Source organism: Tamandua tetradactyla, chromosome 7 (assembly GCF_023851605.1).
Source record: "Tamandua tetradactyla isolate mTamTet1 chromosome 7, mTamTet1.pri, whole genome shotgun sequence".
Lineage (NCBI taxonomy): Eukaryota > Metazoa > Chordata > Mammalia > Pilosa > Myrmecophagidae > Tamandua > Tamandua tetradactyla.
The window spans coordinates 128,325,887-128,470,065 of NC_135333.1; the positions used below are offsets into that span (position 1 = coordinate 128,325,887).

General features: G+C 35.0%; 1 long non-coding RNA gene across 3 annotated transcripts; it reads right to left on the minus strand.

Moving 5' to 3' along the window:
• Window positions 1-38,746: 38,746 nt before the first annotated feature.
• Window positions 38,747-111,840, minus strand: LOC143690139 (uncharacterized). Of its 3 annotated transcripts, XR_013179007.1 has the most exons (8): window positions 111,761-111,840; window positions 88,372-88,424; window positions 75,725-75,791; window positions 75,455-75,616; window positions 65,238-65,276; window positions 53,125-53,192; window positions 40,548-40,598; window positions 38,747-39,026 (listed from the first exon to the last, which is right to left on the minus strand). It is a non-coding gene; the product is annotated as an uncharacterized LOC143690139 (long non-coding RNA). The 3 variants fall into 3 exon arrangements; XR_013179006.1 differs by lacking the exon at window positions 65,238-65,276; XR_013179008.1 differs by lacking the exons at window positions 65,238-65,276; window positions 75,725-75,791.
• Between the last annotated feature and the right edge of the window lie 32,339 nt (window positions 111,841-144,179).

Consider the following 144,179-nt stretch of genomic DNA (forward strand, 5'->3'; position numbering starts at 1 on the left):
AATGTGTGTGTACATATGCATATATAATGGCTAAATATTATCATAGTCAGATTATGAAGACTGAAAAGACTGAAGTAAAAATGGCCAGGTGACTAGAGCCATTATAGCCTGGCTCTCATTTGGAGCTCAAATTGTTCATTTGGATTCTTTTTTGTTCAATTTTATTTTAAATTACAGAAATTCTGGGTCATTAATAATTAGTGGAGCTTATTAAGAAGCTTTGAATATCAGCTATGAATGAGAGCTGAAAGAAGGAATTGGAGATAAAGATGAGAAAGAAAAAGGGCAATGAAGAAGAGAAAGAGAAAGAAATTGGTTATTAAGAAGATGTGCCATTTTTTAATGAAAGATATAAAATATTTTGGACCATACATGTTGATAAATTAGGTTTTGATGCAAAGGGTAAAATAACATCTGTGCTCTTTTATTGTTTCAACTGAAACTTTATGCAGAACAACAATGAAGATATGTCTATAAAAGGAACATTGTTTAAAAAGTTCATAGTTAGCAATCTCTAAGTACTTCTGTATTTATGAGGCACATTTGGATAATCAACTTTGTCAAACAATAATAGCTTTAAAATTGTTACCCAAATACTAGATTTAAAATTATAAATGGATCTCCCTGACCCTACAATACTCTGTTGGAGTATGTGTTATAATAAAAAACACATAAGGATACGTGAAAAGTTAATATAACCTTGCCACGGCTAGTAAGCATGGTGGTTTATCATAAGGATAAACCACCTATGACCAAGAAAAGATTTGCCAGAGAAAGATGCTTTACCATTCATAGCTTGTTACTCGAATTTGTATTGATGCCCTAGTGAAATTTCATCTATAACTCCCATGGTACATACCACATCAAATAGTAAGTTAAAACCATTAAAATTATAAATATTTCATTTCAGCATCATTGGGCTGGTTATTCTGAAAAGTGTAGATATTTTTTGAGTGAGGTACTCAATAATGTGATGTGTCCTTCAAATAGTTATGTTCCAGAAATAACGTCCCTATTTTCCCAGAATTCAATTCAGTTTATAAACTTCCAATGTCTGCAAGAGTTTCTTGTGATTGTCCTTTTGTTTCTGGCTAATGTCAATCAGCATAATATCCTTACAGTCCACCCATGTTGTTACATACTTCATAACTGTATTCTGTCTTACAGCTGCATAATATTCCATTGCATGTATATACCACACCTTGTTTAGCCACTTGTCGTTGATGGACATTTGGGCTATTTCCATCTCTTGGCAATTGTAAATAATGCTGCTATAAACATTGATATGCAAATATCCATTTGTATCCTTGCCCTCATGTCCTCTGAGTAGATACCTAGCAATGGTATTGCCGAGTCATATGGCAAGTCTATACTTAGCTTCCTGAGGAACTGCTAGTCTTCCACAGCAGTTGTACCATTTGACATTCCCACAAACAGTGGATAAGTGTGCCTCTTTCTCCACATCCTCTCTAGCACTTGTCATTTTCTGTTTTATTGATAATGGCCATTCTGATAGGTGTTGGATGATATCTCATTGTGATTTTGATTTGCATTTCTCTAATAGCCAGGGAAGTTGAGCATCTTTCCATGTGCCTTTTGGCCATTTGTATTTCCTCTTCTGAGAAGAGTCAAGTTTTTTGCCCAGACAGACAGGTTGTCTGTCTTTTTGTTGTTGAGTTGAACAATCTCTTTATATATTCTGGATACTAGATGTTTATCTGATATATCGTTTCCAAATATTGTCTCCCATTGTGTAGGCTGTCTTTTTACTTTCTTGATGAAGTTCTTTGATGCACAAAAGTGTTAAATTTTGAGGAGTTCCCATTTATTTCTTTGTTCAGTGCTCATGCTTTGGGTGTAAAGTCTAGGAAACCACCTACTATTATAAGATTTATAAGATATTTCCCTACATTTTCTTCTAACAGTTTTATGGTCTTAGATCTAATGTTTAGGCCTTTGATCTATTTTGAGTTAATTTTTGTGTAGGGTGTGAGATATGGATTCTCTTTCTTTCTTTTGCATGTGAATATCCAGTTCTCTAGGCACCATTTATTGAAGTGACTGTTCTGTGTTAAGTGAGTTGGATAATTTCAGTTAAAAACAGAGGTCATCAGGAGATAAAAATAGGGTAGATATTGGGTAATTGGAATTGAAGGGATACAGATTGTGCAATAAGACTGAATGTAAAAATTCAGAAATAGTACAATACTACCTAACTGTAATACAATAATGTTAGAACACTATATGAAGCTGAATGTGAGAACGATCGAGGAAGGAGACCTGGGGGCACAAAAGAAATCAGAAAGAAAGATAAACGATAAAGACTGAGATCGTACAATCTAGGAATGCCTAGAATGTATAATGATAGTGACTAAAGGTACAATTTAAAAAAGGTTTTTGTGTAAGGAAGAAAAAAGAAATATCAATACTGCAGGGTGTTGAAAATAGATGGTAATTAATATTTTAAAACTTAACTTATGTGTGAGACTAAAGCAAAAAAATATTTATTTGGCACAAAGTTTATATTTTGACTAGTGCATTTCCTAATATAAGTTATGTGGACAGCTTAATTGAACACCATAAGTACATGGAAACTTGGGCAGGGCATGAGATTTTGTAGGTTTGTCCAGAGTGATGCCTCGATAAATCCCAGAAGGATTTGAACAGTGAATAAAAAAGTATGTGAAAAATCCCCTAAGGGGAATGGTTAGAAAAGGGGAAAATTCAACTTCTCCAAGTGGAAAATTCTTGATATTCTCACAAGCAGTGGAGACAACCAAAGCAATAGGCTGAGCCCCCAGTCTTGGGGTTTGTTCATACGAAATTTAACCCCACAGAGACTAGGCTAAGCCTACTTAAAATTAGACCTAAGAGTCACCCCCAAGAGAACCTCTTTTGTTGCTCAGATGTGGCCTCTCTCTGTCAGCCAACATGACAAGCAAACTCACTGCCCTCTTCCTCTCTACATCTGACATGACTCGCAGGGGTATGGACTTTCCTGGCAACATGGGACAGAAATCCTAGAATGAGCTAGGACTCAGCACCAAGGGATTGAGTAAACCTTCTCGACTGAAAAGGAGTAGAGAGAAATGAGACAAAATAAAATGTCAATGGCTGAGAGATTCCAAACAGAGTTGAGAGGTTATCCTGGAGGTTATTCATATGCGTTAAAAATATCACCTTTTCGTTAAGGCATAACAGAGAGGCTGGAGGGAACTGCCTAAAAATGTAGAGCTGTGTTCCAGCAGCCATGTTTCGTGAAGATAATTGTATAATGAAATGGCTTTCACTGTGTGACTGTGTGATTCTGAAAACCTTGTATCTGATGCTTCTTTTATCTAACTTATGGACAGATGAGTAAAACATATAGATTAAAAATAAGTAAATAATAAGGAGAACAAATGTTAAAATAACTTTAGTAGATTGAAATGCTAGTGATCATTGAAAGGGAGGGGTAAGGGGTATGGTATGCATGTATTTTTTTCTATTTTATTTTTATTTCTTTTTCTGAATTGATGCAAATGTTCTAAGAAATGAGCATGATGATGAATATACAACTATGTGATAAAAAAAGAATATTCATATTGTAGTTGATCGGCTTTCTTAATAAATTTTTTTAAAAAAATAGTTTCTTGTGAGAAAAAACAATGTGAAATATATAATATGATGCAAAGGAAATAACAGAAAAACCTATTTCAGAGAGCTGAATTGGAGCACTGAGGTCATTAAAACATAATTGTGGCGATTTTAAATAAAGCCAAAACATGAGTGGGCAAAATAGTGGTGACTTGCCCAGAACACCTTCTTGCCCCCAAATTTTACTTATTCCAAAATATAACTTACCAACTCCTTGGTGTTTGCAAGGTCAGTATAAGAATTACAATCCATTAGATCTCAACAAATATCAGTCTGTAAAGAAAATTGCAGTAATGATAGAAATCTCACAAATACTGAGATGGTTTCATCATTAAAATCTCAGTTCCAATATATATCCTCTTTCTGAGATGCCTTCAACCAAAGTAGACAGCCCGCCCATTTCTAGTCACAGTCTAGATCATTAGTCTATATGATTCAACTCACAGTGCTTCAAAATTCCTGAAAATATTAATATTTACTTTGATTGCTTATTTAATGGCTGATCCTCACCCATAAATGTAAGATCTTGGAGAAGGGGACGTTTGTATTTTCAATGACCAATAGAATTAACAGCATAGGATGAGTTTTCTAAAATACTTGTTCAATGATACATTACTGTTCAACTTTATTTAGATTGTACTGTGTTATAAGTGCAAAGGAAGCATGCTGTACATATTTTCCATCTCATCAGGGACACTTTTAAAAATGCAAAAGATCCTGTAAAAGATAATCTCTCAGTTATATCAACTAATATATTTTGTGATAGTCAAGAAAAAATTGAAAATGAGATAAAGCACTCATCCATTATTCATATAACAAAATGTGTTTAGTGCCTTCTATCTTCCAGTAATTCAAACTTCTCCTTTTACATGTATTTTTTTGACTCAATCCTCACAACATCTGTGTGATGTCATTGTTTTATCATTATTATAGACTAAAGGAAATAAAATCATGAAAATGAAAGTGGTACACCCAGAATCTCAAAGAGTCAATGTCTAATTGTAAGACATTGTTCTTTCTACTGCATCGCAGGTGGATAATTAGGCATTTAGAATGTTTAGAAGGTTCGAGTAGATAACAAGTATTTATTTCAATTCTATGCTTTTACCTTAGAATCAAACTGAGAGCTCATTGTTCCATAAATGTCTGAAAGTCTCAGTGTACTTAGAACATAAGAAATATCATGTCAACCTTTCATTTGAATTGGAAAAGAGGATTAGTATGTATCTTAACAAGTGAATGTCTAAGTTACATGAATAACAACCTCAATGATACGAAAAAATCTGCATTTTCTGGGTGTCTTGTTCCATCCCACGTGTTCCAGGTTATTTGTCAGGCGTCCATGTGCAGGTTTAGTCTGAACATAGTCAGAGGCAGGATTGTGTAAAGCAGTTTTCTTAATTCAAAATCTGTTCTAATAGGAGAAGGAAAGTAAGGAAAAAAATAAAAGGGGATTTGTTATTTTCCATATTAATATACCTGCATGCATTTATTACATTGTTTAGAATTGTAATCTATGATGGGAAGAAGGGAAAGCAAAGAGGTGTATTGAAATGTGAATATCTCCTATAAGCTCACTTTTTTAATGCCCTTGATGATACAGGAATAGGAAAAAGAGGAAAGCATATCTTTAAAGATATAAAATTCATGTTTCAAAAAAAAATCATGTTTCTTCTTATATAGACTTGACCAAATACAGACTGCCCTGGAGATTATGAATTTGTATTTTTTCTCAGCCCACTGACTTGCTTTTTTTAAATTGGGATTTTAAACAACAGTAACACCCTACCAACTCTGGAAAAGTAATAGAACCTTATCTTTCATGGGAGAAGTGTTAAAATTTAACATCTGAAAAAGGCATAAAGTGGCTATTAAATCACTGTGCCAGCCCACAGGTAGAGAATGTCAGAACAAGTCGGGGGAGAAAAACTCCCCACCGGAGAAACTATTGGCATCTTAGGTTTCATTTCATCCAGAGCCACATTTCTCTGGAAGGAGGAGCACAATTCAAATAGTTAAAAAACATGGGTATGAGTTGACAAAATGCAGTTCTTTCCTGCTCATTCTTCATCCAACTTTTATTTTTCATTTAATAATTCAAAAAATATGTGCCAAGCACTGTGCTTATTTTTTTAAGTGTAACAAATTATGCTATGAAATTTACATATCCCTAACAGGACTAGAAATTATGGTTGTCAATATAAGGCATATGTTAGAAGAATGTGAATAATTCCAAGATCATCTATCTTAAATATCTGCCATATTTAAAAGAAAGCATGAAAAAATAGGAAAAAAAATTGTATTTCACTTTCCAGGAGATAGCAAGATCCTGTGCTTTCTGATGTCTTCATAACATATTTCCACTTAAAATGTTATTTAGTGTTGTATAAATAAAAATAATTCTTGTCATTACACTTTGGAACACAGCCTCTAGTATATTCCCCAAAGTTAAATGGTCTCACACTTATCACAGAAAACAAACTGAATTCCAGCATTTGAAGAATGCATTACTGCTTTAGAATTAAGAGGTTCTTTTGACATAATAGAAACACACAGAAAAGTGAAAACATATTTGTCCTGCATGTAAAATTCTCTTTTCTGTCTTTACATCAAGTAATAATTACAAATGTAATTTATTTAACAGACTCTTTTGTAATCTTTGCATTTTCATGTCCCCACATGTATTATGGGAATAGGTCAGACTATATAATTTTGCTACCCAAGTGAATGATCATATATGGGTGTACATATAATATATATACATATATAATATATAAAATATAACATTAAATTTCCTATATTTGAGCTGCTAATTAAATGTAAAATTGTTTAGTATATTATATAATTACCTCTTTCTGTTAATTGTCAGCATGCAGGACTGAAAATATAACTGAGATATTTACAGCTCACATAACAGAGCTTTCTTGAGAATGGAAGGAAAGGATAGGTCTGTAAGACTGAATGGGATAAGTCACACTGCCCAATATGCAAATGTGTCACAATGTACAAAGGGGAAATGTTGCATAGATATGCATATACCAAAGCTTAATCACTATTCTCCATGTCCTTTTCAATACCATCCTTATTATCGACTACTCTCTTCCTGGATTGGCAAGTGTGCCATCTCTTCTACCAGATTTACTACTTTCTTGTGGCCCACTTTGGCTGCAAGACAAAGATGTGTTTACGTGGCTATCCTCCTGGCAGTGCTGCCCAGGTCCTCTTACGAAATTCCCTTCACAGCAACCTATGATGACTACTTCAATAATCTGCCTTCTTCTTGGCACTGCAGAAGACTTTCCTTTATTTTGCTACACAAAATTAAACACTACCAAACATTTTTTCAGCAGTTGAGCATTCCATTCTTCTTAAAACCCTTTCTTCATCTGGCTGCTGAGAGGCCGGTCTCTCTCCTCAGTTTACTTTGCGGGTTTCTCCTTCCCAGCCCATGCATTTAGTAATGCCTCAATATTCAGTTATCTCTGTAAAGGGCATATCACCCTTCCATTGCTCCAAAAACAAAACAAAACAAAACCTTGGAGCCATCGTTGACTTCCCTCTTTTTTTCTGATACTTCGCATACAATCCATCACAAAATCTTCCAAACTTCAAAATACATGTTAATTTCACTACTTCTTACCAGTTGTTCTTCTCCCACCATGGTCCGCGCCATTACCCTCTCTCTTCCAAATTATCGTAACAAAGATCTATCAAAATCTTTGATTGATCTAAAGAAACTTATTTAGCGTTGTTTAACAAAGGGCCTCACAAACTTATTTAACCATGAAACTCTACTTTTTGGGGTAACTATTAGCTTTTTTTTGGAATTGGAGTATATTTTGAAAACACTGCTATTCAAACTGCCAACTTCCTAGACTAGCCACAATCCCTCTTCTTTATTTCCCCTAAAATACTTACTCTTACCCAGATTTTCAATGCAGCTGAATTGTGCTCTTCCTGTTCACTTCTGTCATATCCCAACAATCAACAACTCAGATACAACACCTATATGGAATTAAAGTTTATCAACATTAGAGTTCAAATATAACTGTCAATCTGAAACTGAAATACCTCTCTTGGTCAGCTCATATGTGAACAGCATCTTCTTTGCATCTAGCTCATTCCAATGATATTCATTTCCAGCAGTTAATCCTGCTCTCTAAATATTACTTTTTATTGGGAAAACATTAACAAATCATGTTTGATTTCTTTGTCACAAAATGCAAGTAGCATTGTGACATTTTAAATAAATTCTTTTAGCAGATGAAACAAGATGAAGTCTCCATACATTTACTGTCCCTCACTATTTCTTGAAGCTTTACAGGTTTTGACCTCTGAACTATGTACTTATCTCCCTAATAAGACTGTTCTTTCCTGTAATATTATCAGCATAACTTATTAGTGGTTGCAATTTTATTGCATTGTCTAGTGCATGAGAAAATATTGTCACTCAATGAGTATTAGTGGTGTGAGTGACTTTTAGGAATGTTGCTCAAGCAAAAACTCTCAGATTAATATACACTTTGAGATTCACACTTAAGAATGAACAAAGGAACAAAAATTGTGCAAAAGATAAAGCATTCATTTATGTAAGAGAAGCAAAACTCACCATCGATTTCGAGATGTGTTTTGCTGATGCTGTTGGAGAAAAATAAAATATTTCAATTATTTTTAGATACATTTTATTATTTGAAAATTACTGCATACATTTAAAATGTGGGTTATGTTATTGAAAAGTGCTTTTTAATCAATTAAAATATATTTATAAATTAGTGCATGACTTTAGAAGAACAATCACTTTGAAAATGGGTGCGATTAATAGAATTGAATCCTCAACACTGATTGTTTAGAAGAAACATATCATAATTAAGAAGAAACTCTATGGTAATCTCCTAACCAAGAATAAGAAAGTTTCTGATATTTAAATAAGAAATCAGAATGACTGATTACAGGGGAAAAGGATATAGCCAATTAAATTTCAAACTAATGTGATATTTTCCTTCATGAAACATTTAAATTGTGATTTAGAGTGAGATTGAGCTAAATGAATTTTTTGTTCCTTCCAGTTTGGTAGTTCCTAGAGATGAAAATCTTTTCACTCACTGTAGAACTAGAAGAATATTTCCTAGGAGGTCTAGCCATTCATGGATGTAATCCTAAATCTAAGATGGCAATAGTCATAAAAGACCCTCTGTCTAGCCTGAACAGTTCTGAATATTTGGCAAGATATATTCATAATAGGTCCAAGATGGGAATAGCAGAGATATTGCTGGCAGAAATATATCAATATGCTTCCCTTCTCTGTTCTTGGCTCTAACTGGTGCTATATAGCCATCATTTTATGAAAGCAGGAACACAAAGCTCAGTGCTGCCTTTTTAAATGGAGAAAAAGAGCAAAGTTAAAAATAGATCATCATTTCATTGAGCTTCAGTCATGCAGTCTTACCTGGTGTGTATTTGTTTTTGACTGGCAGATTCTCACAAAATACATGGTGGAGTTTTCCTGGTTGATCATTTTATGTGCAAATTATGATGTTTTATTTAATTCTAAGTACTATGGACCAAAAATTTGCCTTACACCACCACAGTGAATCTCTATAAACTCTGGCTTGTTATTGTCAGACTAAAAAAACATTCTTTCCAAAATCAATTAGGTGGAAATACTGTCTCGTTGAAGTTTTAATCGGCCTTCCTTTTTTACTGATATTTATCCTCCAAACTGTTCTTTCTGCAGATATCATCAACTTTGACTTTTCCTTCCTGTTCTCTAGGGCCAAACTCTTAGAATCTTCTTTTACTCCCAAACAAAATCCTTCAGGAAATACTATTATTCATTCCTAAAAAAAAGACAACCCAAATTCAACCCTTCTCGATCCTGTCACTGTAACCACCTGATTCCCAGCCACCATTACTTTTTTCCTAGATTCAACATTTCTCTATCTTCAGTCCTTGCACTCATATTATATCATCAAAGGTGAGATTATGTCATTCATTGCTAAAACCTGTTCCCATCTGAGTTCTAGTAAAAACTAAATTTTTTCTTTTGTCTGTCAGCTCTTATAAGAGCTGGTGTGCTTTGCTTTCTCTGACTTCCTTTCTTAATATCTCTCACTGGTTTACTCAGACACTTTGGCTTTTCTGCTGTTCAGGGACACATCAAGGACTCCTTGCTTTGCTCCCTGGCATGCTGAGCTCCCCCTTTTTGTAATGTTCGGACCTCAATTTCCTCTTTCTTTCTTTCTTTATTTTGGTCTTTTCTTAAATATCTTCTTTAATATGAGCCATTACCCATCCATTTTATTTAAAATTGCAAAATACCCCTCCATATCTTCCTGTCCTGATTGCTTTCTGCAATCCTTATCACCTTCTAACATATAATATTTTACTTATTTAGTTCCTTACCTACTTATTTAACTTTTACCCCAACATTTACTCTTGTATCACATTCCATCCAAGAGACAATTTTCTTCTTAAAATAAATCTTTAATTTTTTGTCACCTAATGAAAAACTTATTTTTTGTTGATCTGAAATTTTTCACCTCTCTCTGCTGATAATTTGAGCTAGAATTCTGTGTGATCAGTTGCTCTTTAATCATTCTTTTGAAGAGATATTTTCATTATATTTCACATTTTATTGTTAAGGCTAATGAGTCTGTTGATCCAATGTATTTTTTTACTGGTGATGTGTATATTCTTTCAGAGTGATTTTTAAAAATCTTCTCTTGTGATAGTTTTCCTGAAACTTCACAACAGAAGCCTGGATATATATTCTTTGTCTGTCTACCATTTAGTGGTTGATTCTTTTTCCTAAAAATGAGCATTCATATGCTTCTATTAACTTTGCAAATATTGCAAATGTTGACATTCATTTGTTTTCCCTCATGTAAAATCACTTTTTTTATTTGTAAATTTAATCACCATCATTATCCACTTGATGTATTCCTAAATTATACCATCTCAGTCTCTATCCTCTATCTTTCCTTCTTCAAATGTGCCCTCAGCCCTCCTCCCTCCACCATACCTACATTCAGCTTCATTTAATATACTCGTATTATTGTGCTACAATCAGGTAGTATTGTGCTATACATTTCTGAATTTTTACAATCAGTCCTGTTGCACAATCTGTATTCCTTCATCACCAAGTGCCCAATCTCTACCCCATTTCAATCTCCTAATAACCTGTGTTCTTAAATTTAACTCCCCAAGTTCTCTCATTAAAGTTAATTCTTATTAGTGAGACCACACAAATTTGTCCTTTTGTTTCTGGCTAATTTCACTCAGCATAATGTCCTCAAGGTTCATCCACATTGTTACATGCTTCATGACTTTATTCTGTTTTACAGCTGCCTAATACTCCATTGTATGTGTATACCACAGTTTGTTTAGCCACTCATCCATTGATGAACATTTGGGCTTTTCCATCTCTTGGCACTAGTAAATAATGCTGCTATAAACGTTGGTGTGCAAAATTTGTGTCCTTGCCTTCAGTTCCTCTGAATAGATACCTAGTAAAGGAATTGTGGGATCATAAGGCAATTCTATACTTAGCTTTCTGAGGTGCTGCCAAACTGCCTTCCAAGATAGTTACACATTTTACATTCTTACCAACAGTGGATAAGAGTGCCTCTTTCTCCACATCCTCCCCAGAACTTATCATTTTCTGCTTTTTGATAATGGCCATTTTAGTGGGTGTGAAATGATATCTCATTGTGGTTTTTATTTGCATTTCCCTAATAGCCAGTGAAGTTGAGCATCTTTTCATGTATCTTTTAGTGATTTGCATTTCCTCTTTTGAAAACACATGTCATTCACCCATTTATTATTATTATTATTATTATTATTGGTCTTTTTGTTGTTGAGATGAAGAATCTCTATATGTTCTGGATACTAAACCCTTATTTGATATGTAGTTTCCAAATAGTATCTCATTGCATATCCTGTCTTTTTACTTTCCTGATACAGTTTTTTGATGCACAGAAGTGTTGAATGTCATGGAGTTCCTGTTTATTAATTTCTTTTTTCAATGCTTGTGCTTTGGGTATAAGCTCTAGGAAATCACCTCCTATTACAAGATTTATAAAATATTTTCCTACATTTTCTTCTAACAGTTAACAGTGTTAATTCTAATGTTTAGTTAATTTTTGTATAAGGTATAAATTATGGAACCTTTTTCATTCTTTTACATATGAATATACAATTCACCAAGCACCATTTACTGAAGAGGTTGCTCTGTCCCTACTGGGTTGACTTGCCTGCCTTATCAAAGATCAATTGTCCATAGATGAGAGGATTTGTTTCTGAACATTCTATTCCATTCAATTGGTCAGTATATCTATCTTTATGCCAATATCATACTGTTTTGACCACTGCTTTGTAATATGATTTAAAGTCAGATACTGTAAGACTTTCCACTTCATTTGTCTTTCTCAATATATTTTTAGCTATTTAGGGCAACAGTCATTCCAAAAAAAATGGTAATTGATTTTTCTGCTTCTGCAAATGTTGTTGGGTTTTAATTGATATTTCTTTGAATCTGTAAATCAATTTGAGTAGTGTTCTGGTCTGAACTAATTTATGTACCTTAGAAAGGCCATGTTTTCATCCTAATCAGTCTTGTGGGAGCAATGGTTTCTTCTAATCCCCATTCAGTACTATAGGTTGGAAACTTGATTAGGGTATCTCCACAGAGCTGTCACTCAATCAATTGTGGGTTTTAAACGTGATTGGATGGAGATGTGTCTCTACCCATTCTATGTGGGTCTTGATTAGTTTATTGGAATCCTATAAAAGAAGAAGTATTTTGGAGTAAGCTTGAGGATGTCACAGAGCCACAAGAAGTGGAGTCCACCAGCCAGTGACCTCTGGAGAAGAAGAAGGAGAAAGACCCCAGGGGAACTTCACAAAATAAGAGGCCAGGAGAGAAAGCCTACTAGACTGTCACCATGTTTGCCACCTGCCTTCCCAATTGAGAGAAAAACTCTGAATATCATCGGCCTACTGGAACCAAGGTATTTTTCTCTGGATGCCTTAGCTTGGACATTTTTATAGACTTGCCTTAATTGGGAAATTTTCTTGGACTTAGAACTGTGAATTAGCTACTTACTAAATTCCCCCTTTTTAAAAGCCATTCCATTTCTGGTATATTGCATTCTGGCAGCTAGAAACTAGAACAGGTAGAACTGACATCTAACTATACGTAGTCTTCCAATCCATGAACATGGTAGGCCTTTTCATTTATTTCATGATTATTTTTTTACCAATTTCTTGTAATTTTTTGTGCATAGGTCTTTTGTATCCTTAGTTAAATTTATTCCTAAATATTTTATTCTTTTGGTTGCCATTGTAAAATGGAATTTTTTTCTTGATTTCCTCTTCATATTGCTCATCACTAATGTATAGAAATACTACTGATTTGGGGGTTTTGATCTTGTACCTGCCACTTTTCTGACTTCATTTATTAGGTCTAGTTACTTTGCTGTAGAGTTTTTTGGGATTTTGGACATATAGTATCATATCATCTGCAAACAGTGAGAGTTTTACTTCTTCCTTTCAAATTTGGATGTTTGAGATTTTTGATGTATAGTATCATGCCATAAGCAAACAGTAAGAGTTTTGCTTCTTCCTTTCAAATTTGAATGTCTTTTATTTCTTTTTCTTATCTAATTTTCCTCACTAGAATTTCCAGCAAAATGTTGAATAACAATGGTGACAGTGGGCATCCTTGTCTTGTTCCTGATCTTAGAGGGAAAACTTTCAGTCTTTTTCCATTAAAGATGATGTTAGCTGTGTTTTTTTTCTCATATATTCCTGCTATCATGATGAGGAATTTTCCTTCTATTCCTACCCTTTGCAGTGTTTTCATGAAGAAAGGATGTTGAATTTGGCAAATGTCTCTCTGAATCAATTTGAGATGATCATGTGGTTTTGAGATGGTGTATTATATCAATTGATTGTCTTGTGTTGAACCAGCCTTGAATACCTGGAATAAATCCCACTTGGTGATGGGATTTATTCAGTGTGCTACTGGATTTGATTTGCAAGTATTTTGCTGAGGATTTTTGCATCTACATTCAGTAAAGAAATTGGTCTGTAATTTTCTTTTCTTGTAGTGTCTTTGTCTGGCTTTAGTATTAGGGTGATGTTGACTTCTTCGAATGAGTTAGGTAATTTTCCCTCTTCTTCAATTTTTTCAAAAATTTTTAGCAGGATTGGTACTAATTATTTTTTGAACACTTGGTAGAATTCACATGTGAAGGCATCTGGTCCTAGATTTTTCTTTTCTTGATGACTGATTCAATCTCTCTACTTGTGATTGGTTTATTGAGGTCATCTATTTCTTCTTGAGTCAATGCTGGTTGTTCATGCCTTTCTAGAAAGTTGTTGTTTCATCTACATTGTCTAATTTATTACATGTAGTTGCTTATAATATCTTCTCATTACCTCCTTCATTACTGCAGCATCAGTGTTTGTGTCCCCTTCCATTGCTGATTTTTATTTGCATCCTCTCTCTCTCTCTCTCTCTCTCTCTCTCTCTCTCTCTCTCTCTCTCTCTCTTTTTGTTAGTGTTGCTAAAGGTCCATTTATTTTATTGATTTTCTCAAAGAACGAACCTCTGCTCAACTGTTTTCATGTCCTCAATTTCATTTATTTCTTCTCTAATCTTCATTATTTCTTTCCTTTTGCTAGTTTTATGGTTAGATTGCTCTTCTTTCTCTAGTTCTTCCAAGTGAACAGTTAATTCCTCATTTTTTGTTCTTTCAATCTTTTTTTCAATGACAGCATTTAAGGCAATAACTTTCCCTCTTAGCACTGCCTTTGCTGCATCCCATAAATTTTGATATGTTGTATTTTCATTTTCATTTGCCTCAAGATATTTACTGATTTCTCTTGCAATTTCTTTCTTGACCCACTGGTTGTTTATGACTGCATTGTTTAGCCTCCAAGTATTTATTAATTTTCTGGTTCTCTACCTAGTATTTATTTCCAACATCATTCCATTATGATCTGAGAAAATATTTTGTATAATTTCCATCTTTTTAAATTTGAGATTTGCTTTGTGACACAGCACATGGTCTATCCTTAATAATGATCCATAAGCATTTGAGAAAAATGTGTATCCTGCTGTTGTGGTTGTTATGTTCATAAATGTGTATTAAGTGTAGTTCATTTATTATATTATTTAAAATCCCTTCTTCCTTATTGATCCTCTGTTTAGATGTTCTGTCCATTAAGGAAAGTGGGGAGTTGAAGTCTCCAACTATTATGGTAGATGTGTCTATTTCTCTCTGCAGTGCTGTCAATGTTTGCCGCATGTATTTTGGAGCACTCTGCCTCAATGCATAAATATTTATGATTGTTATCTCTTCTTGAATTGTTTCTTTTATTAATGTATAGTGTCCTTCTTTGTTTCTTTTAATTGGTTTACATTTGAAGTCTAATTTTTTGGATATTATTATAGCTATTATTAATAATAGCTCATTTCTGGTTGTTCTTTGCATGAAACGTCTGTTTCTAACTTTCACTTTCAACCTATTTTTGTCCTTGGATCTAAAGTGGAGTGAGACTCACAAATTCTCTCAGTGACTCTCTTAAAATATTTTAATCTCCCCTTTGTTTATGAAGGACAGTTTTGCTTTAATTAGAATTCTTGGTTGGCAGTTTTTCTCTTTCAGAATCTTAAATATATCACATCACTTCCATCTCACCTTCATGGTTTCTGCTGAGAAATTCACACATAATCTTATCAAGCTTCCCCTGCATGTGATGGATTACTTTTCTCTTGCTGCTTTCAAAATTCTCTCTTTTCTTTAACATTTGACAATCTGATTAGTAAATGTCTTGAAGTATGTCTGTTTGGATCTATTCTGATTAGGTTATGCTACATTTCTTGGATCTGTAATTTTATGTCTTTCATAAAAGATGGTGTTCTGGTTTGAAATGATATATGTACCCTAGAAAGCCATGTTTTAATCCTAATCCCATTTTTTAAAGTCAGCCATTTCTTCTAATCCACATTCAGCATTGTATGTTTGAAACTGTAATTAGATCATTTCCCTGGAGATGTGATTTAATCAAGAGTGGTTGTTAAGATGGATTAGGTGGAGGCGTATCTCCACCCATTCAGGTGTGTCTTGATTAGTTTACTGGAATCCTATAAAAGAGGAAAAATTTTGGATATTTAGAGATTCAGAGAGAACAGAGCAGAATGACATAGCCACAAGAAGCAGAGTCCACCAACCAGCGACCTTTGAAGATGAAGAAGGAAAATGCCTTTTGGGGAGCTTCATGAAACAAAGATAGGAGAGAAAGCTAGCAGATAATGCCATGTTTTCCATGTGCCTTTCCACTTGAGAAAGAAACCCTAAACTTCATCAGCCTTCTTGAACCAAGGTATCTTTCCCTGGATGCCATAGATTGGATATTTCTATAGACTTATTTTAATTGGGACATTTTCTTGGCCTTGGAACTGTAAACTAGCAGCTTATTAAATTCCCCTTTTAAAAAGCCACTCTGTTTCTGGTATATTGCATCCTGGCAGCTAACAAAATAGAACAGAATTTGATATCAGAGAAGTGGAGTATTGCTGCAGCTTGCGAATACCAGATATGTTGGAACAGTTTTTTCGATGGATGAGGGGAGGATTTTGGAGGAACTGTGAAGAGAATGATGGAGAAGTTCTGAAGTGCTTGAACAACCAGAACAGATGGTTGGTGTAAATGAAATCACTGCCAATCTGGACAAAGGGGGACAGAAAAGGGATAAATTGGAGTTTGCAGAGTGAGAACCATGGAAACTTAGTTCTGAAGCCAAGAAACCTCAGTCAGGAGAATGGACCTACCGATAACACGGAGAGGATGAGTCTCCCACTTTGTTGCAGTGAGAGTTGTGCCACCTCAGGCCTTGGAAAAGGTACAGCACGTTCCTTGAGGGCTGGGGAAAGCCTGCCACCACATGGAGGGGTTAAGCATGTGCCCCAGAAAGGGCAGAGAGCCCAGGTGTGGCCCCAATGCCTGGAGAGGGTGGAGCCTAGAAAAAGGTGGTCTTCTCAATGTGCCCCGATGTTGATTTGTAAAGAGGTGGGCCACTACATAGGCCCTTGGAAAGGGTGGGACTGCACTTTCTAACACTGAAGGATAAATGACTTTCAGACTTTGAAACCCAGTGGTGTTTGCCCTGCAGGTTTTCAGAACTGTTTGGGTTTTATGACTCCTGTATTGCTTCCAATTTCTCCCTATAGAAATGAAAACCTGTATCCTGTGAATGTTCGCCTTTGTATATTGTCACCAGATAACTTGTTTTGAGATCCACAGACAGAACAGAATTTTTGTCACTTTAATATCATTTAAGGTGATGTGTGTAGTTGCCAAGCTGACAAGGGGTGGACATGTGGTAGTTAGATTAAGGTGTCACCTTGGCCAGGTGAAGGTGCCTAGTTCTGTTGCTGTGGACATAAGCTAATGGCATGTGAACTTCATCTGTTGCTGATTACATCTGCAGTTGGCTAGGGGGTGTGCCTATTGCAATGAATGATGTTTGATTTAATTGACTTGTACTTAAATGAGAGAGCTCAATGTAGCACAGCCCAAGCTGCTCAGCATACCTATCTCAGCACTTGCAGCTCAATCAGGCCTTTGGAGAAGCAGAAAGGAATTACCCCATGGAAAGTTGTTGGAATCCAGAGGCCTGGAAAGAAGGCCAGCAAGGATCACCCTGTGCCTTCCCACATAAGAAAGAACCTCATTTGAAAGTTAGCTGCCTTTCCTCTGAAGAATTATATGTTAATAAAACCCCTTTTACTGAAAGCCAGTCCATCTCTGGTGTGTTGCATTCTGGTAGCTAACAAACTAGAACAGATTGCGAATTTTCAGTGATTATTTTCTTTTTCCATTAGTCTTTCTGTTCCTTTTCCCTTCTCTTCTCCTTTGGGGATATGCACAATACATGTGCTTCATGTTATCATTCAATTTCTTGAGTCCTTGTTCATATTTTTCCATTCTTTTCCATATATATTTCTCTTGTGTGTTGGATTTCAGATATCTAGTTCTCTAGTTCACTAATCCTTTCTTCTGCCTCTTTAAATCTGTTGTTGTAGATAACCATTGTTTTTTTCATCTCTTCTATTGTGCCTCTCATTCCATAAGGTTCTATGATTTTTTTTCAATCTTCTGAGTTCTTTATGTTCACCTAATATTGTCTTTATATCCTCCTCAACTCATTGATTTGATTGTTTATGAGATTTTGCATGTTTGTTTGAAAATCCTGGATTAGTTGTTTCAACTCCTGTATCTCATTTGAAGTGTTGGTTTGTTCCTTTGGCTGGGCCATATCTTTGATTTTCCTGGTATGACTCATTATTTTTTGCTGGCATCTAGGCGTTTGATTTCCTTAATTAGTTTATTCTGGAGGTTGTCTTCACTCTTTTGCCTAGGGTTTTCTTGCTGATAGCTTTGTTCTTTATCTGTTCTTTGACATTTAATTTAGCTTATCTAGACCCCTAGCATAGGTTCTGTTTAACTGATCAGAATTTTTCAGCTTTGATTTTTCTGTTTCTTGCCTTATCAATATGGAGCCTTTTTTTGTGTGTAAGGAGAGTCTTCTGAGATATTATCAATTCCAAACCAATTTTCCCAGACTGGACAGGCCCATGTTTAAGTAGGAGAGAGTAGCCAACATCAGTTTTCCTTGAGGGTAAGACCTAGTAGGCTGTCAGATTTTCTTATGAAGCCTCTAGACTCTGTGTTTTTCCTATTCTGCCCAGGGTGTGGTATTTGTCTGCTGCCAACTTCTCCCCAGTGTAAAGTGATGTGGTTCCTTTAACTTCAGCAGACTCTCCCTTCCAGGGGCATGGCTGAGAGGGGTGAGGTAGTAGGTGGGCTTTGATTGCTTCTGTTTTCCAGCCTTTAATGATATACTCTTTAAGGGAATTATCCCCTTTCACCTGAGTAATTACTCTGTCTCTCAGACATACCTTAACTCTGTCCTTGCTTGAGGCAGTGCTGGAGTCTGAGAGTGCTTGCAGTTCTATCTAATGAGCTGTTAAAAAGTAAAAAAAAAAAAAAAGACCTTTTTAGAGCTGTACTCCCTGAGTTTGCCAATCAAGAGTTTGAGTTAGTAAGTGGCTTTATATATTCCCAGGCTTATGTGGCATCTTTTATTGGGATCCAGCCCTTTTCCAGTATTTTGTTCTGTCCAACTGAGAAGAGCATTTTTTTTCCTGTCATCCCCACCTCCTCTCTGCCAGGGTGAAAACTCCTGGCTCCTTTAGTTGTTATTACTGTTTTATATGTGCTCAGGGTGTGTTTTCAGTAGTCAGAATTTGTTAATTGATTCTGCAATTGGAGCTTGGTTGAGCTAAGCCCTTGCTACTAGTGAAATCTGTTTCCTTTCCCCTCAGATAACCAGCCTGCTGTGCCCTTGGGGGTTGGGCACCAGCCTTCATGGTTTAGGAGACTCAGAGTTCTGTATAGGAACTCAGCCATTCTGCCCATTCCAGGCTGGTGCATGCCGTGTGGCCAGTCACTGATGTCCTCCCAGCAGTTGTTCTGTATTGTTCCTGGCTATTCACTAGCTGCTCTGGAAGAAAGACTATATTCCACACCTCACTGTACTGCCATCTTGCCCCACCTCAAAGACAAGGTCTTGATATCAATAATGTAGACATTGATTTACTGCAAAAAAATGTTTCTATATTAAGCTCAAATTGAAGCTTTCAAAGAGGTACCAGATGTTTTGTGGTAACAATACAATTCTAGCACAGTAGATTGACTTATTGGGGTGAACAAATTAGGGTTCAAATTGATCTGTCTAAATAAGAGATACCACTAAGCTAAAACTATATGTTGAAAAACCTAATAGAGAAATGACTCATCATAGCATGTCCCAGACAAAAAAATGCAAGAAACAGAGTTATAGATATGTTCAGGGCCTTGGGCCCATTAAGTAATAGTCATTGCCCACTTTCCTGAAATGTGAGAATCAAATAATATTTTTTATCTGTACCTTCTGAGTAAGAGCTTGCATATTTTATACTTGTATATTTGTTTTGTTTCTTTATTCTTTCTTTAGATCAAAATAGAGTCAGTATGTGTTCTTCTTCATCTGGGAAAATCAACAATATACTTGGAGTCTTATGCCTCAGAAATTTACTAAGGAAACTCTTACTTTTATTTTCCACAAGTCTCTAAAGAGAAGCTTAAAGAATTTGTATTTCCTATGATTACATTGTTATGGAACAGGAGGGTGATCTTTTGTTGTGTTTCAAAGATGAGGTAGGCTCTAAGACTAATCTTATCAATCTACCTGTTATTTTACCTCAAAAAAGGGCATAAGGTCTCCCAAGACAAGTAACAATTTTGTCAAAATAAAACTTGCTACCTAATACATGATTTATCCCAAGAAAGTAAACCCTTTATATCTGTCAGTCTGTGGGCCATCCTATGCTTTCCTAGGTCACTAATTGAGATACATTTAAGTTCCCTGGGTCTTACTAGCTATAGTAGACATTGGGCTAGAAAGTTTTCTGAAATAGACACTCATTCTACCTAACTAAATTCTTGATAACTGAACCTCTACCCTTGATAATTTGGTGACTTAAAATTAGCCCTCCAGAGATTGATTTCCAGTTTCATCCAGGATGAAGTGGTTCCATTCCTTTCTGATTCCTATACTTCTAACTAAAACACTCAGTGAATAATACAACAAATAAGCAAAGAGCAAATCTTGAATGATGGAAGGAAGAAGGCCAACTTTCTAAGGACATGTTGACTGTCACAATGGTGTGTTATGATAGTCTACTTTAGGTGAAATACTGTAGGTAAGGCCCATTAAGGAGCTGAACATCTACCCCATACAGGACTGTAAGTTACACTAAACAAAGTGACTGTCTGCTGAAATAAAATATATAAGTAAATAAATGAAAAAATGAACAAATCTGTAGTCTTATAACATACTGCATCCAAATCCAGGATACAATAAAAAAATCACTCATTATATCAAGAATCAAGACAATCATCATTTGCATGTGAAAAATTTTCAGAAGAAGCCAATGCTGAGATGACATAGATGCTGAAATGATCTGACATGTATTTTAAATCACTTATAATAATAATGCTTCAACAGACAATCATAAATTCTTTTGAAACAAATGAAAAAGTAGAAAATCTAAGTTACAAATAAAAGAGCCAAATGAAAATTAGACAACTGTAAACTAAAATAAAACTCCAATGGGTAGGCTCCATAGTAGAGTAGAGATAACAGGGGATATAAGCCATGATTTTAAGAAAAGAACAACAGAATTAATTAAATTCTGAACAATGGAGAGAAATTAGACTGAAAAAAGGTAAATATAGCCTCAGAGACCTATGGGGCAATAACAAAATATTTGTTCTTATCTTATTCAGAGACCCAGAAATAGAAGAAAGAACAATAAAAGAGCATTAGAAATAAGAGCCAAATACATCCAAAAATGAGAGGGGGGTGGGTAAACCTACAGATTTTAGAAGCTGGGCAATCCCAATAGGATAAACCTAAAAAGATCCACACAAAGAAATAATATAATCTTTTTTTTTTTAATTAAAGACAAAGAAAAAGCATGGCAGAATCTCAAGAGAGATGATGCATTACCTAAGGAACACCAGATTGAATAACACTAGATTTCTCATTTGAAACCATACAGATCAGAGGAAGTATCACAAGATTATTTTTAGGTGATGGAAGAATATAACTGCTAACCACACATTCTATATCAACTGAAAATATTCTCCAGTAAAATAAAGGGAAAATAAAGACATTCCTAGACAAAGGAAATCTTAAAGCATTTGTCACCAACATATATACATATACAATTAAAGAAAGGCCAAGGAAATGTCCCAAGAAGAAAAGAAATGACAATGAAGACAAAAGGAAAGAACAATGGAATGGTAAATATGAAGATAAACAAAGACTATGCATCTCCTCATGAATTTCTTAAATCCAAACTGATGGTTGAAGCTAAAGTAATAATAACATTTGATGATATAATCAAAGTACTGGAGAAAATCTTAAAACTATTATATTTAAAATATTATATTTAAAGCAACCTAAATGGGAGTAAAGTTTCATATATTTCACTCAAAGAGGGAATTTTTCATACCAATATGCTGTGTTCAATAATTTAGGTATATTTAATAACTAGAGTGATCGCTAAGGAATATATAGCAAGTGATATACTCAAAAACACAATAAAAATAGAATTAAGAAAAATTTTTGAGTAAACCCATTAAAAAAAAAAGCAAGAAAAGAGAAACATAAAAATAAGAATCAGAAGGGAAAAAACAGAAAATAAATAATAAAATGGCAAACTTAATCTCTAATATATAAAAATTATTTTAAAAATTGATAGTGATCAGACAATACTGTACTGTCTTAGTTAACTTACCTTTATTGTATGTCTTTAAATTGAATAGAATTCAATACTAGGAGCCAATAAGAGGGGCAGTGATAAGGGGTAAGGGATTTACTATTTTCTTTTAATTTCTTTTTCTGTAGTAATGCAAGTATTCTAAGATTGACCCTGGTGAAGATGCACAACCATGTGATGATACTGTGAACCACGGATCGTATACCTTGGATGGATTGTATGGTGTATGAATACATCTCAATAAAATTACATTTGAAAAAAGTAAATTAAGACAAAGTTAATAGTAAAAATACACCAACTGAAAGAGAAATTGTCATAGAGAATTAAGAAAAACATCAAAACCAACTATATGATTACCTATAAAAAATTCAAACATTTTAGCATAGCCAGTTTGAAAGTAAAAGAAAGGAAAACGATATCATGCATACTTCTTTTCACAGAGAGGAGTGGCTATATATTAATATCAAATAAAGTCGACTTCAGAGTAAAGAAAATTATTACGGGCAGAATGGACATTACATAATGATGAAAGGATCAATTCAGCAAGAAGACATAGTGATCATAAAAGTATATGCACTAAATAACAGAAGTTCAAAATACATGGAGACTCAAAAAGATAAATAAATGCATCCACAGTCATAGTTGGGGAATTCAACAGCCATTCTCAGCAATTAATAGAACTACTAGGCAGAAAATCAACAAAGTTGTAAAGTAACTGAATAACGATATCAACTAAAAGGATCTAAATAACAATTATAGAACACACCACCCAACAATAGCAGAATAAATGTTCTTTCCAGTGCCCACGGGAAATTCACCTAGATAGACAGTATACCATGTCATAAAAGAAATCTCAGCAAATTTCTAAGATTTGAAATCATACAGAGTATATTCACAGATCACTGTGAAATCAAACTAGAAATCAGTAAGCAAAAGACAACTGAAGTATCTCCAAACACTTGGAAACAAAACAGTACAGCTCTAAGCAATTTTTGGATCAAATAAGAAGTTTTAGAGGAAATATCATATATATATATATATATATATATATATATATATGAATAAAACTTAACATAAGACATATCAAAGCATGTAGGATGGTGTTAAGGCACTAATAAGAAGAACCTATGAACACTTCAACCTAAATAGAAGATCTTAAACCATCAGACATATATGTAAAACTTTATAAGATAAATAAAAGCATGTATTTATATATGATTATGAAAATATGTAGTTTTACATACTGATAACAGCCCAATGTCCATCAGCAGATGACTGGAAAAAAAACTGGCATATCCATAACAATGGAATACTAACTATACAATAAAGCAATGAACTATTGATACAAGTTACAACATGGCTTGATTATTAAAATAATTTTGTGGAATGAAAGAAGCACATACTATATGATTCCATTTGTATAGAATTCTAGAAAATTTAAGCTAATTTATAGCGACAAAAAGATCAGTAGTTGCCTGGGAACAGCGCAGAGTAAGATTGTGGTAAAGGAAGGACAGAGGCATTAACAAGTGCCTTAAGGAAACCTTGAGGCTATGTTTAATGTCTCACTGTGGTGATATTTTCATTGGTATGTACTTATGTCAATATTTCACAAATTTTACACTTTAAATATGTAAAATGTGTGTCGTATCAATTATAGCACAAAAAAGGACATTAAAAATGGAACGAATTTTATTTCTGGTCTCTAATAAGCTTTGCATGTTAGATTTATATAAAGTGAGATATATATAAAGTGTTAGATCATACCATTTTTCTTACAGTGTGGGTAATTACATATGCCCATGCTTGAGTATTAGTTACCGTACAAGTCCAATAAGTCAAACTCTACTTTGTTATCTGCACTTTTTAACAGTCTACTTATTACTAAGAATGCAGGTCTCAGGCATTTATGTTTTATATGGCATAAATTGATAGATCTAGATAAAGATCGATGATGGATGGATAGATGGATGGATGGATATATAAGTAGGTAGGGTGGGTTATATAGATGATAGATTAGATTGATAGATGGATATGAAATAAGTTAATAGAGAGCTAGATGAATTAATAAATTCACATGATACTCTAACCTTGAAGCTAACCATGTACAATACCATTCAGTTTTTATCTTTTTTTACACATTACCTTTCCTGCAAAACGAAATTTTTTTTAAATGATGCTATTACTTTAATAGCCTCTATTTGCATTCTGAATTTCCATTGTGCCGGCTATCCGATTCCACTTATATGATGGAATTTGTGGGCCTCATGGCTATTTTAATGTGATGCCTTTTATACTGTAATTGAGAGAAGTCTCCAATGAATAAAATAAATGGTTTCAGAGGGTTCTTAAGCCCTCAACAGACATCAGCTAAAATGTTAAGAGTGCCTCTAATTCCCTCTGGTACTATATTTTCTAACCATGAAAGAAATGTCATTATTGTAAATTCCCAGCCTTTGTCTGAAAATCTTGTACTAGATCCCTTGAGCGCCAGTTTAGTTAATTAATTCAAACAATTTCCTTTCTAATCTCTAAAACATTTTCATATTTAAGACAATAAATGAGGTACTTAAGGGGCTCACTCATTGTTGGTCATTAATATGCCAAGGAATTAGAAAAATTACCCCTAGTCTTCAGTGACATGAATAATGCCTTTTTTTTTTTTCTTCCAATAGCTCTGACCTGGACAAGGTTAAAAGTATGGTTTCTCTGCAACTGAATTTAAGAAAATCTTATTTTCCACTTCTTTGATTTTAACACATATATCTGAATTCTTTTCCTTTTCTTCCAGTAATAAATTTGATAGGTAGCTCAATAGGTTATGCCAATTTAAAAATTAAATTAGTTAATAATAACTTTGAAATTGGTGATTAGTTTAGAAGAAAAATAATTACATCTTCTCTGAAGCAGTACATAAGGTTAATGCAATCGGGAGTGTGATGGCTCCAGTAACTTTGACACTAATTGGCGATTGTGTTACATGTTAAGATAAAGAGTCAGCATGAACGAATTCTCATGAGGTTTGCAGGATGACAAAGCTATTTGTTCTCAAACTTGCTTTTCTGCAATTGAACGATTGGTTCAATTTTATAAAAGGTTGGTATGTGACCTTCAGGATAGAATTTCATTGCATCTCAAGCGATTGAATCTGTATTATCAAACTGAAACAATACACAGAAAAGTTTTCTTCGTGAAGTAAAATCCACCATCTCTTTGTCAATATGTAAGTCTAAATGTTCAATCCCTAATTTGTTTCTCTCTCTAAGGGAAAAGAGTGCAAAATGCAAAGAAAACAAGACTTATAATTGTCCATGATGTTTTGTGTTTATATAACCTTTATTCCAAATGTCTTCTAATTCATTTTATAACCATTATAATTTTAATCTTCTAAATATAAACACACACATGCAAACATACATACAAATATTTCTACAGGGTGAGATTGTGAAGATTCTAGAGATCCGGGGTAGGGGTGGGTCAGAATTATGCACAGGACGTTGTCCAGATGAGAAGGAAGGAAGAATTGCTAATTTCCTTATATGTTAGTATAGTATTATTGCATCAATCTTGTTTCTAGCTATCCATCAAAACAGCATCACTTCAGCTCTATGAAAAATTCTCATTTGTGTTTTTTTTTAAATCATTTGAACTAGATTCACTATCAAAAGGTTAAAATTTTGATATCCCAAAAAACATCATTTATTTCTTTATTAGAAACGTCACATCTTATTATTTTCTTTATAATAATCAATCAGCATTTTCATCGTAAAGAATATGTTTGGGTAAAACTGTGGTGAAAATAAGTACTTTAAAATATATTGTTTAATCTATGTTAATTAGGTCATTGGGCTGTTTCATTTACCAATATTATAAGTTGCTATTGTACTAAAATTGTTTAAGTTTGTAATTTGCTTGATCTTGCTCAGTGTATATAATATATTTTCTAAGTTTCAGAGCTTAATAAAAAAATAGGTACCTTGTTCATATTTTCTGGGTTTTGTTTTTCAACAAGTTTTTGCTTAGAAAAATCAATGACATATTTTTTAGATCCATTTACATTAGTCACTAAGAATGAGATTAGTAATAATATGATTTTAACATGAAATACAAGAGACTTTTCTTAAATAATCGAAAATAAATTGAATATTTGAAAATTAAAAAAAAAAATGGGAAGCCCATCAAGGGAGGTTATTCAAAGAAAAATTTGAGTAACTTTTTATAATAAAGCTTCTAATTTTTTTCCTGGTCAAGCACCTATCTAAATCCAAATATTTATAAATAAGCATTTCTCTAAAATATTATTGAAATATTTTTGAGTTCTTAAAGAAAGTTTAAATATTTTATGTTGATTTAGAGAGAGCAGACCACATCTGTATAAGATATCTCTTTCCAGATAGGTTATCCGCTATATGAACATCCTATAATTTTAATCCTATTTCTGCTTCTTTCTCCTCAGTTTGATGACTATTACGTTTCAAGAATTATAATAAAATGTAAAAATGAAATGTTCAAAGAAGTTAACTTCTAAATAATGTGAGGGAAAAGAAATAAGAACAGAAGTGATAAATACAGACTCGAGATGGCAATATTTTCTAGTTTTTATTGATAAGAAAGATTAAATTTATTATAATATATTGTTCTTTAATGTCAAACTAAAAGTTAATTAAACTAATCAAATTTCCTTAAATATCAATTTACACATTTTAGTATTTGTATATATAATTCTCATTATGTTTAAACCTATTTTTTTTAATTAGAGAAGTCGTGGATTACACAAATACTCATGCATAAAATACAGGATTCTAACATAACACCCTATTATTAATATCTTACAATGATGTGGAACATTTGTTACAACTGATGAAAGCACATTTTTATAATTGTAGTATTAACTACAGTCCATGGTTTAACTTAGAATTCACTGTTGTACTGTGCATTTTCATGTTTTTTTTGAAAATTTCACTCTAATACCATATATGCAACCTAAAAAGTTTAACACTACTTGTTCAAAATATATAAGTATATAAGAAAAAATAAGCAACCTCACCACCATCTTTTAGGTGACTTTAACAGGTACATCATATTGCATAGAGTAGATATAATTTATTCAATTATTGCCTTGAGCTTTCTTTTTTCCCAGTGTTTGTGTTTTGGCTCACATAATAAATTCTATTGCTAATGGATCATGTCAGAATTATTTCCAATAACACTGAATAATTCACACTACTCCTAGCAACGTATAGATATGGTTGTTTTCCCCATTTACCCAATTTCTTAATACTATTGGATCACATTGCTCACCATGTTTTTGTTGCTTTTGTTTTAATTTTTATTTTCATTCCATTGCTGGGTGCGTTTGTTTTTGTTTTTTTAGCCACTTAAGGTGAGTATCCTTTCACAAACAGATTGGCCATTTGCATTTCTCTTTTTATGAATCATCTAATTCTAATTCTTTTCTTTTCTTTCCTTTTTCAGCATATATTTGCATATTTCTCTCCTTCATTTATTCTGACAATTGTTTAATACTTTATTTTTTTTTAATTTTTTTTATTTTTTACATGGGCAGGCACCGGGAATCGAACCCGGGTCCTTGGGCATGGCAGGCAAGCATTTTTACCTGCTGAGCCACCGTGGCCCACCCTTAATACTTTATTGACTTAATATTTCAGTTTACTCTGCATCAATTGTTGGGATTAGGTTGTTTCTTGTTTTTTTGCTATTGTGGATATTTTAGTACAGGTATTTTGTAATAGATGTGATACTATTTCTTAGCTAGCTAGCATATTTCTGAAGAAGAGAAATAGGGTATTAGTGATTGCCCTACAACATGTCAGAAATTGTTATGACACTGTTCTAATTATGACAGTATGATAAGACACAGGGACAGATAAACTGATAACAGAATAGAACAAAGAGCCTATGCATGTGTAATATTTTAGTGACATATCAGATAAGTTGGGCAAAGAAGACTTTTCAATAAATGAAAATAAAAAACATAAAAAGAAAGGCAAATTCATTTCTTACATCTCAACTTACACTAACCATAATAAATAAAAAAATATAATATATTAAAATAATACTGATTATCAAAAGCATGGCAAAAAAAAAGCATGGCAATAAACATAAAAAGATGAATTATAACTCATAAATATAGTCATTTTTTTCTAATTCCACTGCAAGAGACATAAGTAAGCATTTAACAGAAGAGGAAACACATATGATGTAATGCTAAACTTCATTATGATTTATAAAAATTAAAATTACAGTGGTTAAGCATCCTACACTCATTAAACTACTCATTTTTATGATTGCGGTATATGTTTATCTTATCAATTTCTAGAAACTCAATATATATTAAAGATGCTGCTCTTTTTTGTCTTTTTTATTGTATCTTATGCTGCAGAAATAGTTTAAATTATATATTTAAATTTGAATTTTTGGTGACTAATATACTTACTCTTTTTATAATTTAATGTAGTTAATATGCTTATATTTTCTCCTCTTATCCACAATTGCACAAATAATCTCCTAAAGTATTAACTAGTTATGAAAATCAACTCAAAAACACCATGAAAGTATCATATTAAAGGGTGAAGTTCTGAAGGTCTATTCACGAAAATCAGGTTAAAAAAAGGTCAGGATGACAACTTTTCCTAGTATTATTCAACAGTGACTTTTTGTTCTGGGTAAATGAAGACATACACACAGCAGTAGGATAAGGTGAGTTATCTTCTCATGGAGCTTTTAGAAAGCATCATTTGACATATGATGTAATTACTATGTGTAAGTCACTCTTTTAATTAAAGTGTGCTTTGTCATATAAACTTTATTGCTCAAAAACACCCTGTCTCACAGTGAATGGAAATTCTAAATGCACCCCAGATATCAAGTAGATTCATTCTCTTTAAAATAGAAATAAAATGCCCTCAAACTTTCATCACAGAGTTATTGAAAAATGCATTGCCCTCCACAGGATTTCTGAAAAGTCTCATGAGGCATATGTTTTTATAATCATTCATGGCCCATAAATCCTGCTTCTGCTAAGTTGGCTTAATTTAGAGATCATATGCCATTCCATTTGGGCTATCCTTGTTCTCTGCCACATTTGATCAACCATAAAAACGTTTACCTTTATTTTAATTTTTGCACACATCCAAGCACACAACAAGATTTATATCAATTGTGCAGAGTGTGTTAATGAATTTTGGGAGTAAAGGAAAGATGCAGAGGTTTTACATTACCTCTGTTTGAAATGTCATACTCTCTGTTCATTACCTCCTATTTTACACCTCATTTCTTCTAGTAGCCCAATTCAAATAATCCTCAAAACAAATTTGGAGGTCAAAGCTACCATGGCATTTCAGACCTTCTGTGGGTTCAGTTTACAAGAGAGGAAAGATTTGCAGAAAACTAGTTTAATAAATCCATATAAGAGCATTCTCTGTTACCTGGCTGACATACATATTATACCATGTATGAATAAGGTGAAATTCCCAGAGGCTTAACAGAGAGCAGCTCTGGAATACTAGCAGAGATTTGAGAGGCTGGACAAAGCTGGAAAAATTTTGGAGTTCACATTCATTTACAGTGGAGATACCTTCTTTTCAAATTTAGATAGGACAATTATTACAATAGATCATTTGCTGACCATAAACTAAGTTTCAACAATTTTCAGAGAACTAAATTCTTACAGTTTATGTTCTTTGACCAATGTGAAATTTAATTAGAACTTAATAACAAATTATTTTAATAATTAAGACAGCATGTATTGGTATGAAGATAAACACAAGTTCAGACAAAATAAGACAATAGAACAGAATCAGGTGTCCAGAAACTAATGTGTATGTTGTCACCTGGTTTATGAAACATTTTCACTGCAACTCAATCGGGGAAAATGGCCTTTTCCGGAAAAAGTTCTGGATCAATTATATATTGGCTATCTTGCATGACAAACAAAAAATAATAATTTTATCTGGCTCATAGAGCCAACAGTAATTTTTAAATGAATTATCCATAGGAACACCCATCATGATTTTCATATGGGCAAAAATTTCATAAATGACTCAAAAATCACTAAAATTAAGAACAACAGTTTATCAAAAGTTGCCATTAAAGAAGTGAAAATAAATGCAAACTAAAGACTTGGAGAAGTTATTAGCATTACATGTATTTGATAAAGGTCAAATATTTATTTCATACATGAAATATGTGAAAAATCCTAACAAAATTATTTTAGAAAATGTCAGCCAACTCCGTTTAAAAAATGGGCAAACAGCTTCAAAAGGCACTTTACAAAGATAAATATCAAAATGGCCAATAAACAAAATAAAAAAATCTTCTGCATTATTAGTCCTCATAGAAATGAACCCACAAAAATTCCACAATCTATAAAGTTTAATAATTCTAAATGTTGGTGAAAATGTGGAGCAAACTGAACTGTGGCATTGTTAGTGAGATCACTAGTGACCAGCTCCAGTATGTGACCAATCCTCAGGGAGAAAACATCCCAGTCCTCAGGGAGAAAGCATCAGCTTGCTGACACCCCAAGTTTGGACTTCTCCTAGCCTCAAAACAGTGAACCAATTTCCATCGCTTAAGTCATCCCATTGTATGGTATTTGGTTTAGCAGCTAAGAAACTAAAAGAATTTTTTGCTACTAGGAAGTGGGTGCTGTATCACAAATACCTAAATTATAGAACCAGTTTGGGAATTGGGTAATGGGTAGAAGTTGGATGAAATATAAAATGTTTGGTAGAAAAAGCCTAGATTGTTATGATTAAATTGTTGGCAGAAGCATGGACATTAAATGTACTTCCAATGAGGCTTTAGAAGGAAATGATGAGTGTTAATTGGAAATTGGAAGAAAGGTGATCCTTGTTATAAAATGGCAGAGAACCTGGAAAAATTGTGTTCTGATGTTGACTGAAAGTAGAACTTTAAAGCAGTGAATTTGAATATTTAGCTGAGGAAATTTATAAGTTAAACGTGTAAGTACAACCTGGATTTTCCTTGCAACTTGTAGAAAAATGTAAGAGGAAAGGGTTAAGCTGATAGTTGAATTCTTAAGAACAAAGAAACCAGAAATTGAAGGTCTGAAAAATCCTGAGCCTTTCCAGATAGTTGTGGGGAAGGTCATAATTACACCTAGCAGCCATCTCCCACCTTTACCTACCACCTTCCCTTTTCAACTGTGTGCATATATTCCAGGATCTTTCCATTCTGCAGCCCAGAGGAAACTTCAAACCCAAACCAAAAACGAGGAACAAGCAGACCCAGCTGTTTATCAGGGTAAGAAATCTCAGAGACACAGTTTCTTTCCCTTGGGGCCCTTTGTGACTTGGAGTGGGTTTTGTGTTGCTGCCATCCACGAACAAGGTCCAAGCAGTTGACTTCCCCAGGAGACTGGCCACAACAGGAGTCCTTTCTCTACTCATTTGGACCCTTTGAGTCATATTAGTAATAATGTGGTCATTTGCTAAAAATCGTTTGTGTCTTAGCCTATATTCCCAAAACAAAACATACCAAAACTCACTCTACAGGTTTTGGGGCAGTGAACAGGATGCGTGAAGAAATATGGAGTGGGTTGATTTTTTGGCCATATTTTCCACTATTTATGAATTCCTTTTGTACAGGAGCATCTTGGGCAACACTGAACACATGCTTTTGTGGGATAAACTGAAGGATCACCCCCAGCCTACTTAGAGGTAGTGACCCACAGCTGTGGGACTAATAGTGTGCTCTTTGGGAAAAGGGTATTGATAAATGGGACTTTGAGAATCCCTCCATGGAGGCCAAGCTAACTTGTTCCACACTGATATCAAAGAGGTTGGGGCTTCTACTGCCTGGTGTACACTCCCCCGGCCCATGGCCTTTTATATCTGTTCACAGTCTTGAACCAGGTATACCTGTACTCAGGCTATCCAGACTGATCTTGAGATTAGTGTGAGGACATTCATTATTCTGGAGACTATTAGAGATGAAGATGAAGACTGGAGGTGACAACAAAAGTTCAAGTTTTTATGGAGAAGGAGATATGAGATATGAGAGATAGATATAGACAGAAGCATGCAGAAGATCTCTTCTCATGGCTGTCCCAACTTTTTCATGAGAGTGCCACTATCAGCCAAATCAATCAGGCTGAATGGAGAAGGCTTGGCCACCAGGCTCCCAACCTCATCCTCCAAAAACTTAGTCATTTGGACTTAAGGGAGTGGAGGTAAGGGGTTGGGAAAGAGTAAATGATGGTGTAGGCAAAGGTACTCTGCAGACACAGATTTTGTTTGACAGAAGCCAGACAAGAATATCCCATCTGGATGACCTCTGAATTTCAAATTAGACTTGGAGTAAAAAAGAGGAAGTTGTGGTCATGCCACAGTAGCTGGGTGTAGTTATGTGGATAGTCCACCCCCACTGGAGTGATTTAATCCTTCCCCAGCTTCCGATTTTGCAGCAGGATATTAATGATTTTAAAGAAAGGGGCCACTCAAAGGGGCAACAAGCTGATTCTCCTTCTTACCTCAGGGCTTCCTCTGGGAGATGTAATTGAGTGGGTTTATCATACCCTCCCTCTTGAGGCAACGGCTCCTATACCAGGAGGGTGGCTGCCAAGGTAACTGACAGTGCAGCCAGACCAGCAGGTGATAGGCAATTGCCTCTTAATCCAGTGGATCCTGAGGCCCACGGGATGGTTGGCGGGCCCTTCTTCTCAGGGTCCTTAGTCACCAACCTATGTTCTTGTCTAGAGCAAGGGGTTCTGAAAGACACCATGGACTAAATCTTCAGTGGAAAACTTTAGGAAAAATATAAACTAGAAGGAGGACCACAGGCTCGACAGGGACAATCAGCCCCTGCCTGACTCACACCCCACAATCCCCAGATGAGCAGTAGGAAGGGAAAAGGATCCTAAAGATCTCTTTCCACTCGTTGGCCTCTACTGAGGAGTCTGGCCTCAGTGAGGAACCTCTTTACCCAGATTAGAGATGGCCTGGGAATGGGGTTAAGGTCCCCAACCACCTTCTGGAGATCAAAGACCTACATCCCAGAGCACACACATTTTGGATGCAATGAACAAACGTTTATGATGCCTTTGGATTCAGTGCTTAGGTTATTATCATTACGAGAGATGAAAGAAGGGAGGAGAGGATGAAAAATATTGGGAGATTTTAGGCAATCTATGCAGAGATTTTAGGCAATCCATGCAGATATGGAAATAGAAGTTCAACCTTTTGACTGCTCCTGTGGTTATGCATCCTGCTCGAAAATGATATCCTATATCATTGCATATTCCAACAACAACTATGAAAATACACTCTTCCATCCCAACAAATTCTGCATACCATGGTTGGGCAAATAACAAACTATGCACCCTTGTGCTCCAATCTCCTCAACACATTGTTCAATAGTGGCAATACTGCCTCTCTGGTGAAGAAAAGGACATGACTGAACTCATAAGGCCCTTCTATCTGTGGACGTCCTTCGCTGAACTATCCCTGTGTATAATAGCCCGGTGTGGCTGGTATAAATGGTGAGTGGAGCGTGGTGACTAACTATAGACTATTGGTGCTTGAGTGCAGATGTGTCCCCTTTGGTACCCATGGTTCCAGACATTGTGACTATCACGGAAGAACCTATTATGGTCTCCACCAGAGTTTGGTATCCAGTTGTTGACCTAGAAAATTCCTTTTTCTTCCATCTCTCTCTGAAGGGTAGACCAGGATCAGTTTGCTTTCCGGTGGTAAGACCTGTAGTATACCACCACTTTAATGTTCAAGGGTATTTAAATCCCCCCACTATCTGTCAGCAATGGATAAAACAGGATTTAAGAAAGCTACTCATGCCCAACAGACTCTATATTTTCCATTATATTTATGAAATAATGTTGGTAGTATTCATTGTTAACTGAGTTTTGGCAGTCCATTTGGACCATAAATCCATACAAGATACAAGGTCTAGCCCAGCAGGCCACCTCTGTAAGTAGTATATGGACCAGAGCCCAATGCCAGATCCTTGACATGATATGGGAAAAATTACTTCTCTAAATTCATTTTTTCAAAAAAAAAAAAAAAGGAGTTTCAGGGGTTAATTGGGCTATTTGTACATTGGTTTCAGCATATTCTTCATTTCAGTATCCTCGAACATCTATATTGGGTGACATGGGAAACAGATACTTGTCACTTGTGAACTACCGAGGACCAAGCCCTACAAGAAGTAAAAGTGGTTGTTTCAGTTACTTTGTTTCTAGGACCTTTAGAGCCTGAATCCCCATTTGAGCTACAGGTTTCTGCAACCCAAATCCACATGGACTCATTCCTATAACAGAAAGAGGGAGCAACAAGATTTCACAGACACCTAGGATTTTGGACAAAGAAGTTCCCAGATGCAACCCAGTGCTACTTCGTCTTTGAAAGGCAACTTCTGGACTGCTATTGGGCCTTGGTGGAAAGGGAAAGGATTACTAATAATTCTCAGGTGCTCCTGAGGTTATAAATCCCCATGATGTCCTTAGTCTTGTGTAATCAGAATTCTCAGTGCTCAACAATACTTTATCATGAAATGGCAGTGGTACATTCGGAACCCTGCTCACACAGGACCCCCACTTGCATGAGCAGATGGCGATGACACTGTCAACAATGATCCTGTTGCAACACCAGATGAGGCCCTTTTCCTCCCTGCACTGGTACATTGAGGACCCTGACTCAAGGATGCCCTAGAAGATGCTCAGCACTGGTTCACTGATGTAATGAATGACCAAGCTGAAGTTGTCTTGCATCCAGTAGACAGCAACCTCTGTTTCTCTTTCCTTAGGCAGAATTATACAACCTCTGGCACTGAAAATTTGACCAATGGGCAAAAATGTCAGCAGTCCTCTTAGCCCTGGAAGACTTTGACCCAAGCATCCCCAACATACCTCTTTATAGACTCATGATCTGTTGTCAGTGATTTAGCAATCTGGTCAGTGTCATGGAGAGAATGCAATTGGAGAATCAAAAGTTTTTTGGTGTGGGAAAAAGACCTCTGGAAACAATTGGTGGCATAGAAATGCAACATCTATCTTACCCATATTGAAGCACATGGCAGGGGTCCATATTGCAGTGAGCATCACTGGAATGACCTAGCCGTTAAAGAGTTCATCAACCTGCTTCTCTCAACCAGTGAGATTTGAGATTCTCCTGGGAGAGAGGCAGAGGATGAACCCTGTCCAGAAGATAAGGATGATGAATTTACCATCAGTGATATCCATGAAATAGAATTTTCTATGACTGCTTCCTCTGCTGGGTGAAACCACCACCAAACCAGACAATGATTTTCTGACACCATAAAATTATGGACCTAAGAATTGGAGTACTTTTTTTATTAAGAGTCTCAATATTCCATTTGCTATTATGACAGATGTGTACTACCAGCCAGAGCCCAAAAAATGCAATTAGGGGCTATTCCCAAAGGGACCATACTGGGCTCATAGCAAATGGGCTACATCAGCCCTCTTCCATCATCCCAAAATATGTCCTACATTCAGGCTATGGCCTTGCCTTTCCAGTTTATCATGTGGATGTGGTACACATAGAATACCTTGGAAAAGCAGCTTTGCTACTCTTTCAGGTACCCAGATGACTTCTCCTCTGACCAAGGATCCCACATTACTAAACAATCCACTCAGTGATGGGCTCAGACTCACAGAATTAGATGGACCTTCCATTTCACCTACCAGCATGGGCAGCCAGCATTGTGGAAAATATTAATGACTGCCTAAAAGAGGAGCTTTATCATCTACACTCTGACAACTTTCTTAATTGGTTGGGCTGTCTGCCTTACTCAGGATTTCTGAAAGTTGAACTCAGCAGTGCCCTGGAAAGGAAACATGATCATATGCCACTTCCTAGCCCAGGGAGCAGACAAGTATTGGAGAAGAACACATCCTTTGCTGTGTGTCCCCACTTAGTGATCAGGTTGAAGATTGGCCCTGAAAGGGGGACCAAGGACACACCACTAGGGGCGATCCTTTTCAACCACTGTCAGAGAATCATCCCACTTCTTTACCCCATTATACCTGTCTATGATTCCCAGGATGGTGGGAGTTTAGTTTCACCAGGCAGAAGAGCGGGATGACAGAAGTGCTCAGCACACAAGGGGTGACAATTCAATGGGCTGAACTCATGGGGCCTGACACATACATGTGAAAGGTTAGTGGACACCCCTGCCTCTGGTTCAGGGGTTTGGGTCCCCTGTCCCCTTGGGTGTGATCATGGGATAACTTCAAGGTGTCCTGACAACACCTATCTATCAGGAAGCGGTAGAAGCGGACTGGAGTATAAGGGAAGCCATTCAGGTCAATGGGAAAGAGGTGAAATTGTAGCTCAGGTAAATGGGCAGGCAGATTGAGTAACCTTAGAGGGTAAAAATAAGTCACTGGATATGTGCCAAGGAAAGTGTCTCCCATGGGAACTGGTTGCACAACCACCAGTGAGGATGAGTTACTGCTCCCTGCTCCTATTTTCTACAGATTTGAACCAGCAAAAACCTGGAAGGAAAATATTTGTCCAGCTGGTCTAGACCATTGTGGTGAGAAAGAACATGACTGTCTGCTGGATCTGCCATCTGACCCTTGGTTTCTTTTCTCTTCTTTGTCGTGTCCAGACTGATGCCCAAAGAGAAGATTTTCCATGCCTCACATTTGAGCTAACATCAGGAGGTCCTTTGTTTACAGTGTGTCAAATTGAACAGCTCACCCACTGGCTGTGCAGTTTTCTTCTCCTCACACCTGAACAACTTGTTGGGATGCAACAACTCCTGATGTAATGAAACTGGCAAATAGCTCAGTCATCTTTCCAATTTATTGTCTCAATCAAGGAATGATTTGCCAGTGGGAGGTGGGGGTGGGGGCGTGATTCTGGATTCGCCTCTTTCAGCAGATCATTACTGCCCTGGTTGGGAGTAAGCACCAATTAACACATGATATACAATCTGTCAGGCACCTTGGCTGACATTGCTGAGTTCACAGCAGGAGCCCTTCAGGCTCAGAGAAAATCATAAGACTCTCAAGCCAAATAGTGCTTGATAATGGCGTTGCCTTAGACGTCCTCCTAGTCTACCACGGAGGCATATGTGCTTTGCTAACACCTCCTGCTATACGTGGGTTAATACCTCAGGAGCTGTGGAATTGGAGGTGCCTGAAATGCTTGTGTCCTGGCATTTGTGGAGGATTGGCCACCATCCTGAGGTTTGGATAGCATGGAGCCCTCACCCCAGAGTTTGCAGGGAGCATAGCTGCTGCACAAGCTCCTGGGAGGGGTAGGGTTGCTGCTCAGTCAGGCTGGGAGACAGAGCATCAATTCTAAGACCTTAAAATCTAATGGAGTTTGCCTTCCTGGGTTTCAGATTTATTTGGGTCCTGTGACCCCTGTCTCCCTTCCAATATCTCCCTTTTGGAATGGGGGTGTCTATCCTATGCCCGTTCAACCATTTTTTATTAAAAGTAGATAACTTGTTTTCTAGGTTTCACAGGTCTACAGAGGGAAATTTTGCCCCAGGACAGACTTCACACATAACCTATTATGATGAGGTTTTGCATTAACATTGTTACTAAAATGATTTAAAGGCATTGGGATGTTGTGATGGAATGAACTTATTTTCCATGTGGGAAGACAAGTGTTATGGAGGTCCAGAGGGCTGACTGTTGTGTTTGTTTGAGCATCCAGGAAATAAAACATTGATGTATACATATAAAAATTCATTTTTTTACCTACCTACCTATACAAATTTATCTTGTATGTAATTTATAGCTCATTTTTTTAAATGCCACTGCCTTTCTAAATACTACTTCAATCTCTCCTCTCCACAGCAGAATTCCTTGGAAGAGTTTACCATATGCATCTCCAACTCTTATCTTCTCATTTTGTATGAAACCTACCTGAATTGGGCTCTTGTGCACATGACTTCATGAAATTTTCTTATCAAGTTCACCAGGAACCTTCACAATGCTAAATTCAATGGACAATTCTCAACCTTATTACCTTAGCTGCATTTAATATAGTTGCCATCTATCACCTCCTTAAAATATGTTCTTCATTTATGTTTCAGTTTCCTAGGTTGCTTAAGAAAATACCATTACATGGTTCAGCTTAAACAAAGAGAATTTATTCACTCATGGTTTGAAGCTAGAAAAAGTACAAACCAAGGTATTATCAAGGTGATGGTCTCTCCCTGAAGATTGTGGCATTCGGGGGCTTGCTGTTGGCAATTCTTGGTTCCTCTGTAACATGGCAAGGAACCTGATAGCTTCTCCTAGTCTCTCCCTTCTCTTCTGGGTTTTGTTGATTTCAGCTTCTTACTGAAATCTGTGACTTTCTCTCTCTATGGCTGAATTCATTCCATTATAGAGGACTCCAGTAGTAGAATTAAGACCCTTCCTGACTAAGCTGAGCCACACCTTAGCTGAAGTAACAGCATGAAAAGGTCTTATTTACAATGGGTTCACCCATGGGAATGGCTTAAATTTAAGAGCATATTTCTCTGGGATACATACAGCTTCAAACAATCACAACTTTTCTTCCAGGACACTATATTAAATTTTATTCCTTTGTTTCTCCCTTTTCTGCCTTCTTTACCAATTCATCCTGCTCTTCCAAACTTAATATTTAAGGTTCTGGACCAATTTTATTTTCTCACCAAAGTGACTTTCTCGTTAGTTAAGTCTCATGGATTGATTACTGCCAATTTAGATTTATTTTATATTTGAAGCTTTGACCTCTCCCCTGAAATCTAGGATCATATATTCAATTTCATCCTCAAAAAATTTAGATGGCAGGTAAAACTTTATATGTCCATAACTGATCCACTGATATACCTTCAACCTGCTCCTCCTTTAGCATTCTTCATTTCAGCTGATATCAAATCCATCATTCTAGATGCTCAAGTCAAAATTTCTGCAATTATTTTTGACACCTTTTTTATCTCTCTTTACTTATCCAATGCATTAAGAGTCCTGTTGGCTCACCTTTAAAAATAGAAAATGTATATGAACATTTTTCACCACATCTACTGCCATCACTCTAGTAGAAGTTAACTATAATATTTTACTCAGAATATTGCAAAATCCTATCTCATTTTCTCTGCCCTTTTCCAATGTCAATCTATTCTCAATACAATACTAAGAGAGATGCTGTAAAATATGAGCCATAATGTCTCACTCCTCTGCTCAAAATCATCCAATAATTTCCTATCCCAGTGTTAAAGTCAACCCCTCAAAATTTACCAGCAAATATATGCTCCTCTCCAACCATTAACTCTGTAACATTGTATCTTATCATCTCTCTTGCCCATGTTTACCCTAGTTCAGCCATTCTGTCCTCCTCATGATATTTTTACTCTTGGGCATTTTCCCAATTCAAAGTCTTTGTTATTACATTTCCTGTTCTGGAATGCTTTTTCCCCAGATAATAACCACGTAGTGTAATCTCTCATTTTCTTTGGGTGTGTTTGCAAAATGTCAACTTTTCAGTGTGGCTTTCCCTGGTTCCAAACTTAAAATTTCAAAATTACTTACATGGGCATTTGTAATTCTTCTTCCTAGCTTTATTTTTCTCTGTACAAATATCAGCATTGAACATACTATATATTTTACTTATGCATTTCTTTATTGGCTTCCTAATGTACTGGAATGCAATCTGTAGGATGTCAGGAATTTGACATTGTTCTCAAAACATCTAAAAAAAAAAGCATTATCTAACATATAGTAGATGTTCAATTAAACATTTTTAAATAAGTAATTTAATTATTCTAAAATATAGTATTAGATATTTCTGTTCTTAATTCTTAAATCTCTCTCTTCTGTTTATACACTTCAGATTGTATTCTTCCAAGTTTCTCAGATTTGTCTTCATGCCTTCCCTCCTGAGGTGCTGAAGTCTAGAATTTAGACTTTTCCAAATCTAAAATATTCAGTCGTTCACCTCACTCAAATTCCAAATTTATCTCCAGGCCAATACTTTCTTATCCACAATGATGGATAGATTTAAGAGAAAAAATCCTTCTTCTTAAGGCTACATGGCATCCAGAAAAAGGCATTGTCTATTTATTATATAGCCATTTTCTAAGCATACATGAATATTTCCCACTCCATGCCTGCCATATACTCATGTATGTGCATGTCCTCTCAAAAGAATTGCTTCCTTTATAGGTAAACTAACATTTATATGGAAATTTATGGAGAAAATCTCCCCCTTAGGTTTTGAAAAGGAAATTATAATCAAGATATCATAGGAATATACGTAATTTATGGAATATATAAAACAGGAATATACTGGCATCAGCAGAACACTTAGGACACTGATTTATTTTTACACGTTTGAGGTAGAGAACCATCTAGATTACATTATCAGTAGTATGAGCAAAAAGAAAAGATGTGATAGATGTACCAAGGGAAAGGTGAAATTAAATGATGATTGGTTTTACAAGGGAAAATGCAGAGAAATAATTAGAGTCAGGATAAGAATATCAAGTAAGAGTTAAAACATACCTCATAATTTGAGATCTTGTCTTCTCTAGACATATGTTTGAATCTTTTAAGCTATAAGTCATAAAGATAGCATGTTAATGTCTGATGTCATATTGAAAACACCTTTTTAGGTGTATCTAAGGTATATTTTCATGAAACATCAATTTAAGGTCTGTCGGTTTATATCTATTCCTGGGAGATTTCATCAATCACATGATTGAACACGAAATGATTGCTAGAATACAGAAATAACCCAGCTTATTTTTTAATGACCTATGGGTATTTAATATAAGATTCCAATACCAGGTACTTTAGCCTGGTTTAATGCCACACACAGATTTTAACTCAGAAAGTTAAATATACAAAACTCAGCATATTAAAGTGTCAAATTAAAAATAATTCCTCTCTATAGAATATAAGACCTCATATATTTTCTTAGGAAAAAAGCAGGAATATGTAGGATATTCAAAAATTTTAATGATTTAACAATAATATTTCATTCAAGTGATTATAAACACATGATTAGGCCAATGTTCATTTACCAAAATCTATTCAAACAGACTCATGCCAATGCAGGAGCCCCTCGATGGTACTTTAGCCTGAATATTCCTATGAAGTTTATTATTTTTATTACAGAAGTTGCAGGTTTACCGAAAAATCATGCATGAAGTAGAGAGTTTCTATATATCCCCCCTCCCACATACAAAGTGCTCCCTTCCATTAGTACTTTGCATTAGTTTGGTACCTTTTTACAATTGATGAAAAAATATTCTATCATTGACTGTAGTGCATAGTTAACATTGTTGTATTGATGTGCATTTCCATAATGCCTAATGATGCTGAGCATCTTTTCATATGCTTATTGGCAATTTCTATGTCTTCTTTGGAGGATGGTCTATTCAAACAATTGGACCATTTTTTAATTGGGTTGTTTGTCAGGGTATTATTGAGTTGCAGGATTTCTTTATATAGGGAATGCTTTAGGAAGTATTGTTTCTTCTTCAGTTTTTTGGAAGAGTCTGAGTCAGACTGATGTTAATTCTTTTTGGAATGCTTGGTAAAATTCACCAGTTCAGCCATTTGGTCCTGACCATTTCTTTGTTCTGAGGTTTTGGATTACTGATTCAATCTCTTAACTTTTTATCCATCTGTTGAGATCTATTTCTTCTTGATTCAGGGTAGGTAACTTAGGTATTTCTGGGAATTTGTCTGGTTCATCTAGGCCATCTAATTTGTTGGCATACAGCTGTTCATAGTATCCTCTTATAATCATTTTTTATTTATATGGAATCAGTAGTTATGTTTCCCCCTTTCGTTTTTGATTTCGGTTAATTGAGTCCTCTCTATTTATTTTATTTATTTTGGTCTATCTAGCTAAAGGCTTGTTGATTTTATTGATGTTTTCAAAGAATCAACTTTTCCTTTCATTGATACTTGCTATTATTTCTTATTCTCTGTTTCACTATCTCCAGGCTTATCTTTGTTATTTACTTCCTCTTCTTGCTTTTGCTATAATTCATTTAACTTCTTTAAGGTCCTCTAGTTGTGAGGTTAGGCTTGTAATTTGAGTTTTTCTTCTTTGAGTAATGTAAGAATTTTGGGCTATAAATTTCCCTTTCAGCACTACTTTTGCTTTATCCCATAAATTTTGGTATGTTGTATTCATTTATAGTCACCTTAAGATATTTCCTAATTTCTCTGTGATTTCTTCTTTGGCCCATTGAATGTTTAAACCATCATTTAATTCCTATATTTATGAATTTTCCAGTATCAGGCAAAAAGTCACTGAAATATGTATCAGGCAAACAGTCACTGACAGAGCTGGGGTAGCTATACTTAATATCATATAAAATAGAATTTAAGACAAAAAATATTATAAGGAACAATAAGGATCACTATACTTATAAAGGGTCAATGAAGCCTCATGGTCAGAGAAGATACATGATTTGATTTCAGTATTTTAAAATTTATGGAGGCTTGTTTTGTGATTTAGCATATGTCTATCCTGGAGAATTACCCATGAGTACTAAAGAAGAATTTGCCTTCTGCTGTTGCTGGGTGAAGTGTGCTATATATCCCTCTTAGGCCTAGTTGGTTTATAGTATCATTCAAAGCTTTTATTTCCTTATCAATCTTCTCTCTAGATGTTTTAACTATCATTGAAGGTAGTATACTGAAATATCCAGCTGTTAATATAGAATTCTTTATTTTTCCCTTCAAATCTGTCAATTTTTCTTTCACGTATTTTAGAACCATGCTGTTAGGTATGTATCTATTTATAATTTTTATGCCTTCTTGTTGAATTAACCCCTTTATAAGTATAGTGATCCTCATTGTTCCTTATAATATTTTTTTGTCTTAAATTCTATTTTATATGATATTAAGTATAGCTACCCCAGCTCTGTTAGTGACTATTTGACTGATACATATTTTTTCATCCATTCACTAGCAACCTACTTGTGTCTTTCAATTTAAAGATAGTCTCATAAACAGTCATGTTTTTTTATCTATTCTGCCAATATCTACATTTTGACTGGAGAGTTCAACTCATTTAAAGTAACTACTGATAATACAGGACATTCTTCTGGCGTTTTGTTATTTGGTTTTTGTAAACCAGAACTTTTTGTCCCTCAGTTCTTCTATCAGTGCCTACTTTCATATTTAGTCATTTGATCTTTCATAATGTGCCATTTGGAGTCCCTTATCTTTTCCTTCTGTTAATATTTTCTTTGTGGTTACCATTGGGTTTAAGTTTAACATCTTAAATTATAACAGTCACATCTGAACTGAAACCAGCTTAACCTCGATAACATACACAAACACTGTTCCTGCATTATCCCAGCTTTTTGTTATACTTGTTACAAATTATTTTTGTATATTGTATGTTTGAAACTAAAGATTTATCATTACTTTTTATGTATTTGTATTTCAGAATCTGTAGAAGTAAAAAGTATAGTATATAAGGAAATACAATTAATAGTACTGTTATTTACAATTATCTATATGGTCACCTTTATTGGAAATCTTTGTTTCCTTATGCTTCCTTGTTCCACTGTTTAGTATCATTTCCTTTCAGTCTGAAGAATTTCCTTTACCAATGATTGTAAAGAAGCCCTACTGGTGACAAAAATCCCTCAGCTTTTATTTGTCAGAGAATGTCTTAATTGCCCTCTCATTTCTGAATAAGTCTTTCTGGATATAAAATTAGTGATTGGTAGTTATTTTCTTTCAGCACATTATGTATTTTTACCACTGTCTTCTTGCATCCATATGATGTGAAATTAGCATTTAATCTTATCGGGACTCCTTTGTACATAATATTTTGCTTTTCTCTTATATTTTTCATATCTCTCTCCTTACCTTTGGCATTCAGTAGTTTTAATAAAACGTATGTGAGTGTGGTTCTCTTCATGTTTATACTGCTGGGTTTTGCTGGGATTCTTGAATGTGCATATTGATGTCTTTTATTAAATTTGGGAAGTTTCCTGCCATCATATCTTTGAACATTCTTTACTTCCCCTCCTCTCTTTTCTCTCCTCCTGAATTCCTACACTGCATTTATTGGTACACTTGATTGTGTCCCCTAGGCTTTGTTCAGTTTATATTTTCATCCTGTTTTCTTTCTCCTTGTTAGTCTGAATCACTTCACTTATCTTGTCTTCAAGTTCACTGATTTTATTTCCCTCTGTTAACTCTACTCCACTGCTGAAACCCTCTGGAAATTTTTGAACTTCAGTTATTAAGGTCTTCAGTATTCTATTTTATTTCTAGCTCATTATTGACACTTTCATAGTGTTCACTCCTAATTTTCCTGCGTTCCTTTTGTTCTTTTCAATGTTTTCCTTTATCTCTTTGAGCATTTTGAAGGTAATTTTTTTTCTTTGTTAGAGAAGTTGTGAGTTTACAAAGCAACCACGTATAAAATACAGGATTCCCATGTGCCGCCCTATTATTAACATCTTGCACTGATATGGAATATTTGTTACAACTGATGACAGCATATTTTTATAATTGTACTGTTAACCATAGTCTATAGTTCAATTTAAGGTTTACTGTTTGCATAGTGTACTTCCATAGGTATTTTAAGTTTTTTATTCTGTTACCATAAGTAGGATCTAACATTTCCCTGACTGATCACATTCATATATATATTTCAGTCGTTTTAATTATGTTCACAGTGTTGTGCTACCGTCACCACTATGCATCACCAAAACATTTCCGTCATTCTGAATAGGAACCCTGTACAATCTGTCTTAACTTCCCTTTCTCTATACCCACTCTGCCCCATAGTAAACTTCATTCTACATTCTGACTCTGTGAGCTTGTTTATTTGAATTATTTCACATTAGTGAGATCGCACAATATCTGTCCTTTTTTACCAGCCTTTTTTCAGTGCACATGAAGGTCATTTTTTAACAGTGTTTGCCTGGTGCCTTCAAAGTCTGGTTTTCATTTTTGTTTCTGATGTTTTCTCTTGTTCCTTTGGATGGGCTATTATTACCTTTTTTCTTCTAGTTTGTCTTGTAATCTTCTGTTACACACTGTATATCTTAATATTTTAATTATGGCATTTAGTCTCTCAGCTGTCTGCTCCTTATGTTTGTATCCAGATTCTGATATGACAAATTGCCTTGAGTGGTGGGAGCCAAAAACAAAACAGAAAAACACTCCTTTTAATGACTTCCCAAATTAGCTATATGTTAGCTTTTGCTCTCCTTCAAAGTTTATCCCACCTATCAAAAAGATCAGCCTGAAACTAAAGTAGGGGTCCTCTCCATTTTCTCTGAACCTGTGTCTTGCACTGGACCTGTGCTTGTGCCCTGAGGAATTTCCCTGTTACAGGAATCCGAACACTTCCTCTACTTCCTATGAAATAGAATCCCCCTCCAAGGTACTTTATTATGTGTCTTAAAGCTGTAATCCTTGCTGCAACTTAATTGTTTCTTAAGCTGCTTGAGCTGGTCTCAGCAGTTTCTGTCTACAGGACAAGTTCAGAGACAGGCGTCCTGGCTCACTCTTTCAGGCTGCCACCTGATAGACTGGCACCCACAAACAGGTACTGTATTCGCGCAGCAGTTGCTCTGCTCTCCCAATCCCTGGGAGAGGGCTAGAGACCCACAATAAGACTCATCGATGGAGGAAGTGAAAGAAGGGCCAGCAAGGGGTGATATGATGGTTTTTTGTTTTTGTTTTTTTTTTTCAGCATGGGCAAGCTCTGGGAATCAAACCCAGGTCTCCGGCATGTCAGGCGAGAATTCTGCCACTGAGTCACTGTTGCCCGCCCTATATGAGCTTTTACTTCTAGTTGTAAGTTGTGTGTTCTTGATTTGGGATTCACCCAGAATCTGCTGCTCGTTAACTGTTTTCAGGGGTTTTGAGGAAGATGGCTTTGCCAGTTTTGGGTAACTGCTCAAAGACTGTGAGGGATTGAAACCCTAGAGCTTCTTATCCTGCCTAAAGTCTGAAATCCATTTTTTTATTCCTTTAAATAAAAATCCATGAAAACTGGCCCTCTAGTTCCTTAATTATGTTCAAAATTGCCTATTTTCATTTCTTTTAAGGTGTCATAAGGGACATTTTTCTGCAACATATATATTCTAATTTACTTACGAAAGGGAGATTTGTTTTAAGAGAATCACAACCGTTTAAAAGTTGCATTAAGATTTCACTGGCTCTAGGAATTCTCTCAGTGTCATTCCCTATCCTGGACCACTCTAAAATCCTTTCTATGGATCGTTCACCTTCTTCTGTGAGGTACATCTTTGATGCTCCATAACATCCTCAGCCATATTATTAGGCTTGTCATGAGGTAGTCTTTTGGCTTAGATCTATCTGAACTTACACCCCGTGTACTCACCAAAGTTTGACAGACTCAAGCTCTGTCATTCAATTCCATTTCCTAGCAGAAAATCTAATCTGTCTAACTTTGTTCAAAAGTTCACCCTGGAATAAGTAACTCTGGCCATGGAGTAAAACTATGTAGCATGTAGAACTCAGAGAGATTTTCTAAAATGTAATATGGTATGAACTTTATGGTCATTTTAAAAATATTTTTTATTGTGAAATATAATGTCTATACAAAAAAGTGATACATTTCAAAGTACATTCAAACCATTTAGGGAAAAGCTCAGTGCCAACACAGACAGAGATATTAGGAGATGAAGAAAAAAATGCCCCCGGGAAAGCTCTTCGAAACCAGAAGGCAAAGGACCAGCAGACGACAGTCATGTACCTTCTCAGATAAGCCTTACTTGAGTCTTTTTTTTCTGGATGCCTTAGTTTGGACATCTTTATTGCTTTAGAACTGCAAACTTGTAACTTAATACATTTCCTTTATAAAAGCCAAGTCATTTCTGATATATTGCATTTCTGGCAGCATTAACCAAATTAAAACAGTGAATAAAACTTTTATAGAGTCTGAGTTAGAGCCCTGGGCATTCTTTAGTGTTTATGGGAATAGTGTTGGTTGGGGTTTGGCATACCATGGCAATTAGCAATGTTTAGCTGAAGCTTGCATAAGAATAACCTCAAGAAATAGCCCCTCAGCTCTATTTGAAATCTTTTAGCCACTGATACCATATTTCGTTACATTTCTTTTCTTCTTTTTGGTCAGGTAGGCATTGTTGCTCCCACAGTGTCATCAATCCTGTGGTGCCATAGGGTATAAATACTCAAGACCCACACCTGTTTGATCTTGGCAGAGCTGTGGAAAGCCCTATCATTTTGCTTGGTCCAATTTTTCTACAGCCAGATTTGTTAAATGTTTTATGTATGCATCAGTTTAATTTATCATAACATATTATTTTTGCAACTCTTTTCCTGAATGTTTAGAATAGAATCCATTTTTAGATTCATGATTTTTAATTACTATTCACCATTATTGAGCATTATTTTAATTAAAAATTAATTAAACATTAGACTTGTTAGTATGGCTTACTATTATCATAATCACAGTTTCAATTTGTCTTATAGAAGCTCTCAAATATTCCTCTGGAAAAATAGGGCTTAGTGAGGTAGCTTATTACAATACATATTTCAAAGTTATTTTGCTTAGCTGGTGTTACCATTTTGTGTCTATTTTTTTCAGTTGTTAATTTGGACAAAGTCAGCTAGATACAAAGTAAACCTCAAACAAAATATCATACGTGATATAAAATGTGACTAACATATCAGTTGCCAATTAATTATTGTGTCTGTCTTTTACAATTATCAATTACCTTCTAATCATACTGATTTTCATCATTCATTTAACAATTGATCATATACTAATTTATGACCTTGTACTATTGGATGATTCTTCAGGAGTCTTAGTCTTCTTTCAGACCATATAATGAGTTGAAAATTATCCTATTGAAAGGGCTATAGAGGTTGCATTGCAAGAAGTCAGGTCCTGGTGAAGAGTTGGGAATAACCAACCAAAAGAGATAAGAGCAAATGGGGGGTTTTAATGATGGAACTCCTGTCATTAACCTACCCATAAGAGAGATGATTTCTGGGCATGGGACACATAGAAAGCTCTGATGGCAGATTATTCAAGCATTTTTCATGTAACATTATGCCAATTTCTTTTAATGTTCCCTCTTCCTTTTGCCAAGCAATAAAGAGGCCAGAAATAGCAGCTATTGTGTGATGACAGGATGAAATGAGAAGAAATCACCCTTTTCTTTAATACCTAACAACACAGATTCAGGTCAGTCAGTGAGAGGAGAGCACATTGATGCAATGGGAGGATGCATTTCATATATAAATCATTATGGATTTAATTGTCTTCCTTTCATTCACCTCCTCTCTCAGCCTCTTTCTTTTACTGAATTAGTAATATCTCAGACAGTATTTTAATGTGCTATCATCAAACTAGGTCCCCTAGGATTAAATGCAAATAAAGAAGAGCATAACTTTTTGAAGACCTACACACTCCAAAATTAGCATTTTTATACTCTAACCATATTTTTCAAAATTCTTACATATGAACTTGGTCTCTGAGTGAGAAATAACTTTCATCTTAGGGGGACCAGTTCTGATGACCTGATCATAAATATGGGACAAGGGAAGTCAGAGTCTGTGTGCACAAAGAGCCTGCAGTATACTGAGAAACACCCCATGATCTCATCGTGAACCACATCTGGCTCCCCATCCTGTGAAATATTATGACCAATTTTTGACACTTCGCTTCTTTGCTCCTCTGCCATCTCAGACCTGTTTTCCCAAAGCAGCCAGTAATCACACCAGAGCATGTTTGTCAAGCTCTCCTTGGTAATTACGGTGAGCAGAGAGATTCTCCAGCAAGAACCCAAACTTCTTGAATGAAAGGAAACAATTTGAGTATAAAAATTAGAATTCAGCTAGAACAAAACAATTAAAGAGATCATAAACCTATTATTGGTATTTTAAATCTATGTATTTTGGGCACAACATTTTAACAAATTGAACAAATATCTTAAAACCAGGACATCCTACACAAAGAAAATATCATTTGAAGGTTATCATGAAACTATTTTTCCTCTTATAGGTTTTATGAATTGAATTATGATCCCCTCCAAAATATATGTTGAAGTTCTAATCCCCAGTGCCTCAGAATGTGACCTTATTTGGACATAGTGTTGTTACAGATAGAGTTAGCAAGTTACAATGAGATCATACTGGAGTGGGATGGACCTTAATCCAATATGATTGGGTTACAAGAAAGGGAGAGGAGCCACAGACAGATATACAGGGGAGATCACCATTTGAAAACTGAGGTATAGATCAAGTGCTGAAAACTAAGAAATGACAGGGACTTTTGGCCACCACCAGAAAGTAGGAGAGAGAGACATGGAACAGTGTCTTCTCTACAGAACTTCAGAGGAGATATGGCCCTACTGACACCTTGATCTTGGACTTCTAGCTCCAAGAACTCTGAGACAATACATTACTGTTGTTTTAATGCACCCAGTTTGTGATACATTGTCTGGCAACTCAAGCAAAGATACCAGGCATGCATTCCCACATGCCAAGAATCAGATGGGGCTAAATGTGGCAGCAAACTTCATATGGAAAACTTTTCCAGAGACCCTGTGCTATGATTATAAATGTTTGTTTTTAATGAGAAGGTATACAGACCTAACCCATTATGTTGCAATCTCAGAAACCTTCGGAGAAATGGCTATTAATAAATCCATTCAAATATACAGCAGTGATTTAGAGTAAGTCTTCATTTTTAAGGAACTTACATTCTTTTAGGGGAATGAGCTTACATGCATACATCTAAAATTAAAAATCAAGTAGTGTCCTTTTATTAAAAAATGGAGCAGAATAGGGAATGCCAAATTGGAGAGAACAGCTAAAATTTAACATATGAAATCAGGGAAACCCTATCTGAAAGGTTAAAATTTTAGCAGGAAAAAATGCTGACTATAATGACATTAATTGAGGGATAACAAGAGACAGAAGGAATAATAATGAATGCGTATTAGGGAAGAGGAGTGATATACTGATTTGGTGACGAGAGCTATATACTCTGCTGACCCCCCCCCCCCATATTCCAACCATACATAAAAGCAAAACAAAAACAACCAACCAGTCAAACAAAAACACTTAGAATCTTTCCATTATGCATGTGTCAATTATAGCCAGAGTGAATCACTAAGATGCCAATATAGAGTAAGAGCTCTACCATAGCATCCTAACAACTCTGCACATGTAACAAGGAAAGCTCAACCTCAGGCTTATATAAGATTTGGAGGAATGCCTGGTGATCCCCCTGGATAGATAGGCATTCTAGTGAGGAGTCATTTCTACCCCATCGCTCTATCTTAAGGGAGGTGCCAAGAGGTAGTTTCTTATCCATCTCCCTGATTCTGATGAGGCTTGAGAATTTCAGCCCCTTCCCCCACCCTTAGGAGACAGCGTCAGACCTGTGGCATGAAATTGGCTCCTCCAAACCAGGATGACTGTGGTAGGCAGAATTATGCCCCTCCCCGTAAGAGCCCATGTCCTCATCCCCACTAACTGTGAATTTGCTAGTTTACATGCTGTTCTAGTTTGCTAGCTGCCAGAATGCAACACACCAGTGGTGACTGGCTTTTAATAAAAGGGGATTTATTTCATTAGTTCATCAGAGGAAAGGCAGCTAACTCTCAACTAAGGTTCTTTTTTTCTTATGTGGGAAGGCACAGGGTGATCTCTGCTGGCCTTCTCCCCAGGCCTCTGGGTTCCAACACCTTTCCCCGGGATAATTCTTTTCTGCTTCTCCAAAGGCCTGAGCTGAGCTGCAAGTACTGAGATGAGGTATGCTGAGCTGCTTGGGCTGTGCTATGTTGAGCTCTCATTTAAGCACCAGCCAATTAAATCAAACATTGTTCAGTGCAGCAGGCATGCCTCTTCGCCAACTGCAGATGTAATGAGCAACAGATGAGGTTCAAGTACCATTGGCTCATGCCCACAGCAACAGAAGTAGGCACCTTCACCTGGCCAAGTTGACATCTGAACCTAACTACCACATGTCCACCCCTTGTCACCTTGCCAGTTATATACATCACCTTAAATGATATTAAAGTGGCATAAATTCTCTTCTGGCTATGGACCTATGAATCTCAAAAGAAATTGTCTGGTGCCAATATGCAAAGGAGGGACAGTCACAGGATCTCCATAGGGAGAAACTGGAAGGAAACCCTGCAGGGCAAACACCATTGGATTTCAAAGTCTGAAAGTCATTTATCCTTCAGCTTTAGAAAGTGGCTAGTCCCAGCCTTTCCAAGGGCCTACGCAGTGGCCTGCCTCTTTCCAAATCAACCTCAGGGAACATTGAGGAGACCACCTTTTTCTTGGCTCCACTCTTTCCAGGCATCGGGGCCACCCCTAGGCTCTCTGCCATTTCCAGGGCACACACTCAAACCCCTCCATGTGGTGGCAGCTCCCAGTCCCCAAGGAGCATGCTGTGTCTTCTCAAAGGCCTGAGGCAGCACAACTCTTCCACTGCAATGAGATGGGAGCCTCATCCTCTGCCCTCAGGGCAAAAACTGTCTCCATGTATATGGGTGAGTCCACTCTGTTGGGCGAGGTTTCTTGGCTTCAGATCCAAGCTTCCATGGTTCTCACTCTGCAAACCCCAATTTGTCCCTTTTGTGACCCCCTCTGTCCAGATTGGCAGTGGTTCCGTTTACACCAACAGTCTCTTCAAACACTCCAGGACTTCTTCATCATTTTCTTCATAGTTCCTCTAAAATCTTCCCCTTAGCCATCTAAAAACTGTTCCAACATATCTGGTATTTGCAAACAGCAGCAGCAGCCCACTCTCCGGTACCAAATCTGTTCTAGTTTGCTAGCTGGAAGAATGCAATACACCAGAAACACAATGGCTTTTAACAAGGGAAATTTAATAAGTTGCTAGTTTACAGCTCTAATGCTGAGAAAATGTCTCAATTAAAACAAGTCTATAGAAATGTGCAATCTAAGGCATGCAGGGAAAGACACCTTGGTTCAAGAAGGCCGATGAAGTTCAGGGTTTCTCTCTCAAGTGAGAAAAGACACATAGAAAACACAGTCAGGGCTTCTCTCTCAGCTGGAAGGGCACATGGTGAACATGGCATCATCTGCTAGCTTTCTCTCCTGGCTTCTGGTTTCATGAAGCTCCCTGGGAGGCATTTTCTTTCCTCATCTCCAAAGGTTGCTGGCTCATGGACTCTCTGCTTCATGATGTTTCAGCATTCTCTGGTCTCTCCAAATTTCTCATTCTTCAAAATGTTTCCTCTTTTATAGGACTTCAGAAACTAATCAAGACCCACCCAAATGGGTGGAGACATGTCACCTAATCCAGTTTAACAACCACTCTTGATTAAATCATATCTCCAGAGAGATGATCTAAGTTCAGTTTCAAACATACAGTATTGAATAGGGATGATTCCACCTTTATGAAATGGGATTTTGATTAAGACATGGCTTTTCTAGGGTACATACATCCTTTCACACCAGCACACATGGCAAAGGGAAATTGATTGCAGATGGCATTAAGGTTGCTAATTAACTATCTTTAAAATAAGATTACCCTGGGGATAATATAGGTGGGTCCAATGTAAGGATAAGGGTCCTCAAAACCGTAAAAAAGGAGGGAGAAGAAGAGTCAGAGGGAGATGCAACTATGAAAGAAAGGTCAGAGGGATGCAGTGTTGCTGTTTTTGAAGATGGAGAAAGGGGAACATAGACAAGGAATGTGGATGACTTCTAGAAGTCAGAAAAGACAAGGTGATGAATTCTCCCTAGAGTATTAGAAAAGAATTCAGTCCTACTGAATATTGTGATTTAGTTCAGTAAGACTCATGTCAGATTTCTGATCTACAGAACTATAAAATAATACATATGCATTATTTAAAACCATTACATTTGTGGTAATTTATTCCTGCAGCATTAGCAAACTAATATAGTGTTACACGCCTGTGTTGCTTGTCATCTACCCCTCCACTTTGATTTCATCTTGTAGGACTAGGCTTGCAGGGAGCCTACACCATGATGAGTCTACTTATATTGAATGTATAAGTACAAAACTTTCTAAACCCAAATCCAAGAAAGTGTGGCAAGCTAACCTAGAGGCTGCAGTAGTGTTAGCTATGATGTTGCTACTTACAAGGTTTGGTTGCTTGACAGCCAGTCCTTGGTAACTTGGATAAATCATGTAAATGCCATCCTTGAGTGCTGCAAAACATTAAATGGTTATAACTAAGGCAGAGCCTGCCCATGATCACTTCTAGAACCTATGTTCAATAATATTTCCAAATCCTACAGCCAATTAGAAGATGGACAGCAATGACTCCTGTTCAAACCCAACCACCCACACACAGCAGCATTACTCTTTCTATTCGAATCTCCACAGGCAAAAGAGGGAAAAACATGCACATGGTATATCTCATACCAAAAATATCAGATTGGTATAATAGAGTTTATATATTCAAAAGTTTCATTTATCCAGGAAAATTTCTTAACTAGGAAAGAGTCTTTGCAATAATCTGAATTGCAATCTTTTAGTTAAAACTAGTGAGTTAACATAAGTTTCCTACAAGCCTAATAAAAGCTAAAAGATACCTGTTTCACAGAAACAAAGTTATTTGTCTTTATTTAGGAGTCTTATTTTTTTTACTGTCATTATGTAAAATTTAACATTATAAAACACTTAGTAATAAATATTTCATCATCAAAACAATGTTTATGAAATGAAAAGAAATTAGACCAAAAAGTGTTTTAAATGAAGTTATTTTAACTATCTAATCTATTTCACCTAAGAAAGTTTTTAAAATATTTAGTTTATCTCCTCCATTATTATGACATTGAAAAGTACATCTAATATCCAAATTATATTATTGTAAATTATATTGACACACAGTGGTATTAAAATCTGATATATTTTAAAAGTCTGACCATATTTAATTTGTTTAAACGATATTTGTCTTGGTTGCTCTGGATCAGTATTTTTTTTCAAGTACTGAGAGCCATTGCACAAAGTGCCTAATTTAATTTTGGTCTTTTGTTGTTGTTGTTGTTGGAATTGTTTCTAATAAATTATCTCTGTCTTAAATATTCACCAGGGAAGATTTTATTTTGTTCCTTCTAATCTTTATAAATTATTCCTATCCAAAATGATACTAGAACATTTATTAGGCTATGAAAGAGCGTAATTTTATATATGAGTCATATGTACAAACACTTGCACTGTGTTTCAACTTGAAAAGACGTGGTGAGATTCAGTGTTTTTCAAAGTAATGAACCTTCATCATTTAGAGAAGATGAAACTTCTGTGTGTTTAAAAAATATTGTGACAAAAAAATAAAATAACATGATCCATGTATTTCTGACTGCACTTAAAAAAAGTGGATGTTGAAAACCATGATCCAAATAACATACTGGATTCTGAGCTTCTCGATTTATCAGACATCAAGCACCTGCTGTTATTAGATATTCTTTTAACTTACTGTTAACTGAAGTCAATCTGAGCACCATGGTACAAGTTTTAATATATACCTGTATTCACTTTTCTTTATTTCTGAGCACATGGGAGGATTAACCTTGCTTGCTGTTAGCTGTGTAAGATTAAGTGACTAGTTCTGGACAAACAAATGCATATACAAATACCATGTGTTCTTCTGGGCCAAAGTGTATAATTGCTAATGCTGAGCTCTAGCAACCACAAAGGGCACCACCACATTTGAGTCAGACGGTACATTTTCAAGAGAACAGGGTTTCTCTTACCTTGGATACCTTAGTCATGTGTACCAGAGACTCCACTCACCCATGATGGACATATTATGTGAGCAAGAAATAAGCCTTTGTTGGGGTAAGCCAATGGGCTTTTGGAGATAATTTGCTACTGAGTCTAAACTAATCCAAGCGTGTCTGCATATATTAACACCGTTTACCAATTAGGCACTTAATAAACACCAATAGGAATGGTGATTTCCAATTGACCATTAAGATAATATTAGATCTAATTCATCAATGAAAATCCAAGGATTTTGTTTAGAGCTCTATTTTTTTCTTTTGCTCCATACCTTCTATTTTCTAGAAATAGTCCTATGATAATTACTCAAGGACTATCATTCAATATGATTAAATTTTTGTTTGTTTTTTGTTTTGTAGCAGAGGAGATGGTGGGGTGGGGGAGTAGGACTGTTCATTGCTACTTTTTATTTAAAGAACTTTAACTACCTGTTTGATTATAAGTATAAATTGTGGGTCCAGAACTATATCATGTAAAAATTTTGCAATGTTAGGCTTTTGAATAAAGTCATGTGCCAGAGTGTCACACGAATAGTTTTACATGAATGGAGTGACCATCTGGAATGTGTAGACACTGAGTCCCCACCTCTCTTCACCAGTGAGAGATAATTATTTGCTTTTTGTCTTTTACTTTTTAGGGTTTTCCTTTTGTAAGACATTTTCATCTTTTCTGGCCTCCATGCAGTCAGTGTACATACTAAGCTTGTTCCTTTCTTTGCACATAGATTATTCCCCCAATTTAGCCCCCTGTTTCTGCATCTTTTCTTTTAATTTTTTTAACTGTTTTATTCATACACCATAAAATACCTCTTAAGTGTATAACCAATGGTTCACTCACATAGTTATGCATTCACACTACAGTCAATATAAGAACATTCTCATTTTTTCTAAAGGAAATAATCTTATACCTCAATAAATCCCAACTATTCTTGACATTTAGCTTTGTTATTGTGTTTTTGTTATAATTAATAAAAGAATATAACTACATTACATTTAACAAAAGAACTTAGTTTACATTAATTGTATTTCCTTCTGTTTAGAACACTATGATTTAACACCTTGTAATAGTGATGTAAATTTGTTCTAGCTCATGTAGTGGAACTCTTATATTTTTATGTTTCACCACTGTCACTGTCCACTCTAGTTTTCACTAAGTTGTACAGTCTCAGTTTTTATCCTCTAGGTTTCCTTCTAGTTACATACCTGACTCTAGCCTTCCTCTCTCAACTATATGCACACTCAGTTTTGTTAACTGTACTTAAAATATTGTGTGTCATCACACAGTATTGTACTATCCATTTCTGAACCTTTACAATCAACATTATTGAACATTTTGTAATCCTTAGGAATCGATTGTCCAATCTCTTTCTACATCCTGATAACCTATGCTCTCAAATTTAACTCTGAGAGTTTTCTCAATTATTTAGTTCATATTAATGATACCATAAAATATTTTTCCTTTTGTTTCTGGCTTATTTCACTAAAAATAATGTCCTCGTGGTTATTCCACATTGTAGTACATATCATGATTTTATTCCATTTTACAGCTACATAATATTTCATTGTATCCACTTGTCAGATGATGGGTATTTGGGCTGTTTCCATCTATCAGCAATCGTAAGCAATGCCACTCTAAACATCAGTGTGAAAATGTCTATTCATGTCCCTGCTTTCAGTTCTTCTGAGTATATATCCAGTAATTGGATTGCTGGATCATGCGGCAAATCTATACTTAGCATCCTGAGGAAACAGCAAACTGCCTTCATGAGCGGTTACACCATTCTCACCAACAGTAACGAATTGGGCTTATTTCTCCACATTTTCTCCAGCAATTGTAGTTTTCTGTTTTGTTTGTTTGTTTGCTTTGTTTTTTGATAATGTCCATTCTAGTAGATGTGAGATGGTATCTCATTGTGGTTTTGATTTGCATTTTCCTAGTAGTTAGGGATGTTGAGCATCTTTTCAAATGCTTTTCAGTCATCTGTAGTTCCTCTTTAGTAAAGTGTCTATCATTGTCTTCCACCAATTTTTTAATTGGGTTGCTTGTTTTTCTGTTGTTGAGTTGTAGAATCTTTTTTATATATTCTGAATATTAACCCCTTATCAGATATATGGTTTCTTAATATTGTCTCCTATCAAGCAGGCTGCCTTTTTACTTTCTTGAGAAATTCCTTTGATGCACAAAAGTATTCAGTTTTGAAGAAATTCCATTTATATATTTTTCTTTCATTGCTTGCACTTTAGATGTAAGGTCTAGAGAACCATCTCCAACCACTAGATCTAGTTCCCTACATTTTCTTCTAAGCGTTTTATGGTCGTACTCTAATGTTTGGGTCTTTGACCTATTTTGAGTTCATTTTTATATAAGATTTGAGATAGGGGTCCTCTTTCATTTTTTTAGGTATGGCTATCCAGTTCTCCCAGCACCAACTGTTCTGTTCCATTTGAGTGTCCATAGTTGAGAGGGCCTATTTCTGAGCCCTCAGTTAGATTCTAATGGTCAGTATATCTCTCTTTATGCCAGTACTATGAGTACTATGCTCTTTTGACCACTGTAACTTTGTAATATGCTTTAAAGTCAGGTAGTGTAAGACCTGCCACTTGATTTTTCTTTCTCTAGATGTTATTAGCTATTTGGAGAACCTGTCCTTCCAAATGAATTTGATTGTTGTTTTTCTATTTCTACAAACTAGGTTGTTGGGATTTTGATTGGTATTGCATTGAAACAAATCATTTTGGGTAGAATTGAGATCTTAATTATATTTAGTTCAAGCTGGTGATATGGTATTTTACATTCTCTTGTGTTGAACCACTCTCGCATTCCTAGAATAAAACCTACTTAGTCGTGGTGTCTAATTCCTTTAATGAACTGCTGGATTCAATTTGTATTTTGTCGAGGATTTTTGCATCTGTACTCATTAGAGAGATTGGTCTGTAATTTTCTTTTTTTGTAGTGTCTTTTTCGGGCTTTGGTATTAGGGTGATTTTGGCTTCATAGAATAAGTTAGGTAGTTTTTCCTCCTCTTCAATTTTTTGAAGAGTTTGAGCAGGACTGGTAGTAGTTCTTCCTGGAATGCTTGGTAGACTTTACATGTGAAGCCATATGGTGTCGGACTTTCCTTTCTTGGAAGGGTTTTGATGCCTGATGCAATGTCTTTAATTGTGATTGGTTTGTTGAGATTTTCTAATTCATTCTAAGCCAGTGCTGGTTGGTCATGTGTTTCTAGAAAGTTATCCATTTCATCTAAGTTGTCAAGTTTGTTGGCATACAGTTGTACATAGTATCCTTTCATTGTTTCTTTTATTTCTTCAGGGTCAGTAATAATACCCCTCCATTTCTGATTTTATTTATTTAAATTCCCTTTTCTTCTTTGTTCACCTAGCTAAGTGTCCATCAATTTTATTGATTTTCTCAAGGTACCAAATTCTGACTGTGTTGATGTTCTCTATTGTTTTCATGTTTCTAATTTCATTTATTTCTGCTCTAACCTTTGTTATTTCTTTTTTCCTTCTTGCTTTGAGATTACTTTGCTGCTCTTTCTCTATTTCTACTTCTATTCTATTAGTGAGCAATTAAGTCCTCAATATTTGCTCTCTCTTCTTTTTTAATATAGGTTTTACCTTTTAGCACTGCCTTTGCTATATCCCATGAGTTCTGATACGTCGTTTCTCATTTTCTTTTGCCTTGAGATATTTACTGATTTCTCTTGTAGTTTTTTCCTTGACTCATTGGTTGTTTAAGAGTGTGTTGTTTATGTATATATATAATTTATATTTGGATATCTATTATATATATATTTTTATATTTGTGAATATATTTGTGAATTTTCCAGCTCTTTACCTGTTATTGATTTCCATTATGATCTGATAAAATGTTTTGTACAATTTCAAACTTTTTAAATTTATGAAGACCTGATCTGTGCCCAACACATGGTCTATCCTGAAGAATGATCCATGAGTACTTGAGAAGAATATATATGATGCTGCTGTGAGGTGTAGTGTTCTGTAAATATCTGTTAAGTCTAGTTCATTTATCATTGTATTCAATATCACTGTTGCCTTATTGATCCTCTGTCTGGATGTTCTATCCGTTAAGAAGTGGTGTATTGAAATCTCCAATTATTATTGTGGAAGTGTCTATTTCTCCTTTCATTGTTGTCAGTGTTTGTCTCATATATTTTGGGGCACTCTGGCTGGGTGCATAAATATTTATGATTGTTGTTTCTTATTGACAAATTGTCTCTATTATTAACACAAAATGTCCTTCTTTGTCCCTCTTAACTGTTTTACAGTTAGGGTCTAATCTATCTGATATTCATATAGCTACCCCAACTCTTTTCTTGTTGCTGTTTGCAGAGAATACCTTTTTCTAAATCTTCACTTTTTACCTATTTTTGTCTTTGGATCTTAAGTGAGTCTCTTGTAAACAGCATATAGATCCTGCTTTTTAAAAATCCATTCTTTCAGTCTATTTCTTTTGACTGGGGAATTTAATCCATTAACATTCAATGTTATTACTGAAAAGACAGTACTTTCTTTCACCCCATTTTGGCTTTTGGATTTTATTTTTATTTTATTTTGGATATTATTTTTTCTGTCTTTTTACCCTTTTAGTTACCCTTACTGATAATCTTCATTCCTACACTCTCCTCCAAACCTTTCCCTCCTTTCTTTTCCTTTCAGCCTGTTACATTCCTTTTAGTATATCTTGTAAAGTTGCTCTCTTGTTCATGAACTTTCTCAGTGTTTATTTATCTGTGAATATTTTAATCTCTCCCTAATTTTTGAAGGACAGTTTTGCTAGATACATAATTCTTTACTGGTAATTTTTCTCTTTCTGTATCTTAAATATTGTGCTACTACCTTCTCATCTCCATGATTTCTGAAAAGAAATCTGCACTTACCTTTAGTGAGTTTTCTTTGCATGTGATGGATCACTTTTCTCTTGCTGGCCTTCAAAATTCTTTGTTGTTGGCATTTGGCATTGCATTTAACAATCTGATTAGTAAGTGTCCTGGTTTAGGTCTATTTGGATCTATTCTATTTGAGGTATTTTGTGTTTTTTGAACTTGTAATTTGATGTCTTTCATAATGTTGGGAGTTTTTTCAGTGATTCTTTCCTCCATTATCTTCCTACCCTATTTTCCTTCTCTTCCCCTTCTGGAACACCCATAACACATATATTTGGGTACATCATGCTGTCATTCAATTCCCTGAGACTGTGTTCATGTTTTTCCATTCTTTTCCTCTTTTTTAAATGTGTAGGATTTCAGGTCTCTTGTCCTCTAGTTCATTAACCCTTTCTTCTGTCTCTTCAGATCTGCTGTTGCATGTCTCCATTGTATTTTTTATCTTCCCAATTGCTCCTTCTTTCCCATGAGTTCTAATATAGTTTTTGGAAGTTTCTTGTTCTTTTTTATAGTCATCCAGTATCTTCTTTATAATCTTCATCTATTTTGCCCCATTTTACTTCAAGTTATTGAATTGATTTAGAAGATTTGTTTAGACATCCTTAATTAGGTGTTTCAATCCATGTATCTCATCTGAAGTTGTTCCTTTGACTGGACCATATCTTCATGTTTTTTAAATGTATTTGGGCCTTATTTTGCTGGCTTCTAGGCATCTGATTTTCTTGATTAGTTTATTTTGGAGGTTATTTTCTCTTTCTTGCCTAAGGTTTTCTTGTTGATTGGCTTTCTGTTCTAATTATTCTTCGACATTTGGTTCAACTTATTGTAGTCTCTAGCATAGATTCTGTTTAAACAATATGAATTTTTCAGCTCTTATTTTTCTGATTCTTGCTCTGCATATATGGAATGATTTTTTTAGATTCTGCATCTTTTCAGTGGTTTATACTATTGTCTAATAATAATTTTAAGCTATATAATCACTGACACTTTTTAAAGATTCTTGTCATCAGAGAATGAATGATACCAGATTATAATTTTTCTAGAGGATTTTAGATAAACCATGATACAAAAATATACAATATCAAATAAAGCATTGAAAATTATTTAATCTCTACTTGTGATCCATTTATATTTCTCAATAGATTTCTCCAGCAATACAGGAAAAATTTTTCTTTCATTTTCTTCCAGGGCTGTATACTTATTCAAGGCAAAAATGACAACTGTTTAAAATACTTCTGTTATCTAAGTAAACATGATAGGAAATATACTATTTTGCATTCAAAATGATTAAGTGGTACTTCCCTGATAACATTTATATAAATTTTTTAAGGGAACCCCTAAATTTGACACTTGATCACAAAACAAAGCAATATATTTGTAAAGTAACTTTTATGTTTGCATCAAACCAATATGGATTAAAGCTGTATTAAAGTTGTTTACAAGATTATATGGTTACATAGCATAGTTTCTAATCTTAAAAACAAATGAACTGAATTAGCTATTGAAGGGTACAGATGGCAATTAGAGAGTCCTTTTGGAAATACAGCATTGTAATTTTTGTTTAATAATGTATAAAATTAAATTGATTGTTTCATTCTTCTCTATCATGTTTTACCTAAGGAAGGTACTTTAAAGAATGAAATTTTTAAGAGGTCTCATTAGGACAACTCAACAAAGATTATCAAACTTTATTAAGTCAAGTTAAAGTGAAGTTTTAGCTAAAACTGTGCCTTATTCTGAATTTACGTCTTGGTTGAAAAGAATAATTCATTAAGTCAAAATATTTTAGAGCTTTAGAAGAAAAGTAAGAGAGAAACTGAATAAAATTCTCCATCTAAGCATCAAAGAAATTGAAGCTCAAAAATGTGAGGAACACTACCCATGCCATGTAACCACTGACTAGCCTTTAACCTTTTGCAATTTTAATATACCTTTAATTGTTGCTTTTTATTAGTCACCCTCAGACTTTTTATTAGTCACCCTCAGACTTGTTTTTCTTTGATACATCAGGAAATTGATAGTTTATTTCTATGACAAGACATACTTTCAATTCCCTAAAATTTGTACATGGAATTATGTTGATTTTAAATTTCAATGCATTAGAATTAGCAGAATAGAATCATAGTATCTGTACAATGATTTACTGATAGTACACCTATTTACAGATATTAAAACATGATATTTTCTTGCTTTATTTGTTTCTTTTGTTACAAAGCACAGAGACTTTTTGACTCCTAGGAAATTTTCCCGGTTGGACTAAAATTTTCTATCACTTAAAGAGCAACTATTAGAAAACTATAGGCTGGATACCTACTTGGGCTTGCATGAATTTGTTATAGATATGATTTCCAACTATAGTGATTAGAGAAATTTCTTGAGCATCCTAAGTAGTAAATTGCAAGATGTGACCAGTTTTGTTTCTCTTCTTGACTGAATTAAATTTTGTATATGCTCCTATGAAGTAATACCTTAGGAGCAGAACTAATCCATCATAGCAGTAGAGACTATTCTAGACTAACCCTAACAAAACTTAAAACCAAGCCTATAAAGGATCAAGCTGATCAGCAAGTAAATTAATATTATGAGCAAGAAAACATAATCTCAAAATACAAAAACTGTAGCGTTCATTGTAGGCAATGAAATAAAAAGATAAATGTGGCCCATAACCAGAATAAAAGTTAATAAATAGAAACAGAGCAGAAATATCAGTGATCAAAGAATATTCAGAAGGACTTTGAAATATCCATTACAAATATATTCAAGGATTTAAACAAAAACCTTAACATAATTAGGGAATTAATAGTCATTTAAATATATAAGTGGGAGATATAAAAAATAAGTGGATAATTCTAAAGCTGAAAAATAAAATCTCTTAAAGGATAATTCACTGGATGCATTAAGAGCAGATTGGTTATCTGTACCTTCAGCCTCAATACAGACATTGAGCACAAAAATAAGCAAAGTTCACACCCAGGTCCCAAAACTACCTCTTAAACTGTTGTCAATTTCCTTCCACGTGTGCAAATTTTTAACTGCTTTCATCTCCTAGACCATCATTTACAACTTTCTCCTCTTAAAACTATTTACATCTTTCATTGAACATCCCAGGGATTTTTTCCTAATATTTAATTAAACATTGATATTAATTAAGCATAATTATAAGCTTCAACCATTGGAGTAGGGGGAATGTAAGGAATACCAGGGAATTCAAGCGACCCTGAAGCCATCCTATATAGGATATCATTTACTTAACACATGCATTGGGTTAAATGAAAAATGCATATTATGGGATAATGGGAAGCCAAAAACGTAATTCACAAGGTATCAACATTCAAATTAAATATGCCTTATATGAGAATCACAATAAGAGAAGCAGGAGCACGGGTCAGTGGAAGATGCACTCAATTCTTTCTGCATTCACGATTTTGATGAAGAACAGCTATAAAGTGAAAATAAATTGTATTGGGCATGAAAATGATTCTACCACTATGGAAAATAATTCAGCAATTCAGCATTATCTCTCATGGAAAATGCCCATTTCTTACGACCATAAATTATATTTTTAGGTAAATACACTATAGAAATGTTTGTACATGTGAAAAGCAGATGTGAGGAAAAATGTTCTTAGCATCAGCAAAAAATTTTTAAAGTAAAATTAAATATTTTTTTAGTGCAGATGAATTGTAGATTCATGCATTATCACAGATGAATATAAACTTGATCTGTAAAGAATCAAGGTACAGAGGAATACATAAGGAATGGTAGAATTCATGCAAAATGCCAAATGAATCTAAGCCATGTAAGATTTAGGGATACAAAAAAATGATAAAGATTCATAAAGAAAACCAAGAGAATGATTACAATAAAGTTAATGAAAATATTTTCTTCAGAGTTTTGGATGGGAGATGTGATTGGAGGAGAGCAAACAGAGGACTGTAAAAATGTAAATAAAAGTTACCACCCTGGGTAGTGCAACAGTGGCGCAGTGGCAGAATTCTCACCTGCCATGCCGGGGACCCGGGTTTGATTCCTAAAGCCTACCCATGCCCCTCCAAAAAAGATACCACCCTAATGGAAAGTATTAATAAGGGGAGTGGGACATATGGGATACATGTTTTTTTCTGTAAACCCTACAACTCCTCTAATTTTAAAAAGCAAGTTCAAAAATAATCTTTAAAAACGTCTAGATAGTTCCTCTCCTTTAAACTGGTTGCATATTGGGCACGTGTTTTTTTCATTGAATTTGGCTGTATTTTGATGAGCCATAGAATGTGGTGTTTGAGAGCAAGAACTCACTAGTTAAGCGGTTAGTTAAAATCCTCCATTATACTAATTACTGCATTGTGACTTTTTGAGTGAATAATTTAAAACTTTTCCTGCCTTAGTTTTTGCAATCTACTATCATTGGGAGCAACTTATGGTATTGTTAGAAGAATGAAATGAGGATGCATAAATATAGAAACAGGAATAGATTTAGAAATTAAAATATGGTACCTAGAAATGACTGTTTTGGGTAAACTCTTATTATTGATTATTATATATAATAATTAGGAAGTTGTAATTTTAAGTATTATTTTTTTTGGAGACTACATTTCAAGTAATGTGGAGTGTTCTTTCTTTGTTTTAATTGAATTCTGTCAAATTGCACATCTATAAGATATTGACAAAGGCTCTTAAGATAAAAAAAATTATTACAGATCAATTTATCTCCAGTATAAGTATGTTTCTAATATATATTATATATAATTGCAAGTTTGTTGTCTCAGAAATTTGCTTCATATAATTAAAAGAAATTACAATGACAAGGATTATCAACAATTTTAAAGTATTAAATGATATTTGACAAAATGGCAAGCCTGATGGTGTCAAATTTTAACAAAGCAATTTTGAAAAAATATATGCTAATTAGTTTAACAAATATCTATTGGAAAATATTTAATTAGTTGTTATAGGGACATTATGGCAAAACAGATAAGTAAGGAATTATATAATAAAATTTTCACATTCACTACACAAATTTTAATGTTTAATATTTGTTTTATTTTGATAAGAAATAAAGCATAACTGATAAAGATGTTTTTACATTCATCCTTATATCATTTTATCCTTCCGAGAAACAACCACTATATTAGTTTGGTGAACAGCTATCCTATTTATTTCTTAATTTGTTATAATACATAGATATGTATCTGGATATGTATCTATATGCTATATAGTATGGTTCTGTGATACCTGATATCACAGTTCAAATACCTTCCTGCAATAACTTTTTTTACTTAATATTATTTTTGAAAATTTATTCTCACAGATAAACATTTCATTGCTAATTATTGTGCTACGATTTATTTAATGATATATTTAAAATATTTAGGTGGTCTATAAAATTGCACAATCTCAAGCAGTGATAAAATGAAAATAATTAGACATGTCTACTTGGAAACTTGTGTGATGCTTTACCTAGAATAAAATAAGTTCTGCTTCTCAAAAGAAAATTATATTCCAGTAGAACTTAATATAAGAGGTTTTATTTTTTTCTCAAAAATGGAATATGGCCACTTACAAATGGGGAAGCCTTTATATGAGCACTGATGGAGTCTTCCTGAAAGAAAATCACAAATAATTGGGAAATTTACCAATTCCATCAAAGGATGAATCCTTTTTTTCACTAAATGAAAGCTAATTCTACTAAAATATATTACCTTTTAATGGCATATTATTTTGAAAAATGATATGGCCTGAGTGATTCAATTTCTGTTCCATCCTTTTGTTTTTACAATAGTAAAATACAATCAATTTTCCTGAGAAAAGAGAAGTAACAAAACAGAATTTCTTTTTCTACTCTTGAAATCATAGTTATTTCTAAAAAAATTTAGCATGTCTAGTTTTGTGAGAAACAAACCTTACTCTCATTTCACTCTAGCAGTTACCTACCACCCCAAGTGTGCTGCCACTCTTAAAAGAAACAAACAAAGAAGATAAGCATGACCATATGTTAACATGAAAGACATGTCAGGACATACACATGGGTTGTGAAAGAAATAAGCTAATACGGCCCACTCCACAGATACAATTTAAATAGACTTATAAATGTTTAAGGAGGGATACCTAGTCATTTGAGATGGCAAATCTGATCTTGTTTTAACAATAGCAGAGTTGGAACACTCTCAGAAAATATCTGACCAACAGTGTGTAGGTAAATTTTCTTTTCTACACTTTCTGAAAAATCAGGAGAGTAGAACATGGAAGATCAAAATAGGAGTGCTAATCAGAATTCATTAATTAACCTTTACTATTTCCACAGGATGGAAAATAATATCTCAAAGAAATGTATTTTCCCTTTCAACATTTTAGATTCTTTAAATGTTAAAATGAAATTGAGTCTTCAGACACTATGGAGTAACTTTTTCTGGATTTATAATAATTCTCTGCTAAAGAAATGTACAAAATATATGACCAAATTTTATTTTTTACTTTGGTAAACAGGTAATGCAGGATTGCTCTCCCTGAGAGAAGAGAAACAATGTGGTTTCCTTTTTTCAGCAAGAGAGAGCTGAAGCTGAGCACATTGTACTCCTTGAATTGAGGAGAGAAAGGTCAAAGTTTGGCAAGCCTGAGGAAACTGGAATTTGTAGGGCAGAGTGCTGAGGAGGAAGGAGCAACCTCCAGAAAGAGCTTTGCATAGGGGACACCTTGAATCTTTGACTGGATGCTCAAGTGAGTTGAGATTCTACAAGGCCAGAAATAGAAGAAATACTGAGGAGTTATAAGATGAACAATTCCCTGAGCTCACCAAGTTCCAGGAAACATTTAGATCCTCATGAGGGCAGAAAGAGAATTCGTTTGGTTTAATATTCACAAATTAACGAGTATTATTTCTTACTCAAGAAGAATAAAGGAGAAAATCATATGATTATCTCAATATATGAAAAATAAACATTTACTCAAAATTTAATATCTGTTCATGAGAAATTTTTCAGCCAGCTAGGAAGCAGAAAGAAACTTCCTCAAACTAATGAAGAGCATTTACCAAAAAATGTACAGTTAACAACATACTTAATAGTGAAAGACAGAATGCTTTTTCTTCTAAGATCAGAAATAAAATAAGATATCCATTCTGACCATTTCTGTTCAACATTGTACATTATTCAGGGCAACGAATCTAGTAGAAAAAAATAAAATCTATAAACCTGGGAAGGAAGAAGCAAAATTGTCTATATTCACAGATTCACATAAGGAGGCTCTAAAAGAGTGCTGGTACAATGGATTTAGCTGTATGTCCATAAAACAGCAATGAACAATGGGAAAATGATTTAACAAAAATATCAATTTTGGTACCGTCAAAGATGTAAAAACTTATTTACATTTGTCACATTCATAAATTAACAAAATATCTGCAGGATATATAGACTAAAAATCATACAACATTGTTGAGAGAATAAAGAAGACCTAAATAAATGAAGAGATATGACACATTCATGAATTGGAAAATCTTGAACTAGCCAAAGATTTGTTAGACAAAATACAAATAAAAGCAAATATCAAAGAAAGACAAAAATGATAAATTGAACTTCATCAAATAGAATACTTCCCTTCAAGACAATTTTATGGACGTGCAAAGAAACTTTCAAAACTTCAGATTTATATAAAGTACTCAAAATGCATACATATAGCAAAGGACTTGCTTTCAGTATATATAAAGGGCTTCTACAACTCAGTAACAGTTCAAAATCCAATTAAAAATGTGCAAATGTTTGACTAGACCCTTCACAAAAGAAGGTATATAACTGGTGAATAATCAAATTAAGCTATGCTCGATATGATTAGTTATTAGGGAAATGCAAAATAAAACTATGAGATGCTCACCTAATATAATGGCTAAATTTAAATGATTGACAATACCGAGTTTTGTCATGGTTGTGGGTCAACTAAACCTTTCACACATCACTGGTAGGAATGTAAAATGATAAAATCACCTTAGAAAACAGTTTGCTAGTATTCTATAAGGTTAAATTTAAAATTGCAGTGTGATCTAGTAATATCATTTAATAGTATTTAACCATGAGAAATGAAAGAATATTTTGGCTGAAAGAATTCTATATAAATGTTCATAACAAGATTTTTCTTGATAGTCCCAACTAGGTCAACTTAAATGCTCAATCAACAGGTGAATGGATAAACAAACAATGTTTCCTCCATGCAAAAGACCACTTTTCAGCTATAAAAGAAACAAACTATTGGGACATTTAAAAGTTTAGGTAAGCCTGAAACTCTCAAGCAGGCATGCTAATCTGTAGTGACAGAAACCAGTTTATTTCCTGATGCTATTTGATTGAAAAAGTGTCCAAAGTATTTTTTGGACGTGATGGAAATATTTGACCTCCTGATAAGAGTGATGGCTACATGGAACTCTACTCTGTTAAGACTGATCAAACACTATGCTGAAAAATTATTTTACATAAATAATATCTCAATTTATTTGATTTTAAGAATTAAAAAAGGAATTTAACTTCACCTATTAATATCAATTATTGAACTTTTTAAACCATAATTTATTTCTCATAGTGTATATATTAAAATTAAAATGAGATCATAGCATTATTTTAGTTTCCTGACTTCTAAAACATAACTATAGAATGGGTTGGCTGAAACAATGGGCATTTATTGTGTCATAGTTTTGAGGTTAGGAGATGTTCAAAATGAGGCATCAACAAGGTGATGCTTTCTTCTTAAGGACTGTGGCATTCTGTAACTCATTGCTGGTCACTCTTAGGTCCTTAGATTTTCTGTTACACGGCAATGCACAAGGTGGTGTCTTCTCCTTTGTCTTCCTGTCCTGTTGACCTCCAGTTTCCGGCTGCTCCTCGTAGCTTCTATCTCCTTCTGATTTTCACTCTGTTAACAAAGAACTCCAGTAATCCAGATTAAAACTCATCCTGATTTAGTTGGGCCACATCTTACCTGAAATACATCTTGAAGAGATCTTATTTACAATGGTTCCCATACACCAGAAAGAGGACCAACACAAGAACATGTCCAAACCGAGGTATACAACCCAATTCGTATCAAGCACAAACACTTATTACTAGGTTTTGTCAAAAAAAAAGTCACAAATTATATGTAAGAAATTATAAACTTCAGACACTGGCCATAAGAAACTCACACTTAATTTAGATATATAAGCTAGGCAAGATTTTGTTTGTTGTTTGTTTACATGTTTTATAGTTTCATTTTTTTTAAGAAGAAAATAGTCACAAACAAAATGTCACAAATGAAAAGTATAAATAAGTCAAATTAGCAGTGTAAACAATAGTTGACATAAGATCACCGAGTACTGGACTTCACAAAAAGGATGACTCAACTTCATCTAGTACAGCTCCTAAGAGGACTGCTATGTCTTGGTGAAGTATAAAGTAGCCTACTTATGTGCATAGAAAAAAACATGAGTTAATTGTGAGATGATTTTATTTTTACCCTGTATAAATGATCTTACCTATTTTTTTGAACATATATATTTAAAAAATATAAGTTATTTTTCTACAGTAACCAAATGCCTTTTTCACAGACTTTAGTAAATGAATGCATTTTAATCCTTACCTGAAAACAAAAATTATATTTCAAAGTACGGGTTTGACTGCTTGGAACTGCAACTTGGTACATATAATTTATTTAATGGCTATCCTTTATTTCATTACCTTGTTCAGATTATGAGGATGACATGGACAACAAATAAAATGATGAAGTATCAGACAGAAGTTAATTATGAAAAAGTATTGTGTATCAGCTCCAAATGAATGCAATTCTTAAAACCTGGGTTTTGTTTTTTTTTTTTTCAGTAAGCATGAGATAGTTTACTATAATATTCTCAAACCAGGTCCCAGAGGAAATAGGGAACTGTTTATGTTAAAATGCCATTAAGATGATAACTATCAACTTGTTAAAACATAATGCAATAAAATTCCAGTTTGGTATAGAGCTTTATAAAATGCTACTTTAAACGACATTGAAAACACTGATTCATAAACTACTTTATTTAATACTATACCAATGAATTTTGAGAGCAAAAATAATAAAAAGTTATTTAAGTTAACCAAGCAAATTGACTTGCTATGTACAAAGTCCTTTAGGACAGATCTTAAAATATAAGAGGATAATATCTGTATATCCATCTATCCATGCTGTCTTTTTTTTTCTTAAATTTTGAAACGATGTGGAGCCTCTACTAACTTTTTCTAAAAGTGTTATGATATGCAGAATCATCATGAAATTAGCAATGATCCACATAATCTTACTCTAAAAAGTTAAAATATAATGTATTAAGACAAGATAATTCACTGGTAAAAACAATTCAGAAGTGTATTTCAAGTGAAAACTATTGAAAAGAATTATGAGCATATATATATGAGCTCTCTAATGTGTTCTTTTATTGATTTGGAATATACCATAAATATAATCACTTTATACTGGTGCATCTTATTTTCTCATTTACAGAAGCAGAGTCATAATAAAAAGTTTAAAACAGTAAGTGATTTTATGGAAATCTATGTATTAAATAATTAGTTAAAACTAACATGCGTATCAGAGAAATTTAGAAAAATGTATCAAGATAGTGGCTGCTTTTCTTGAGTGGAATTTAAGAATAAAACTTAGACCAATAAACAAAAATAAATATTTTAAATACTACACAAAAATTTAATTTTTTTAAGTTCTGTTTTAAAGGATTATTATGTCTTAGTGAAGTGTACAGTATATACACTTATGCGTATAGTGGAAATGGCATTCCAAATGCCATAATGAGAAAAAACATTTCTCAGAGGTCCTACTTACATTTGTTTTGTATTGTAAAATTTTGTACTGTATATTAAGTGACCTTGGTGAATAAAAGTTTGTTAATCTGAGTAAAAACACATTGAGATCCCTCCACCCCACTCCACCTCTTGTTTAATCCATTATTTGCAAAGCAGTTTGACATTGTTAGCTTTAGTTCCCAGAGAATACTAATTTTTCACTTCTTTTTTTCACAGGCTTACTCTTTGTGTGGAATAGTATGAAACCAGCTATATAGTATGTTGGTATCTCAAAAGGTTATGGAAATGCTGTTGTTCTGAATTTTTTGAGTATTCACAAATAAGCACTGTAGAAACCATATATTCATGCACAATTTGATTTTTTTAACCATAAATGTAGCTCTCTATATGATGTAAATGTATTGACAGATCTAATATTTCTAGATCTCAGAGTTTACAGTTATTAATCTACTTGGAAAATTTTAGTTTCTGGAAAGAATTCCACAGTTAGAAAAAATATAATAAAAAATCACACCAACAGTCTAGTGTGGTCCACTGGAGTTCTTTAGAACTTGAACTTTGGGCTCTATATGATTGCTTTGGTTTCAAGTATAAAAGATAAGAAGAAGGCAAGAGGTTATCTCAGATTTAAACCATCATCCATAATACCAATTTTATTTTTCCTAACTCACACAAAATACAAATAAATATTATAGTTTCTACATTTAAAGCATTGTATTGAATATATCTGTCCCATATGCGTGTATATATATATATATTTGGGGGTGTGTGTGCATGGTCCAGGAATTGAACCTGAGTCTCCCGCATGAAAAGCAACCATATGTATATTTTGTTTTATTATGTGTTCTAAAAATATCTGAAATCAGTAAAATAGCACCAAGAAAGTAAGGTTTATTAGAATATATTTTGCTAAGGAATTGGATTTTGGGTTTTTCATGGTTATTAATTTATCCTTATTGTTTTAATTTCCTAATCCTGCCAGAATGCAATACACCAGAAATGATCAGCTTTTATAAAGGGGATTGATTTAGTTACAAATTTACAGTTCCTGGGAGGAAAGGCAGTTTGCTTTCTTTCTCTGTCACATGGTAAGGCACATGACAACATCTGCTGGCCCTCTCTCCAGGCGTCTGGGTTCAAATAGCTTTCCTGGAATGTTTCCTCTCTGCATCACCAAACGTCCGGATCTTTGTCAGCTCTGAGCACTGAGCTGAGGTGTTCTGGGCTGCTGAACTTTACTGAGCTCCTTCTCTCTCTTCTAACCTCTCTTTTTAAACCTCACTTATTGCAGAAGACACTCCCCTTAGCTGACCACAGATGTAATCTAAATTCACATGTTGATGATCTAAGTCCACAGCAACAGAACAACTGGGCACCATCAACTGGCCATGTTGACCCTTGAACCTAACTACTTCATTTATTGAAAGAGAGAATTGGCCATACAGAAAGAAAGACAGATTGATTCTTTGGCTCCCTATCTATTTTCTCAACATGGCTGTGCTCTTTAGGCATGCTAATAATGAAAGTAGTTTTTATTACTCAAAATTTATTCAACACTCTTCTATATAAGACTAGAAGACAGATATCATGACTATATTGCTAGTGATTCAAAATTTGAAATTTGTGAATTTGAGAGGACAAACACAGTTGGAGAATATCAGTGCCCTGATGAAAGCATATTCAGTAGCAAAGGAAGGGATTGCTTATTTAGCAATAAGCAACACAGGAGACAGTATCAAGGAAAAAGTAAGACATTCAGGTTCTTGGGCAGTCATAGTCTAGGTGCTGAAGGGAAGTATGATATAAAGGGACATTTACCAGTTTACAATGACTTAGGAAGAGGTTTTAGAGCAAATGAGGTTGTGTATTAAAATGATATCAATGATCCCCAATCCCCCAAATATAAAAATGTTGACCACAAACAGAATGTAAACAAATTGAAAAACACTTTTCATTAAAAGTGATAACCAGATATTTGTGTGAGGATATGAAATGGACTCCCTCGATGTCTGCTGGAGGGGCACAGACCTTAAAACCCATAAAATCCAGTGCAGACCCTACTCCAGTGAGTATCAGGTAGAGGCAGATTGGCACCCATTTGCTCTGACTCCCAACTCCACTGCCCCATGCTGTTCTGTGACACCTGCTGGCACCTCACCATGCACTGGACCAGCATCTTCCACTGAAGATTCGACCCCTCTACTGACCTTATGTCTGACCCAGCTCCCAAGACCTCTCATCAAAAGTACCATCTTGCATTCTGTAATCCCTTAGACTGGTGGACTTTAGAGACTCTGTTATCCTCCACCTTTAAATGTGTTTTATGCTCTTGACCTGGTTATTGCATATTGTGTTGGCAGCCCGCAATTAAGCAAGCAAATAAATTCCACTGGGCATTCAAACAATTGTAATGCTGAAATCTTCTCTTAGTTGTGCTGAATTTACTTTTTAATTCATGTCAAATTTGGTTCCAGTTTGTTCCAACAATTAACATGACAATAAAGAAGCTGATGAAGATGATGTTCATAACTAACACAGAGTTTCTGTGTTCCAGGAATAATTTTAAGTGTTTTTCATGTTTAAGACCATTGAATCACATCAGCCTCTAAAAAAATGCACTATTATTATCCCATATTGTACAGATGAGGAAACTGAGGCTCAGATATGTTAGCTTAGATTGGTTACATGATGAGAAATGGACCCTGGATATTTAAGTCTAGTGATTAGAGTGTTGAAAATTTTGCAATCCTGCCTCCTCATGAAGCCATGATTTAGTTGAGTCATTTTAAGGAAACAATCTAGCCAGAAGAATTGGTAAAATCAAGGTTGATGATGTCTATGAATGCCCCAATTTCCATAAAATGTTTGGATAATAACATCTTAGTGATTTTTCTAGCTCCCTTCTTTGGCCAGATGTTTGAAAAGAATACATGGGTATATCCAAATGAATTAATATGTTGTTCTTTCCTCCAATAAAGTTCCATAAAGTTTATTTCTGCCTGCAAGTGAAACCAGCATGTCTTAAAAATTAAAAGCTAAAATAGTCTGTGATCTTGTGTAAAATGGTAGTTCAGATCCCTAAAGTCTGTTATTCCAATCAACCTGTATGAACTAGGGTCTCAGCTCTAGAGTGTGCCACTTTGAATACTTTACCAGCTGATTGTGCTTTGTGTAAACCTTTATTATCTCTACTCCTTCCTGCTTCTTTTTCTGCTTTTCATTCTTGACTGGTTGCATTCCCTGCAGTGGCAGGGGAACAAAGAATTTATTTCAATGGATCTTTTCCATCTTAGTTTCTAGTTTCTTTTTCCAGCTGCTTACTAATATTTTTTATGGTGTGTTTGAATAAAGGCAAACCCATGAGAGGTACAGGCGATAATTCAGGGGATATTCCTCTGAATTTAAAAAGCCAGATGTTCAAGGAAACCCTTCTACAGGGAACTATGGTAAACAATCTCTCAAGTATACAGGCTTGAACTTGTATTTTTAGATAACATCAAGAGCAATTAGCTCCATGCCCTACGAAGTAATTCCTCCACAGTCATAGGAATTTGCAGATTATAACTTTCCTTTATTATTAAATATTTGTCAGTATACACTGGGCATATATAATCAACTCTTATTTCAGTTGTTTGGGGAAATACCACACACCTGTTGAAAATGAGTTGAAGAAATTAACTCACAGAAAAGCTCTCTTAAAAGTAAAGCAAAGTGAAGACAGAATTTTAAGTTCCACATATTTAATTTGGATATACTAACATGTTAAATTTTGTTAGAAAACAAATGATTTAATTTTAATGTCCATTAGCTAGTAGAAAAAAGGCTAACAACTGATTTCATGGCCTAAATATCTATTGTGAATAAATAAAGGGATACTATATTATTTACATTACTGATAGTTAACCACATTGTTTACATTTATAGTATATGAAATTAATATAGTTTCTTATGAGAACCTGACTCAAGTTTCCTTTATTTTGAAAAGGTTGTCTCTCCCAATTTCCTAATGGACCAGTGGAATTATAAATAAGTGAACTTCACCATTTGATTCTTAGCAGTCCTATAATCAAGCCAAAATGTGCACACATATTTTGCAATTATAATTTGCAGATATATGAAACACTAATGTGTACTAATGACATATTTTCATAATAAATTACATGCTTAAACTGTTGCAAGCAGTCAACATTCCTTTCGTCCTCATCATAACCCTAGATGAAAGGTTCAACATTTTTTTTTACCATTTTATAGAGGAGAAAACAGAGAGGTTAAGTAATTCAAGATCACTCAATTAGTAAGAATGGAGTCAAAATTCAAAACCCAGGGTTACAGTTTAAGGTACTAAGTACTTAATCACTACTCAAAAATGCAACTCCACACAAATTATATGAATTAGGACATGAGAGCGTCTCTTAAAGTTAAGTTTGAATGTCCCAAAAGAAATGAAGTATCAAGGGAGCCTTCTTTTTTAATGTTTTTATCTTCTCATAAGCTAAATACTAATCCATAACAAATGTTTCCTCTAACTGAAGAACCCTCATTATTTTGGTAGTGATTTCAGAAAAACTATTTTTAAGTCCACAGGAAAATGTGTAATGCTAGTTCTTTCAGTCTAAATAATTAGCCATTAGAGTTAATATTTTTTTCTAAAGTATAAACTAAAACAGAATAAATATTAAAATACTACTCACTGTCAAATTATTATTTGATATTTACTGTACTATATGCCATCTAAATAGTAACAGGTAGATAAACAATAGGAGTAAAGTAAAAAAATAAGAAACCAATTCTCAGACAGGTGTACACCATTTCAGCTTTCTTCTGCTGCATAACAAATCACTAAAAACTTATTGGCTTGAAATAACATGGATCCTTTATTTCCATGTTATGGTTGACTAGATGGTCCTTCTCATTCACGTGGTGACTACAGAGATGGTGAGATGGCTGAAAAGTCAATATTGGTCTCACTCACATGCGCGGCGGCTGGTGGTGGCCTCCAGGCAGGCCGTCAGCTGGAACCATTGTTCAGGGTCCTCAGTTCTCCTGTGCATGGGCCTCTCCCCTTGATTAGATGGACTTCTTCACATCATAATGGCTCAGTTCCGAGGAGTATTCCAAGTGTACATGCATTAACCTGTAAGCAATTATCAAGACTTCGCTTTCATCAGACTTGTTAAATAGAGTTCCTTGGCCAAAGATACTCACATGACCAAACCCAGAATTGGTCTTGATGTATACTTACACATGTGCATGACTAAGGAGAGGTATGGTTCACTAGAGGCCATCAAAATAATAAGATACCCCATTCACTAAAAAAAAAAAAAAAAAAAGAATTTGTCTCCACCTAATTTCTCTGTCTTAGCTTCAACCATCAGCAAGTTCAGCTGAATGTCTAACCCCCACCGTATTTGCAGACTCACAGCTGTCATTATAAATGTAACTTCAGCATGAGACTCATATGGGGTATTGGTTTTAACACTGAATCCCTTGCATATTGTATTTTTAGGCATTGACATGGATGCCCTCAATTTCTCTTGGAATCCACCTGAATCCTCCATCCCTGTGTTGACAATAGAATTTTGCCTTTTGACATTTTATCAGATTATTTTAAATAAATTGTGTAACTTTTCCTAGATTAGAGCTCATTCTGGGGCTTAGTCTAGTTGTCTAAGGGATAGCCTCCATAGAAAAATAGCACAAATAATGAGTATTTGCTTTAGAATTCTTAGCAAAACTGCAATCATGGATTTATGTGCTTCTCCCAAATCTGAAGGATCCCATTATCAGTTCAGGGATCTGACTAGTCACAATGATTTTTAAACATAATGATTAATATATATGTGTTTCCTAGATGTTATGTCTTGCCATACTGTCTTCACTTCCAGTATCAGCCTAAGCTGGGTAAATCCCCCCAAACCTACACCTTCGTTGCCATTTGTCCTATTGCTATATCATAGCTCTATTTGTCTCCTCATTTTGATCAGCTTTGTCAGATGTATGAACCCATTTAAAAATATCCTAAACAAGATATAAAGAACATTTCCATAACCCCTCTAACTGCTCTGGTATCTTTTACCAATTAGTCCTCATTTATCTTCTTCTGTACACAATCACTTTTCTGGTTTCTGACACTATGGACTATCTCCAGTGGTGTGCTAATAAGAATAACAACTGGTTCTCAAAAAATAAAGCCTTGCTTTTTAGCATTTGCTAATTTCAGTGGTGTAAATATGCCTACCATGGCCCCATGGATAATTTTAAGCTACCAAAGTAACATCACTGAATGCAGAGTTGGGAAGAAATGCGCAGTAGTATACCATTATATAGTATTATAGTGTTTCCACCTTTCGGAAACAATGTAAATAAACTAATTAAATAGTATAGATAATAAGTTATGATATTTGAGTATTTCTTATGCTTTACTCAATTATAAGTTTATTTTCAATTTTTAATCATTTCTATATTTTAACAACTAGCTGGCAGAAATCTTGAAAATACTACAACTAGATATTGCAAACCGGTATGAGCCACCCCCAAATGGCATTGACAAGATCAGCCTGTTCTATGAATGGAATACCATTTTTTAAAAAATTATTCAGCATGTATTCATTTGCATTTGGTTTCTTTCTCACAGCACAATGTTTCTGAGATTCATGTATATTTTTGCATGCATCAGTAGCTAGTTGCCTTTTTTTGATGAGTTGTATTCCATTGTATGAAAAAACAAGAATTCACCTCACAATGAACATTTAGATAGTGTTCAGTTTGGGGGTTAATAAAATCTAGGAATATCTGTGCCCAAATCTTTGCGTGAACTTATACTTTCTTCTCTTGGGTAAAATCCTAGGGATGTGATTATTGGCTCATATGGTAAGGGTTTTGCCAAAATAGTTCCCAATCAGTTTTACAATTTTATCCCCCAGCAACAAATGTATGAGAGTTCAAGTTGAATCACAGCCTTGCCAATATTTGGTGCTGTCAGCCTTTTTCTATCCATTCTAATAGGCAAGTAGTGCTATTTCACTGTGGCTTTAATAAGTTTTACACTGATAAATAATTACTTTAATAATATTTCCATAAGCTTATTAGTCATTTGCATATTTTCTTTTGCCAAGAATTTTTTCCCTTTTTTGCCCCCCCCCCCCCCCACATATCCTTTGTCCACAACCATTGCCCAGTAATTCTTTGGGGTATATGAATGCCACTAGGCTGGATGCATGCACAAAGGGAACAAATTGAACTGACTGCCTTTGGAAGTCTCTCCACAAATAAGGTATATTGGTTTGTCAGGCTGCTGGAATGCAATATACCAGAAATGGCTGTTACCAATATATCAGGAACGGCTTTTAAAAAAGGGAATTTAATAAATTAAAAGTTTACAGTTTTAAGCCAACAAATATGTCCTAACTAAGGCAGCTAGAGAAAGATACCTTGGCTCAAGGAAGGGTGATCTGGGAAGGCACATGGCTTGGTGTCTGCTGATCCTTGTCCCGGTTCTGTTGCTTCCAGCTTCTGATGCCAGTGGTTTCCTCTCTGAGTGTCTGTGTCCTTGACTTAGCTATTCCTGAACAAAACTCTGGGCTTCATCTCTTAGCTTAGCATCTGCCAGAGCCAGAGATTTCTTCTCTTCAGGTTCTGGCTATTTCTGAATCCTTGCTTAGTATCTGGGCTATTTTCTGTCTCAATCTTCAAACATCTCTATCAGCTCTGCCTGCCAGCTCTGAGCTTTCTCCAAAATGTTTCCTCTTTTAAAGGATCCCAGTAAACTAATTAAGACCCACCTTGAATGGACGGTGTGACATGTCATCTAATTAAAAGTCACACCCAAAATTGGGCACCTCATATCTCTGTGGAGATAATTTCATCAAATTTGCCGCCCTACATTATTGAATTAAGATTGAAAGAGTTGGGTGCCCCACAAGATTGAATCGGAATTAGAACATGGCTTTTCTGGGGTACATAATACTTTCAAACTGGCACACAAGGACATTACTCAATTATTTTAATTGAATTGGGAACCTAAATGTTACTAGACAGATAGAAGTCAACCTGTGCCCCTCACTGATGTAGGTACCTGAAAGAGCCCTACAGTTGCAAATATTTCTTTCCACAGACACCACGTGTGCTGCTGGAACTGTCTTTCCTATATGGAAGTCACTGAAAGCATTCAAGAAACATAGTTATTTCCCCCTTAGACCTAGTTATACGAAATCTTCAATTATTCAAGAAAACCACAATTAGATTATGTACCAGTCAGACAACTACTGAAATTTTACCAAAATGAGGCTTCACTTGGGACCTTCACAAAAAAAGATAACCAGCTCCTTATTTATGGCCAACTTGCAGACAATTAGCAAAACTCCAATTAGAAAAGGGGTCTCCAATTAGAAACAGTAGTACAAAACTTGTTCCTGACTTTAACCAGACTGATCAATGATTCTGCCTTAGCTGTAGAAGTCATTCACGTCAGCCTCAACTCACTGGCTAATGTTGTTATAGATTATATGGAATTGCCCTAGATTTCCTCTTTGCAATCCAAGGTGAATTCTTCAGAGTCATTAATGCATTCTGCTGTACTTTGGGTCTTGATACATGGGTCAACTGGAAAAGTCAACACAGAAACCTAAAGAGAAAGCCACCTAGCTGTTAAAGGTAGATACTGATGGTTTATATGAATTAATCTGCTGATTGAGTCCAGTTCTGTGACTGGCAAGGTTAATTCAATACTAGATATTGACTTCAACCTGTTGCTTAGAGGCCTGTACATAGGAGACTTAATTAAATGCTAAATTTGGTTTGCAGCTCTGATAGATTAATCAGACTGGCTGACAAGTGCTGAATTCAAGGGAAAATTCTCCAGAAGCTAAGATGATGTAGAAATAAGAGATGGATATTGAGAAAGAAATTCTCCAAGAGTCTTTTGCATTATTTTACACTGCTAGATAAAGAACCGACAAACTTTTGTCCTAGACTGTTTTTACAGGGTTGTTTTTATGGCAGTTGTTCTTGGAAACTAGAGATAGTGTCTCTCTCAGAAACAAGTTTGGCATTCTTCCTGTCCACTAAAATAAACAAAATGTCTCCCATTATATCAAAATGCAGAGAGACCTAATTCTCATTATAAAATCTATGAGTTCCCTAAACTCAAGGATCTTCTCCTGTAATGCAACCCACTGCATGTATAGGTATCAACTAACCCTCTTTATGCTGTCCAATGGAACTCAAGGCTCAGGGAATCCATGTGAAAATGCTACGATCCATGTGTTAGTTGCATTGTGAGTAATAATCTGACCTTCATCTCTGACCAATGCTACGAGTATGGCATTGGTCTTCCACTTAATATTTATATATATATAAATATAAAATGTATATTATTTTATCATGATATGCATTAATTATATATTAAATATATATATATATATATATATATATATATATATATATATATGCCCAGTAGTCTCTTGTCTTTAAATAGAATCAATACGACTGTGTCATGCTAACTTTTTGCTTTGTAGGTAGGGTTAAACCTTAGACCTGCTCAGTTCCTAACAGTGCCTATATCTAGACAGGTGAAAGAATGATCATAGCTATATTATTTCTTAAAGACCACACTCTGAGAAAAAAAAATCCACATGTATTCATTAACAGAATATTTTTTAAATTGGAGCATATACATACAGTGGATACAGCACAGCTATAAGCACATGGCTATAAAAAAATAATATGTATGAACCTCACTCAAATTATGTCATGTGAGAGAAACCAGACACAAAAGAGTACACACAGCTTGATGCCACTTATATGGCATTCAAGAATCAATAAAGTTTATCAATAGTGTTGATGTCAGACTAGTATATGGAGAAGGCCTAGGTATTGACTAAAAAGTACATGATACAATATTTTGGAGGGACAAGAAATGTTATTTATCTTCCCATTTTTAGTTTCACTGATACATAAGGAAAGTATATTTGACTGTAAATTTAGTAATAGTGCACTCGACGCTTTTCTGTTAAATTTATTACACCTCAATTAAAAGGTTTGAAAAATTAAACTTTAACGTTATAATTTTATCTCAGTCAATCTTGGCTTGTAATATTGAAGAAAGATTTAGTATGCCAGGAAACTTGAGAACTTATTTTGTGAGTTCCACATGGCATCTCTTGTCAGATAATTTCTCTGATCCACCAACTCCAAAATTAATAAGATCAAAAACTGCAAAGTCATAGTTTACCTAAGACTTTATTCGAAAGTGATTTCAATTAACTAAGTAAAGAAATTGATTTTCAGAGGAATTGTAAAATAAAATTATTCATATATGCATATGTATATCACACCTCAAATATTTGTTGCATATTCTTTATTGCTTATATGAATTATTGCAAGAAATTAATTTTACTTTGGTTTGAAAAAAGCATTTTATTGTCAAAATATAGACTCAATACACTACCTTTTAACTGTCCTTTATGAGTATATTTTTTTCCTGATCAAAAGAGAGATATTGCACAAAGATCTCAGTTTCATAATACCATTCTCCAATAAAAGGATTGTTGAAATGGCTGACTCTAGGGCTGGAGCAGTAATAGATAAAACTTGACAAAGACGTTTTCTTTCTCTTGACTAAGTTGTCAGCCTCCTGCATTCCTTCTTGCTCCCCATCCTGTCCTGACTACTACTAGAAACAATCTTGAGGCTGTGTGACAGCAGAGAAAAAAAACTCAGACTGCAAAAAGAACAAAACAAAACAAAACAAAAGGACAACTTCAAACCCAAACAATTTTATATGTCAAATTTGCCCCTGTCCTCCCCCTCTTCTCTCCCTCTCTCTTTCTGATTGCCCAGGACCTTGAAGTGTCCTGAAGGGGTAGTTCCTTATCTCCTTCCTCCTCTTCCAGCCCCTACAAACTCCGGGAAGTTGAAATACCAAATAGGAAAACATTGTGAGGCAATTGGTCCTAATCACAACCTCAGCAATTCCCTCCCCATCTCCATGGAACTAAACTGACCCAAGTGTACCTTTATGTAAATCCTTCACCCCTCCCAGTGATCAACCCCCTTAGTATCTTCCAGTGATTTTCCTCCAGCCTACTCCTAACCCTTAAAAAGCCTGCTGGCCTTTGCTTCAAAGGGATTGAATTCTATTATCTCTTCCACAGCCACCCCCTGGATAAAGTTATCTTTGCCTGTTAAACATTTCCCAGTGTATTTTTTTTTCTCTGACAAACTGGAACATCTTGCAGTGCCAGAAGATAATGGAGTGCTCATAAAAGTAAATAAAAAATTCCAGAATGACGGGGATATGTCAAAATTTCACAGGAACAAATTGAAAGAACTCCCAAGGGCTGACTAAAGCTTGAGCAAAATAATGTACTATTACATTACAATCCTAAGTATACGGTACATATTCACTAGTCATAATGATAGGTAACGCATCCTCAAGATGGTTGAACATAATTCCCCAATTTCCAAGTGTGGGTTGCACCTAGTGATCTGGATCCAAAGACTACAGTATGGAAAAGGATAAAAGAGTAACTTTACACTGGAAAAAACCTGACAAACACTAGTCACTATTGAGCCAGGTGAGCAACATCAAAAGTGATAAATCATGTTGATACTATGTACTCTTGCTACGAGAATGGCATTGATCTTCCACTTAATATTTATATATATATATATAATGTATATTATTTTATCATGATATGCATTAATTATATATTAAAATATATAACCCAGGTCTAACCATAAGAAAATAATCAGACAATTTTCAATTGAGAAACATTCTACAATATATCTGACAAGTACTCCTTAAACCCATGAATGACTCAAAATACAAAGGAAGTCTGAGAAATTGCCACAACTAAGAGGAGCCTAAATAAACATGGTGATGAAATATAACAGTCTAATGGGATGTTGGAATAGCAATAGGACATTAGATAACACAAGGAAATCTGAATGAAGCATGAAGTTTACTTAATGATAATCTGTCACAAGCGGCTCATTAATTATGACAAATATATCATATTAATATAAAATGTTAATAATAACAGACACTGGGTATGGCAACTCTGTACTATATGCAAATTTTTTCTTGAAATCTACAACTAAAGTAAACTAAAAAGTACATTTTAAAAAATGATAAAAAAAATGCCAAGCACCCTCCAAATGAAAGAGAAAAAGAGACAGGCAAGAAAGATAGATACAGACAGGGAAAAAATTTAGAAAATTTAGTAGATTTCTGAGCCACATGTCTACTATAAGTTCTAATTTTTTTCAATTTTCCATTCTTTTGTCAAATATATTATCTCTCACGTTCTTTATTATTCTTCAGTTATATTTTTATGGCTTCTTGGGATTAAAATCAACATTAATTAATTTACATATACTGATAGGCACCCATGGGTCATTTTTTCTTAGCAACTCAATATAGCTGTTTTGACAAGTTTTCATACTGTGTTTATAAACAGTATTTACTGAAAGGAAATCAACTAACTTCTTAGTAGAACCTGTAGTACTGTGTTGTAAGAAGTACTGGGTTCTATGTGCATATTATCAAATTATTATTTTAAGTGATTAGTAACTTCTCTCTAAGAATTTAATCTTCTCCTTAAGAATTCAGATTAAAATGATTTGGTATTTAGTGTTTCATAATCAAAACGTGATTCTAGGAAACAGGAAAATTTGGTCATGGTCCCAGTGCCATGTACATTAGGAAAAATATGTATAACATTTGTAAATTTATAAATACTTATAAAAATTTAGGAAACTTAAAAAATTATAAAATAAAAAAATTTATAAATAAATATAATATAAAACTTTCAAACTAGGGCTGTTCAAAAGACAAAATTGAAGATAAATGTGGCTCTAAATTACCAAATTTGCAGAATGGCAGATACCATCCAATTATCACTTAACAATTAATTATTAAATTAACAATTGTATCACATATGCATATTAAAAAAGAGTTTATTATTTTACTCCACTGGTGTATAAGAAATGGATAATTCATTTAATAAAAGGAAGAAATAAGAAGAAAATTAACGACCTTAATAGAACAGAATGCCAAGTCTAGAACAATTTGAAATCATCCTAGGCAAAATGAGATGATATGTTTTGTACTGGCCAGAATTTGGAATTATTTCTTTAGGTAAAGTCCTTAGAAAAATATCACAGAGAAGAATGCCATAAACTGAATCTGGATAGTAATCAAAGTAGCCTACTCATGTCTCTAGATGTTCAAAATAAATTAATTTGAAGACTGTGAGTTAACACAAATATTCCTCAGGATATTAACTGGCTAAAATATTAACATTTTAAAATCTTAATGTTTAATCCACATTTTTTGAATGAGGAATTGAAAGCACATACCTTAATATATATTTACCTTATATAACCCATTCACATGGATCTAAATTCTCTTTCAATATTTAACAAAGCTACATGTATACCCAGCCTTACACTTGAAAAAGGGTGAGCATTCATACCTGAAAATGAAAGTGTAATCTGATTTCAACGGAAAGAAAGATACACTTGCATTTAAGCTGCCTAATCTTAGACAGGTTGATCATTTAATTAAAAGCATAACACAAAATTAGTTTGTTTTCAACCAACAAGTTTTAAACAGGAATATTTCTTACATATTTTGCTGCAGAAAAGATTGTTTTATCAAAGGGTATTTTGTATATCCATTTCAAATTTAAGATATTGAAAAGAATTTTCTAGAGGAAATAACATTGAGGGGGAAGAGATACTTGATAGGTGTGAGATTTCCAGATTACTCCATGTCAAACATTTTTTTTCTTTATCTGTTATTATAGTATCCTTTTACTTCAAATTCCATTATAGGGGAAAAAATAGGTATCCAACAAAATATAATGAAGTCTGCAGATAGAAATCATTTTTCAGTAATCATTCCAAGGAGGCCAGTAGAAAATACGGCCTTTTTTTTTGTTTTTTAATCTTATGAGGCCCATAAAGGGCAGCCTTCGTTTAATAGCAACTTTTGACATTTACTACTTTGCTTCTAACAAATGTTTCCCTTCAATTTATGAAGTCATAAGTGCATCATCTCTTTTCTTGAGAAATGTTTTATCACTAATATTCTGACTGCTCTTTATTTCCCATACTTGAAATGCACAGGGCTCTAGTACAATGTCCTTGAATAATAGACAGAATGCTTGTGTCTGAATATTCAGTGTTTTTAATAACGGCAGAAAGCTTTTTTTGTTTGTTTGGTGGAAGATAAGGAACAAGTTAAAAATAAAATAAAAAATAAATTGGGCGGTGCAAGGGCGGGTCAGTGGCAGAATTCCCGCCTGCCATGCCAAAGACCCAGGTTCGATTCCCAGTGCCTATACATGTAAATAAATAAATAAAGTATATAAATGAGTCCTACAGTGCTTTTATGTTTTTGAATTTGTAGATAGATTCATGCATATAATTTGGTGGTGGGGAAATAAAGTCGATGTTTTGAATTTTCAATTAATTGAAGAATAAGGCAATTGATGTCTCTTGCTTCTTTTGATTTTCTAATTCTGCCTACCTTTACTTTCATATAACAGAGATTAACTTTTGTAATATTTTAGCTAAGTACTTGCTTTTTGCATAATGCATTATTCTGTTTTTAATTCTTCCAATTCTCCTATTATCCTGATGGAATCAATTTTGCAGTCAAATATCAAGCGGTCTTTAAAAATGAATTCTCCAGTCAAATATCAAGTGGTCTTTAATAATGAATTATCTGCTTTCTTTCTGTTTTTCATAGCCATTTGTTTTAACTGGGAAGGCATGTGGTTGGTGTCTGCTGCTCCTTTGTTTCTGGTTTTAAACAGCTTCCCCAGGTACATTTACGTTCTTCATCTGCAAATGTCTCTGTTTGTGTCAGATCTGAGCTTTTTTCAAAAATGGTTCCCTCCAGTAAACAGATTAAGGATTAAGACCCACTTTGAATGGGCAGAGACACATCTTCATGGAAACTACTAATCAAAAGGTCCCACCCACAACTGGGTGGGTCACATCTCCATGGAAGCAACCTAATCAAAAGGTCCCACCGTGAACAATAGGTCTGCTTCCACAAGACTGGGTTAGGAAAAAGAACATGGCTTTTATGGGGTACACAACCACCTCAAACCAACACATATTCTCGTCTTCATTTAGCGTAAGGCAAATACTAAGAATTTCATTACGAAAAAGGAGAAGGATACATTTTAAAAAACCATGCAAATACCTTAGATGATTAAACTAATAAAACCATCTAAAAGCTCTATTGCTCCATTTTGCTGAGTACAAAGAAGAAAAGCTTGTACATTGCCCAAGGAAAGAGTGACATTTCACTTTTGTAATTCAATCTTTTCTTAAAATACATTCCTTAACTTAACACTTAATTAGAAATAGCTTCATAAGAATTACTTGATACCAAATTATATTAACATATTTGAATTTGCATTCTAATAATTATTCTTGACAAGTGTTTGCCCTTTGTAATTTGACACAAATCACAATTGCTGAGATGCTAGAAAGACACATAGTAGATAAAAAGGTAGATCGCTAATAAACACTCTTGGATTGACTTAATGCACCTGGAGCAAATGGAAGCTAATTACTATATGTTTCAGAGTTCAAGATAATCTACCCCACACACGTTTTTTTTTGTTTTCATTTCTCTCTATGACAAGGCAAGCTTTATTTCATATCTTGTGTATGCCAGTGGGTCAGCTTTTTCTCTTTTTTCTTCTGGATTACATTATATCTTTTAGATTCTTATATCTCTATAGTAGAAAAATTAACGTTCAATAATGTAACCCACATAGACTTCAAAGCCCATAGAGAGGTGATGCTTTTCTGCTACAATGAAGAGAAATTCCATATTCCTTCTTCATTGTGCAGAGTATACCTTCAACACACACATAAGTTAAGAAGTCTATTTCAATGTCTTGCCAAAGTATACATTTACTCTTGTAATAATATAAAAAATAGTTTACAATCATTGTAATAGCTTTATTTCTTGCTTAATATTTAGGGCTCTATTTAAGAGCTCTAAATTTGTTAACTTGTTTAATTCGCACAAGAACAATATAAAGTTGATATTAAAATTTTCTCATTATTACTCATGAGGAAATTGCAACTAAGTGGCTTAGTCTATTTACCCAAAGTCACATTGCATTTTCAAAATTACAAGACCAGTCACTTCCTCCAGAGCTTTATATCTTAACATTAAATTAAATGCTCTGCTACATTGCTAAAATTGAGGAGAGGCTATATTGGGCAATATTGGGATTTACTGACCAAATCCAGAATAGCCCACCCACATATGGATAAGGATATGTTGAGGGTACATGGATAACATATGGATATATAGAGGGCAGGAAGGTTGTTATTTCAGTCTGCGAAAATCTGAACCTTCATTTACCACAATAATAGATTACATGAATATGTTCTATTACTTGATATTTGAGATTCTGTACATATCTGAAATGAAAAATAATGAAATAATTTTACAGTCTCATGTTTTAGGTGATTATTCAATTAAGTGGCTCTGCTCATCCTATGGTATTCAACGAAAAGAAAACAATACATAAAATATAATTAGAATTGTATTAAAAAGTAAAATTTATTCATTCATAATCTAGATATATTCATCATCTATCTAAAATTGAGGTTAGATCATGCAAGGATAAGAAATTTTAAATGATTTTCAGTATTTTCAACTATCCAACCTTACCATGGAATACTAATTTTTTATCACATAACCAAAACCATATTCTATTATCTATTAAATAATTTAATCAATGTGTATTTTTGGTCACATGATGCTAGTCTGTTGTATTCTACTTTCTGAGACCATTTCTCCTTTCAGTAGAAAAGAGGCTTTGACTAGAAATTGACAAATTAATTTCATACATATATACATATTTTAAATACAACTAAGATTTTATTTGCATAAAAAATAAGCTTATAATTGCAAATCTTGATCGTTACTATCTTTATTTCCTCCAAGTTTAAAATCTTCATTTCTACTATAAACAAGACTCAAAACAATCCCTTTTTTGTCTGTCCTCCTTCTAAAAAATCTGCTTGTTTTTGACATTTGTAATCATTCTATTTCCTGTCTTAATGCTGCGTTCTTGGGACACAATAAAATGCCACATTATTAGGCTAGCACTAATCACAATTCAACAGAATATTTGGTGAATTACATGAATGTTCACCACACTCTCAGGATAAATACCAGTACCAATTTTATTTGATGAAAACAGAATGAAGTATCTTGACACACTTTTTGCATTACACCAGATTGCCTCGAATTTGAATTTAAATCAATTTAGTTGGCAGAATAAATATTTTATAATTCTGATTCTCAGCATTATTTTGAGATTTTTGAAATATTACTGTATAGAGGTAAAGAAATTAGGTAGAGATATGACAGTTGATTGCTCAAATCACATAAAACATTCTGTTTTAATTTAATTCAACAAATACTTGTTAAATATGTACTTACTATGTGCTAGACAATTTCATAAATGCAAGAATATAATTGTGAATTAACTTCCAAAAAAAATCCTCATTGTCAATGGATTTTAGATTCCAGAAGGGACAGAAAATAAACTAAAGAATTAAAGTAATTTCCTTATTTCTAGATTTTTCTGTATTTGTTGACTTTCCACTGCAAAATTTTATTATATTTTTCTTTTGAGTTTCCAAAATTGGCAATCAGACATACTCAAATAAACTGCTTGACTGAATAATTTTCTAACAGTAAGTTTAATACTGAAAATTATGGCCAAGTAGAATTAATGATATCAGGGTGATCCAAACCAGTCTATTCAATGTCAACTGATGAGATTTTATCGCTACAATTATTTCAATAAAAGATTCATTCAGTCTTTAAGACTATACCTGAAGAAGATAAACTTGATATGCCGAAGGCTCTAGTGGAAATAGAGAGCCACCTGCAAGAACAGATGTGTAATGTCAGCAAAGAGATGGAAACTCTAAGAAAGAAACAAATGAAAATATTATTAAAAAAAGTAATCTGTCCAGAAATGAGGTACCTTTGAATGTACATTAGTAGACTGAACAGAGCTAAGGAATAAATCTGGGAATTTGGAGTTTGATCTTCAAGTTTGGAAAGGACAGAAACTTTCCAAACTGAAAAGCAAAGAGAAAAAAAGACTGAAAAAAATGGAAATATATATATTTGTATCTATATTCATTAGAGAGATTGGTCTATAGTGTTCGTTTTTGGTAATATCTTTGGCTTTGGTATGAGGGTGATGTTGGCTTTGTAGAATGAGTTAGGTAGATTTTCCTTCTCTTCAATTTTTTTTTGAAGAGTTTGAGCAGGATTGGTACTAATTCTTTCTGGAATATTTGGTAGAATTCACATGTGAAGCCATCTGGTCTTGGACTTTTCTTTTTGGGGAGCTTCTTAATGACTGATTCAGTTTCTTTATTTGTGATTGGTTTGTTGAGGTTGTCTATTTCTTCTTGAGTCAAAGTTGGTTCTTCATGCCTTTCTAGGAAGTTGTCCAATTCATCTACCTTGTGGTATTTATTAGCATAAAGTTGTTCATGGTATCCTGTCATTACTTCCTTTATTTCTGTGGGGTCAGTGGTTATGTCTCCTCTTCCATTTCTGATCTTATTTATTTGCATCCTCTCTCCTCTTCTTTTTGTCAATCTTGCTAAGGGGCATCAATCTTATTGATTTATCTCATAAAACCAGCTTCTGATTTTGTTGATTTTCTCACTTGTTTTCATGTTCTCAATTTCATTTATTCCTGCTCCAATTGTCATTATTTCTTTCATTTTGCTTGCTTTGGGGGTTAGTTTGCTGTTCTTTCTCTACTTCTTCCAAGTGGACAGTTAATTCCTCGATTTTTGCCCTTTCTTCTTTTTTGATATAGGCATTTAGGGCAATAAATTTCCCTCTTAGCACTGCCTTTGCTATGTCCCATAAGTTTTGATATGTTGTGTTTTCATTTTCTGTAGAAGCCAAGAGTTTAAAGCAAGACCTACAGAATTTGTTGTAAGCTGCTGGCCTCGGGATGGCAGCGGTAAACTGTGGCGATTGTTATGTAGAGCAGTCTGGAAGGAAGAAAATGTTTACCCCAAACAGTTATGTTAAGTATGAAGAACACTGTGAGATAAGAATCTTGCTCCCTCAGGAAATGCCTGCATATCTATTGACATCCTGTGGTATATAACTAAGATCTGGTTGAAAATAAAGTTGTCTGATGTCTGATATAGATTTAAGCTTCAGACCCCCTGAACCCATTTGTGTCTGTCTTTCTTTTCTTCCTTTCTCTCTCTCTCCTTCTCATCATTCCTTAATATCCTTCGAACTCTTTCTACAGAAAGCAACAATTTTCATTTGCCTCAAGATATTTACTGATTTCTCTTGTAATTTCTTCCTTGACCCACTGGTTGTTTAAGCGTGTGTTGTTGACCCTCCACATATTTGTGAATTTTCTGGCACTCTGTCTATTATTGATTTCCAATTTCATTCCTTTATGATCTGAAAAAGTGTTTTGTATGATTTCAATCTTTTTTAATTTATTGAGACTTGCTTTGTGACCCAGCATATGGTCTATCTTTGAGAATGATCCATGAGCATTTGAGAAAAAGGTGTATTCTGCTGTTGTGGGGTGTAATGTTCTATAAATGTCTGCTAAGTCTAACTCATTTATTGTATTATTCAAATTCTCTGTTTCTTTATTGATCCTCTGTCTAGATGTTCTGTCCATCGATGAGAGTGGGGAATTGAAGTCTCCAACTATTATGGTAGATGTGTCTATTTCTCTTTTCAGTGTTTTCAGTGTTTGCTGCATGTGTTTTGGAGCATTCTGGTTCGGTGCATAAATATTTATGATTGTTATGTCTTCGTGCTGAATTGTTCCTTTTATTAATGAATAGTGTCTTTCTTTGTCTCTTTTAACTGTTTTACATTTGAAGTCTAATTTGTTGGAAATTCATATAGCTACTCCTGCTCTTTTCTGATTGTTATTTGCATGAAATATCTTTTCCCAACCTTTCACTTTCAACCTGTGTTTATCCTTGGGTCTAAGATCTGTTTCCTGTAGACAGCATATAGATGGGTCCTGTTTTTGAATCCATTCTGCCAGTCTATGTCTTTTGATTGGGGAGTGTAATCCATTAACATTTAGTATTATTACTGTATGAGTAGTACTTTCTTCTACCATTTTGCCTTTTGGATTTTATATGTCATATTTAATTTTCCTTCTTATTATCTTTACTCATAGTTTTCCTTTCTACACTCTTCTCCACACCTCTATCTTCTGTCTTTTCATATCTGTCTCTAGTGTTCCCTTTCATATTTCTTGCAGAGCTGGTCTCTTGGTCACAAATTCTCTCAGTGATTATTTTGTCTGAAAATGTTTGAATTTCTCTCTCATTTTTGAGGACAATTTTGCTGGATATAGAATTCTTGGTTGGCAGTTTTTCTCTTTTAGTAATTTAAATATATCATCCCACTGTCTTCTTGCCTCCATGGTTTCTGCTGAGAAATCTATGCATAGTCTTATTGGATTTCCCTTATATGTGATGGATTGCTTTTCTCTTGCTGCTGTCAAGATTCTCTGTTTCTCTTTGACCTCTGACATTCTGATTAGTAAGTGTCTTGGAGTACATCTATTTGGATCTATTCTCTTTGGGGTATGCTGCACTTCTTGGATCTGTAATTTTAAGTCTTTCATAAGAGTTGGGAAATTTTCATTGATAATTTCCTCCATTAGTTTTTTTCCTCCTTTTCCCTTTTCTTCTCCTTCAGAGATACCCACAACACATATATTCATGTGCTTCGTATTGTCATTCAATTTCCTGAGTTCTGTATATATATTTTTTCCAACAATAAATGTTGGAAAAATTCAAAATGTGTAATATATGCAGAATAGAATGCTAGAAGGAGAAGAGAGAGAGAGAAAGAGAAGTAATAGTTGAAATCATAATGACTGAGAATTTTCCAAAATTAATTTTAGACATCAGTCACAAACCCAGGAAACTCAGAGAACACTAAGCAGGGTAAGTACCAAAAAACCTATGCTTAGACATTTCATAATCAAACTGCAGAAAATCAAAGATAATAAGTAAATCTTGGAAGAAGCCAGAAGAGAAAAAGATACTTCACCTATAGAGGAACAAGAATAAGGATGACATGAAAAATTTCTTAAAAACCATTCAAACAAGATTTTTCTGACACTCAAATGCCATACAAATAAGTTTAGAGTAGCTGCTAAGTCCAATTAACATAATGACATCAGTATAATGGAGCAGTGTGATGTTTTGTGAAAAGAGAAAGTAATCAAGTCCCTGAGGACTAGATTATTACACATAATAGGAGTTGATATATCCCAGGGGCAGAACAGTGAAGGTGTATTGCTTGCTCTTCCAGGTGAAAGAAAATTACTTCTTGTGTTCTTTAGTAATAGGTATTAAGAAAAACCATCTGCCAGATCAATAGTTGCATACAATAAAGGATGCATTGTCTTTTACAAGCAATGATACCACATCTGAAACAGCAGCTGCAATTGAAGTCACCACCTGGTTAAGTTTACAATAATCCACTGTCATCCTCCCAGATCCATCTATTTCCCACACAGAGAAAGCAGGAGAGCTGAGAGGGGATGTGATGAGGTTCATCAACCCTTGGCCCTTCAAATCCCTGATAGTGGCACTATCTCTGTAATCCCTCCAGGAATGTGGTATTACTTTTGATTTACTATTGTGTTAAATTAGATAGTTCTACTGGCTTCCACTTTAGACTTTCCTATCATAATAGCTCTCACTTCATAAATCAGGAAGTGAATGTGGGACTTCTGCCAATTATTGAATATATCTATTCCAATATGCCTTCCTGAACTAGGAAAATAATGATAGAATGGGTCCAACGACCCAATGAGCTCACTGTGAGATACAACTTGAGCTAGAATTCCAGTGATCACCTGACCAACATAATACATTCATAATTCATACTGTGATGCTGGGGTCTCCCAGAATTAATTCTCTTCTGACCTAGTGTCTAATAATCCTTTAATTATCTAATCATTTCCTTTCCCCCAAAGTGCTATCACCCTGGTAAAAGTCTGTAGGCCCCTTTGGGGAAGGTTGTGAAGAAAATTAACAGTATAAACTTTTGGCAGTGGAACAGGATCCTTCTCCAAAGGAATACAAACTTCCCTTCATTCAAGGAGTTCTGGGTCTGTAAACTGTCTCAGTTCTGGAATTGACTTGGGGGCCATGATGCTGTTTTGTGATTCTAGTTACACCTTTGGTCACTTGACTTAAAACTCTTTTACTTATTCAGAGCATGTAAGAATTTAGTTGATGACCCAACTGTTTCACTTCTAGGTACCCCATAATCAACCAGCCAATGCCATAGGTTTCTTCAAGTTAGACTATTATAATTATTGCTTTGACTCTGTTGTTCATTACGGTAGTCATGCCCATCTTGTCTTCAGTGACTAAATGCTGTCATTGGTGTTCGAGTTTCCTAGCTGCCAGAATGCAATATATCAGAAACAGAAGACTTTTAAAAGGGGAATTTGATAAGTTGCTAGTTTATATTCTAAGGTTGAGAAAATGTCCCAATTAAGCAAGTCTATAGAAATGTCCAATCTAGGGCATCCAGAGAAAGATACCTTGGTTCAAGAAGGCCAATGAAGTTCAGGGTTTCTCTCTCAAGTGAAAGGGCACAAGATGAACACAGTCATAGTTTCTCTCTGGAAAGGCACATGGCGAGCATGGTGTCATCTGCTAGCTTCTTCTCCTGGCTTCCTGTTTCATGAAGCACCCTGGAAGGTATTTTCTTTCTTCATCTCTAAATGTTGCTGGTTGGTGGACTCTGCTTCTCATGACTATGTCATTCTACTCTGCTCTCTCTGAATCACCTTCATTCTTCAAAATGTTTCCTCTTTTATAGGACCCCAGAAACTTATCAAGACCCACCCAAATGGGCAGAGATATGTCGTCACCTAATCCAGTTTAATGACCACTCTTGATTGGGTTACACTTCCAGGGAGATGATCTAGTTACATATCCAAACATACATTATTGAATACAGATGATTCTGCCTTCATGAAATGGGATTTTTATTAAAACATGGCTTTTCTATGGGACATACATCCTTTCAAACCAGCACAATTGGCAACTATGAACCTGGGATCTGATTATCCCCATTGTGTTAAGAATCCAAGTTTAGTGGTAGCAGTTCATGCAGTCATATCTGACCTTCAGAGAAGAGTAACTACATAAGTCTTCCATGTCAACAAATTCAACTTGATCTAATTTTATATTCCTTCCACCATTATCTCAAGCTTTACCATCCATTCCCACACATATACCCCTGATTACAAATTATATAAATAGGGAAAATCATGCAGTTCTTTTCAGAGTGTAATGTACCTCCTCATGAGCCACATACTTTGTGCTTCACCTTTCAGGGACCATTGGGACTTTGGTTTAGTTATATTTTAAGAAGAAAAGATGAATGATCAGAGTAGGTCATGAGAAGAATTAGCCATTTTCCTCGGGGCATTCATTATAGTTTTATCATGAAATAAGGTTAGTCTCTTCAGAAAGGTGTGAAAGCTATTTCCTCAGGGAAGGCAGTTACAAATGTGTAAGGTATAGCAGGGCTAATATCTCCAGGTGGAGATAGGATGGCTAAATTCTCAGGGCATTCTGTTATAAGTTTATCTGACAAGATTCAGCAGAATCTAGGGTTTCAATGTTCCCTAGATTCTGAAATGTTATCATTTTCAGCCCATATGCCACCATTCCAATTTTTAGGATCCCACTCCTTCCCAATCAACGCTCTCACTTTAGCCACAGATACCTCACAAGGTTGCAAATTCAATTTGCATTGTAATTTGGCCATTCACACAGTAATACTCTGTGTCTGGTTTTCAGAAATCTCAAGTCTGCAGCTATAGGAAATAAGAATTTCTTTCAGAGTACACATAGAAACGTTCATGCCCTTCATACAGTGCTTGAGCTGGGAATTTGAAGCTTTGAGTGAAACCCTTTCTTTAACAACTATATCCAGTGTATTTAAAAACAATCAACCCATGTCATTAATTCCATGAAACTCTGCTTGGATATCAAATAAACTGGTACCCAGAGCCTTGCCTCTTATAACATTTTGAGTAGTATATACAGTGGTAATATTTTGCATATCACTATAGCCAGTTTATACCATGGACTAAAGTGCCATCTTGATCATTACAAATAGTCATTATTAGTTTTGATTTAATTGGATTAGGGAACTAATTCTAAAAACACCACAACCAAAAAGAAATCTCATTCTTAACATTCTGTATTAGTCAGGGTTTTCTAAAAAAAGCAGAACCAGAAGGATACATAGGTAAATATTTTCAGATTACAGGAACTGACTCACACAACCATGGGGTTTGGCAAATCTGAATTTTTTTTAGGGTAAGGTGCATATTAGGAACTCCAATGATGGTGTTGATTAATTCCCCCAAGAAAGAATGGCTGGCCAAAATAGAGAAATTCTTCTTTCTGACTGCTGAAATCATCAGTCCTCAGTTTAAAGGCCTTCAACTGGCTGGATGTGACTTCTCTCATTGCTGCAGGCAATCTCTCTTGTTTATTTTAGATGGCAATTATCCATAGATGTAATCAATGAACTAATTATTTAAATCCATGAAATACCCTCTCAGTAACAATCAAGCCACTGCTTGCTTGACCAAATAACCGGTCAACAAACCAATTGACATGTGAACTTAACCATAACAATGGTTCAGAACATAACAAAGAAGTTCAGAAAGGTACCGATCATTTGATGTCATGTCACATATATATGTTGCTTTTATATTTATATATATGCTATATATATTATATGCACACATATGTATATACAAATACATACATATCCATGTACCACATGTTTAAGAGTGTGGCTCATATGAATTACATGGTACACATTCTCTTCAATACTTTAATAACAAAGTTGTCTTTGACCTTCAGGGAAGATACGATTATAATCAGACTTCATTTGTTTTGTCAGTAAACTCTCAGAAATCAAATCTAAAATTATTTGAGTTAGTTTCACTTATAACTTAAAAACTGACTCAATTTTAATAGTCTTCCATAATATGTGCATCCTGTTGCTAGTGCTTGACACTCAATTATGATGTGAAATGTCTAAATAATAATCCACTGGATTCATGCCTAAATCTAATATGCCTAGATTTACTAGGAAGGTTACTATCAATTCCTATAGGTGCTCCTGTACAAAATAAATATGCAAGGCATTGCAGAATTAGCCTCACAGTGCATCAACAAATATACCAGCAAGGCAAAGTTCACTGTTAAATTATTGATAAGCCATTTCAGCCTCTTCCAATTCTTTTCAATACAGAAGTAAACAACCATGAAAAAGGCCATAAAAATGGCCGATTAATTAGGCAATACTGGTCTGGTGGCTGTTTTAACAATATAAGTCTATATCATGCACAATTCATAATTTTGAGTTTATTATATTTCCTTAATATAAAAAGAGTCACTAAAATAAGTTCAAACCATTTAGGTATGTCAGGACTCCTCTCTGTTATTTTATTTTGTTTTATTTTATTTGCATGTGTAGATAGATTGTTACTTTTTTTAATATCCATGATAACCATATAAATGTTTTCTTTACAATTAAGAAGATTTAAGTCATTAATTGCAGATAGGCATTTTTGTATGCACACTCATAGGAAGAATTTATGTGAAAAAAATAATTCCCTACAATGTAGTGAAATCAAAATGAGCTTTATAGATTTTGTCCTATACCCAAGAATATATTAAGAAAAAAATAAAGCAAGTATCATGGTTTTATATTGTAAAGGCGCAAAGCATGGATATTATAGTTTATTTGCTTTATAAAGCTTAAAAAAGCAATATACACATGAACACCTATTGCCAAAATTAATATCTATTGCAGTGATGTACATTGGGAAGATACACTTTAAAAAGATTTAGAATTAATGATATGAGAAGGAAGCAGAATATGGATGTTTTAATACCAAAACTTTACCATTATATTTTTCTTCACTTTGTTGCATTAGTAAAATAGAAGGCAAATATTTTCCCTATAATTCTTGGATGTTCTGAAGATTAAGCAAGTCCTGTATACCCTCTAAGAAAACAGTTTTGGTTTTTCAGTTGAAATATTTAAGCGCTAGATTTATTGGAATGGTGAGCAGCCCTTGGGAAAAGTAGTCAATGGTCCAGGATTAATCAGAAGTGTGAATTTACCCAAGGAACACTATAAAAATAATCTGAAAACCTAAAATACCATAGGATATAAAAATGGCTGCCTTTTATCCAGTATCCACATAAATTAAAAATTTTATATAATCTGCACTCAAAGCCAAGTTACTTATTAAAGTAAGTATTGACTGTAAACAGTATTGACTGTAAAACAGTCAAGTTACTTATTAGTATGTGCAAAAGTGATTCACTTTTTATTGGCGGCTGAATCATGCCCCCCTCCAAAAAGACATGTTCAGTGCCAACCCCTGATCCTGTTGGCATGAGTCCATTTATAAACAGGGACTTTTAAATATGTCATTAGTCAAGGTTTGTTCAAATTGGTTGAGGATGGGCATGCACCCAAAATGGCTGAAGTCCTTAGAAGCAAAAAAAAAAAAAATTGTATACAAAAGGGATAAGCCACAGAGTGCCACCAGAAACTTTAAGTCAATAAAACCTGGAAAAGAAAGGAAAGGGCACTGCCATGCATAATGCCAAATGACAGAAAAGCCAAGGAACCCCAAAGATTGTCTGCTGGTCAGAAGATATTGATCTCAGGAGGAAATAAGCCTTCTAACCTTATCAAGGTCAAAGTTAAGGTCTTGTTGTTAAGCTAATCTATTGTATGGTCTTTAGTGACCAGAAAACAGAAACACTATTTCATTAACAGAATCTCCATTCCCTGGTAAGAATGGCCTTTACCTATGCCACGAGACTTCATTCTTGGTCTTTGAATACCCATGTGTGAAACCACCCAAAGAAAACTTGGATCCATGAGTTATACCCCAAACATAAATAATAGTTGAATGAGTGGAGAAGCCACTGAGGAAGAAATCCAAATAATCTTCAGATTCCTGAGTTAGAAGAGTCAGTCATTGGTAATACCCAGATACAAACAGAATATGTCAAATCTATCTGAATTGCCATAGTATAGGTTAATTGGTGTTTTGTTTCACAATATGTGAAGAAACACTTTATGCAAATTAAACATGATACTTGAATAAAATACACTGTACTTACATCTGACTGGTAATTTAGCTTATTCTGGCTCCAATATCTGAGAACTTGTTAGTGGAACTTCTTTTCACTTCTTGCCCCATTCCTACTATGATACATAAATAAGGAAGCCCATACAATACTCCTATCCAGTGAAAGTTACTTCAGCCCTTTCTTCTCCCCTCACTTATTACTCTCCAGGAGAGTAATAACCAATTAGGAAGGGTCTTGTATTAAGTAGACTCCACGAACAAAGGAAAAATACTCCACATGTCTTTTTCGTTATCTAATTTATAGGATGTTTGAAAGAGCTGTGTGATCTCTGCTTCCTGTTTTAATGTAGCCAAAATCATTTTGTTCAAGAGGTTGGAAACCTATATTCCTAGTTTTCATGTCTGTTATCAGTCAATTTTCTTACTTGCAAACAACAGAAACCAACTCTAACCAAATTCTAATTTAAGCCAAAAATAAATAGAATAAAATGACCCTGGGTAGAGCTCAGAATAAAAACTAGGGAGAAAAAGACTTCAAGGTAGTTATGGATTGAACTGTGTCCTTGAAGAAGATATGTCCTTGTCCTAACTCCCAATCCTTTAAATGTAACCTTCTTTGAAAATAAGTCATTTCATACGGAATTATTTAAAGTTAGACTGAACTGAACTAGATAGGGCCCTAATCCAAAATGTGTGGTCTCTTTGTAATAAGAGGAAATTTGGACACATACACAGAGAGGAGAACATCATGTGACTATGGAGACACAGAAGAGAATACCATGTGTTGACTGAGGTAGAGATTAGAATCCAGTGATTACCATAAAACTACTGAAAAATGAAAAGGGGCAAGAGAGGATTCTCTTTATAGATTTTAGTCTCTTAGCCCCCAGAATGGTAAGGAAATAAATTTCCGATGCTTTAAACCATCTAGTTTGTGGTATGTTGTTACAACAACCCTAGCAAACAAAGACAAAGGCTTTTACAAGCAGGATGATGATCCAAAATTGCATTGTAGTATAATACAGGGAAATACTATTGTCATTGCACTGAGCACAAAAATTGTAGCCACACTTCCAACACCACTACCACTGGGCACTGGCTGATGCCTCTAAAACGATTGTCACTGCTGTGTCCAGAAAGAGGAAGTAGCTACTCAACTCTAGCTAGCAGACTTTTGACTGGATTGTTTTTCTAACTTGAAATGACGCAGAGAACTCCAACATAATCCTACCTAGATACCAATATCCACCAAGTTTTAAAATGTTGCAACATTTGCCATATCATTCTACCTCTATGTATCATTTATCATATATCTGTTCATCTATCTCTCTAGCCATCCATCTCCTAGCATTTGAGAATATGTTACATGCATCATTCTCCTCGAACACTGTTTTAGTTTACCACAGTTAAACAACAGATTGTATGAAACAAAGAGCATTTATTGTCTCATGGTTCTGAAAGATAGAAGTTCAAAATCAGGAGTCAGTAGCATACTGTGGATGGCAGTCCGCCCTTACATGGTGATGTTCTTGGTCTCCTCCTGTGCCTTTTTCTGACTTCTGGCTTCTGCTGAAGTCAGAGAACTCACTGAATGTGTCTGAATTGAATTTCCTCTTTCTATAAGGCCTGTAGTCATAAGGATTAAAACAAACCTTGATTCAATCTAGCTACACCTTAACAAATAATAACTTCTCTAAATAGCCCTATTTTAATACAAATTAAGAATCAGAACATGTTTTTCATGGGCACAAATTCAATCCTCAATTCTGCCCTCTGGATCCTAAAAAGAGATGTTCTCCTCACATGGAAAATATATTTACCTCATCTCACCATCCAAAAAAACACTTAAGTCATTTCAGTAACAACTCTAAGTACAAAGTCTGATCAAAATCATTGTGGATGGGGTCTATCCTTAGGTAAAATTATTCTCAGCCTGTGAACCTATGAATCCTAAAAAACAAGTTATCTTCTTCCAAATTTCAATGGAAGGACAGACAGAATGTATATATTCCCATTCCAGAAGGGAGACATTGGAAGGTAAACAGAGCCACAGGTCCCAGGCATGCCTGAAAGCCTACAAGGCAAATTTCATTAAATTTCGGGGTTTTGTCTTCTGGGCCTCTGGAGCACATCTTCATACTTTCCAAGCACTGGAGCAGGAGCCAGGCTCTCTCAGCATACCAGGGCATAGCCCTTACTGTCTCCAGGCACAAGGGTGGCAGCTAGGCTCTCCCAGAATGCTGGAGTGTAAGCCCCTGTATTAGTTAGGGTTCTCTAGAGAAACAGAATCAACAGAAACACTCGCAAATATAAAATTTATAAAAGTATCTTATGTGACCACGGGAACACAGAGTCCAAAATCGGCAGGGCAAGCTGTGAAACTGACGACTCGGATAGAAGATCTGGACGAATTCCACAGCAGAGGCTCACCAGCTGAAGCAGGAATAGAGCCTGTCTCTTCTGAATCCTTCTTAAAAGGCTTCCTGTGATTAGACTAAGCATCACTCATTGCAGAAGACACTCCCCTTGGATGATTACAAATGGAATCTGCTGTGTGGAAGTAGCTGACGTGATCATGATCTAATTCTATGAAATGTCCTCATTGCAACAAACAGGCCAGCACTTGCCCAACCACACAAACAGGTACCACCACTTGGCCACGTTGACACATGAACTTGACCATGACAACCCCCTCCACCTTCAAGCACCAGAGTGGCATCCAGAACATAGGTCTCAAATATGTCCTATGCTAGGGCACAGGCCCCAACTTCTCTGAGCATTGAGGTGGTGATTGAACACTGAAGCAGCAGACCCACACCTCCACATGCCAGAGCTTCCCTACCCAAGGGCAGGGGCAAAATCCCTCTCTTTTGGCCTGAGGAAATCTCTTCAGTCTAGATCTCTGTTTATACAGTTCTGCCCTTGAAGTAATTTTTTTCCTTTATTACATTCTGTCTCTTTCCTGTTCAGTCCATTCTGGCAGTGCTTGCTCTGATAAGAAATTCTCAAAAACATTGTCAGTTTTACATGTTATTCAAGGAAGTATAAGCCATGAGACAAAAAGATCCTCCACAGATCTTTCCTGGATAACTGCATTTTCAAATCTGATTTTATCTGAGATGGTTGACTGGATCCATGGGTTATATACCTAAAAAGCAAATAGCTGTTTGGCCACACTCTCATATGGATCCCTGTTTTTTGGGGGATCACCTCCCAGAAGTTTGAGTGAAGGGCTGATACAGTGGCTTCTGTCCATATTCTCAAAGTAGGCTATCTGGATAGGTTGAGAATTTTTCAATTCATCAAGTCCTGATTCCTTTGTGCTCAACAGTTCAATCGGCATCGTATCTCTTTCATTTACTACATACAAAAAGGAGAAACTAGGCTGTGTCTTCCAAACTTCAAACTTAGTTTAGAAATCTCCTCAGCTAAATATCCAAACTGATTGCTTACAATTCTGTTTTCCATCTCACATCAAGACACAATTTTGCAAAGTTTTTTGGCACTTTATAACAAGGGTCATTTTTTCTCCACTTCCCGATAACATATTCATCCTCTTATTCTAAGTCCTCATGAGAAGCATCTTGAGCACCCATACTTCCACACACATTCTGTTCATGATGATACATGTAGTCTCTAAGTTGAGTTATTTATCAGAAATAACTTAAATATCTATATCTTTATTAACAGTCTTTTCAAAGTAATCTAGGTTTTTTCTATCAAGTTTCTCAAAATTCTTCCAGCCTCTACTACCCATTACCTAATGCCAACACCTCTCCTATCTTCTCTGGGTTCCATTGATTTCTGGCTTTTCCCTGAGGCTTTCTGTGTGTCTGAATTTCATCTTGCTTATAAAGGACTTCAGTCATGGACTAAGTAAGACCCATCCAGAGTCAGGTGGGCCTCACCTTAACTGAAATAATATCCTTAAAAGGTATTATTTACAATAGGTTCACACCCATAGGAATGGGTGAAGACTAAGAAAAAATTTTTTTTCTGGGGTATATTTCTCCAAGCCACTACAGTAGTTTTCTCATAGATTCTTCATGATTTTTCTCTATGTAGGATCATGACATCTGTGAATAGTATAGTTTTTCTTCTTCCTTTATAGTTTGAAAGCCTTTTTCTTTTTCTTGCCTAGCTCTGGCGAGCACCAGCAGAGCATTGGTGAAGGTGAGCATCCTTGCATTTTTTCTGATCTTAAGGAGAAAGCCTTCCACCTTTCATCAATGAGTGTGATGATAACTGCAGATTTTCACAAAGGCCCTTTATCATGTTGCGGGAGTTCCTTTCTCTTCTTCGCCTTCTGGGTGTATTGGTACACAATGGGTGTATTGGTACACTTAATGGTGTCCCACAGTTCTCTCTCAGACTCTGTTCACTTTTATTCATAATTTTTTTTTCTGTGCCTCAGACTGGATCATTTCAATTTTCTTATTTTCAAATTCACTTATTACTACTTCTGTAGGTTCCAATTTGCTCATGAACTCCTTTAGGATTTTTTCTTTTAAACTTCTATTGTGAAGTCTTCAGACCTGTTTGGTTCTTTTCATGATTTCTATCTCTTTACTGATATTTTATTATGTTTATCTATCATTTTATTGACTTCCTTTTGTTCTTTGAGCATATTTAGGATGATTTAAAAAAAACTGTCTGGTGTCAGAAGGTCTAGTCTTCCTCATTGGTGATTTTTAATGCTTTATCCTACTTCTTTGCATGGGCCATTGTTTCTGTTTCTTTCTACATATTTTAAGCACTAGTTGCACCCTGTATGTTTTAATATTGTCATGTGTTATGCCTGGAATTTAGACATTGTGGTATCTATTCCATATACTTTTGTCTGGCAAGAGTCATAATCAAGAGTTCCTTGAATGCCAGGAACTAACACAAAAATTAAAAAGAAGGAAGAAAGAAAGAAAGGAGGGAAAGAAGGAAGAAAGGAAGGAAATACCTCTTTCTTTCCTTCTTTGCAGATTGGCCGGTGGAAGTGCTAAGCCATCTTAAAAATAAATTTAGCGAACAGCCTGAGGTGACAGTGCAGTGTCATCCCCAGTTTTTTCTGAACATACATCTTGTCCTGGGCATGCACATGTGGTCCTATGTGTCCCATTTACACAGATCTGAATGCCCCGCTTTCCCCTAGGAAACAGTATTTCTTCAAAGTCCCAGGTGCTACACTATATGACCCACAACCAATAATCTTTTGACTCAGGCAACTGTGAATTGAACATTCTCCTACAGCATTCTATAGGAGAACTCTATAAGCCACCTCTATGTGTAGAGCGAGTTTCGGGATAGCAAGTCTGTGAATAGTGTATTGGATCAGTACTTCAGATGCCAAACCGATTAGCCCAGGCATACCTGCACCCTAGTGTGTGCACAAGAGTTACTCTGCTCTTTCCAGAACTGTGACCAGAAATTCACAATGGGAGTGTGGGCCAGGTCAGCACCAAACCAATAAAAAGATGGAGGAAGGGCCAGCAACAGCACCACAAGATTTTCCTACCATGTTTAAGTAAGCTTATTCTTGATTTGGCACTTGCCCCTGTTACTGCAAACCTTAAATGTTTTCTGGAGCTCTAAGACAGTTCTGTTAGTTCTTGCTTTCCCCACTTGGAACGTCTCACTATACCCTATTAGAGACGTCTCTCTAATAGACCTTGCAACTGGATTTTCATGCTTACCCTGACACTCTGTGTAATTAATTTCCACTTCAAAGTATTAACGGATACATTTGGTAGGTAGATCTTGTTAATGCACTCACTGAAACGAGTCAACGGAAGACAAGTTAAGACTTGTCTAAAAACAGTTAGCTGTTTCAGTGTCTTAGATGGGTCAAGTATACTAATTCATGAGAGTAGTTTTATAGTTCAAATCCTGGAATATTTGAAAGAAAAATAAAAGCCCAATTCCATATAACCCTTTCTATTTCTTAACACAATTATTCATGCTACCTCTACAGGAGGAGATACACTGTCTTGAATTTCTCAGTGCTCCTTAAAACAAGTCTAGCATCCTGAACCATAGAAATATGTATGCTAAAGGATGGAGAAGGTTTGCTTTCACTTCCCCTAAAAACATTCTGTTTTTCACACACCAGAAGGATTAGATTTGTAGCCATTTGTCTGGTGTGTTGCTCTGATCCAAAAGGAAAATATCAAGTCAGAAGGGCCAAGTGAGTACAGCAGGGACTAGGCCCCCAGGTTAAGCGTTCCAGGTTCAGGAAGACGGGGTCACTATCTCCCTAGGTGTTTACTGTTAAAGGGGAACAGACCTTAGCAACATTACTAGCATAAATGCTAGTGATACCTAAGTTATATTGATCTTAGAGAGACCCAAAAAACCTTCCAAAAAGGTTAGGGTGAGAATTCAGGATCACATCTCAAAAGGAGGAAGAAAATGGCTATCTCTCTCTTGTATAGAAATACAGAAAATCCATTTCTGTCCTCCCCAACTCTACAGGGTGAAACTTGCCACTCTCATAGAAAATTTCCATAGACTCTCATTGTATCACTAGAAATTGCAATAATACTCCTTTCCCTGGCCCAGATGTCTCATATTTCCATACTATATATTGTGTTAATTATGCAAGTGGGATAAAACTCTCGACCCTTCACAGTTATTAAAAAACACTCTATTTCTAAAAATAATGCTTTCATATCATTAAAATTAATCTCCCTTATAACGGAGTCCAAGATATCGAAGTGAAATTATTTCCTCCTCTGGGACTGTCATGATTACATTAGAGATTTACAATTTATGTACTAAATTAAAAATTAAGTTTAGCCAAGTCACCATATATAAAATGACTATGGAGGAGAAAGTAGAAAAGAAAGGTAAGTCAATTATAAAACTATGTATTTCTAGCATAGCAAGGAAGAAAAAATGACAGAAGATAAATATATTGCAACTTTGTAGCTTTTAGAACATTTCAAAAGATAGAGATATTTTAACTCTTTTTTTCTACTACTAGCAGATTCCATTACTACTAGTAGTTTCAATTACCAAATTATGAATTATCTTCAGCCAACGAAGTCAGTTTGTTGTGGAGCTTTACTATGGGTAGAGATCAGTTACTCTGTTTGTCCTTACTACTTGGAATACTGGCAATTTTCCATACCCTTTGGCTACTGTGTATGGCAATATTATCAGGCAGCAACTAAGGAGATCCTATTGTTTCCATTTCTATCCTTTTTTGTACCAATAGGTAGCAGCAAAATTATTTTTCTTTAATTATCTGGAAAAAAATTCCCAAATCAAAACGTAATCTCCTTTTAAGAGAAAAAGTTAATTTTTGAGCCCATGCATAACTTCCAGTTGGGTGATGATCAACACGTTATTCATGAGTTCATTAAGCAAATGCTTAGGCAGCTTGGAAAAGAAATCGACTGATATTTACAAGATGGATCATATAATCCACCCGATTATTCAAAACCTCCTTAAAGTGAGGACACCCTCACTTAATGCAAATATTCACACATTCTGGACCCAGGCAAAGAAATTTATCCTCCCATCTACCCTTGAGTTTTTTTCTCTCCAGTCAAAAATATTGTGTTTCCAAATACCTGATGATTAGTCAAACCATTGAATTTGTTGGAGCATAAAAATCAAGTGGACAAACTAACTTGAACTGAAGCTTGGGTTCATGTAGTTTCTTGTTTCAAACCCCACTCAAAGGAAACAACTTTTTGGATCAACTGGAGTAGAATATCCAATTATGGCATATCTTGCCTCCAAAATTTAAGTAGCCCCAAGAACTGTTGGTCCTTATTCTTGGTAGTATGGGAATATCTAGTATAGAAAATTGTGTTTTAATATATAAGTTGTGTGTCATCATTTCCCAGTATATCAGACCCCTAGGAACTCAGATTTCTGGTTCCTGTATTTTTGTGAAATTACATTCTCACACTGGCAAGCTTATGTTTTCTCAAGTATCAAGTATCATTGCTATTTCTCTCTACAGATCCTTTTGGCATGATGCACTCAAATAAGGTGAGAAAGTCTAGGACAGTGGGAAGGGAACTGTGGCACAGAGCCAGAAAGATGATATAACCGGTATCACCACAAGTCAAGATGGTACAGGGGTACTCTTCCTGAAAAGTCAAAACAATCTGATGCTATTTCTTACTTGAAATTTACCAGATCTGTAACTATATACTAGGTACATTGAGCTGGGTTGACTAGCTTTTAGTACAGAGAACACATAAAAAAGTAATTGAAGATGAAATAACCGCTAGATTAAGTTTATGTTAATCAATATGGTTCTGCCTTTTTCACCTGGCAAAGAGATGAAATTCAATCACTACAGCTTCATGTTCTAGATAAATATCTGTGATGTCTCCAGGACTGTAACATTGAGTCTTTGGTCAGTGGACATATTACACCTTCTGCTTTTTCCTTCTTACACAGCAACTCATATTTCATGGGTCAGGTTGTGAAGAGAGGTCTTCTTTTTTCTTACATTTGTTGAATAGCTGATAGATAGACAAGATAGATAGACAGAGAGATACAGAGAAAATATATAGATATATTGATATATTTTTGCATTATTCATAAACCAAGAAAGTGTAAAATAATTGTGGAAAAGCATCAGGGTTCCCACTGGGAACATTTTCATGCAGTCTCAGATTAAACTTAGATTAATTAGCCCCATATGCACCCACTATGACTGCCAAACCCCAGTGTTTCAGGGTTTAGTCTTAGCTCATATCTAGTATCCAACAACATCTAGAGGGATCTGAATATCTTCTTTTACCAAGTGCAGTTGTTTCTCAGAGGTGCCCTTTGGCACTTCTGAGGAAGAGGTTTACGTTATACACCTGTCATCTTATTTGGGGGATCTACCTAAAAAATTATGGGGCTTTACTTTATTCAAAGTGTACTAAGTTGTGAACTGACATATCTGGAAATTGGGTTGTTGGTTGTAATTTTTTTGTAATTGCTCCAGGTAGTTCTAATTTTTCAAATTTCAGGTTTTCTTTTTACAATTCAAAACTTAATAGTAATGGGCTGCCTATATTTATCAACACTAGGACCCCAGGACCAAACGCTTCTGTAGGTGAAACTATGCTGATTTACAATTTAATCCTACTTCAATTTTAGAAACCATGCTCACCAATCTTCCAGCACTGAAATGTCATCGGTTAGCTTTTTCCTCAGTGTAAACGTGGCATATCTTTACAAACCAGAGAACCCACTTAAAGCATCTTTCACCCGCATCCCTTGCTATAGAGATCAACCACTGTTTTCCAGAGATGTAGCATATCTATACACCAATTCGTCTCACAGTGTTTTGTTAGAAGGAATAACTTATGGACTCTTGCAACAAAGTTCTAAAATGATATAGAGAGAGTGCACTTGACAGATGCACTAAAACATTCTTACCTAAATCTTTTAATTCCTTCCTCTACATTTGCCAAGGAATTTTTGGCTGCCTGACTTAATTTTAACTTTATCTACCATAGATCCAAGCTTCCATCAATCATCCTAATGGAAGAAGTGTATCTTCATCCAGCTGTTAACTGTTAGCACATTGAATTTAGCATATCTGATAGAAATTCAAAGTTTAAAAATTAAGTTTGGTCTAAAATTGTGCATTTCCATATTTGCTTGGACATCCTCAGTTTAAATTTCCTTATGTTTTCTCAAGATTTTAATTTTTATATAATTTATCAAAATTTATTTTGTATGTTGAAGTGTAAACTATCTTATTCAGGGTTCTACTTTGAAATTATCCCTTCCCCTCCTTCATCCAGCACAAATGTAACTTTACTTTAATCAGATGGAGATAATAGAGGATGGTGAGTTTTAGTTAGAAGAGAATTGACCCTTCTTTTGAAATAGCAGCCCCTTCAAACTGTGAAGTGAAAGCTTTATCAAATAAAGAAGTGCTATTTCAGATTCTAAGTGAAGTTCAGTGGAGTTTGAAGGTTTGGAGTACTTAAATTATCAAAAATCCCTGTCTATTTCTATGTCTGTTTCTCCTAACTTGCCGATCAGTCTGAATACTTCATATAAGTGACCTGGAGACTGTTAATTTTCAAATTCAACAACGCACAGAAGATTTTAGGCTGCATAAGAACTTTTGTTGTGACTTCAACAGCAACAAATTTACAGTAATGTAAAATTTTTGCATCTCATTTTATGACTTCAATCAATTTTGAACTCTAGCTCTCCATATATTTAGGGAGTGTGGGATCCTCCAAAGTATTGAACCTTCTCATAATCTTTCTTTTATGGCAACAGCTCCTGCCTGCCTCTAAAGCTTTCCATTCAGTGGGTATTTTATTCTAATTGACTGGAAGTGATAATAGGATTAGTTTATATCCACTAATTGCCAGTACTTCCAGAGATCTATCCCTCAAGAATAGCTGCATTTTCCAGAAAATCAATCATAGAATACTCATGCTGTCTGCAGGTAATCTGAGTGATATTTTCTGTACAATCAGGGTACTTGATTCAAGCAATAGAAAGTGACTTAAATAGAAAGAAATCTATTAAGAGATATCAGGAGGGTCTGAGAATTGCGTTGCATCTTAAGAAAACTGGTTTTGAGAGTCCATTGCCAAGAACATCATCTACAATCAATGTGGTCTAGTGACACCACTTTCAATGTTCGGGCACCACAAGTTAACTGCTGTAGCACCGTCATTGAGTACTGGAGGCTGCCGCAATAAAGACTACCATTGACTCCTCTAGAAAAAGGCCTGCCATGAAATAACATTTTAAAATTCAGTACCATATCTTTTATTTTGCATAATTAGATGATTTTAAATTTGGGAGTGTGTACACGTGATGAGAAGGACTTTGGTCAGTTGCTCATTCAACAACAGAGACTATCAAAGTAACTATAAAATTATCTGATTGAATCATGCTTTGTCTTATAACATGTAGGATTCCCAGAACATAGGGGCTATGTTTAGATGCTGAGAGGCTAACAAGAATGACAAATAGATGTTTTACTTCTATACTTTTCTTGGTAAAGGCATTTTTTTAAAAGGTAATGATCTTCCATGTAATAGGCTCAGTGAAGAATTCAGGTCCTTTTTTTTTTTTTTTTTTTTTTAATCTTTGTATGCTGTATGGTGGGGTCACATTTCATTATTTTTCCTGTATCCCATTATTGAAGTACCATTTGTTGAATTTTTGTTTTTTGTTTGCTTTTTGGGAAATGCATAGGCCAAGAATCGAACCTGGGTCTCCTATATGACAGGCAAGAATTCTACCACTGTCAAAATCAAATCTTATTATAGACAGATGAGTAAATAAAGACTTCTGAGTCGGTTATTAGGAAGACTAATTTTGGTGTCTGTACAACTTGCACTTTCCAACATAAGGATCCTGATTTGAGAGGTATTTTCAGTTTGCTAGATCAGGAAGGAACTGGTAGTGTGCTTTGATCCTCTTGTGACTATTCTTTAGTGTTTAGTATCTAGAGGAGAGGAAAATTGAGTTATTAGCATTCTCAAACATCCCACAGGCTTGATGTCTTTTTTTTCCAAGAAATATTACTGAGTTCACTAGCACATATTTAAAGGGGATGCACACATTGATTATGTCTAAGGCACTGTGATAAGTTATTTTTCTTGTCTTGTAAGAAATCAAAGGTATTTTGAGTCATGGTTGTCACCTTATTTGCAGTCTAGGAGGCATGCTTCCTGACCGATTGCTACTATTTCCCTGTTGCTAGTCAATTCTTTTGCTCCTTTCTCACAGAAGTCTGGACAATATGTTTAAACCCACTCTTTATTGCTATCGTTTTAATTTTTTAATGAGTCTGTCTCTTGCTTAGAAGAGATAATATCAGGTAAAAACTCTCTTAAATTTCCATCCATACATTAAATAATGAAAAGATTGTCAAGAATGAATAAATGGAGTTAAAAATAAAGTAATTGTTCATATTCATAATTGGTTTAAAAACAGTTTCTTGTTTAGAGCAATATTAGCAACAATGTATTGGGTGATCATAACCTATAGGTAGGTATATTTGTTTCCGAGGGTGTGTTAGTTTGAAAGCTGCTGGAATGCAGTACATCAGAAATGGAGTGGCTTTTATAAAGGGGAATTTAATAAACTACAAGTTTACAGTTCTAATGAAGTGATTGTGTCCAAATTAAGGCACCAGCCTTAATAATGGTGACATCTGCTGGCCTCCAAGCAGCTCCAAACATCCATGTCTCTGTTCTCCACATGTCCGCATCTGTGTCAGCTCTGCTGTGAAGTTTCTGTCAGCTCTGAGGTTCTGTCATTTTTTGCTCTCTCCAAAATGTTTCTGTTTTGAAGAATTCCACTAAACTATTCAAAACCCACTGGAATAGATGAAGTCACAACTCCATATAATTTTAAACATTATGCCCACAATTGGGTGTGTCACATCTCCATGAAGATAATCTAGTGAAAGTTTCCACCTACGGTATTCAATCAGGATTAAAAGAAATGGCTGCCTGCACAAGATTGGATCAGAGTTAAACCATGGCTTTTCTGGGATACATAATGCTTTAAAATTGGCACATAGGGCTACTGTAACAAATTACCAGTAAACGGTTGGCTTACAAACAAAACACAGGTATTTATTCCTTCACAGTCTTGGAGACTAGAAATCCAAACCTAACAGGTCCCCTAAAGCCTGTAGGGGAGAATCCTTCCTTTCTTTTTCCAGCTGTAGGTAGTTGCCAGCAATCCTTGGTGTTTCTTGGCTAGCAGCCGTATCACTGCAATCTCTACCCCTTCACCTACCATCCTCCTTGTGTGTCTGTGTCATTGTGGATGCCCTAGACATGAAGCAGGGCAGTGCTATGTGAAGATGAATTTAAATTAGTTTAAAATGTATATTGAAAACACCAGGAAAATCACTAAATAAGTAATTATAATGATAGGTTAAGAGAGGAAATAAAATAGAATCATATAAAATGCTCAATTCAAACTAGAGAAAGCAAAACATGGGGAAAAAGAAGCAATGAGCATAAGCAATGAATAGAAAAAGTTTCAAACAAACTGGTAGTTATGAATCCAACTATGTCAATAATCACTTTAACTTTGGTCTAAATATTCCAAATAAAAGACACATTATCAGAGTAGATAAACAAGACCCAACCATACATTGCTACTACATCTTGTTAAAAATAAACCCACTTTAAACATTAAAGTCAAGAGATGGAGAAAGATATGCCATGCTAATACTAATCAAAAGAAAGCTGGATAGCTATATTCATTTCAGAAAAAGCAGATTTCAGAACATGCTCCCCACTACTCAATAAATATTAGCTATACACAATGAGTCACTTCCTTCCAAAGGATACAACATGGAAAGAGGAAAAGAATATTAACTTTATAGTACAGAAACCCAAAAAATCCTACTTCAGCCAGATAGGGCCAATGTAAAGAACTTATCAACATATTGTGTCATATTAATAATTTATATTCTTGATATGAAGTTACGAGAATGGCACTTGATTTCTATGATCTTTCTCCTCAAAACCCAGCCACACTTACTGAGCAGTCCAGGGAAATCTTATTATAAGAAAAACATCAGACAGATCCCAGTTGAGGGATGTTTTGGTTTGTTAAATCTGCCGGAATGCAATATATCAGGAATGGGTCAGCTTTTATAAAGGAGATTTATTAAGTTACAAGTTTACAGTTCTAAAACCTTAAAAAATATCCAAACAAAGCCATCCAGAGAAAGATACCTTGACTCAAAAGAAAAGCCAATGGGAAGGCACATGGCTGATGTCTGTTGGTCCTTGTTCCTGGTTCTGTTGCTTCCGGCTTCTGATTCTAGTAGCTTCATTTCTGAGCACCTGTGTGCCCTCACTTAGCTGTTCCAGGGCAAAACTCTTGGTTTCATCACTTAGCTTAGCATCTTCCAGGGCCAGAGACTTCTCTTCAAGGTTCTGTCCATTTCTGTGAGTCCCTGCCCAGCACCCAGGCTTCTTCTGTCTCAATCTATAAATGTCTGTACCTGTGTCAGCTCTGAAATATTTCCCCTTTTAAAGGACTCCAGGAAACTAATCAAGACCTACCTTCAATGGGTGAGGCCACACTACCATGGAAAAAATCAAATCAAAAGTTTATATCTGCATTTAGGTGTGTCATATCTCCGTGGAAACAAAAGATTCAAACGATTCCATCCTAAACAATAAGTCTGCCCCCATAAAATTGGATTATGGTTAAAATAACATGGTTTCTCTAGAATACCTGACAGTTTCAAAATAGCACAACTGACTATTAGTACTCAAAACTTTCAAGGCCATCAAAAGTAAGGAAAGTTGAGAGGGCACCAAGAAAACACGACAAGTAAATGCAATATGTATTTTTCAACGGGATTTTAGAACAGAAAAAGGACATTAGGGAAAAACTAAGGAAATATGAAAAAAAGAATAATGTGACAATATTGGTTCATTAATTGTAGCAAATGTACGATGCCAGTTGTAAAATGTTAATAATAGAGGAAAATGGTTGTGGGGAATATGGAAACTCTTTGTATTATCTTCACATTTTTTTCTGCAAATCTAAAACTGTTCCAAAATCAAAATCTCATTTAAGCAAAAGTATGTTTTTCAACAATTAAACCTAACTACTGCCTTAGAGGAAAATAAAACTGTTATTTTGTTTTTTCAACAAACTCCTCCAACTGTGGCCTGGACCACATCTACTTCTGCCTCTTCTTGATATTTTTTTCTTTTTAATTACTTTCCACTCCCACTCTTACCCTGTGTCTGGAACATTTCCATCTTATGCTGGTTTCTTCCTCCTTGTCACCATCCTGATATGTACAAGCATGCTCATCACACATCCTGATAATCCTCCTTTTAGTTTCCATATACAAAGCTATTTCTAAATATACAATCATCATGGCATGTTCTCATTTATTGAAACCACCTTTTAACTGAACAATCTAGGAATTTTTTTTAATCTTCTAATTATTGAAACTTTCTTCTGTCTCTTGGCTAAAGGGAAGAAAAGAGCCTAGAAAACCCCTGGTCTTCTCTTCCCTTTTTGCCCTTCCTCTCTGTGCTTGGAGTGACATTCTGTCATCCTCCCTCACCACGCTATAACTCCAAAGGTCTCTAATGTGATAGTTAACAAGTCAGATCACTCAGACTAACTCTATAGTAGCCTTTGAGTTTAGTTCTCTCTTGATATTTGTTCTCAGATCCTACCTAATATCGGTAGGAATATCTAAAATCTACCTTCCCTCACTTACTGTTTTAAGATATTAGTCAGGTTTGATTGTTATAGGAGATAGATTAATGGTTTACTCTGGCTCTAAGCCTGTTAGGCAATATAAATGATATAAAATAATTCTTTGCTGGATCCAGAGTACATGTAAGAGTCTTAGATTATACAGTTTCTCACCTGGACTTCTCAGTAAGTGTGACTATTTCAGGGAACAAGACTCCTTTTCCTAAGAATATTGATACAATACTGTTTTAAAACCAATTCTTAATCATTCCACCTGCCATTATTCCTACCAGAGCTTTTTTTTGATAAAGAAAAGAAAAGTTTATTTTAAATAATAGGAAATGAAAATCAAATACTTTCATACATTTTGGCTACAAGGAATCAAAATGTAAAACTAACTGAATTGGTGAAAAAGAAATTTATCAACACAAATAACTGAAAAATGCAAGATATGACTGGTTTTACAAGTTCATGATTTCAGGGATCAAGTTTTATATTCCTTCTATTGCTTCCCCTGTCTTCTGCTACTCAGGCTGTACTCCAAAATGATAACATACTTGGCTTTGGACATTTTTAGACAGATAGTCTGAGAATTCTGTGCACCAGCATGTCCATTAGAATTGTTCACATTCATTCTAATTGGAGGACTTTGTTTGAATACCCACCCTGGGCCTGTTACAATAACTACAAGCACTTGCTTGTCTGATTGCCGGAAAGCCATCAAGAATTCAACACAAGAGATATGATTGGGGATAATCCAAAACAACTATGACAAGGGATAAGAATGTGACAGATACCCAATTATTTAGAAAGAAGGGAAAGTAGAATAAGTATCAGGGAGTGAAAATTAAATGGGCATTGAGAATAAAAGTTGGCTTTGAAAAGATCAACAAATAAGAAAACTTTAGCTGGAATGACTAAGAAAATAAGAGAGAAGATTCAAATTAAAAAAAATAGAAATGAAATGGGAGCCATTATTATCAATTTCACAGAAATAAAAAGGATTATGTGAGTACTATTTACAACTGTAGGATAACCATATGAAATGGACAAATTCCTAGAAACACAGAAACTACCAAACTACCAAAACTGACTCAAGAAAAAATAAAATAAAAAATCCAAATTGACCCATATCAAGCAAGGAAATTGAATCAGTAATCAAAAACCTCCCAATAAAAAAAAGCCTAGGATCAGATGGATTCACTGGTAAACATCACCAAACAATTAAGGAAGAATTGACAGTACTATTTCTTAAACTCTTCCAAACATTGAAGCGGAGTGAATACTTCCTAGTTCTTAGTTGGAGTCCATAACTGCCCTGATAATAAAAGCAAACAAAGATACTACAAGAAAAGTACAGAAAAAATCCCTTATGAGTATAGATGAAAAAATCCTCAACAAAATATCAAGAAATTGAATTCAAAAGCATATTAAAAGGGGATGGTGCAATGGTGGCTCAGTGGCAGAATTCTTGCCTGCCATGCTGGAGACCCGGGTTTGATTCCCGATGCCTGCCCATGCAAAAAATAAAAAAACATGACAAGTGTGTGTGCGTGTGTGTGTGTGTGTACACAAAATGGAATATTATTGAGCCACAAAAAGGAATGAATTCTGAAACATGCTACAACATGGATGGACTTTGAAAACATTATGCTTAGTGAAATATTCTAGATACAAAAGTGCAAAGTGTTTGATTTCACTTATATGAAATAACTACAACAGGGAAATTCATACAGACAGAAATTAAATTAGAGATGACTAGGGACTGAGAGGGAGGGAAGGGAAGATGAAGATCTTTTGTGGTGATGAAAAAAATATTGGAAATACTTAACAGTGATGGGCACACAACATTGTTAATGTAACGGATGTCACTGAATTGCACCCTTAAAAATGTTTGATTCCAAATTTTACGTTACATGTATTTTACTAAAATTAAAAGTAAATATATTTGCATAAATTGCAACCACATTCAGAACGATCTATATCAATCAATGCATCCAATGATAGATGTACAAAAGAGCTCTACAAAAAATAAAAAGAATAGTGGAGACTCACCACTGCATAAATAGAATATTATCTAGCCATTGCTTCCCAGTCTTTGACCACTCATCACACACACAGAAAATATTAACATTTGTACATACTGAAAAGTCAGTTATCTATATGAGAGGCCAGGCTTGGAGCCCCTCTTCAAGTACCCTGCCATACTAAAATTAGAGGGAGTCAATATTTCAGGCATATCTATAACTTAAGCACAGAAATCAGATGTATTCTGTCAAGACATACTGACCAAAAGTTCTTGACTAGATAATTTCCAAGGTTCTTCCCAATTCTAAAACTCTCTAATACTTTATTACAATCCATAATAAAATATTTTGCATTCATCTGGTATAATAATTGAAAGAGCACAGGCTCTTAGTCATTTCTATAAAATCAAGGTCAAGAGAAAGAATAAGATCCTAAAGACCATGTAGAAATTTAGGAGGCATTAGATCAAGTGTAGCATGGCATCTATTTTGTCTTATTTCAAATAAATGAGATCATTCAAAGAATAAACTTTTGAAATATTTAAAAATAGTCATTATAGAAGTAGAGAAATTCAGATTCTGAAAATTAGTTTCTTAACACATTCTACCTGGTTCAAGTTTTATGAGGCTTAAAAAATAGATAAAGGAATTATGTCCCTTAAGGGTAAGAAAGAAAACAGTCTAGAATTTATGCAATAGAGTCACAGAAAAAAAACCCAATCAACAATTATGAATTTTAAAGCTTCTACAAGGTTGCCAAAGACCTAAAAGTATTTTGAGATGTCCTATGAACAATTTCTCAAAATGTCTTTTCGATTGACAAAGTTTTAAAGCACTTATTTGAGCTCTCAGATTATTGCATGCACAGTACTTCAGCTAATTGAAACTTTGCTGACAATTATAATACTAAATGTCAAGTATCAAAAAATGGAACATAAATCAAAAAGCGTAAGTCACCCATAGCAAGTCAGAAAGCTAGCATCAATGTGAATGATATTTTTTTTAACGTCCCAGTGACATTATTGGGTCTCAACATGTCTTTCAATGTTTTCCTTGGACATATAAAAATGCACATCAGTGACCCAGCAAAGATCTGATGGATGAAATCAAACTCTTTAACTCTCATCCCAGAAGTGCACTCATTTCTGGATGAAATGGACCTACAAGCCTGAAGGACTCCACCCATGAGAAACTTTCTACTCTTGGCCTGAAGGATGTGGGAAAGGATAACTGTAATACACCCAACTTTGTTTCTGGTTGTTGAATATCTGTAAATAAGCTTTTTACAGAAAGAAAGCAGAAGAAATAAAAAATATGGCAGTACGGATTTTGTGTATTTATATAATTTTACACTTTAAGCATCTCTGAATATTTCAGTAATTCAGAAGATCAATATGTACTGTACAAGCAATAAATTGCATAATCAATTATTCTATATGCCTGATTTTTTCTATATGCTCTTTAAGTCAATTTTTTTAGTCAATATGGTACTACCAGACAATAAAAATAATGTAGAAAAGAAAAGTTGTATTTGGCCCAGAGCCAATTCTTGTCCCTGTTTTTATGGGCCAGGACTAGAAGGATAAATAAAGACCTAATGTGAGAATTTATAGTACAAGCTCTGGAATAAGACTACCTCATTTGAATTCCTGCTCTACCACTTGCCAACTCTTTGACTTTGAGCAAAATAAATAATCTCCCTACGCTTCAGTTTTCTCGTATATAAAATGGGGATACTTATGTTCAGGTCAGTCTCCAGTCACTTCCAGTGAATATCCATTCTGAATGGTCAGTGACTCACCGAAATGCACTAATCTGATGTCACATCACTTGTAAATATCTTGAATATCACCTATGCCTATATCCTGGATTGTTGAGATCACCAAATGAATAAATTGATTCAGTTTCTCATAGTAATTTTTTTTTCATTCAGCCTATAACAAATTCCAAGGGACTGATATTCTTTTTGGTATTAACAACTTAGAAGAATCCTTGCTTGAGCTGCAAACATTTTAGGTAGAAAGTTTTGGATATATATATATATATCTCCAAAATATATATATATATCTATATATATCTCCAAAATATATATATATATATATATATATATATATATATATATATATATATATATATATATAATGTATACTCTTTATTAGGCTTAAAGAACTGGTGGTGATCATTATAGAGTCCAGAAAATAGGAGGCAAGAAAAGCAACTTAGGGTGTTTCTATATTGTGTTGTGTTTGTGTTTTTATGTGTGTGTGTGTATGTGAAAGAAAAAAGATCTTCAGGTTTTTGCTGTCTACGGAATTTACTGAAGTGACGAAAGATAAAAGTACTCTGAGCTGAGCACTCTGAAAATGCTGGTTAAATTAACATTTAGCTGAAAATTCCTTCATTATTGCATATCCTTATAATTTCAGCAGCAAGAAAATGACTAGGAATAAGTGTGCTCTATCTATAAGAGATAGATGATTCAATACATTTTAAAACTCTTCATTATGATTTGCCAAAGAAGGAATGTTAAATATGTAATATTAATTAATTATAAAAGTAAAATTAATTATAGCAATAAAATATTATATTTTTATATGGCACTTATAGATGCAAGCCTCAATTACCTGAACAGGTCCCTTGGGGAAAGCCTAACATCCTGATTTTTTTTCTCTACAAATGAAATATAATTATAATACATTATCTTAATTCTGCAGTATTTTCTTAGAGAAGTTTGCATTGGTTTTCCAATTCCAAAATAAGTCATAGAGCATATAATATTGAAAGAAATAAAAAGTAATCCAGACAAGTAGAAAATTAAACTTCTCATTCTATGATACAATATACTAAAAATAAGTGAGAAATATTATGATTGTTTTTGTTATTAAGAATGTCATGATAACCTTAGCACTGAGTTTCCTCTTGTTGGATTAAGTTGTGTCCTGAGGGTTCAGCTCTCCCACACTTCGCCAAATAATCTCATTCTCTTTCCTTAGAGAGCAAAGATTAATCATTCAGAAATTTAATGAGCTGGAAAAAACAAATACCAGTAGAATAAAGGCACCTGAGAACCTTAAATGAAATAAATTTGTTTCCATTTGAAAAGAAAATTAGTTGATTTAAAAAACTCTTTCCCTTTATTCTTCGCCATTCATACTTCTCTGTGTTTTTACTATTTTCATTGAACTCTGTGTCCTTTGAAAAGTAAGGTCCACTTTTTGAGAAAAAAAATTTGTATGACTTCTCTTCCTTTTCCATTTAAAACAGCTTTCTCCACCACCAAGTACTTTTACAATTTTACACTCTTTTTTGCGAAGTATCCTTTTTTTAACAAATATTTATTGGTGATTTTGCTACTGAACCACCGCAATTAAGTTTTCAAAAATCATAGGGGCATTAGCACAGGAATATAACAATCAAAGAAAAATAAGTGTTTTTGTATTAGCCCCCTAGAAAATATGAATTTTCCTTTTTGAAGAGGGAAATATTTTCAGTTTTGACATATTCTTAACTGTTATTACTGTTATTAATTATTAATAAAATTTTTTAAAAAGTTTTAGGTTTTAAATATATTATCCAACTTTATTAACATGGAATATTATTTAGAAATAATTTTCATATGATAAAGAAGCTAAGAAACCTCCAATAATGTTTTCCTAATTTTCAATGAGGACTAGTGGATGTGGGCTAGAATCTGGATATCTTTTATGCAAACAATGCCTGAAATTTTGAATATTTAATCTAGAATTACTATAAGGTAAAAATTTATGAAAGCAGGTAATAAAACCCTCACTTTGGCCCTGTCCGTGTATGGGCAGATTCCATTCCCAGTCTTCCTGTGCTGTGCTCCCAGCATGTGCACATGCACACATCAGGCCCCCTGGCCCCCACGTGACCCAGGCACAAGTGCTGCAACCCCCTACCTCCACCCACTCCACCTGCAACCTGCACACCTGTGCCCCAGGCCCACGTATGCCCTTGTCTGTGTCCCGGCCCTGGCCCCTGTTCCCAGCACATCTGAACCTTACCCGTACTCACTCATGCTCTTCCTGTACCACCCCAGCATCCCCAACCTCTGTCCCCATGCATGCATGCCCTCTTCCCTCTGCACCCTAGCTTCTGTGCCCAAATACCCATGACACCATGGTCTAAGCATGCACCCACACCCTGCCCACCCACAGCCCCCCATCTACCTCTTGCCATGTCTTGCCTCTGGGTACCCCCCAGAGGTAAGAGTACCCCGGCACTCTGAGGCATGCCTAAGCTGCACCCTACCCCCATGGCCTCTGGCCCACCCCCACCCCCCCAACAAAACTCTGCATCCCACACCCCATGCTACTGGGGACCAGTATAGCACTCCCACCCCATGCCTAGCCATGCACCACAACCCACCACAGCACTTCTGTACCCTACTCCAAGCCCTGGGTATAGCTACATGCCTGTAGTGCTAATATAAAAGTTTAGACTACTTAAGGAAATCAACTTTCAAAGTAACCCTAACAGAATAATCACATGCCTCAAGGGCAACAGGAAGTCACAAAGCTATGAAAATGCAGACAGATATAGCCCAGCCAAATGACCGAACTAAAACACCAAAGAAGTCACAGTCTTTGGAACAACTAACCAAAGATGTTCAGGCAAATCTACAAATAAATTAATTCTATGGGTTGGCTAATGACATAAAGGAGCCCAATAAGACACTAGAAGAGCATAAAGAAGAATTAGAAAGAATAACTAGAAAAATAGCAGATATCACAGCGATTAAAGATGCTGTAGTACAGCACCCTGCCCATACTCACCCATGCTCTACTTACACCATCTCAGCATAAAAAATATACTGGAGACACACAATAGCAGATTTGAAGAGGCAAAAGAAAGGATAAGTGAACTAGGGACAGGACAATTGATTTTGAACACACAAAAGAACAAATAGCAAAAAACGTGGAAAAATTTGAATTGGATCTCAGGGAAATGATGGACAAAATGAAGCACATATGTGTAAGAATTTTTGGTGTTCCAGAAGAATAGAAGAGTAAAGGGATAGGAAGATCAGTTGGGAAGATAATGGAGGAAACTTTCCAACCCTTACAAAAGACATAAAGATGCAAATCAAGAATCCCAATGAACCCCAAATAAACTAAATCCATATAGGCCTACTTCAAGTCACATACTAATCAGTCCATTCAAGTGTTGAAGAGAAGCAGAACATCCTGAAGGCAGCAAGAGAAATGTGTTCTACTACATACAAGAAAAACCACATAAGACTGAGTTCAGACTTTAATGAACAGGCACCATGGAAGCAAGAAAGCAATGATATGAAATATACAAGATCCTGAAAGAGAAAGACTTCCAGCCAAGAATTCTCTACCCAGCCACACTGCCCTGCTAAAGTGAAGAAGAGAATACAGTTTTCACAGACAAACAAATTCTGGGAGAATTTGTCAACAGAGACTGGACCTACAAGAAATACCAAAGGGAGTTCTGCTGACTGAAAAAATAGTCAGGAGAAGGAGGTTTGGAGGAGTGCACAGAACTCAAGAGTATGAGTAAGGGTAATGCAAACATTAAAAGGGAAAGAGGAACAAGAATATATAGAATGACAAATAAAATCCGAAGGAAAAAATGGCGAATTTAAGAAATACCTTTACAGTAATAAATGTGAATGTTGATGGACTAAATTCACCAATTAAAAGATACATATTTGCAGAATGAACTAAGAAATACAATCCAGGTATATGCTGATTTTAAAAGACTCATCTTAGATCCAAAGATACAAATAGATTTAAAGCAAAAGGATGGAAAAAGATATTCCATGCAAGTTATAAACAAAAGAAAGCAGGAGTAGCTGTACTCAAATGAGGCAAAATAGACTTTAAATGTAAAGATATCATCAGAGATAAAGAAGGACAGTACATATTAAGAAAAGGGACTATTCACCAAGAAGAAATAGAAATCATAAATGATTATGCTCTCAATCAAGGTAATCCAAAGTACATGAGGAAAACTATGGCAAAACCAAAGGGAGAAATAGATGTTTCAATATTAATAGTGGGAGACTTCAATACACCACTCTCCACTATAGATGGAACAACCAGACAGAGGATCAACAAGAAAATAGAGAACTTAAACAATCTGATAAATGAGTTAGATCTAATAGACATATATACATGGTTACATCCCAAAACAAGAGGATATATATTGTTCTCTAGTACTCATGGAAAATATTCCATGGAACCTGCAGAAAAAAAAAGAAAAAAGGTAACTATGAACATCTATATATATGCCAACAAATCATAGAACTTAGATGAAATGGACAACTTCCTAGAAACACATGAGCAAGCTACACTGACTCAAGAAGAAATAGAAACATCAACAAACCATTTACAAATACAGAGATTAAATTAGTCATCAAAAATCTTTTTTACAAAGGAAAGCCAGGGGCCAGGTGGCTTCAAAGGGGAATTTTATCAAACATTCCAAAAAGAAATAACACCAAATCTGCTCAAATTTTTCTAAAAAGCTAAGAAAAAAGCATACTAACCCAACTCAAAATATGGAGCTACATCATTCTAATACCCAAACTGGACAAAGACGCTGTTCTAGTTTTCTAACTGTCAGAGTGCAATATACCAGATATGGAATGGCTTTTAAAAAGGGGAATTTAAGGGTGGGCCACGGTGGCTCAGCAGGCAGAGTTCTCACCTGCCATGCCAGAGACCTGGATTCAATTCTTGGTGCATGCCCATGCCAAAAAAAGGGGGAGAGGGAATTGAACTAGCTGCTAGTTTACAGTTCTAAGGCTAAGAAAATGTCCTTATTAAAGCAAGTCTATAAAAATGTCTAAATTAAGGCACCAACAAAAGTTTACCTTCCCTCAAGAAAGGCCAATGAGGTTCAAGATTTCTCTCTCCACTGGAGAAGCACCTGGCAAGTGTGACAATGCCTACTAGCTTCCTCTTCAGCCCTCTTGCTTCATGAAGTTCCCTGGAGACATTCTCCTTTATCTCCAAAGGTCGCTGGCTGGTGGACTCAGTGATTCTCTTGTCACTCTGTCGTGGTTCTGTGGCTCTCTCCTCATTCTCAAAAGGACACTCTCCAAAATGTTTCATTTTCATAGGATTCCAGTAAACAAATCAGACCCACGTAGAAAGGATAGAGACACGTCTCCATCTAATTGAGCTTAATACCCACAATTTTGATTGAGTCACATCTCTTTGGAGATAAGCCAATCAAGTTTCCAGCCTATAGTACTGAACAAGGATTAGAAGAAATGGTTGTTCCCACAAGATTGTTTAGGATTAAACACGGCTTTTCTAGGGTACATAAATCCTTTCAAACCAGCACATTCCACCCTCTGGACTCTAAAAAAGACACATTTTCCCCATATACAAAATGCATTCATTTCATAACAATATTGGAGAGCCTTAAACTGTTTCAATAACATTACAAATACAATACAAGGTTAAAACTAGTATAAAGTCTCATCAAAGCCAGCTATAAACATGGACAGTCTGAAGGCAAATTTTTCTTTGCTGGCTGTGGGCCTGTAAACCTCAGAATAAGTTATTTGCTGCCAACTTACAAAGGAGGAATAGCTATAGGTATATACCCATTTCCATAGGAAGAAAGGAACACAGGGGTCACAGGACCCAAGTAATTTAAAAAACCTGTAGGGCAAAGTCCATTAGATTTCAAAGTCTGAGAGTCATTTATCTCCAGGGCTTTAGAAAGTAGCAGTCCTCTATGCAGTGGCTTGCCTCTCTTAAAATGCAACCTTGGGGGTCACTGGGGAGACCACTTTTTGTTGGCTTCACCCTCTACAAACATCAGGGCTGCACCTGGGCTGTTTACCAGGCCTGAAACAGCACCACTTTTCCACTACAATGAGGTGGAAGGCCCATCATATGCCTTCAGGCCAAACTCACACTCTCCAGTCGCTTGGGTGGGTCCACTCTTCTGGCCTGAGGTTTCTTACTTCAGACCCCAAAATCAATGGTTTTGTCTCTGAAGTTATTTTTCCTCCAATGTGTCCCTTCTCAGTTCCTCTCAGACCTGACTGGCAGTGGTTCTCTTTATACAGATCCTACAATACTCTTGTTGGCTTCCTAGACAGTAGTCTTGGATCATGCACATCAGACATAAGGAGTTTCCACAAATCTTTCTTGGATAACTCCATGTCCAACCCCGAATTTCTCTGAAATAGCTTACTGGTTCCACATTTGGTTAAATCCTCATGTGGGTCACTGTTCTCTTTGTTCTCCCTTTCTGGAAGCCCAGAATTTTCCAGAACATCAATTTCAGGTTTCTTTGTACCCAAGAGTTCAGTTCTCAGTTTATCTCTTTCCTGTCACATATCACTGTAAGCTGTGAGAAAAAACCAGGCTGCACTTTCCACACGTAATTTAGAGTTCTCTTATGCTAAATATTCAAGTTTGTGGCTTTTAAAAGCTGCCTTGCATTCAAAGCCACTAGTCTATTTTGCCAGTTTATCTGCCATTTTAAAACTAGGGTCACATTCCTTCCAATTTGCAATAACATATGCCTCATCTCTGTCCAAAGCCCTATCAGAAGTACATTCCCACCTACAGTCTCTTCAAAACATTCTAGGCCTCCTCTATCAAGCTTTTCAAAAATCTTCATCTTATCCATTTAAAAAGCCATTCCAACGTGTTTAGCTTTTGCAAACCACAGCAGCACCCCATTCTCTGGTACCAAAATCTGTTCTAATTTGCTAGCTGCTGGAATGCAATATACCAGAAATGGAACAGCTTTTAAAAGAGGAATTTAATAAATTGGTAATTTACTCTCCTAAGGCTGTGAAATTGTCCAAATTAAAACAAGTCTATAGAAATGTCCAATATAAGGCATCCAGGAAGAGATAACTTGGTTCCAGGAGGCCAATGACATTCAACATTCCTCTCTCAGCTTGAAGGGCATATGGCAAACATGGCTGCTTCTACATAGCTTTCTCTCTGGGCCTCTTGCTTCATGATGCTCCCCAGGAGGCATTTTCCTTCTTCATCTCCAAAGGTCACTGGCTGGTGGGCTTTGTGGTCCTCTCATCATTCTGTCATGGTTCTGCAGTTCTCTTCTCATTCTCAAAAGGAACTCTCTTTAAAATGCCTCCTCTTTTATAGGATTTTTACACTGATAAACTAATCAAGACCCATGGGGATGGGTGGTGACATGTCTCCATCTAAGGAGTTTATCTCCAAGGAGACAAGCTAATCAAGTTTCCAACCTATAGTATTGAATAGGGATTAGAAGAAGATTGATTAGTATTAAAATGTGGCTTTTCTATGGCACATTAATCCTTTCAAACAGGCACAGATGCTATAAGAAAGAAAAACTATCGACCAATCTTCCTAATGAATATAGACGCAAAAATTCTCAACAAAATAGTAGCAAGTTAAATCCAGCAACACATTAAAAGAATTATAACAACAATCAAGTGGGGTTATACCAGAAATGCAAGGGTGGTTCAACACAAGAAAATCAAACATTGTAAGATAGCACATTAACAAATTAAAAAGGAAAAATCACATGATCACCTTGACTGACGCTGAAAAAGCATTCAACAAAATTCAACATCCTTTTCTTATAAAAAGATTTCAAAAGGTAAAAAATAAAAGGGAATTTCCTTGATAACATTTATGAAAAACCCATAGCTAGCATTGTACTCAATGATGATAAACTGAAAGCCTACCCCCTAATATTGGGAATGAGACAAGGATGCCTTTTGTCACCACTATTATTCCACATTGTACTAGAAGTTTTAACTAGAACAATTAGGCAGGAAAAAGAAATAAAATGCATCCAAACTGGAAAGGAAGAGCAAACTTTCATTATTTGCAGACAACATGATACTATGCTTGCAAAATCCTGAGAAATGTACGATGAAGCTTCTTAAACAAATAAATAAATTCAGCAAGGTGGCAGGATACAAGATTAATTTGAAAAATCAGTAATGTTTCTATACACAAGCAATCACCTAACTCAGGAGTCAATTAAGGAACAAATTTCATTCAAAATAGTAACTTAAAAAATCAAGTATCTAGGAAGAAACCTAACTCAAAGGACCTGTAAAGGACTTGCACACATAAAACTACATAACATTGCTAAAAGAAACCAAAGAAGATCTAAACAGGTGGAAAGACAGTCCTTGTTCAAGTATAGGAAGGTTACATGTAGTTAAGATGTTAATTCTACCCAAATTGATCTACAAATTCAATGCAATATCAATAAAAATCTAAACAACCTACTTTGAAGATTTGGAAAAGCTAGTTACCAAATTCATTTGGAAGGGAAAGCAAACTCAAAAAGCTTACATTATCCTAACAAAGAAAAACAGAGTGGGAGGATTAATATTTCTTGAATTCAAAGCATATTATAAAGCCACAGTGGATAAAACAGCATTGCACTGGCATAAAGACCAATGGAATAGGATTGAGAGCATGGAGATAAACCACCAAATCTATGGTCAACTGATCTTTGACAAAGCCGCCAAATCCACTGAACTGGGACAAAATAGTCTTTTTAATAAATGGGCATGGGAGAATGGGTGACCAATGGTGGCTCAGTGACAGAGTTCTTGCCTGCCATGCCAGAGAACTTGGGTTCGATTCTCACTGCCTGCCCATACAAAAAAAATGGGCATGGGAGAAATGGATATCAATAGCCAAAAGAATGAAAGAAGACCCTTACCTTACACCCTATACAAAAATTAACTCAAAATGGATCAAAGACCTAAATATAAGAACAATTACCATAAAAGTCCTAGAATATAGGGAAACATCTTCAAGACCTAGTAATAGGAAGTAGCTTCCTAAACTTTATACAGAAAGCACAAGCAATGAAAGAAAAACAAATAAATGAGAATGTTTCAAAATCAAATGCTTTTGTGCCTCAAAAGACTGCCAAAAAATTGAAGAAGCAGCCAACTCAATGGCAGAAAGTATTTGGAAACCACATATTGGATAAAGGCTGTATATTCTGTATACATAAAGAGATCATACAACTCAACAATAAAAGAACAATGCAATCCAGTTATAAAATGGGCTAAAGATACAACTAGATATTTTTCTGAAAAGCAAATGAAAATGGCTAAAAAGCACATGAAGAGATTCTCATTTTCATTAGTTATAAGGGAAATGCAGATTGAGGCTACAATAAGATACCTCTAAGAATGGCTGCTATTAAACAAACAGGACACTACAAATGTTGGAGAGGATGTGAAGAAATTGAGACACATATGCACTGCTGGTGAGAAAGTATAATGGTATAGCCTCAGTAGAAGGCAGTTTGGTGGTTCATTAAGAAACTAAATATGGAGTTGTTCTATGACTCAGCAATATTACTACATTGTATACACCCAGAATAATGAAATGAAAATTTCCTAAAATTGAGAGTGTTGATGGGCTGTTGACTTTAGACATTATACATGATGCCAAAGGATACATGTATACAAAGGAAACAGTGGCCAAAGGATACACTGATTGAGAGCTAAAATGGCAAATTCTAGTGTATACATATGATTGATTGAATGTTGTGCTGCTACAGAAAGGAACAAAGTCATGAGGCATGCAATGTTGTGAATGAATCTGTGGGACATTATGTGATGCAAAATATGACACAGACAAAAGAGCAAATATTGTATGGTCTCATTCAGAAGATACTTATAAGAAAACTGGGGCCTACACTGTAAACTCTTATAGTAATCACATTTAGTCTCAAGTAATAATTTTTCTTTCTAGATGTTGAGAGGCTGTTCTATATGTATGTAAAACCTGGTATTTCCCTGGCACTTTGGTTACCTGTGTGACACCTAAAACTCAGAATAGTAGTTCTGCAGTTCTGAAGGTCATCAGTGCTACATACAACAACTGTTAAAGAAACTGAGAAAGAGATCATGCTTCAAGTAAAGATAAAAATGAAACCGATCAGATCAGGACCAAGGTAAATCTGAATACAGGGGTAAGGAAGACATTGTTTGTATTTCATAACTCCACTTACTTATATGACCAAAGGAAGAGAGGTTTATTTTGTCCAAAACTTAAATTTTCTGTGGAACATAATCTAAACCAAGGGCAGATCATGTAAACCTAAATGCAGGGGGCCCAGAACGTGATGAGGGCTTGTAATTCTGTATAGCTTAATGTACTGTCCAGATACATCCCAGAATATTTTGAGTGGATAATTAAAAAGTACTGGCAAAGTCCTCAGAGGGACAGGAGAAAAGATATGGAATTATTAAACTTTCCACCAGGAAAACCCCTGATATTGTCTCAAATATTAAGGAATCCCTTGATCCCCTGATCTTGAGGCTTACGCTTGTGAAGCTTACTCATGTAGTGGAGACACTTAGCCTCCCTATACTCATGCCTAAGAGTTACTTACAGAGGACCACTTTTGTTGCTCCGATGTGGCTTCTCCCTTTCTAAGATCAACTCTTCAAGTGAAATCATTACCTTCCCCCCTTGTGGGACTTGATGACCAGGGGTGAAAATCTCCCTGGCAATGTTTGAAATGACTTCCAGGGATGAGCCTGGCATCATGGTATTGACAATACCTTCCTTATCAAAAGGGGGAAAAAATGTAACAAATGAGGTATCAGTGGCTGAAAGAGTTCAAATAGAATTGAGAAGTTATTCTGAAGGCTACTCTTAAGCAAGCTTCAGCTAGATATTGCTGTTTACTGTGGTTTGCCAAACCTCAAACAAAACCATTCTCACCAACCCTTAAGAACACCTAGGACTTTATCTGGGATTCTACAAAGGTTCTGTGCACTTTGATTATTTTCCAGAAACCTAAAACCTTAAGTTGAGTTTCTAAGCCAGATGAGTCCTAAAACCCAAAGGGACCAGACTCGCCAGAACATCAACTAGTTCTATCCCCCTATCCCATATTATTAATAGCCCTTCCCAGCAGGAAAAATTTAGAATGGCCATAGCTCAAATACCCCTAAAGATTGGGATAAAGATCAAAGGAAAAGGTGGAGCTATAACAGAGAAAATAGTATTTAGCAAATGAGTATGATTGCTGAATCATTGTATTGATATTTCTTTTAGCTTCCAGTATCTTGGAGCAACTAGAAATAAAAATCTAAAATTGTAAAATTGTAACCCATACCAAACTATGAAATCTGTTCTATAACTAATTGTTGGGGTATGCTTTGAAATTTATTACTATTTTATTTGTATGCTATTTTTCATAATAAAAAAATGGCAGGGCATATTATTTGCCTTGAGCACATTGAAAACATCATATTCTATATTTTTGCTTTCATTATTTTTGATGAGTCAGTTTTTATCTTGTCACTGTTTGAAAGTAATATTTTTTCCTGACTGATTTTAAGATCACTCTTTTATTTAGTATTTCATAATTTTAATATGATGTGTATATGCATGGTTTCTCTTTTTTTATCTTATTGTTATTATTCTGTATTCTTTTTTATAATCTTCAGAATCTGGGTGGATATAATCTATATGAAAAAAGAAATACCATTTAAACTAACATCCTAAAACATCAAACATTTAGGAATACATTTAACAAATTTTTAAATAATAAATTGCATAGTAATATTTCCATGAAAGTAGACCCTAATAAATGGTGGGATGTGCCATGTCTACAGACTATGCCACATTCTCCTAGGGCTGCTGTAATGAATTACCATATACTGGATGGTTTAAAATTACAGAAATTATTGTCTCGTGATTGTGAAGGCAGAAAGTCTGAAATCTGCATGAAAGACTCCTTCCTTGCTTCTTCCTAGCTTTGGATGGTAGACCAGCAATCCATGGTCTTCAATCTCTGCTTCAGTCATCACGTGACAGCCTTTGCTATGTCTTTCTGTCTGTGTCCACTTCTCCCTTTCACATAATGAATCCAGCCATATTTGATTTATGCTCATTCTATACAGCTTGACCTCATTTTAACAACTAATTCTATCTGAATTGGCCCTTGATCTGCATGCCCGTTACACTGATGTGCTCAAATTGTGAATATTCATCAAGTTTCACACTTGCGATTTGTGTATTTCTGAATATATATAATCAGCTTTTTAAAAAAGGACCTTAAAATTAATAACATGGACAGAAATTAATAGATGTATTTTAAAATATGGGTAAAACAAATCCATTACTCATAACGAGTTTAAAAAATTTGTAAAGTATGAGATTCTGGGATGTTGAAAAATTATAATAAAGGCAACAATAGAATTACCTTCTTTTATAATGGCAGAGGTTTTATGTATATGTCATTCAAGTAGTTTGTGAGATGTAGACATGCTTACGTATGTATGCATCTGGAAATGCTTGTAGAAAAACGCTTCTTAAAATCTTCCTTTTAGTACCATGGCATGATCCATTAGATATCGAATGGAATTTCAATCCTAGTAAAGTTTCAATAAATTTTTTACACTGAAAATTGCATAAAATAAAAAGTTTACTTAAATGAAGGCTCTCCTCCATCGTTATTTTTTATAATTCATTTATTTTCCAGATGAGGACTCATTAAAAGTAAAGTCTGATTATTTTCATTGTTAAAGTTAACCTAGAGGCATGTGATTTCATATCTTTGTGATAGTAATTGAAATCCTAGTGGAAAAATGTACAAGACTATCATAGGAATATATAACTCTAGCATGTTTGTTCTCCTCCCAAAAAGAGCAGGCTGACCTTCCTGTATTTTTACAACAGTCACTGATCATAGAGTGGTTCTTGAAATGGATATATCAGTACAAATTGTTCCATGCTTTTTCTTTTATGGAAAAATCAACAGTGAGAGAAAAATCTTAGAATGGGAGTCAAGGTGGTCCTTTGCCTTTTTAAGGTTTTCAACCATCCAGGCTTCTAAGTGCTACGTACAATTTTAAAAGTTGAAGGAAATAAAACAGCAAATAAATGATCAACATTTGTTTTTGTAACAAGCACTTTTCAATGTTAAAGCATCTCAATGTTATTAAAGTAATGATCATCTTAAAATTCTTAAAATAATTCCAACATAAAAATAAGTATCACCCAATTTGATGATAAGCAGACAAATATTAATCTACTTCACGAGTAAGAATATTTAGAGGAGAAAGCATAAATAATCTGAAAATTTCTTTTAGCTATCTTCAAGACAAAGTATTAAAATATGTTTAATTCTTTTGAGGAATGACTAAACAGATCAAAGAGTGTTGCATACTATTGGGTAATTAGGTTTGTTGAATGTGAGTGTGACATCTAAAATGAGATATTCAATCACTTTCCCTTTAGAGGTTTTTCACCAAGCCAAGGTTCTGGGCTACCAGGGAAGAAGGCCACCAGATGAGTAGTGGCAAAGATAAGTCCAAGGACGAAGAGCAGAAATCCAAGTGTTTCTCCCATTACATGGTATTGTGGTATCACTGTCACCAGAAAAGACATGACAGGAAAGAGCACTGGTTGGAGCAATATTTTATTTACTCACATAGAAAAGACACAGAGTAAAAGTCAGCTTCAGCAGTGGGGGTTGGCACGCCCAGGCCAGCAGGTTCCTCCTGTTGGCCTACAAGGGGAGATGGACTGCACACACGCCTCTCGTGTCACAGTGGGAAGACATCATTCCCTCTCTGCCTGGAATGCATATACTAGTGGGGTCGGCCAGGGCCCTTATGTTGCACACGCTTAAACGATACATAGAAGTTTACTATGTAGTTGGAATGAGGAAAGATTACCAGACATAGACTAATCGAGGTCAGACCATAGGCTCAGGGCCCAGTCTTCAGATAAGGGAACATTTGGGCCCAGAGCTCAGATTAGGGCATGTGCGGAGAGGGGTGGCATGACCCACAAAGTCTGCTTCCCCATCAGTTTTCATGATAGCGCAACTACATGATGGTAAGAAAATTGTATTTGTGATCAATTGTGAGATTTAAAGGAAATGTTTTCAATTACATTCTACAAAATAGAACCTCTGTGGATAATTTGTACTATATAATGCATTTGCAAAAAAGGCAAATTTGGGCAAAACTGAAGTCATTAAATAAGTATTTCTTTTTGAATTATATAGTTAGTGCTTTTTAAGCCAAAGACTAGTGGTACTTCAGATTAAAATAATTCAAACTTAATTACTGTGAATCAAATGTGCAATATAGAAGTGGGAAATCTAACTTCTTGCTACTCCATTAATTAAATGTGAACAAAGGAACTGAAAAAAATTTTCTAAATGTTGTGGGAAGTGTGATAATCTTCAAAGTTGAGAAGAGGCAGAGTTCCTGAAGGTGATTCTCACAGGTTTGGTAGTTCCCATTAGAATTTTTACATTTCTTTTCCTTTTTCTTTTTAGATAATGATCTGTATACCCACCCCATAATGAGCTTTCATGCAGTTTATTCTTCCAACTTTGCCCTAGCATCTATTAGTATGTTTTGATTGTTGTGGGAAAATGAGCAAAATACAGGAGTAGACGCAATCTGCAAATGATGCGACTAAGTCAAGAAAAGGCTAGAGGCTGCATGATGTGTCAAATGAAAAATGAATTTACAGTAATTAGAATGCAGAGAAGTAGTTATATAATTACTTCAAGCTACAGAACTTTAGACATGTCAGAGTTTCAAAAAATATATACCCCTGAGTCCACAAAATATTCTTGTGGCAAGTGGTGACTGAATTTCACCAAAACACAACACACAACAATATAGTAAATTCAAATATATTGATTCTGGTGCTTTGTTTCTAATTCAAAAGACTGTTTTGATTTTATAGTCGCATGTAAGAGTTTCGAAGTGAAAAGTTTTTGCCTTGTTTTATGTTTCTATACTTTCAATAAAATTGTATAAAAATAATTTATCTGAACATTGGGAGTAAAAAATTATTACTTTTAACTTTTTCTTTAAAATTGCATATATTACTTCAAGTTTGAAAATAACCACACTTTTGTTTTATGCTTTTAGAAGATAGAAACTTTACCTCATTTACTTGTAAACTCAAAACTCACAACAATTCTTGGCACAGAGTATTAGCTTAGAAAATAGTTATGGAATTGAACTTTGTCTAAATTTATAAATAGGAATAAGGGGTAGGAATTAAAGGAAATCTTTAAATCTTAAAATCTTTTTAAGATTTTATGAAAGCTATGGACATGGAGAACCTTTGGCTTAGATAAATGATATATCATGTCTCTTCGAACTCTGATACTCTGAGTTTATGAATTACATAAACTTTATATTGGTTCAAATATTTTTATTTATCTTAGAAAAATCTTTTGCTATAAAGTAAAAGTGGAAACAGTTAAATTTTAAAAATAGTCTCAGTTCACTAAGAAATGTTTTTGTTGATTCATCATGTTTATTTCAAAAATAGTTTTAGATTTACAGAAAAATTGAGAAGATAATGTGGAGTTCTTATGTACCCTCCCACCCTGCACACACTTTACTATAGTATTCACATCTTACATTAGTATGGTATGCTTCTTATAGTTAATAAAGCAATATTGACCCACACTATTATTCATTAAAGCCCATAGTTTATTCATATTTCCTGTTTCCCCTTCAGGATTCCATCCAAGATGCCATATCACATTTAAATAGCATATTTCTTTAGGTCCCTCTTGGCTGTTGCAGTTTCTCGACTTTCCTGGTTTTTGATGACCCTGATGATTTTGAGATGTACTAGTCAGGTATTTGGTGCATTGTATCCTTATTTGGAAATTTCTAATGATTAGACAGGGGTTATGCATTTGGGAAGGAAGATCACAAAGATGACGTACCATGTTTATCATATCATACCAAGGGCACGTACTATGAATTTGATGTATAACTGTGGATATTGACCTTGAGCACATGGCTGAAGAACTATTTGTCAGGTTTCTTTACTATAAAATTAGTATTTTATTCTCCTTTTTGCTTATTCTAGCCTTTGGAAGGATGTTATTATGCTCACCCCAAACTTTTATTTGGAATTTTTCTGTGCTAGGGAGTTGTCTCTTCCCTCCCCTATTGTTAACTTACTCAATCGTTTATTTATATCACATGGGCACATGGATATACTACAAGTTAAAACCCAAAGGGGTACAAGGGTAGTTCAGTGGTAGAATTCTCTCCTGCCATATGGGATACCCAGGTTTGATTCCAGGCCCAGGTACATCCCAAAATAAACAACAAAACAAACAAAACTTCAACAAATGGTGCTGCTATAATGGAATATTCACATGGAAAAAGAGCGAAATGTGATCCCTGTCATACAGCATACAAAAAACAAATCCAATAATACTGTATTATTTTATTCCTTAAATTGTTTCAGATTTGGCCATTGGGAGCTCTTTCAATTGACTCCTATCTCTGCCTAATGTACCCTATCAAAGTGAGATTATGGTTGTTTTTTGTTTTTTGCTTTGTTTTGAGCACTACCTTACTTACAAGAAATACTTTTTATGTCTGTGGTAGATGCGTCTTGTTCTTATTTAAATACACTCATACATATACCTATACATAGAAATAGGGAGAAATAAATAAAATGAGAGATTTTCATTGTAATATATTTATTTTAATCATGAATTGAAAGAAGTATATTATCATTTATGAGAGAGATTTATTTCCTTTATAAAACATTAAAACTTTTTTTCAGCTTGCAAGAAATAGAAAGTGTCCAATTAGGTGATATAAAACCAATGCAAATGTCATTACTATAACACAGAAGATAATTCTTGAATGAACGTAAAATTTGTATGTCCATGTGTGACTGAGTACTCACAGAGATGAAATGAAAAGAATGATATTTTAGTTTTCCATGGCTACTCAAGCATATACCATGCAATAGTTTGGGTTAAACAATGAGAATTTATCAGTTCACAGTGTTGAGGCTAAAAGAAAGCCCAAATTAAGGCATCAACAAGGTGATGCTTTCTTCCCAGACTGGTGTTCTAGTGCTGGCTGCCAGTGATCCTCGGTCTCATGGCAATGCCCTGGTGGCCTCTCCTGGTCTCTCTTTTCTCTTTCGGGTTCCATTGACCATAGCTTCTTCTCTCCTGTGGTTTTCTCTCTGTGTGCATGAATTTCATTATGCTCATAAAGGACTCCAGTAATAGAATTAGGACTACTCCTGACCAAGGTGTGCCATACCTTACTGAAGTAACCTCATCAAAAAGTCCTACTTACAATGGTTTCACACTCACAGAATTGATTAAGTTTAAGAACATGTTTTTCTGGGATACATACTCCAAACTTCCATGAATGACTACCAACTTTGAAGTTTGCAGTTCATTTTGTCTTACTTTACCTCTAAACTTCAAAGCTGAAGATTACAGAATCACAAATTCTGCACTTATGGGTTTTGATTATTTTCAGAAGTTTGACATAAGAAATGGAACATAATAGAGAAACTGTACTCTACTTGTTTATAGGTCACATCATAATTGACTCATGTATAGTAGATGAGGGTGATTGCTTATTAAATGCAGTGGCTGTTTTCCTTTCTCATAATACCTAGGATATAAAAAGTAACATGAGCATAAGTATTTTTACTCTTTTTTTTCAGTAATTCAAATCCTTTAGTTATTCTTACGAGTGCTTATTTAATTTGTTGGTTCTAATAAAATCCTTAAGACACAATTTACCAAAAATTAAGGGCACAATTATTCTACCGATAACTATTGGCAGCAAATATCTAGTGAAATGCCCACCTGAATATAATAGTCCCAAAGTTTTCTGAATATTTGTGCACATCAGTCATTGCCAGTCAACTGTCTTCTGAGTATTCAATGTGTTACCAGACAAAGGCCATAGATTCCTTTGCCCAACACGCTCAGTAACCAGTCTGAGACTCTGGGTCTCAAAGAGAGAAACAGTTTGTTATTAGGTACACAGTAAGAGAGTGGATGGCCTGGTGGCCCAAAATCTGTCTCCCTGAACTGCTGTGATTCTTATTGTTTTATTAGAGAAAAGAGGGGTAGGGTTTAGGTTACTGAGCACAGTGGCCCCAAATGTTGTAATTAGAGGTGATCTAATTATTGAGCATGAACAGATTGATTACACACGTAGTCACAGAATATGTGTAAGAAAATGGCAGTAGGAGGTATAGGTGACTTGTAGGTTGAAGTCTAAGCTACTGTTCATGTCAGGTGGGCCCATGTTGGTTAGATCCAGTCTCATTTCTCAAGATTACTTTGGACTTGGGCTGATCCAAAACTCTTCATTAATCAACCTTAGGGAGTATCTTTGGTGATTGCAAGACTCTAAAGTTGAAAAACTGGATAACTGGGTACAAATGAAGGTTAGTCACAAGGTTTTTACAATCACAGGGCCAGAAGATAAGGGGTCTACAATCATTATCAGAAATCCAGGCAGCTGGATTTCAATTTAGAGATTTCAGAAATTTTCCTCTGTCTACTCCAATATACCAGAAAGCAAAAAGGAATATCTACATAATGATTTAGTGATCAAAAGCATCCGTTAAATCCTGATTTCTCAGTTACAAATGTGTGGTAGAAATAATGTCCATTGTTTCAAAGAAGCAGCACACATGGGTGCTTTCTTGGAAGAAACATACATTCTTTGAGTGTATGATAGAAACCTTCATATATTTCCTCAGTTGTATGTGTGTTATCTATGCCAATATAAAGGACAGTCTCTTTCCTAAGTGTAATGATGAATTAACCCATTAGTTTCATTTCATTTCATTCCATTCTGCTGTATTTTCTCCCTTTCGAATCCATGATTACTCTGCCTAATTTGAATATTTATGTCTATAATTCAGATACTGTTACCAAGTGTTCATAATTTCCAGCAGAGTTAAATGTCAAGTGTTTTCTCCATTTGTCCCTATAAATCTTTGTGTCCAGAAAAGTCCAATATTTTTGCTTTCTAGTATACCATTTAAGAACCCAGGGTTTTGAGTCAAATAAACCTGGGTCAAGCATCTCCTAACTGTGGATCTTTTCTAAGTTATTTAACCTTTCAGAACACCAGTTTCTTTGCATGTGAAATGTGCTCATTAGCAGTTTTATAAGGACTAAATGTTGTTACCTGTGCAAAGCACATAGTACAATGCCAGAAACCTTCATTGTAAAACTCTAGCTGGAAGAGCAACCATGCACAAAAAGGGTATGGTAGAAATAAAGGGTAGTTATTGTTCATATCAGCATATCGTTATCATACAAAATATCCTGTTTAGCACTTCACAGCCAGACATAGCATACAATTCCTCAAGAAGACCATTTCTCAAATTTTGCCTCAGACTATATGATCACCTTATACTGCAGAAAAAATGAAAGAGTGTTATTCCATTTTAAACTACTTTAGAAACCCACAACCAGAGGCTGAGGCAAGGGAGCAATCGGCTGCCAAGCAAGAGGCTCAAGTCTGTAAAAGATTTTCAATATCAAACCTGAGTCATGGCAGCTGAGGATTTGATTCTGCCCCAGGATATAAAAATAGGAAGACAACAGAAGGTCAGGGGAAACTCTGCATAGTTTTTTACATGTGTACCATTACTGAAATATGCTAGATAGATGAAAATTCTACAAAGAAGCTATTTAATGTGCTGATACTTAAAATATAAACTGTGTCTGAACCATAATATCCAAAGTAAGTAATACAGCACATGCCATACCAATCAATATACATGGGGTAAAGTACTTGATATATAACATTTGGACTGAAGCTATAATTAAAGAATGGTTTCAGAAACAATAGGTAGAAGTAGGACATTTAGATAAAGCATTACTCAGGCACAGATCCATAAAATTTAGAGGGGGATGGAACTTTACAGATAATTTTGTGGAGCAACATGGTTAGCTGTTTGCAATATAGGGTAGATCTGGTTGGCTCTCATCCCTTGCATTTACTAGGTAGTACTTGTGCAATTCATTTAACTTTATCAACCTCCATTCTCTCATTTATAAAATCAAGAGAATGTCACCAAAAAGAATTGTGGGAAGATGGATGAATAGGAAGTTCCAGGAATCAGTCCCTCCACCAGACCAACAAATAGGCAATGACTGTCTAAATCAGTTACTTCAACATTCCAGAGTCCAGTAGAATACTGCACAGCATCTAGGGAAGAGTGGGATGAAGTGGCTGGTAAATTATGATAAATATCAGTATATTGCTCTCTCTGCATGGCAGTTACTGTCACCTACTTCCCTCTCTTTCGACAGGCAGCAGTGGAGTCCTGTCCCTGGCATAACTTGCTGGTGTTAGAGAGGGAAATAAAAATCCACTTCCCCAAGCTCCAGGGAGGTGCTCTGATTGCTGATCACTGCTTTTGATTAGTTACTTCAGATTGCTCAGGGTTCGGCTCTAAGTGTGGACATTATTCCAGACTGCCCTGGACAAAAGCAGTGGAGGAGACTGAAAGGTGGTATACTTTCTCAGAGTTGTGGAGGACAGTTAAAGGGCTACATTTGCTGATCAGATGACAGAGTCAAGAAAGTGCAGCTTGGAGTCTGTGGCAAAATCTCCTGGTGCTTTTTCTTGCCCCTTTACCTGTCCCCAGGGAAATATGGAGCCAGCCAGTGCCCACTTTGTGGGTGCCAGGCCTTGTTCCTGCTGGTAAAAACTGACTTGGGGATCTCCTCTTTGATGAGTTTCACTCCTAGAATGTGCCATCCAGGAGAAAGTAGCTTGAGACAATGAAAGCAATATAAGAAACAGTTGTGGTGGATGGCCTGAGGCAAGGATTACATGCTCTAAGTCCAAAGTGAAACATCCAGGAGATGGAGAATCTCTGTTTTCCTGGGAAGTAGAGGGGACATTCAAACACCTGTAAGCAGGAGAATTCCTAAGGCCACTAGTAAGCATAAGGCCAGGGCAAGACACAGGACTAGAAAAGGGAAGGAGGACTTTGTGCTTTGTATTTGCCTTAGACTGACTTTTCTGATAAAAGAGATGAACTCTGATGGTGAGCACCTGCCAACAAAACAACACAAAGCCAATCTGTAAGTATGATGATAGACATTTTTTTTTTTTTTTGCTAAATTTGCTTGGTTTTGTTATCTCCTGACATTCAGGAAAATCTTTATCATATCACCAGCAGATTACAAATTCAAGAAACAGATATCTCAGGGAATAAACCCCAGAGTTAACATTTTAAATATCTAAATGTACAGTGTGCAGCAAAAGATTAGAGGTAAATGAAGAAATAGGAAATGATGGTCCAGCCAAAGGAAGAGGATAAAAATCCAGAAAATATCAACAAATAAGACCACACTGTCAAGTTACCAGACAAAAGCTTTAAAAACATTTGCAAAATGCTCAAGGAGATGAAGGAAAATACAGAGAAAAATTAAAGGATATCAGGAAAACAATGAATGAACAATAGAAGAATCTCAATAAAAACAATAAAAATGTTTAAAAGTATCCAATCAGAGCTACTGGAGTTGAAGAACACAATAATTAAAATGAACTATTTCTCGGAGGGTTTCAGCAGCAGATTGGAGTTGACAGAAAAGAAGGATCAGTGAACTTGAAGACAAGACAGTTGAAATGAGTCAGGTGAGAAGCAGAAAGCAAAGAGAATTACAAAAAGCAAAAATATCTTCTGGGACACCATCAAACATACCAATATATGCATAAGGGGAGTCCAGAAGGTGAAGCAAGGGACAGAGAGAATATTCAAATAAATAACAACAACAACAAAAAAATCTGGAATCTAGCAAAAGACAGGAATATGCACAAAACACAACAGGATAAACTCTAAGTGAAAATGCCCCATACATACTGATTAAATTAAGTGCAAAGACATGTGGGGAGTACTGAAATCTGCAAGAGAAAAGCAGTTTCTTGTTATGTGCAAAGGAGTTCCAATTAGACTAGGTTCTGGTTTCTAATCAGAAACCATGGAGTCAAGAGAGCAGTGGGTTGAAATAATAAAATGGCTGCAAGAAAACAATTGCCAAACAGAATTTTTTATCCTGTGAGACTTTCTTTCAAAAATGAGGGAGAGATTACAACATCCCCAGATAAGCAAAAGCTGAGGGAGTTCATCACCATTAGAACTCCCCTATGAACAAGTCTACAGGGAGTTCTTCAGACTGAAAATAAAAAACATTAGATAGTGGATCAAATGGCATAAAGAAATAAAGTTTTGGTAAAATGAACCATTTGGGTAATTATAAATGTCAGTTCTATTGTATTGCATCTGTGGCTGCTAAAATGCAAATGCATAAAAACTAACAATAAATCTATGGTTTTAGACATAAAATTAATAACGATATAATTTGCAATATATAAAAAAAAGTTATATAAGTGCTAGGCTACCAAACTTCTCAAAGAAAATGTAGAGAGGCATCTTCAGGAACCTGTGTTAAGCAATGGTTTCTTAGACTTTACACCTAAAGCACAAGAAATAAAAGGGAAAAAAAAAAGATAAATGGAACTTTATCAAAAAGAAAAACATTTGTTCCTCAAAACACTTTATCATAAAGGTAAAACAACAACCTACACAATAGGAGAAAATATTCGTAAACCATGTATTCAATAAAGGATTAATATCCACAATATATAAAGAAATCCTTCAACTTAACAACAAAAGCACGAATTGTCAAAAAGACAATTAAACAATGGGCAAAAGACTTGAAAAACATCTCTCCAAAAGAAGATAAACAAATGACCAGAAAGCACATGAAAAGATGCTCAACATCATTAGCCATCAGGGAAATGCAAATTAAAAACACAATGACACACTATTTCACAACTGCTAAAATAGATGCTATTAAAAAAATTGAAAATGATAAGATTTGGAGAGAATGTGGAGAAATAGGGACACCCATTCATTGCTGGTGGCAATGTAAAAGGTGCAGCCACGGCGAAAGATACTTTGGCAGTTCCTCAGAAAGCTATGTCTGAAACTCCATTTTGACCTAGCAATCCCATGCCTAGGTATGTACCCAAAGGATTTGAAAGTAGGAACTCAAACAGATATTTGTACAACAATGTTCATAGCCTCATTTTTCACAATTGACAAAAGATGGAAGCAATCCAAGTGCCCATCAACTGATGAACAGAGTAAAAATTTGGTATATATGCACACAATGGAATATTATTATTCAGCTGAAAAAGGAATAAAGTCCTGATACATGCAACATTGATGAACCTTGAAGACAACATGTTGACTGAAATAAGCCAGACCCAAAGGGACAAATAGTGTATGTTTTCACTGATATTAAATAATTATGAATAATTAAAATATAAAAAAAACTAAGGGAGTCAGAATCTAGAATACAGTTTACCAGGGGATGGACTAGGGATAGGAAATAGGAAGTCAAGGTTTAAAATATACTGATTTTATATTTGGAATGATGGAAAAGTTTTGGTAATGGATTCAAATATGGTACTAGAAGACAAATTAAAAAAAAAAAAAAAAAAAAACTTCCATGCAGTTGCACAACACAAACAGTGAACCAGAATTTATATCATGGAAGATTGTTAATAGTTTACTTAGAAAATGTACTGTCATCATTGTAACTAATGCAAGTTCTTAATAGTAGGATGGTATATGGCAACCCTGTATCCTATGCATGATTTTTCTGTAAACCCACAACTCCTCTAAGAGGAGAGAGAGAGAGAGAGAGATACTTACTTCTAGATCTGTTGTGAATATTAAATAAGTTAATGAATATATTGTGCTTAGTTTACATGTAGAACTCAATAACTGAAAGCTATTATTATTGTGTAGTCAATTTTTTATATGGTAAGCATGAAGTCCATTAAGGCCAAGGGTGTTTCTCCAGGTGACATTGCTATTTACCTCAGAGTAGATTATAACCCAGATCTTCCAAAGACCTGTTCCAAAACTTTTATGTTTACACCAGCTGCCCTAAGATTTCCTGAAACCTTTACCGTACAGAGAAGTTTGCTTTAAGTGACGAAGGTAGCATTTTTATCTAATTCATACTTTTGTCAATCCTCATAATTTGTTTGAATAGAATAATAGTAACACAATTACAGCCTCTTATGTGATTATTAAGGTGTGAAGAATGAATTTCCCTAGATATATTACCAACCAAAATAATAACAATAATAAATTTGTCAATTGCTTTTCTTTGTTTATTTCCACACATTTATTGGTATTTGGCCTTTATCAACTGCATCCCTTACATTTCCCAATCCCGCTTCCATCTTGGCCCCACTCCTCTCTATTAGTCTATCACTATGCGTACATAAAAGGAATTTTAAAAATCAGCTACAAAGGGACACATCTAAAATAAAACAAGGTAAAAATAAATTACTCAACTATACAAACCTTTTGGAGGAAAGCGCTATGAAAAGATTGAACCAGGAGCAGAATTTTGAAGGAGGAAAAGGGAAGATGAAGTGGATCCAATTCCAAAGGAAGAACAGCCAAATACCTTACTAAGAAGGGATAAGCATCTAGAATTTGGTACATGGGTTTGTTCTAAAAGAGCTGATTATATAAGCAAGAGTGACATATGTAAGATAATAATGAACTTAAATGTCCAGTACCTTGAAGGCAAGGATGAAAATATCAAACTTGAAAAACCAATTGGCAGCTATTTCAGGATAATGAAAAGGAAGATCTGGTTGCTTTGAGGGAGTTAATTCCAATGGCTAAGCGTTCAATAAATTGCTTGGGAGAAAGACTGAAGACAGGTCTCTACCTTGAAGTCTGTCTCAGTAGCCCTAGCACAAGATCAATGAATTCTAGAGAAAGATTGTGACAGTGTGAATAATGAGTAGGTCACAGCAACGTCTTAAAGGGCAAAATGACAAAATAGTGATGGACTGAATGACAAAGTCAAAGGATAGACTGAGAAATCAAACATGATTTTACTCATATGACTCTTTGAGCAGTTAAGATTCTGGTATAGGAAAGATTCTTGGAAAACTGTACAAAATTCAAAGCTTTGTTTTTGTTTTTGTCATGAGGCCCAGCCATCAGTCTCTAATGGGATTTAGATTATGAACAGTATAGTATCATCATGTGTAGATGGGCTTCTGAAAATGTTGATATATGAGCAGAAGGATGTAAATATGTTAGAACCTGACTATGCTGCAAAGTTTTAAATGCTAGGAGGTCCCCGTATTCATATTTAGAACTGTATAATAATTTAAGTAGTTTCTAAACTAGTAGAGGTTTTTTTTCTTATGTTATAATCAGCTAAGTGCTTGGTATATAAAAGCTGACCCAAAATATAAACATTTGTTAATAGAAGCTGACATAATCTTTGACCTCAATATGAAATATTAAACAAGTCAACAAGAAATTAGACAGAATGAAATATGTGAATTAAAGCCTGTATGCGTATTATTAAAAGGTTGAAGGAAAGAAGCCGTCAAGAATTTAAACTTTAAGATTTTTTCATTTACATATACATTTCTCTCTTCTAGTTACCAGCTAACAGTTGACTTTTGTTAAATAAGTCTGCCCAATGACCAAAAACTTGTGTTTTTCCTTCTCATTCATAAGCAGTTTAACTAAGATGGAATAAAGATCAACACAGCATGTCAAACTTAGATTTTCAGAAATCAAGATTATTTTTCTAGAACATACTGTACATTTCACAGCTTGAAAAGAAACACTCTCATTTTAAAAATTTATTTAAAGGTATAATATTTATAGAAACATATTTTAAAAACGGTAAGAGTACATTGACATTAATGAGTAAGTTTACTGATATGTTTGCATTTTGATAGACAAAGGCCAGTTATATTTTATATATTACCTTCTTTAAGCATTTTTTATTTCTCCTTCAATAAACTTATGGCTTCCCAAAAGGGAAAACAGGCGGTAGGGACTTTCATTTTGATCTTCCTCTTCAAAGGCCTCTATTATGAAGGAAATCAAAAGAGGAGTCCTTGGGAGAGAATGTACATTCCCTTCCACCCATTAATGATTTTTGAATTCATGATAGAGCTAACCCATGCAAATTATATTCCATTTGTTACATATTAAATACTATGCAGTCCTCTTTTCAAATGTGTTGATAAGTTTATGACAGGTATCCTACTACACAGAAGTGTTGCATATCTTCTAAATTTTTACCAATATTTCCCAGGGAAACTCAATTAATATCCTTTAGCAGCTAATTTTGTTATAGGTCTCTTTATGAGTTACCTAAAATGATAATTATATCAAAACCTGTATTTGGTTCTTGTTCGGTTATGTCCCATACCTCAACAAATGATACATTTTAAATAAAGTTAGTTACAGCATAAAATGGCCTGAAACTTTTTATTCAGTTTCATGGAGATGAAATGACAAAAAAATAAATCAACAAAACATCTTAACATCCCTGTTTCAGTGCCTGCCCTCTGGCAGTAGCTGTCTTCCTGAATTGCTGCAACTTCCTCAAGTTGCCCTTTTCCCCTGCTTCTGCTCTCGGTTGACTTTTGTATACAGTTTCTCCCCTTGCTTCTTCAATGCTAAGTATTGTAAGGAGCTTCAGGTATTTTTTTACAATTCCCTTAATCCTTCCTTCATCTCTGTCAAGTAATCCCTTCTGTCATCGAACTGGCCTGGGTTCTGATACCAACGACAGAAGTTGGTATCAGGAGGGACCTCAGGAAATAAATACTCAAGATGGTTGTCTGGTTTGGGATTTTATACATATTTCAGGTCCACATGGATAACTTCTTCGTCAGGGAGATTTTGGCACTGGAAATACATGATATTGTATTTTGACTTCATAAATTATGATCTTCTAACGGAAATCTCATAAACATTTTTGAAACAATCTTTGTTTTTTCAGAAATTTCAACAGACCCCCATTTCCTCAAAGTACATATCTTAATCAGACTATCACCATCCAAGTGGTGAGCAGCTACCATATTGGAAGCACTCAACATCCTATTTTGACGGATGAAAAAGCATGATAATAGCCATCTATGTGGGGAGATGGTCACCTGCTGAAACTTTACCAAGTCAAGTCCAGAAAATAATCTATTAAATGCAAATAGCAATATGTAGGCATTTCACATCACTGTTTAACACACACACTCACGAACACACACACACACACACACACACTGGTTTCTTAAAGTGTGTCATTATGATTCCTATGACTATCTCTGTCATGTTGCATATGTACATAATTTATTTATTCTTTATTAATTTTTTTGTTTAAATCTATAAAATTCTTGGTGATTAGACATTGGCTAAATGGGGCAGGAGAGAAAGCAGAGTTCAGAGGCAAGGTTTGTAGGTGAGATAAGCAGGGCTAAGGTGCTCTCAGAGATAAGCTGGCAAGAGATGAATGTGCCTTAGAAGAAGAAGGATGGGCTGTGACTACTAAACAGGAAAGATGAACAAGAGCA